The 106201-nt window shown below is 46.7% G+C and overlaps 1 protein-coding gene across 2 annotated transcripts; it reads right to left on the minus strand.

Moving 5' to 3' along the window:
* Nucleotides 1–3688: 3688 nt before the first annotated feature.
* PSEN1 (presenilin 1) lies at nt 3689–79209 on the minus strand. 2 transcript variants are annotated; one of them, XM_044271621.1, is made up of 12 exons: nt 79083–79209; nt 57836–57941; nt 54126–54253; nt 42736–42968; nt 36567–36708; nt 31135–31202; nt 29088–29308; nt 28707–28805; nt 22200–22286; nt 15516–15686; nt 6068–6186; nt 3689–4628 (listed from the first exon to the last, which is right to left on the minus strand). In XM_044271621.1, exons 3-12 carry the CDS (start codon nt 54207–54209, stop codon nt 4473–4475), a joined length of 1380 nt encoding a protein of 459 aa, XP_044127556.1. In that variant the 5' UTR covers nt 54210–54253; nt 57836–57941; nt 79083–79209; the 3' UTR covers nt 3689–4472. The 2 variants fall into 2 exon arrangements, with proteins under 2 accessions (XP_044127556.1, XP_044127557.1); XM_044271622.1 differs by lacking the exons at nt 54126–54253; nt 57836–57941; nt 79083–79209 and adding an exon at nt 46716–46784.
* Between the last annotated feature and the right edge of the window lie 26992 nt (nt 79210–106201).

Genomic DNA, 106201 nt, shown 5'->3' on the forward strand with positions numbered 1-106201 from the left:
CTAGAGGCTCATTTGCATGTATTAAAACCTCATCTTTCTCAGCATTGCGGGCACATATGAACATGGGATCAACACAGGTGCCCAAGCGCACATGTAACAGGTCAGCCAGTGTCATAGGTACAGAACTGCTGACAGATGCTCTTTAATTACAACAGTCACAACAGATTCTAGATTATAAAACGTGCGATAGGTTCAGAGACCGTCAACTACAACTGGATAAAAAATTTCAATGGTCTTAGATTGGCTCAACAATCTATAATTTTCTTCTTTTACCTTTAAAGCAAAAAAGTTGAATGTGAAGGAAGCAGTGATAATTACTCCAAAAAGCCTTTTTACTGGGCTGGAATATGTGGAGGTTGCAATACTTGAATAGACATCTGACAGTTACAGTGTAAACCAATGATTCATTGTATAATAAAAGCTTACACAACCTTGTAATATAGCTTTTGTTTTACAAGAGTCTGAAAACCTTTCCTGGATCACGTCCAACTTAGGTGAAGGGATCATTACAAGAGAAAGGAGAGCCAGTGATCTGAGTTTTACTGTAAATCCTTGTTTATTAATTTGGAACATATATAACAAAATAGCATTGAGCATGTCAAACAAAATACATGTCAATTTTAAGATGAATGGGTATACTGTTTGATGTCATGTTCCTCCAGTTACGATCATTCATGACCACTTTCTCCTTTGCACTTGGCTCTTCTCCCTAGCCAGTGACATCCCAAGGATATACACATTGTAAATTTGTAACAGTATTGCTGGTCGAAAGTTTTAATTTTCCCCAATAACTTTCTTTAATTTACAGTCTAGACCAGGGTTTCTCCACATTCCTAATTCAAATACTCAATTAGGCCTCATGCACACGACCGGTTTTTTTTAAGGTCCGCAAAAACAGAGTCCGTAGGTCCGTGACCGTTTTTTCGTCCGTGGGTCTTCCTTGATTTTTGGAGGATCCACGGACATGAAAAATGAAAAAAAAAAAAAATAAGTCAAGTTTACCATTGAAATGATAGGAAAAAACGGACACGGATCACGGACACGGATGACAATCTTGTGTGCATCCGTGATTTTTCACGGACCCATTGACTTGAATGGGTCCGTGAACAGTTGCCCGTGAAAAAAATAGGACAGGTCATATTTTTTTCACGGCCAGGAAAAACTGATCACGGATGCGGCTGCCAAACGGTGCATTTTCCGATTTTTCCACGGACCCATTGAAAGTCAATAGGTCCGTGAAAAAAAACTGAAAACGGCACAACGGCCACGGATGCACACAACGGTCATGTGCATGAGGCCTTACTCAAATTACATGAAAGCATCCTCTTCCCCCAAAGGCCATGCTTGTACACCATGCTGGTTACTAAAGGAATAGCATGTGCAAGTGTCCTTAGGAGCAAGAGGGCTCCAAGTTACACCTCATGAGCCACATTCATCTTTAAAGAGGGCTTTTCATGTTTTTTTTTAGTTTAGATAAATACCTTTACTTGCGCTGATGCTGCCATCCTGCCTGTTTTTTTCAAATATCACTCCTGTGCCCCGCTGTGCCCCCCCCCTGCAGTTTTCCCGCTCAGTATGTTAACAATGAGCATCGGCACAGGGAGGAGACGCCAGGGTTTCTCAATGGGCGTCGTCTCCCCCCTGGCTATAGCGCGATCCAATCACAGCGGAGAGCGTTACAGCCAGGGAGAAGGAGGCGCCCACTGAGAAACCCTGGCGTCTCTTCCTCCCTGTACCGATGCTCAGTATTAACATACTGAGCGGGAAAACTACAGGGGGGCACAGCGGGGCGTAGGAGCGGTATTTGAAAAAAAAAAACAGGCAGGGTGGCAGCATCAGCTGCAAGTAAAGGCATTTATCTAAACTGAAAAAATAAAAATAAACATGAAAGGTCCTCTTTAGCCGTCCCATTGAAATGAATAATAGGGCTTGTAATTACATCTGCTCACTGCTGCGATGTTGACTGCGAGCAGGTCAACAATGAAGGGAAGACTGCGCTCTCACAAAGAGCAGCCTTCTCTTCAACCAGATGATTGGCGGGGGTGTCGGACCCCCACCAATCCTGAGGATAGGTCATCGATATTAAAGTCCAGGAAAACCCCCTTTAAACACAAAATCATGAAGTTGCAATTTTTCAGATATATATTTCAGTTTGAGCACTATTCTGGAGACAGCATGTGTGTTATATTGTTAACAGGGATGTTGAATTGCAGCAAGAGCTTACGGTTCCTATGGCGAGCCACATAGAGGAGGTTTCAATCCACATGTTGCCCCCAGCTCTCTGGTTGAGAAGAACTGCCTGACCTTGCATATACGGTACCTTGTTGGGTAAATGTATGACAGGTTGATAACCTAGGACCTAACAGCTCAACCTGTTATGCATCTCCACATGAACAGTGATTCGCCTTTTAGTACCCTTAAATGGGTTGTCTCATCTCGTTGTTACTAAGGTGAGTCCCGACCACCTTCCGGCCAGGAAACAGCAGAGAGCTCTGCTGTTCCAGTAGCTTTCATTGTCGTGCATAAGAACTACTGAAACAGCGTAGCACAGCAAGCTAGGCCTTTTCCCTAACTCAGAAACAACATAGCTTGCAGTGCTACACTGTTTTCCGTAGCTTTTACGCACTGCAATGAGAGCTACTGAAACAGTAGAGCGCTCTGCGCAGTGAGGCGGTTGGGACGGTGTCTAATCTTGCCTTAGTAATGGTGAGATGAGACAACCCCTTTTAAAGGGGTTTTCTGAGACTTTAATACTGATGACCCAACCTCTGAGTCAGCTGTTTGAGAAGGCACCGTAGCTCCTACGAGCGTTGCGGCCTTCTCAGTGTTCACCAAGCACAGCACCGTACATAGCGGCTGTGCTTGGCATTGCAGCTCAGCCCCATTCACTTCTATGGAACAGAGTTGCGTATAGGCTACGTGACATGATGTCACATGGCCTAGGAAAAGCTGGAGAATTCCACAGCACTACTGTGAGCACCGCTGCCTTCTCAAACAGGTGATCGGCGGGGGTCCCAGGTTTTGGACCCCCACCAATCAGATACTGATAACCTATCAAGAGGATGGGTCATCAGATCCAAAGTGTCGGAAAACCCCTTTAAAGGCTAAGGTCACGTTTGGGAACAATTTTGTGTTACTTTTGCATTCTATTTATCTTGGGCTAAACAATTTTTCCAATTGCTCATGTAAGCTAAATTCCTAACAGTGTGACAAGAGTTTAGCTTAACTGTTTATGAGCTGTCAGACATGAAGAGATAAGGGCTGCAGATCGAGTCATCATAGCAGCTCTCCAACGGAATTCACTGAGAGGGAGAAGGAAAAGTCTGCAAATGCAGTGAAACTGAAGGCTGTACAAGACAAACTGTTGAAAATTTCGTTCATATTCTCCAGTGTCACGCTTTAAAACGCAGTCAAAGTGATGAAAAGCACGAAGGCAAACAGTAGTTTTGAGAAGCTGGAGAGTAAAGTCTGCATCAGAACCGCTCCCACAGCATCTGCAACGGGAGGAGATGATCCAAGATCTGGTTTTACTTTTACAATCCCCATTTCCCAGATGCCATCATGCTGCGTAAAGAGCTTGCAGCTAAACTTCTGCCAGGGATTTCAGTAGTGACTATGTACCAATAAACAGTGTAATCAAACAAAAACAATAAAAAAAAAAACCTTGCATTTATAGCATACAAAAGAAAACAAAATCATGCATTTTTATTTTTCCCCCTTGCTGTGCTGTACTACGACATCTCTCCTGTAGGAAAGTACAGTAAAACGAGGTATATTTCTTAAAGGGTCATAACATAAGCACAGACAGTATAAGATAGCATTTCTCCCAGTTGACTTTGCATGAGAAAAAAAAATAATGATTGAGCCAGACATTCACCTTAAAGTATTGGTGTCCTCCAATAGAGTTTACTACAGGAAGATCATATTTGTTCTAGAGCGTATTGCTTTAAATTAAAGTATTTGCAATTCACACAGTGGGAACTTCAGCCACCACTTTCGGCCTTTTGTACTTGTGGAAGGAAATAAACTAAAAATCCTCGGAACGGTGTTCACACCATTTTACCATCCTTTGGTCTTCCCTTTTATCTTGTCACTGAAGACGTTTCTCACTTTTCTGGAAACAGCCCATATTACATGGGAAAGGATTTCTCGCGTTGCCTCGAAAGACTCCTTGAAATGTTTTTTTTTTTTTTTTTGTTTTTTGTTTTGCTGGTAAAGAAATGCCATCCTTCTGAAAACCTTTGGTCATATTAGATTTAAGTTTGATTACTGGATGAAAACTGTCCAAAAACAACCATACAAACAGTACACAGGTTCGGTGCTGTCTCAGCACAAAGGGAGTAACTACTCAAAACATTCGACTTGGGAAAATAAACAACCAGAAAAGCAAAACGCTTCCCTTGCTTGCATCCATGAACAGTCACGCTGACGGAAACAAACGTCCGAAACAGAAAAAATAAGCTGTCTGGAGCTCAAATATAAAATTGATGGAAAGCCAACTGATCCATAAAAGGCTGCAACAAGTTGTCTGTGGCGAAGTAGAAAACAAGTCCAAATGTAATGGAGATCGGAAGTGCAGGCAATGCCTTCTTGAAGATGGCAAGGAGTAATAGGGTAAGGCACAGGCCCTGTAAAAACAGCATCATTAAATCAGCGTTATAAACCAACTTTCATTGTCACCCACCATCAAATATTGAGATTCAACGGTGTTCTGCCTGGGGGGGGGGGGGGAAGTATTCATGAATAAAGCATTATAGAATGGTTGGACGAAGGTACTGGCCATATAGTAAGGTGCAAATATCAGTTGGAACAGGCTACGCTATCAGTTTAGATCCCAGGGCCAGCTTGTGTGCCCAAAAAGTCAATTCCCACCCTTAAAGGAAATGTGTCACCAAAAAGGTTATCTGACAGTTAAATCCAGACACATCTCCTTTTTTTCTAATCTGTGCATATTTTCTGATGACAGATTTTTTAAAAATATATTTCCTGAACATGATTTATGGGGGCGGCCATCTTGCCTGAACCGTATTTAGAGAGCATTTTAAAAAATTGCTTTACGGCAGGTCCCATAGACACAATGGTCAGGAGGGGACCTCATTGACTTCTATGGGAGAGTTTTCTAGGAGTGATCTGTGACCTGCGCAGAGGTCAGAAGGGACTTGATAAGCTGTGATGTCACCTATTGTGAATGGTGGATCCTGTGTTGTCTGTATACAGAGGTAATATAATGAGGATGTAAAGTTAACCCGATAACTGCAGTAAAGTGATCTGTACAGACCAAGAAGTGGCGCCTATTATTAGGCTTAGTGAAGGAGTTTATGTTTTTTGTTTAACTCTAGTGACTTTTATTTTCCATAACTACCAAAAGTTCTTTAAAAACAATAGGTCATGTTCTAATGACACATTCCCTTTAAGCTCTAAAGGTATTTACAGGAAAACATAAATGGCCATGGTGGCTCAGTGGTTAACAATGGTGCCCTGCAGCGCTGGGGTCCTAAGTTCAAATCAACATCTGCAAGGAGTTTGTATGTTCTCCCTGTGTTTACGTGTGTTTCCTCTGGGGATTCTGGTTTCCTTCCACACCTCAAGGGCATACAGAATTTAGACTGCGAGACCCACTGGGAACAGAATGTGATGATAATGTCTGTAACATGCTGCAAAATACGTCAGCGCTATATAGGCGAGTAAACTAAATAATAAACAGAGGGCTTGCAGAGTAGAATGGGCCTCATAGTAAAATACGGTAGGTTCCCTCTCCTGGGGTTGGTTCTCATGATCATATGCCACCATGAAGGTGGTTGACGAAGGCTTTTTCTCCCTAGAAAGCACAGTGGTTCTCCCTTCTTGTTTGCAAACTATGCAGACCCCGATAAATGAGTGCTTTGCACAAATTAGAACTATTCATAAATTCATAAAGAAAAGGGACAGGACCAACCTGAGATGGGAATTATTACACATCGGCTTGAATGAGAATCAGCATGGGTGGGTGTGTATTTAAAAAAAACCAAAAAAAAACAAACAAACAACTAAAGAAACAACAACAACAAAAACAGGAAATTTTACTCACAATCAGTATGGCAACAAAACATGCCAGGGTCGTATTCCAGTCCCCACTGGCTGTGGCTGAAGCTTTTCCTACAAGGACACTGTAGAAGATGAAGTCTCCAAGTCCAAGTTTCACACCCCCTGAAAGATAAAAAAAAGAAAAAAATATATATCTAGATCAAAACTGCAATTTAATCAACAGTTTGAAATAACCATTCTAACGAAAAAAGAGGAAAGAAAAAAAATGTTCATCTTGTCGTATTTGCTCTATACTTTCTAAGACAACATTTTACAGCTGCACGTTCACATCGAATACTACAGAAAATGTCAGCTCTAAACAGATGTCGCTGTAAGGGTAGGGCACGAAGCCAAGTGCAACTGAAGGTCACGCGTCGCAGCTAAAATACAGTATGTCAGACTCAATGGATCCTTATAGTTGGGATAAAGATTTGTTTTTTTGTGTTCATTTAAAGGGGTACTAGGAATGTTACGCTTGGCACTACAATAAAACGCTAGTGGCCTGTTGGAAGGATCTCTAGATCTGCAGTCGTAACAGAAAATTGGGAGAAATCTATGACACTCCAAAGCAAATGCAAGAAGAATTTATGGCGAGATCATAATAACCATGAAATGGGTAAATGGTAGTGACACTAATTAAAAATATCGGACGCTTCAGTCCTCCTGGACCTTGGTCACATGTACTGCAGGATCAGATTGAGGACAGAAATATCAGCTGCAGTCGAAGAGACAATGAGTAAGAACTGCTCCTGCTCCACATCTCTTCAGCTTCAACTAATATTTTTGTCCTCAAACTGATCCTGCAATATGGGTCACCAAGGTCCGGGAGGACCAAAGCATTTTATATTTTGAGCTTTTAAAAACAGGTAATAAACCTAGAAATTAACAGGAAGTACAAAAATTACAACTGGTCAATCTGAGGACTTCTGGGGGAAAAAAAAAAATAAAAAAACTGTCACGTACAAATCTGACCACAAGCGCCATTAGGGGAACATAAAATGGATGTCAGCTCAAAAACATACAGGACAGTTATTTTTTTGTACTACGGGACAAAACAGAATGTAATGTTTCTAGTTTTTATTTTTTACATTAAAAGGGGTTTTCTCACTTCAGCAAGTGGCATGTATCAAGTAGAGAAAGGCATTTACTAATGTGATAATATTATTCATATTGCTTCGTTTGGTGGCTAGACTCATTTTTCCATCACATTATACACTTCTCACTTCCATGGTTAAGAGCACCTTGCAATCCAGCATCGGTGGCCGTGCTTGCACACTATAGGAAACAGCACTGGTACCTCTGGTGGCCAGCACCATAGGAACACACAAAGGAAGCACATTTTCCTATAGTGTGCAAGCACAGCCAACAATCCTGGATTTTAGGGTGGTTGTAACCATAGAAACGAGACGTGTATAATGTGATGGAAAAATGAGTCTAGCCAGCAAAGGAAGCAATATGAATAATCACAATACATTAACAAGTGGCTTGTATCAACTTTCACTACATGATAAATGCCATTTGCTGAAGTGAGAAAACCCCTTTAAGGCCCCTTTACACGTACGGCTGCTCGTTCACAAAAACTGGCCAGAGCAAACGTGCTGCCATTCACCCGACAAATGAACAAACTAAAAAGTCCTGGTTTGTCAGCAGACAATTGCTCTGTCAGGGCGTGTAGAAGGGCCTTATGTGTCCACAACTCAAGTGTGCAAGAAAATGCAATATATCCTTAGTCCAAGCACGCCAAGACAACTCATCTGTTAAAATTAAACTTTAAAGGGAACCTGTCACCAGGATTTTGTGTATAGAGCCGAGCACATGGATTGCTAGATGGCCGCTAGCACATCCGCAATATCCAGTCCCCATAGCTCTGTGTGCTTTTATTGTGTAAAAAAACCCGATGTGATACATATGCAAATTAACCTGAGATGAGTCCTGTACGTGAGATGAGTCAGGGACAGGACTCATCTCAGGGTAATTTGCATATGTATCACATCGGGTTTTTTACACAATAAAAGCACACAGAGCTATGGGGACTGGATATTGCGGATGTGCTAGCGGCCATCTAGCAATCCATGTGCTCGGCTCTATACACAAAATCCCGGTGACAGGTTCCCTTTAATTTATACAATCCTGCTGTGTTTTTTTTTCATATTAGTGAATAGCATTATAATTCCCTAATATACTTTAGCAACATCGACACACAAAAATTTGGAGAAGGGATTCAAGCATCGTGTGGTTACCACTTACCACCATAAGCATCTCACTCTGTCCCTGCCGCTTGTCTCACTTTCCATTCTCTGAAAACTTTACCTACTGGAAGAATTCACAAGTGTAGTGATCTTGTGCATCTTCCCACCAGAATTCACAACCACGACGATCGCACAGCCAAAGTTTGTGTGACCACATTATTAACCTATTAATTCTTCAGGTGAACACTTTGGTAGTCGCCAGTTGTCAGCACTTCAGGGCCTCAAACCTCCAAGTGATCTGACGTCAGTAATATCTAGTGAATAACCACTAATTCAATGTGCAGTTATTTGCAGCAGAATCTTATTTACTATTAGCAGCGGACCTCTACTGGTTAGGAAAAAAAAAAAAAAAAAAAAGGATTCTTCCAGACATGCCCTATCCAATGCAAGATCAATAGCTCGCTGCGCTAAAGCATAGGTGGAGGGTGGAAATCTGTGGGGTTCTTTCGAAAACTCTTGTGGCGAGTGAATAGGAAGGGTGCACACAGAGCTGCAAGAAGACAGTCTTTAATGGTATGAAAGGGTCACTGTGCTCCACAGTCTGCCATTTCATAGTAAAAGGTAGAGATGGAAAAGCCTAACTGGCCCACTCTCAAACTCACATGAACCATGTAGTACAGGGATGTCAAACTCGTGGCCCTCCAGCTGTTGCAAAACTACAACTCCCATCATGCCTGGGCATACTACAGCTATCAGGGAATGATGGGAGTTGTAGTTTTGCAACATCTGGAGGGCCATGAGTTTGACATCCATGATGTAGTAGGTCATAGAGCTTGCACATGCAATTCCCTGCAAAAACTCAGAACAAAATATTAATTTCTCTTTATATGGTCACTAAGAGGGTCAATTACTAATCTGAAATACCCCTACATTAGCCGTATTTAAAGGCGCAGATGTCTAACTGTTGCGCCACTATCTGCGACTTGTCCCTGCTCACGCCAGTTCTAAAATTGTGGAGGTGGCGTGGGCAGCCCATCTCATTTACCATTTTCTACACCTGTTTTACACGGTAACAACTTTGGAATCTTATCCAAGCCATTCTGAGATTAACATTGTACTCTACGATAGTGGTCATTTTTTACCTTTATTTAAAAAAAATCCAAACTTTACTGAAAATCTTTGAAAAATTAGCAGTTTTCTAAATTTGAATTTCTTAGCTTTTAAAGGTGCCATTTTTCAAATTTTCCCGAAAATTTCCAAAACTGACTTTAAGGACCAGTTCAGTTCTGAAGTGACTTTGAGGGGTTTACATAATAGTAACCACCCATAAATGACCCCATTTTAGAGACTACACCACTCAAACTATTCAAAACTGATTTTAGAAAACCTTGTTAATTCTTGGGTGTTCCACAGGAATTAAAGGGATTGTCTGTCCGCTTTATTCATATTGGTGATCTATCCTCGTAGGTCATAAATAGCAGATTGGCACCCCTGCCGATCAGCTGTTTGAAGAGAAGGCCACACTCCTGCCAGCTCTGCATTTACTTTATTCTTTACATGCTCGCCATCGCAACCGCATCGGGGAGCAGGTGTAACTACAAGAAGCCACCCCATTTGTTTCAATGGGGCGCGCATTCCTATTCAACTGTATAGGAATAGGCCGTCCCTTTGAAGTGAATGGGACGGCTTATGTATAATTACACTGCTCACCACTGTGGTTGCGTCGGCGAGCAGGTAAACAATGAAGAGAAGGCAGTGCTCGCAGGAGTGTGGCCTTCTCTTCAAAACAGCTGATCAATGGGGGTGCTGGGTGTCCTGAGGATAGGTCATCAATTTAAATAATGCGGACAGCCCCTTTAATACTAAATGAAGGTGAAATAGTAAAAACAACAAATTATTGTTTACTCTCATTCTGCAATTAACAGAAACATTCCATATGTGGTGGAGAACTGCTATATGGGCACACGGCAGGGTCCAGAAGTGAAGCAGCACCCACATGGTTTTTGGAGATCTTGCTGGAATGGTTTTTAAGTGCCTTGTCCCATTTGAAGAGAATCTGTGGAACCCTTACAGTAGAAACATCTCAAATGTGACCGTATTTTGAAAACTACACCCCACAAATAATTTTGAACTAACATAAGTTTTATAGAATTTAGAGAAACTTGTCTGTAAAAAGGAAAAATTACATTTTCTTCATTACAATATTGCTTTAGCCCCACATTTTTTGTTTGTTTTTACAAGGTACGAAACAGGAGAAAAAGCTCCCCACAATTTGTTATCCTGAATACGTGGTTGTAGGAAGGATTCAGAAGGGAAGGAGCATTCTTTGATTTTTGAAGGGCAGATTTTGCTGGGATGGGTCTCAGGTGCCATGTCACATTTGCAGAGTACTGTGTTAAACACCAAAAAGTTACCCCATTTTGGAAACTATGTACTTAAAGGCATGCACTTAAAGGTGCAGAGATTGGCTTTCCCCCACAGGTGTTTCACAAAATGTTTTAAGGAGAATGATGGGACGTGAAATAAAAAATTACATTGTATTTCAATTATATGTAGTTTAGTGCTAATAGGAGAAAAAGCAACCCAATGTTTCTCAAGAACGACAATACCTCCTATGTGGTAATAAACTGATGTTTGGGCACACTGCAGGGTTCAGAAGAGAAAGAGCACCATGTGGCACAATGTGATGATTTATGTAGCCTGTGCTGACAACTGTTGAGGCTCTCGGGTGAAACAATAAATGGAATCCGAGAAGTGACCCCATTTTGTAAACTCGGCTCCTAAATTTAAAGGGAACCTGTCATGTGGATATTTGATTATAATCTAACTAATTATATACAATCATTAACTACTAAAAAGTGCCTTAGATGTATTCACTTACTGGTGTGACAGATGGTTACCTCATAATATACACACAAAGATGCCGCATGCTAATGAGCTGATTCGAGTCCGGCGTGAGGTCGAGTCCAGCGTATATTTAATTCAGAGCTATAGCCACTCCCCGCCCACCTGCTGCTGATTCTTATGGAAACAAACTGTCACTCAGCAGCAGGTGGGCGGGGAGAGTCAGGAGCTCATGAATATTCATGACTCGTCATTATCAGCTGGAGCTTTTCAATACAAGATGTTGGCAGTTTGACTGGGTCAATTAAAGAAAGTGACCCAACATTTTGCTAAGCGAATCAGTCACTTATTTATGTTGCCCTTAGTTAGGACACCATAAAACTGGTGACAGGTTGCCTTTAAGTAATTTACAAAAACTAAAGTGCAGTGGAACGTGCAAAATGAAAATTGAGTTTTTCCACAGATCGCATTTCAGTGCCCAATATGGTGTGCCCAGTCAGGTCGTTACGGATGCAGTGATGTCACGGACGTACCGACACATACCCGCAACAGGTGGCAGGAGATCTGTGAGACTGGCAACGCGTGGTTTAATCAGAAATATTTTCCTTTTGGATAAAATGATGTCTGTGTTGTTTCTGGTGCTTGCCACACCTTCTTTCCCCAGGTGTGGCTATTGTGGTAATTTTACCTTCTCTATTTATTGCTGTTTCTCCCAAAGCCTTATTGAATATATATATATTATAATATGTGTGTGGCCTTTCCCTGTCGTTTGTCATTAGGCCTGAGGGAGACTCCTGTTCGTCCTTCCCTTTGGAGGCACAGGTAGACTCAGTCCTGACATTAGTTCCAGGGTCCTATAGGGTGAGAGAGGATTCTAGGTATCCCATGTATGAACTTGCCTACCTTTGGGGCCTGTTCATACTGGTAGTTTGTCAGGACTGGAGTTCGGGTTTCCTCTAGGAGGTGTCCATCTTCCCACCCGAGTTTCCAGGCCTTATTCCGGTATCCCCTTTCCCTCCTATGCTCGCTGTGGTGTTTTCCTCCCACACACATGAGCGTGACAAGTGATTCCTAATAAGTCTGTTTTCTTTTTTGGTTTTACACAATATAATCATTATTATTATTTTTTTCTGGTGATGGTCTTGTATAAGAGCTCCCTTTTTTGCAGGATGAGGTGACGTTTTATATTGGTACCATTGTAGAGTACATGCAACTTAGTTGATTGCTTGATATTTTTGGGAGGCAAGGTGACAAAAAAATGGCTGTTCAAATACTTCGACTTTAATGCCGTTTCCGTACTGCATTAAAATGCATTGGCTCAGTTACGCCCGAAGTCACGAGAGACTTCAGGTTGAGAAGAACTTTGGCTCCGCGGAGCCAATATTCTAAATGCTGTATGGAAACAGCATTAAAATGGAAGTATTTGAACGAATCAACTTCGAATCTATGATCTGAAGGTCGATTCTCTCAAGTCTAATTCAGAGGATAGGTCATAAGTATGCCGACAGTTTACATCAATGCCAGTGGTTACCACAGGGGCAAACACAGCTCCTGCGCTCACCCGATTAGCGTGCTGTACATGTACAGTGCAGTTCCGGAACTCCCTGCCGGCTACCCAGGACACCTGCAGAGCAAGATGGAATAGATATGCGACTGTGCTGCTCATAGAGCGGCTATGCTGTGTTTGCGCAGACCTTCTGCACATTCCTGAGAAGTGTGCTGGGGGCTATGTAACAGCACATAAGGAATCTCATTACATTGCCTATAGGGAAAAACTGTGATAAAAATATGACTTCACACGCCTAATCATATTAGACAAACTTGCTTCATAGCACAGTTGGGTGTGGGATAGCAGACTTAAAGCTATCGCTATACATAGGTTCCCCAGTCCTTTACCCAGCAATCAACAGCTTCCACATCGCATACTGTGCAAAATCACAATGTTGCATTGCAGAACTGAGAATGTATGTAGGGTGGATTCTAATACATAAATTTCATACTTATACAGCAATTAATGGTCAATTTCTGAAAATCTTTATTAAAAAACTGCTTAAAATACAAGTAAATTAAGATAAATCTAGTTTAATGAACTCTCAGGGGGACAAAAAAAACTTCACCTTATCAGGAGTACAAATAAAACATCTGCCGACATGGAATTCATATCCATCAGTTCCCAGGCTCCTCTTCTGCCATCCTTTTTTTTTTACTTTTAATTTAGTAACCATTTCTTCCCTTAGGGACTTGAACCTGGGATCTTTTAATCCCTTGTCCTATTTCCCCCTAATTGAGCTCTATCAGGGTGAATAGGACGTTACACTCTCCCTGCTGCCCTGTGCATAGTACACACAGCAGCAGGGAGCTTACCATGGAAGGCTTCAGCAGCGTCCTGGCTGCCATGGTAACCGATCGGAGCTCCGCGACTTCACTGCTGGGGCTCCGATCGGAAGCTGCCACTGCCACCAATGAGGAGGGGAGGGGACCAGAGGTCGCACTACATTTTTTCCAGAAGAGTAAAAATACTCATCCTATTTTTAGCTGCGGAGGAGTATGAACTTTGCGGTAATTCATATATATAATGCATAGGACACAATGTTTTGAGGCTGATATTTCTGCAGGGAAACCATTGCTAGTCTCCCATGCAGAAATAAATGCAGACAATTTTACATTTATCCAACATCATCCACTAAACATAAGACCACTGCTGCCATACACGGCGCCCACCTACTGTATACATATTACATACACAGCTCTACCGCTTGCCCATTACACAGATAGTTTACTATATACACATTGCACACACAGCTCTGCAACATGTCCATTACACAGATAGAACTACTGTGTGCACAGTACACACACAAAACTGTACAATAGACTGGTTACACCTCCATAGCCCTGCTTTAAACACACCTTCCATACATAAAGTACCTCTGCATTCTCCACCAGCACAGTCCTACATGGAGCCTGTGTTCCCCTAACTCCTCCCACATACATGACTGATCACTCTTTGACAGGGAGCTGCGATTAGCGGCAGTTAAGCCCTCAGGTGCGGCACCTGAGGGGTTAACTGCCGCTGATCGCAGCGCCTTGTCATAGAGGTAGGGTGGCGGCTATGCGATTCTGCTGACGGCACCAGCCTCTTACTTATCTTCATTGGTGGCGCAGTGGCCACAGCTCCTCCCCTCCCCCGCCCCTCTCTCTCCTAATTGGTGGCAGCAGCAGCACAGGGGGGAGGGAGAGACTGCCTCCTTCTTCCCTGTGCTGCTGTGAGAACAAGGCGCGCGCTGAGAATCGATACCAGTACAAAAGTATCATTTAGGTATCGATAATTCGATACCCGGTGCAACGCTAATCAGGATAGGTCATTAGTATTAAAATCTCGGAAAACCCCTTTAAACTGCTGGCATCAGAGTTTACACCAATGCTGGTGGTTACCACAGGGGCAAGCACAGCTCCTGTGCCCACTCAATTAGTGCACTGTACATGTACAGAGCAGTTCCGGAACTCCCTGCCGGCTACGCAGTACATGTACTCTGCAGGTATGGAAGGGGTTAAGCTGTTCTTTAATCAAAAACAGCTGTCAGAGAAGACAGGAGAGCGCTGCAGCCTTTTCTCTGCTTTTACTAGGCTGAGGATAGTTCATCAGTATAAAAATCCTGTAAAACCCCTAAAGGGTAACTCATGTTTTCATCAAAAACATCAATTTTAGCATATGTTACTGCTGCAACAGCATTATGCATAAAGCAATCTTTAGTTTCTTCACATACCGCTGTTTTCCTTAAGTTTTTCCCTTAGTTACAGCTGTTTAAACATTTACAATATGAGGACCTTCTCAAGACGGCTCCTCTGCCAGTTCTGAGGCCAAAACTGCTTTCCCTCACTTTCCATATACACTTGCTGTAGCCAGCAGCTCCCTGCCAGCCAAACAGATTGGATTACTGAGAGACACGCCTCCTCACTCTGAAGCCTAATGCAGGCATGCAGTGTGAAGGACCGCCCCTCTGTCTTCTTAGCAGAGACAGAAAAGCCCTAGCAACTGTCTTAAGGGAGTAGTGGAAAGGGACAGGGGACATTAATGAAAGCTGTTATTATAAGGTAGCTACAGATCTTTTGACAATCATTGACAGACTAACTCAGGTATACATGCCTAGCTCTAATAAACTAGTAATAAAATAAATATGACAACAGTTACCCTTTAAACCGAGGGGAGAAGGAAGGGGAAGAAAGAAAAAGAGCCTGCTCTACAGGGAACACCCACTAAGCTCTAAAAATTGTGGTATCCCAACCAATGCAGAGACACTCCTACAATGTATAGCGCTCCATGAGCTACAAGAATCAAATTTAGTATGTAGCATTACACAGCGACTTAGGTAGCCTTAATTTCTCACTTGCTGTCACGGATAGTAAAAACTAAATACTTACGCTCTTCAGGGTCTTCACTTGGAGGTGCATTACTAGGCAGAGCTTGCACAACTGCTCGTGACTCAGCAGTAGAGTCAATTGGGCCAATTCTGGCATCCCTTTCTTCTTCCCAGTCAGCATCGAACCCTCCATTATCTGGCGAAGCAGCGTTCACACCTGACTCTACTGGCACTTTGAGAGATACATGGATAAAAAAAAAAATATGAAACTACCATAAACAGAGCCTACAAAACATAGTCAAATACAGAAACTGAGACATATAAAATGTACAACTAAAGTGTAGGCCTCTATCCATGGAATCTGGCCTTCTGCCTCCTTAACATGAATGCTGTAGTGCGAGCATGTTTGTGTGTGTATACAGTTGTCATTTTAGGTCTTTCATATATGTGGGATTATGCTGAGAAAGCGGCAAAGCATTGATTTAGTTAAATCCTAGTTCATGTCGGGTTTTAGCTATTTAGATGGTCCATGTCAACCCCATATCCTTTGCCCCATCGTGAGAACACAAGATTATACAATTACTAGTATAGATCAATAAAAGCAAAGATCGTTGCACTGCATTTACTATTGGACCGTAATGGATAACACACAGAATAGGTTAATGCTAATAAAAGATTATTATTATATACATTAATGTTTGGAGCTCTGGAAACCAATGTCCACATGGAAATAGTATTCATCTTTGCGAATATGTTCGGAAATCTTTAGACAATAATTCAGTACAGTAAGAAGTCACTGCATTTTTTTTATGACATGCTTTCAATAAATGATGTACACTCCAGAATGTGACCACGGGGCAATTCCTTTTAAAGGAGAGAACTAAAGTTCAATTGCAGGGGGGCGTGGCCAACTGCCGACATGGCCGGACGTGTCTGAGAGCGGCTCCGGCTCCATAACTTCATCCTGAGCAATCCTGAGCTGGTAATACAGCTATTTTCGATCTAACCTGAGCTGTGGAATCCCCGGAGGCAGCAGAACTTGGCCATGGGTCCCAGCAAGGCACAGCAAGCGGCGGATCGCTTGAAAGAATTTGCCCGCCAAGAGTCACAGCCTGGCGCCGCCGCCACCTCTTCTCCTCGTGCACCGCTCACCAGGGGGCAAGCTGGACAAGCCCCAGCGGCGGAGACGGAGGAGGAACCCGAAATTACCCTGCAATCCTCTCACAGTCAGCTGATGGCGGCTATCGTGGGTTGCCAGTCGTCACTTACGGGCAAGATAGAGGAGGTCAGAGTGGACCTAGGCCTCTTGCGCCATGACGTTCAGCAATTGAGAGAGCGGGTTCGTCTCACTGAGGAGAGGGTGTCTGAGCTGGAAGATACCACCAGACCCCTGGCGGCTAGGATGACTGCTGTGGAAGGAGCGGTTAAAATGTGGCGCCAGAAATGCGATGACCTGGAGAACCGCTCCAGAAGAAACAACATACGTATATTGGGAATGCCTGAGCGGTCTGAGGGATCCGATCCTGCCACGTTTATAGAAGGGTGGTTCAAATCGACGTTCCCGGACGCTTCATTTTCGAAGGCCTATGCGGTGGAGAGAGCCCACCGGGTCCCTGCTCGGATGCCTCCACCTGGAGCTTCCGCAAGACCGCTCCTTGCCCACATGCTCAACTGGCGGGATCGTGATCTTATACTCTCTAAAGCGAGAGTCAAACAAACCATCACTTTGGGATCTGCCAACATTTCCTTGTATCCGGATTTCTCAGCGGAGCTACAAAAGAAAAGGGCTACCTTTACATCGATCAAGAAGCGCTTGCGGGATCTGGATTTACAATACTCCATGGCCTATCCGGCCCGTTTGAGGGTCCTAGATGGCGGGAAATCGCATTTCTTCAACAACCCTAGGGAGGCCGAGGACTGGCTCCTAGTGAGGCCCCGGAATGCGCCCCAAAGATGAGGTGAAGTTGTACTGGGAGTGGTGGTGTTTGTTTTCTGATTCTGGCCAGGACTTGATCACCATCTGTTTTTCCCCATTTTGTGCGGCGGGGATTCCACTGGACTACCTCATGAGCATTATACAGGACGGCCGACGGGGGTGAGAGACTCGTGGGTCTGTCTAACATGTGCCTCAGGTTTAGTTTACACTGTGATAAATGTATGACCATGCTTGTAATTGATTATGGGAGCTTGCTGTTTTACCTGCACTTGTATATTTCATCACTACACTGTGCAGGTCCCCCACTACCATGGTCACAAATGTTCCATGCTTCAGATTTCTTTACTACCCGGTTCGCTGGGATTTAATGTTTGGTTCTTGGTTTGAATGTTTCTATGTCAATTGGTGCTCTATGTATTGCTATGATATACACTGCTGTGATAGGTTTAGTGCATATGTTCGTGGGATCCATGGTACATTCTATTCAATGATCTTTATACAGAACAAATGGCATCTGTGACGTGTATGTCCTGGAATGTGCGTGGTCTGGGAGGTCCTAGGAAGCGGATGGCGGTGTTTGCGCATATCCGTACATATTCTCCGCATATACTGTGCCTTCAGGAGACTCATGTTACAGCGGAAACTGAGGGCAGGCTGCGAAAACCGTGGGTGCAGTGGACTAGCAGTTCTTTTGGCACGTCATACTCTAGGGGTGTGTCCTTGCTGGTTCATCGGTTGGTCAGGTGGGAGGTGCACCGGGAAGTGATAGATCCTGAAGGCCAGTATGTGTTTGTGTATGCGCATTTGAATGGTATGCCTTATGTAGTGCTTGGTGTTTATATACCTCCTCCCGCTGGTCTTTCTGTTTTGCAAGCCGCGGCGGGTTTCGCAGCTCAATTCCCATTGGCCGGGGTACTGTGTATGGGGGATCTTAATTTGGTGGGTGATAAGTCATTAGATAGGTTCCGGGCCAGCCCCCATGCAGAAGGTGTACGTGCGGGCGATACGCGCCTTAAACGCTTTATTTCTGAACTGGGATGGTTGGATGTGTGGAGGGAGAGAAACCCGTCTGTCAGAGAGTTCTCCTGTTTCACGCCTTCCAGGGGGGCGCCATCTCGTATTGATTATATGCTATGCGATGTGCAAGTGTGTCACGCAATTTCAGATGTTAGATATGTGCCTCAGGGACCGTCTGATCATGCGCCCATGGTGGGGACATTGGTCTCTTCTGATGGGGGGGGCCCCGTAGCCACGGTATTCGCATACACCCATTTTGGCTGTCATTAATGGGCATGACTGACCGTATACCTGATCAGTTGAGGGTGTTCCTAGATCTTAATTCAGTGGGAGATAGCGATGCTCTTATACTGTGGGATACCCTGAAAGCCTTTCTGAGGGGATGTATCAAGTCATCCATATCATACATTAAGAAGACTGGGAGACTTGAGGAGGAAGAGCTGGGTGCGCTATGCAAGGCAGCTGAGAATGCATACGTTACTGATCCCTCTGAGGCGAATAGACTAGAATGGATGCAGAGAGGCAGGAAGTACATGATGTATTTGCAAGAGAAGAGCGATCGCAGGTTTTTCTTTATTAAGCAACAAGCTTTTGAGCAGGGTAGTAGGACAGGGAAGCTCCTAGCACAGGTGGTCAGGCGTAATACTATGGCTCCCCCGATCATTCGCATCCAGACTGAGGACGGAAATGTGGCAGAGGATCCAGGGGGAATATTGACCAGGTTTAAGGAATTTTATAGTGAGCTGTACTCATCAAGACACCAGTATGCCTTGTCGGATTTACGATCATACCTGGGGGAGATGGCTCATCCTCAATTATCCCCCTTGGATAGGGGGCTTCTTGACGAAGAGATAACATTAGAGGAAGTAATTGCTGCGATTAAAGGCTTGAACCTGGGAAAGTCCCCAGGCCCAGACGGCATTCCCCTGGAGGTATATGCTAAGTACGAGGACATCTTGGGGCCTCAATTGCGTAAGATGTATGTCGCCTCTCTGGAAAGGGGTCAATTACCAGATACGCTATATGACGCTTCTATTGTGGTCCTCCTAAAACCAGATAAAAACCCCTTGGAGTGTGGGTCTTATCGCCCGATATCATTGTTGAATCTAGATTATAAAATCTTAACTAAGATTTTTGCAAATAGATTGAACAAGGTGATTGGCTCAATTGTTCATGTGGATCAATCTGGATTTATACCGGGCCGCTCCACATCAAGCAATATTAGACGTGCTCAGGTGATAGCGCAGGTGGGATGCTTAGACGGCAGACAGTGGGCCTTGGCTTCTCTTGACACGGCCAAGGCATTCGATTCAATTGAGTGGGAGTTTTTATTGAATGTCCTGGAATGTTTTGGCTTTGGTCCTACCTTTGTCAGATGGCTAAAGGTGCTTTATCACCGACCTACTGCTAATATCATGGTCAGTGGCTCCCTGTCCTCTACTTTTCCCTTGCACAGGGGTACTCGGCAGGGATGCCCCCTATCCCCGCTGCTCTTTGCAGTAGCTATTGAACATTTGGCCATTAGAATACGTCAGGATGACATCTATAAAGGGGTGTCGATGGGAGGCAGAGAGGATAGACTGGGGCTGTATGCGGACGATCTTATTCTGTTTATGGACTCGGTAGATTTGTCCTTGCCACGGGCGATTGACCTGATTAATAGGTTTGGAGACTTTTCTGGTTTGCGTATTAATTGGGCCAAATCTCGGCCGATTCCTCTATGGTCTCCGGGGTGGCCCCCTGTATATCACAATCTTAAGGTGGTGGAGCATTTCAAGTACCTAGGAGTTATTATTACCAGGGACACTGCACTGTCACACCAACTTAACATTGTTCCCATCGAGTCTTATGCTGCAGATAAATTCAGGTCCTGGACTTTGCTGCCTTTATCTATAATGGGCAGGGTGAACCTTGTCAAGATGATTCTCTTACCCAAAGCATTATATTTACTAGGACATGCATGCACTCCAGTTCCGAAGAGCTTTTTTGTGAGGCTACACTCTGCCATAGCGAGGTTTGTGTGGGGGAAGGAGAGAAGGAAGCTAGCCCTTGACACCCTGCAGAGGAGTTGGCAACAGGGAGGTGCGGCTCTGCCGGATTTCTCTCTCTATTTTTTGGCAGGACAGCTCAGATTCTTGACCACCTGGGTTTCACGGTCCCTTTTGCCAAACTCTGAATATTACTTGAAGTGTCATTTGGGCCTGTCAACCTTGTGGCCGGTTCTAGAAAACACACATGTAATAGAGGGTCGACTACTGCCCATACATAGGTTAGCTCATCAGGTTTGGGGAGCTGCGAAGCTCCAGCAATACCAAGACCTTCCTGAGGAGATAGAGTTATGGAATAACCCCATGTTCCCGCACCTACAGCATTGTGAAGGGAGGACTATCTGGAGGGACTATGGAGTACTCACACTGAGGGATTTGTATGAGAAGGGCGTTCTATATTCTTTTTCTCAGTTACAAGAGAAGTTTGGAGTTTTGCGGCTTCACTTCTATAGATTCTTGCAGTTACGACATGCAGTCCAATCCCAGTTTCGAGGGAGTACAAAAGGTATTTCCAAATACCCATTAATAGGCATTTTTAAGACACAAGGCCCTGGAGGGATGGTCTCAAACCTCTACACACATCTTCTTGACCTCAAAGTAAGATCCAAACCCTTGCTGGTGGAGGCTAGGTGGAAGGAAAGGGTGACGCAGATTACTGATGTGGAGTGGGCTGAAGCCATGAGTGCGCCATCTACTGTGTCGCCTGCTCTCAACAACAGGCTTATTCAATTGTTCATTCTTCACAGAAGTTACTTGACACCTACCAGGCTACATAAGATGGGTAGACTAGACCACACGAGATGCCACAGATGCGCTCAGATTAACGCGGATTTTTGGCATCTTATTTGGGACTGTCGATACATACAACCATTCTGGAAAAAGGTGGTGGATACTTTATCTACCCTAGTTGCAGAGGTAATTCAGTGCTGTCCCAAGCTTTGCCTTTTGGGAGTAGTGGATTGTGATTCCCACCCCTTATATGTCTGCATCTTTTTAAGGGAGTCTCTGTTCCTAGCCAGGAAGGCCATAGCACTGCGATGGATGGCGGACAGACCGTCAACTGTAGGCCAATGGAAAGCTCTGGTAAGCCAGATATTGCCGTTTGAGAAAATAATGTATGGTAATAGAAAGTGTCCCCAGAAATTTGATAAGGTTTGGGGCTCTTGGTGTTCTTCGTCAGCTACTGCATTACCATCTCATATGCTGTCGGCGTGAATTCCACGGTTCTATGTACCTTGAGTTTTCATCATGTATGTAGGGGAGTGGGAGAGGGGAAGTATTGTAATTCATTTCTGGACGTGGGCTATTGTGATCCTTCTTATAACTGTGCCGCTTTCATAATGTGTACCTGGAGTTTTGTGACCCATTCCATATGTATCGGACGATTTCACTGAAGAATATATGTATACATGTATATGCATTGTGCTATTGTCGAGTATGTACTGTACCAATTTTCATTTGTTATTCTCAATAAAACGAGTTAAAAAAAAAAAAGTTCAATTGCAATAATTCTTAGAATGTCCCATCATCAAGGAGTGTATCTGACAGGTATGTAACAGAAGAAACTGCTTTATTTTTTTGTATTTTGGTCTCTATTTGCACCAGAAGAGTCTACCACAATGTGGACATTGTTGTGTTCAACTGAACTTATGTATACAAAGCAGAGAAGTCCTTGTCATCGTCGTGCAGAGACAACACATACTGTATACTATAAATCCTATCACAAGCATGAAGACTACATTACCTTGTGAGTTGTATGATTGCTTATTTGACCCACTGTGTGTAAATCCAGGATCTCCATCTGCCATCTTCACTAGCCAGATCATTGTAGCTGAAGACAACATAAAAAGCAAAAGATATATTACCGGTAGGTTAGTTTTTTTTTCTGATTTGTTTAAGCAGATCAACATTAATGTATACCCAAGCTGATAAAATAAAAAAAACAGCCTACTGATTCAACTTAACTCACAGTAAAATACATTAAAAAAATAAAATAAAAACGAGATTTTTGTATAACTTACCAGTAAAATCTCTTTCTCGCTCTTTCCTTGGGGGACACAGAAGACCTTGGGTATAGCTCATCTCCATAGGAGGCGTGACACTAAGTGAAAACTGTTAAGCCCCTCCTCCACAGCTATACCCTCAGCCTGGAGAGAGAGAGGCTGCCAGTTGCGTGTCCAAGTAGTGAAAAAAGGCAAAGTCCAAAAGTGGAACCAACAAGCCAACTACCCAACGGGTAAAACAACTCGGAAACCGTGTAGAGAAAAACAAAGAATGGGTGGGTGCTGTGTCCCCCAAGGAAAGAGCGAGAAAGAGATTTTACTGGTAAGTTATACAAAAATCTCGTTTTCTCGCCCAGTTTCCTTGGGGGACACAGAAGACCTTGGGACGTTCAAAAGCAGTCCAAAAGGGGGAGGGACCACAGCACCAAGGCGAAGCACCCAAAGGCATCAAGAAACCGCCGCCCGCAGACCAGGCGGCCCAAGGCAGCACCTGCCGAAGCCAGAGTAGGCACCCTGTAGAACGCTGTAAGGCAGACCAGTGACCGCCTCGCACAGACGCATGGCCGAAGCCAAATGCCTCCGGCCCAGGAGGCACCGACAACTCTGGTGAAATGAACGGAGACACCAAAAGCAGAACCCTGCCCTTGGTGCGGTAACCACAGCAATAACCACAGTGAGAAAGCGGAGGAAAGCCACCCCGGAGGCCACCAACCCGTTGCGCGGACCTCCTAGAAAACCAAGTGACCCAACGTCGACAAGAGCCGGAGATCTCCAAGTAAAAACCGCAAGGCCCAAACAACTCCCAAATCTGAAGAAGAGTCCGTTCCCGGGGGTGGAAAGGGGAGGACGAAAGCCTCGTCAAAATGAAAGACAAACACCACCTTCAGAAGGAAGGAAGAGACGGGATGGAGAACAGCCCTGTCCTGAGGAAAGAGAAGGCCCGGAACAAGAAGGGCCGCCACCCAGGCACCCGCCAGAGACACGACGGCTACGGAAACATAACCGTACAGGACAGAAGGAGTAGAGAGAGCTTCTGTAACGGCTCCAAGGGAAAGACTGGAGTGCCAAGAGCCCAGTATGCAATGCCCAGGGCGGTACCCAGGGGCAGTACAAGGGAACCCCAAAGCCGCTCCATGGAAGAGGGTCCTGACAGGCCCAGAGGGCCGGGGAACGCTGAAAGGGGAAGGACAGCGCCGACACTTGACACTTCAAGCAACAGAGTCCCAGTCCCAGATCTAGGTCGGACTGGAGAAAGACAGAACCATTAGGAGCGAACACTAGCGAGCACGCAAGAGTCGCCTGGGCAAGCGGGTGAAAACCCAATGCGAACAGGCGCAGACCCGAAACACGGGCAGTACGGTCGGCAAAAACTGGTCCCGTCGGCCCCCGAGCAACGTTGTCCTGTAACCACCCGGAGTGGGGGAGCAGAAGGACAGACGGAAAGGAACCGAAGGGTCCGCCCAGTAACCGCCAGGACAAGACAGGCTAAAGGCCATGTCGATGTAGCCACCACAGGAAGACGTCCTACAGTCCCGGTGTGGGAGATCTAATGACAATCTCGACCGAATGGGGGTTCCTCCCAAGTTACAGCCAGAGTGAACAAGGGAGACAGTACGAGGCCAAGAGGAACATCAGAACCATCCACATGAACAACCAAGCTCTCCCCAGATGGGAGGGCAGTGAAGGAACCGCCACTGAAGCGCGGCCGGGGCAAAAGCCACACCGGAGGGAGCCGAGCCGAACCGAGCGGGAGCCAAGCAGAGCCGGCGAGAAAAGGCAGTCGAGACAGAGGCCGGCATAACACCCTCCAACCGAAAGGAGGAGTGGGCAACAGGGAAGCCATAGGACAGCTCAAAGGCAGAACCCCGCTCACTGAGACGCCCGGTTCACTGCCACGCAGAAGGCGAGTACCCTGAAGAACCCAAGGTGGAGGTCCTACGGACCTGGGTAAGCGAGCACCCAAGAGAAGCTGGGTGACCATCCCGAGAAAAGCGGCCCGAACCCGGTAGCGGACCAGCCTGAAGCGCGGAGGGGGCGCCAAAAGAAAAGACTCATACTGCACGACACCCGAAGAGGAGGAAACAGTAGCAGGCGAGGGAACAGCAGCCCCGCCAGAGCCAACGCCGAAAACGAGTGGCACTGCAAACGGCACTCTCGACCCAGTGACCACTTGCGCCGGGAAGCGAGTGCACGGGAGAACGAAAGGGCACCTATCAAAGAACCACGAACACTCCCCAGGTGGAAAGGCCAACGGACATGGTGGATGCCGACCAACGGGACCACAATATACAGGCCAAACCAGAGAAACGAGCACCACCCAGCTCGGCGAAGTAGAGAGCAGTAGAGCCCATCTACTATATCTAAGGAATACACCTTTGAATACAATGGCATTCTTTTAATGCTTGTATGACAGCACCCAAGGGTTACACAGGTGGACAGAATGATCTCTTTAGAGAAGAGCGCAAGGCCCGTGACAAGCACCACATCCCAAGAGAAAAAGAGGGAATGTCGCAGGAGGAAGTGAGGCATACGTACGAGCAGCCCCGCAAGCAGTGAGAAGGCCAACCCACCTATGGGAGGAGAAGGCATACACGGCCCAAACAACGGACAGAGTGCACCAGAAATACCGCTCACCGCAAAAAAATAGACACCCAGTGAAGGGGATCAGCCACAGAGTCCAACAGTATCAACGGAAGTGCAAAGTGCAACCTGAAAGGGAGTTATGCACAAGACATCAGTATGGCATGCGATGGAAATGCAGGCAGGCCCCCCAGAAAAGGGGGAAACGTATCTGGCAACACTGTAGCTGGTAAGAATGCAAAGGCCCGTCCCAAAGGGGGGATGCCCAAGGCCAGTAACAACTTCAGAGAAGTAGAACATACCATAGTCTGCCCAGAAGGTGACCAATCACATGGCCGCACAGTACCCAGCGGGAACGCAGGAGGGAGGTCCGCCCAGTGAAAGGGGGACATGCACGGGGTTATCCAACCATTAAGCGAGTGCGCAATAACCCACCTAACACCGAATACTGTGAGAGTGCAACTACTCCACAATGAAGGAGAACATGCAAGAATCCCGCACAGCATATCACGGACAGCCATGGGTCACGTGAGGGTGCAAATTTTTCGCCCATGGATGAGGAGGGCCGTGTATGGCCCGCAACACATCCGGCGAAAGAGCAGTATTCCACCCAGAAAGGGGCGGGGTAATGCACACGGCCGTCACCGCATCCAGCAAAAATGCAAGCACCCCGCCAAGGATGCGGGACATGCACATGGCCAGCAACGCACTGGCGAGAAAACAACCACAGTCAGCGGTGTTGTGCGTATGCCGCCTGAGGAAAGGATACATGCTCATTGCTGGCAGCGATTCCAGTGAGTGCAGCACACCACCCAAGGAAGGGGTCGTGCACATGGCCGGCAGCGAATCCAATGATAGTGCAGCAATCCACCTATGGAAGGAGTTCATGCACATGGCCGGCAGCAAATCCAGAGAGAGTGCAGCATTCCGCCTATGGACGGAGGTCATGCGTATGGCCGGCAACGAATCCGGAAAGTGCAGCATTCCGCCTATGGAAGGAGGTCATGCCCATGGCCGGTTCATGCATATGGCCGGCAGCGAATCCAGCGAGAGTGCAGCGTTCTGCCTATGGACGGAGGTCATGCATATGGCCGGCAGCGAATCCAGAGAGAGAGAGCGCAGCAGTCCTCCTTTGGACGGAGGTCATGCGTATGACCAGCAGCGAAGCCAGAGAGAGTGCAACATTCCACCTATGGAAGGAGGTCATGCATAAGGCCGTAGCGAACCCAGCGAGAGTGCAGCATTCCGCCTATGGAAGGAGGTCATGCATAAGGCCGTAGCGAACCCAGCGAGAGTGCAGCGTTCCGCCTATGGAAGGAGGTCATGCATATGGCCGTAGCGAACCCAGCGAGAGTGCAGCGTTCCGCCTATGGAAGGAGGTCATGCATATGGCCGTAGCGAATCCAGCGAGAGTGCAGCGTTCCGCCTATGGAAGGAGGTCATGCATATGGCCGTAGCGAATCCAGCGAGAGTGCAGCGTTCCGCCTATGGAAGGGGGTCACGCATATGGCCGTAGCAAATCCAGCGAGAGTGCAGCGTTCCGCCTATGGAAGGGGGTCGTGCACATGGTCAGCATCGTATGCGGTAAAAGGGCAGTATTCCGCCTACAGAAAGGGGGTCATGCACAAGGCCAGCCCGCAGCCAGAGAGAGTGCAGTATGCCGCCTATAATGGGGGGTCATGCACATGGCCAGCACCGCGACTGGAGAGGGCGACTAATTCTGCCTATAGAAAAAGGCGGCCTGCACCTGGCCAGCGCCGTACCCCAGGAGAGGGCAAGGGTCCGCCTAGAAAGGGAAACATGTATACCTGGCCAGTGCCACGGAGCGCAACATGCCACCTATAGAATAGGGGCAGGCATACGGCCAGCGCTCTAAGGTCAGGCTGCAGTATCCTGCGCAGCCAACATAAAATACAGATATTTCATATATATGATATATATTCACACTTCATTATTAATATTATTATATATATTTTTTTTTTTTTTTTTTCTATTTATTATTGTAAAACACAGCCTCTTTTAGGCAGGAAGGGGCCACCATATAAGAGCACAGCCTCACTGAGAGGCTAGCCATCCCAGGGTCTCCTCCAGATGGCAGCCGTCAGCGTCCAAGAGGTTAATACAGATCGGACCTGAGGGCGGTGCAGCGATCCCCTGGGGGCGGGGGGACCTCCGGCGGGAAGAATTCGCGCCTGCGAATGCCCGCCCCCTCCAATCGAGGCCGGAATATTGCGGCCTAGTAGGCCGCGAAGCCGGGGCCTAAAGTTTGCGGTGCCCGGAGGTACCGGCCGGGATCTGGAGGGAGCGAAGCGGCGCATGCACAATACCGGCCGCGGGAGCCCACCCCGCGGGCCGGAGAATCAGGGGGCCCGGAAGAAGGAGCCCGGGATAGAACCTTTCTGCGGCGCCCGACCGACCGGAAGACAGCCTCTCCGAGCACCTGCGGTCGGCCGGGGTCCGCTGAACACCGCAGTCATGCCGGCCGCGGGAGCCCACCCCGCGGACCGGAAACAAGGGCCCTACGCCGCAGCAGTTAGGAGAGGGCCCAGGCCCTGAGCCGTCTCAAGGAGGGATGCCTGCGCACCGGTAAGGCGATAGGGGGGGGATGGGGGACCCTGCAAGGAGAGAGGCAGCTCCCTGGGCGGCATGATAGGGACGCCAGCATAACCCCTCAGTGGATGCACCTATAGTGGAGGGGAGGAGAGGGAACTAATAAAACAAACTAGGGTGGCCAGACCAGTATGGGGGTCAGTCAAGCAGGAGACCGGGGTGGGGGGGAGGGGGTCGTAGGGCTGGAGAAGCCACTCTCTCACCACAGCCGTCTTCACCCTCGGTCCGTTCCAGCAGGGTCGCCCCTTCAGCTACTGGCACCGTAGTGGCAGGACGCTGGAAGAGGGACTTGGCGTGCGGGCGACCCTTACGCTGGCGGGATGCAGGGGAGCTGGGCTGCCCTGGTCCACCTTGCCTTCTGTGGGGGAGGCAGCAGTGCGGATACCGGCACTGGCGCAGCTCAACCCCGGGAGAAACAGAGAGGTCTAGTGCGTCTCTGTTGTCCCGTATTCTGGAACAAAAGAAAATAAAAAAGTAAAAATCAAAATTTTTTTTTTTTTTAAAAACAACAAAGGAGAAAACAGCCCTGCAGTAGCAGGGAGTGTCTTGCCTCCTTGGACACTAAGCAAAAACTGGCAGCCTCTCTCTCTCCAGGCTGAGGGTATAGCTGTGGAGGAGGGGCTTAACAGTTTTCACTTAGTGTCACGCCTCCTATGGAGATGAGCTATACCCAAGGTCTTCTGTGTCCCCCAAGGAAACTGGGCGAGAAAAATTATATATATATATATTTTATTTTATTTTTTTATTTTGGGATAAAAGATGCTGGATTTCCAAAACAACCTGATGGCAGGCATTTCATTATTGGCAGTCATATGGTCTGTGATCCAGATTTCCAGTACATAGTATTGTAAGGAGATGGAGAAAAAAGAAGAAATAACATGGCAAGATGAATGGAAGCGTGATTATTAGTAAAGAAAGATGCAGCTCTAATTGTTCTCTAACATAAAAGATGACCGCAAAATGATTCCCCTACAAGGCTTGAAAGGATTTAACTTTTTTTTTTCCTTTAAGACTGTAGCAAATGCCCAGTGTAATCCCCTTGAATACAGCATACGTACAAGAGTAGATTAAGGCGGGGAAGAGGGTTTCATTCCTTTCCTGAGCAGTCTCCACTAGCATACGGAGGGGGCCCTTTGGACACAAAACAGCTACGAGATCTAAAACAGGAGAACAAAATCAGATTTTTTATAAAAATCACAGATACCAAGCTACAAAGAGATTTTATTACAACTAACTGAATTTTGATAATTTTACGAGAAACAAATTCATCTCGTATTTCTTCATGTTGTTTAGTAAATAAACAAATATATATTTGGCAGAGCTGTACAGAGACTCATCACTCACATCAGTGCCCGTCTCCAGTCGCAATCTAATTTCCACCTCTCAGGCACAATAACTCCCTAATAAGTCACATACTGAGGTTTTCACATTACGCTCACCATAAACTGATATGACTGCAAGAATAAGCCAGGCCGTCCATTCTGGAAGGTACTTGATAAACACCAAAGCCATCAATGCGCTGATCATGATGAGATAAGCCTGCTGTAGGAGCAGAGGTCCCTTCCAGTGAATGCAGATCATACCCACTACTCCAAAATTCCAGATCATCAGGGCAAGAGTGATGTAATCCATGGCCACATTGTAGGTCTTGAAGACTTCTCTGGAGAGAAGATTAGAAATATAGAATATAAAGCTAAACAACATTTAAAAAGGAATGTTTGTCTGGATTTAACATCCTACTGGCCATCATGTCATATAGGAATCCAGGAAGCAAAGATCATGGTTGCCCTATATGTATATATGATTGATGTGAATGTATTCTCATGTCTGCCTGTGATATCAGAAACCAACATATGTTTGCTTCCTGGACCAGACCAGTTAAACTAAATAAATAGTAAAAAATAAGTAAAGGGGATGTCTCAAGAAAAATATTCTACAGTTTTCAAACCAGCACCTGGATCTGAATACTTTTGTAATTGCATGTAATAAAAAATATAGATTAGCAACTGAGTTATTCAATAAAATGTATCTGTATAGCGCCACCTGCTGTTTGTTCTTTTCTTATTTCTTTGTCCAGCTCACCGAGATGGCCGCATATGCTCCGATTCATCCTTCTGAGCTGCGATAGGGAGAGCATGGACACGCCCCCTGAGCTGCGATAGGGAGAGCTGAGACACGCCCCCTGAGCTGCGATAGGGAGAGCTGAGACACGCCCCCTGAGCTGCGATAGGGAGAGCTGAGACACGCCCCCTGAGCTGTGATAGGGAGAGCTGAGACACACATCCTGAGCTGCGATAGGGAGAGCTGAGACACACACACATCCTGAGCTGCGATAGGGAGAGCTGAGACACACACACATCCTGAGCTGCGATAGGGAGAGCATGGACACGCCCCCATGAGCAGAAAAGACACTCCCCTTGAGCTGTCAGCTTGATATAAATCTAGCAGAGCAAAGAATGGGGAGATCTCTGGATCCATGTGAGGTACAGGGCTGGTTCTAGCTGTGTTAGATAGAGATTGTCATGGACTATATGATGTGTGATTTTCATTTTTTACATTAGTCATGGGATGACCCCTTTAAGTCTTCAGTAAAGTTGTTAAAAGATTTTTTTCATTATTAATGGCTGCCATTACAAGAACCATAGTACTGTAGTTTTCGCCTAAACATTCCAGACTCCAGAACATATACAAAGACATGGGTAAGAATGTAGTGCTGCATAACTAAGCTGAATTGTCATTCAGGAGGATAGAAAACCTAGGGACAACCCTAATGGAAGCAGTAACAGTGACTATACAGTAGTCGCTCAACTTTCTCACAAATGAATGAAAAAAAGGACTAAACTAATAACTACACAAAACTCAAAAGCTTAGTTTTTTTTCTATATATTCAAATAAATAAAGATAGACCACATCACTGTATATTAAATAGTCATGACAATTAAAGGGAATCTGTCACCTGCGACCTCCCTGTTAAACTATTAGCATAGACAAATAACTGTGGTGCACCAGATTAAAACCAGATTTTTCTTTTATTGATCTGAGGCACCGTTCCCAAGTTAGGATACGTTTTCCTAATATGCAAATAAGGCATTTGGTGCAATGAGGGCATTACCATTGCTTCTGTTGCACGCAAGCTGCGCTCCTTTCTGTGGTCAGCTTCTCCCTCACTGCTTTATCTGACAGGACCAGGTTGTTTTAAAGCTGGCCACAGAAGTGAGTAGAGCTTGGGTGCAACAAGAGCAACGGTGATGCCTTGTTGCACCAAACACTTAATTTCTATATTGGAAAAAAGTATCATCATAACTCGGGAACGGATCCTTGGATCAACAAAACAAAAACAGCATTTTAAAAATCAGGTGAACCACAGCTATGTGTCTAAGCAAACAGCTGGATAGGGAGGTCGCTGGTGACAGATTCCCTTTATATCCATTGATATGCTGTGATACATATACAGGGGTCATTTTAAATGAATTCATGTGTACTTACCCCAAGTAGATGAAAGAGAAGAAAAAAAGTAGCAACAAAGAGGAAACAATTAGCCAGCCATGAATGACCTGCAGAGACAAAACATATGGATAAGAATCACACCAACTGGTATAATGAGAATGACCCCTCAAAATGCTCAAGGTACCTCCGCACAGACAGAAGTTTGTCATAAGGGCCACTTTTTGGTACAAAGTTTAGGTGGGTAAAGAGTATAAGGCATGGGCAGGGACAAACAGAAAAAAAAATAAAAAAAACGTGTGCGAATGCGGCCACTGCCAGGCTGTAATACAGGGAGATATAGTCTTGATAATGTTGTCTATGGTCCAGTCATCTGATGATGTGTATACGGAGAAGGACAGGCAGGGCGGATTCTGTGCAGGAAGAACCACCTAGCAGGGCTGTAACTGAATGTCGGGTAGTCGGCACCGTACTAACACAATCAATCCTAGCTGTAAAGTACAAAGTCCCATTTCTTCAGTCACGCGAGTCTGGACAGATTACATTGCTAATCAGGTGTAGATTTACATGGCATGGTAAGTATTCATTTTCTATGTGTGATGCCCAAACATCTTTCTATCCTGCAAGTCTTCTTTCTAATTTACTGAACATAGAAAGGGGGAAAACAATGGTTTCTTTAAGTCTTCGTTCAGATCACCGTTCAGCCTTTCCATTCTCCTGCCCCGGGGCAGGAGAACTCAAAGGATGGATTTGGCACATAACTGAGCTTAACGGAGCCCACGGACCCCATAGACTATAATGGGGTCCGTTAGGTTTCCGCTCAGAAGATGATTTTTGTCCAGCGCGCACAACTTTTGTCTCCGCTCAAAAATCTTCTTCTGAGCGGAAACCTAACGGACCCCATTATAGTCTATGGGGCCCGTGGACGCAGTTATGTGCCAAATCCGTCCTTTCCGTTTGGAAAGGCTGAACAGTGATGTTGAACGAAGCCTTACACGTCTATAAAGCAAGTTGCTGACATGCTACATTTCAATACTAAATTTTTACACAAGAGCATTTTTGTCATAATTGCGGAATAAAGTGTCTGGAACAATTATTCACCATCTAATGTTCAATGTCAAAATCTATGAAAATGGAAACAAACGTGGATGCTTAGCATTTTAAGTGTAAGCGCCATCAGGTCCATCACATTTAAAGAGGATCTTTCACCACTGCTGACATGCCTGTTTTAATAGCTCCATGCATTCCCCATGTAATAACAGTTCTGGAGCCTCTATTCTTATGACTCCATGTTGTGCCGTTCCTTTATTATTCCTGCTAGAAGTTATGAATTAAAGGGTTTCTACCACTTCGGTGTCACATATTTGGCTGTCAGACACTAGCGATCCGCTAGTGTCTGCTCTGGCCAACCATCCTAATATAATTGCTTTTGGGACGGTGGTTTGGCTAAAAAAACTACTTTTATTAATATGCTAATGAGCCTCTAGGTGCTATGGGGGCGTCATTAGCACCTAGAGGCTCCGTCTACCTTTAGAAACTGCCGCCCCCAGCGCGTCCCTCCAGCCCGCCCATCTCCTCCTGAATGCGATCCTCCTTGTGAGCGCCTGTATTCGGCGCATGCGCAGTAAATGTCTGACAGCTTCCCTGCTCAGACATCTCCACTGCGCCTGTTCCTCGGAGCACTATGGCGTCATCGCGCAGGCGCAGTGGAGATGTCTGAGCAAGGAAGCGGTCAGACATTCACTGCGCATGCGCAGAATACATACGAGGATCGCATTCAGGAGGAGATGGGCGGGCTGGAGGGACGCGCTCGGCGGCAGCAGTTTCTGAAGGTAGACGGAGCCTCTAGGTGCTAATGACGCCCCCATAGCACCTAGAGGCTCATTAGCATATTAATAAAAGTAGTTTTTTTAGCCAAACCACCGCCCCAAAAGCAATTATATTAGGATGGTTGGCCAGAGCAGACACTAGCGGATCGCTAGTGTCTGACAGCCAAATATGTGACACCTAAGTGGTAGAAACCCTTTAATTGCTAGCAGTCTGTAGTAAGGGTACACAGGGGAGGTAACCAGTATGCGGTGTGTACCTGCACAGTCGGACAATGGCAGCACTGATTGGATAGAGTGAGTCTGTGCAGGTATACTCTTTTTCCATGTGGAAAAAAAAAAGAAAAGGGGACAAAAAAACATTTTTTTTTAAAAAACCATGATGAATTCAGCAGATTCCAAACAGAATTTTGATTGTGTGTGACCATACCCTAATGGGTTACAATCCCCAAGGAGGCCTGGCAGATGCCTGGGCCCACTGGGCATGACATGCTCTATGGTTGTCAAGCTAGTTGTGTGCATGGGGGTGGGGGGTGGGGGGTAGAGTTTGGAGGAATAACTTTGGGTAAGCCAGAGTTCAGTGATCAGTGCTCTAAAGCTGGACATATGCATAAAAACCAGGTGAAATGGCCGATTTTGACCATCCATAATTTAAAAACTAAATTCAGATAGTTCGCACCCAACAACTGTCTGCCAAAAACATGATCTGTGTAATTCCCTTTTTTTTTTTTTTTTTTTTTTTTTTTTTTTTTTTTAACTATCGCCCTGATCTAACACCTCAGTCTGGCATGCTGAAGGTCAGATCTTTTGTGCACATGATCTGGTGTATGACTGGTTATATTACAGCCAATACTAGTCTTCTGTATCTGGCCTGCTGAAGACTGGCTAGACACAAGATAATTGTTGGCCAAATGGGTGTTCAGCTGACCGCTATCCCTCCCCACTTCTCCATACACATGCATGCCTGGATCAGCCCATTAGGTTTACATCATTAGTGGGATAATACAGTATTGGGAACCCCTGGCAGCGGCTTATCTCCTGGCATGTGTCGAAGTCCAACATGCCTGATCCTTTAACAACCAGGGTGCAATTGCACTGACCTTCTACACAGTAGACCAGGGATGCCCAACCTGTGGCCCTCCAGCTGTTGCAAAACTACAACTCCCAACATTCCGATAGCTGTTGGCTGTCCGGGCATGCTGGGAGTTGTAGTTTTGCAACAGCTGGAGGGCCGCAGGTTGGGCATCTCTGCATTAGACTATCTGGCTGAATCTGCCACAGTTGGAGGGTTCAAACTCTATCTAGGATTAGTAGATGGCTGTAGAGTGATATTTAAAGGACCAGAAGGACAATTATTTTACAGTAGCAAATACCATGACCTGGGTAGCCCACAGGCTTCTGATTAATTTCTTTTCATCTTGTCACTTAGATTGACATCTCTGAGCAGACACTTTAATGAACTGCTACCAATGTGACAAATGAGACCGCTCCAAGCCAGCTCTACACTCACTGCCGACTTGGCCTATAATACAATGTTCAGCTGCATTTTTCATGTAGGCTTATTTCTGCGTGGTTACTTTTGTTACGTACTGTATTTTAAGATTTTTTTTCATCATGTAAAGTGGTTTTACAGCATTTTTTCATAATAAGCCTTTGACATCTAGTGAAACCCTAAGGGTGAAGACATGATACAAATTTTTGATGAAAATATTATCAGTTTTAGTCCCCAATGAGGACCCATCCCCCAGGTCCTGAAGGGCTGCAGGCCTCGACTGAAGGAGGTGGATGCCCGTGGACTTCAGTAACATCCCTGCAATACGTATTTCCTGTGATGGTGGTGCTGCTGCAGGCATTGAGACTATCAGCCACCAGTTATTGACTTGCAATTCGATAATGGGCTGTTCAAATTTTCAGCAAATTTATTTGATTTCCTTCCCCCACTGAGGTGCTTTTGCCTCTGTAAACGCTGCAGCAGTCACATTGTAATATATTTTTCACTGGCTCTTTGCATGTAGGCCACCCTCCCTGTTGGTGACAGCCTAACATCGCATTTCAGTCTATACGATGATTAACTAAAGAGTTATAAAACTCATCTGTCTGTGCATGCTGTGTGCAGAATCTCCAGTGTATTTCAAAGAAAAGCAGCATCACAATGCTCTCTCCTGCCTCCTGCTTGTAACAAGCAGGAGGCAGGCTGTAGATGCATCTCATAGGATACACAGACACTCTACAGTGCGAGTTAAAGGAAATCTGTCAAGCTCTGAAACACACCCCAAACTAGAGTAATTGGTGTATAGTGCAAATGGTCCCATTATGTAATTTTTATCTTCATACTTCTTTGTATTCTGATGCTGTGTTCTGAAGCACATAATTGAGAGGACTCAAAGAGGATTTCTCTCAATGCATTTTACTGCTGGTTTGTCGGAATGCGAGTATGAAGATATAAAAGTACATAACAGGAACTCACACTAACACTATACATCACTTACTCTAGTTTCCGGGGTGTTTTGGAGGGGCAGCAGTTCTGTGTCACTAATCTATCATTGGCTGCCTATAGTTTGATGTAACCACCCTTTTGCATCAGCAAGAGATTTAATAAGAAATGTAGGCTGCATTAGCGGGACCATATTTGGGGAAGAGGGGATTAAAATGGCAGAAAACCCATAACAGTAAATCAACTAAATAGGCAGACACAAGGCATTCCATGAGCTTCTACCTTATTCTTTAAAGACTAACCACACATTCAGGTAAGTTTTGCAATAGAAACATCAAAGATGGGCAGGTCTGGGCGTTCAGACCAACACTGATTGCTAAAATGAAGGTGCGGAACAGCTCAGCTATCTCTCCTCGTTACATGACAACGGATTCATATACTCACCAGTTTTGTCCCTACCATTCTCAGCACTTTAGCTCCAACGCACCTTCCGGTGTTTGTATACAGGTACAATATAAGGGGTTCGGACCGCGCTTCTGGTCCAGGTCAGTGTGCAAGTTCTTAATCCTTCTTACTTCCTCATTTACAGAGAGAGCCGAGGGCTGCAAATATCCCTCAAATAGATATCCTGATATCTATTTGAGGGATATTTGCAGCCCTCGGCTCTCTCTGTAAACGAGGAAGTAAGAAGGATTAAGAACTTGCACACTGACCAGGACCAGAAGCGCGGTCCGAACCCCATATATTGTACCTGTCTATTACGTGATTGAACCCACATCATTTTTCGGACCTGCTGCATAGCATTATTGCGGACTGGTGATATATTTATTTCTTTATGGTGTTTGTATACAGTGCTGTAGCAGTGATGTAGAATTATAAAGCATGAGACCACTGCAGCCAATCACTGTGCTCAGCAGTCTTTTGTCGTATAACTGTCACCGCTGCAGCACCCGGAGAAGGAAAAGAGCTGCAGCACTGAGAACAGTGGGGAAGAAACAGGTGAGTAAATGATGATTTTTTATTTTAAGCTATTTAGTAGCATGAGGCACCTCAGACAACCCCTTTAAGAGCGCGTGATAATACTGCCAAATTATGTTGTGTAGCTATAAAGCAATGCTCCCAATTCCAACCATGCCCCATTTTCTGTTATTATACGTCATAACCGAGTGGCACAGAAGTCAGATATCTGTACAGAGTGAAGGACGAGCAATCACCTTATAACACCTGTACTTGTACAGCACCACCAGCAGGATGGTCATGACAATAATCACGCTGATCATAATTGCGGTATTGAGGATGGAGTTCAGGGCTCTTTGTCCAACTGTTTCTGTGTCTTCTGTGAATGGGGTGTAGATGCTAGAAGAAAACAAAAATTCAGAAAAATGTCCCCACTATACCTGCAAAGACCAACCACACCTAGCATTCCAGAAACATTAACATTTGAAACCAGAGCTGCTTGTTATTACATAACATTGCAACAAAATTTATGCAGGGTCAAACATTCGATTATTTTTTACCACTGTATTCTTACCAGCCAATGAAAGGGGTCGTCTCACTTCAGCAAATGGCTTTAATCACGTAGACAAAGTTAATACTAATGCATCGCGATTGTCCATATTGTCTCCTTTGCTGGCTTGATTCATTTGTCCATTGCATTATACACTGCTCCTATCCCGGGGTCATGGTCACCGCTGCAGCGCAGATATGAGGAGGCCAGGATCGAGCTGCGCTCCCACAGTCCTGGCCACCAGAGAGCCCAGCACTTTTTCCTATAGTGTGCAAGCACGACCACAGCTGCTGGATTGCAGGGTGGTCGTAACCCCTAGAAACTAGCAACGTATAATGAGATGGAAAAATGAATCAAGCCAGCAAAGGAGGCAATCTACAGGGCACTTGCTATACATTAGTAAGTGCCTTGTATAAGCTGTATAAACAGGGTTTTTAATATTTTATGTTAGGTTACTTAAATGTAACCCAAATACAGCTGATTTTTGCAGAAGTTTTAGCCACAGTCCAATTTACTTGGATGGGGCTCGCAGAAATGTAGGAAATGTTGCCGTGGCAGAAATTTCAGTAATAAACCTGCCTTAAGTTTACTTTCACACTGGCGTTTTGGCTTTCCGTTTGTGAGATCCGTTCAGGGCTCTCACAAGCAGTACAAAACGGATCAGTTTTGCCCTAATGCATTCTGAATGGAAAAGAATCAGCTCAGAATGCATCAGTTTGCCTCCGTTCCGCTCTGGAGGCGGACACCAAAACGCTGCTTGCAGCGTTTTGGTGTCCGTCTGATGAAACTGAGCCAAACGGATCTGTTCTGACACACAATGTAAGTCAATAGAGACGGATCCGTTTTCATTGACAATAGAAAACGGATCCGTTCTGACACACAATGTAAGTCAATGGGGACGGATCCGTTATCTATGACACAATCTGGCACAATAGAATGTTGGCTATGTTAAAGATCATACAAAGGAATCCGTTCTGAACGGATGCAGACGTTTGTATTATCTGAACGGATCAGTCTGTGCAGATCCATGATGTAACTTTACACAATGTGGGTCATTTACAAAGACCAGCGGACCATCATAAATTAGGCGGACCTCCAGCAGTCTGTCCGCCTGGAGTGAAATAGTAAGGCTATATTCACACAACCGTATCAATTTTGAAGCCCGCAAATTATGGATCTGCAAAATACGGATGTGGTCCATGTGCATACCACACTTTTCACTAACCCCATAGTAAAAAAAAATACCTATTCTTGTCTGAAAAATGGTCAATAGGACATGACCTATAATTTGCAGCCTGGCCACGCCGTCCGCTAGAGGCGGATCGGATGCAGACTTAAAATGCAGTGGTGAGAATGTAGCCTAAACGTGAAAAAACATGAGAAGTTATACTCCCCTCATTTCTCCTCACTGCCTGCATGAAGCGCTGGTCCTGCAGTGATGACGTCATACACCTCATCACCATGCAGCCAATCACTGGCCTCAGCAGTATACAGCATGTGATTGCTGAGGTCAGCAACTAGTAGCAGTGACATGGTGTGTACGGGACATTACCACTGCATGAAGGAAAAACACCAGTGGGGAGAACCAGAGCGTGACGCAGGACACTGTGGGGGAGAAATCCCTTCTTTCGTATTTTAATACATTTACTGTTGATGGAAAAGTTTGGACAACCCCTTTAACTACAAAGTCTCTGATTTCTCAGGGATGACGGGTAAACTAAAAGCTAGCCACAGACATAAGGCGACTTATCAGAAAGTTGCTCAACCATCCGTTTTCACCCTCGGAACTCGCATATAGATTTCAGCCAAAGAGACATAAGTATTATGTGGAGGAGAAGCAGATTCTGAACGAAGACCCCAAAAAATCAATACAGCTGATCCTCAGCTCTGCCAAACTTTTAGTAAATGGGGGTGAAAATGACAAGAACTGCCAACAGAAGTCTAATGTATACAGACAATTTTAGTGTACTCGTTTTAACAGAACAGCTTTAGAAGAGAAATCTTAAGAATCATTCTGTTTAAGGTCATAAATCAAAGAAATCCTCAGACTGTAAATCATTCGAGATTTATTTATAGCTTTTATAAGTGAGATTAATGCATTTTTGGCACAAGCCCAAAAGAACATATACTGCACTTTCAGTAAGTAAATCTTGGCAAGGAAGTGAAAAGATTATATAGCCACCATGTCTCATCTCTAGATACAATAAAAGGTTGTAGGAAATACATGAGCTGAGGCCAGTCACTTGTACGTTATTAAAGGGGTTTTCCAAGATTTTTTATACTGATCCTATCTGGAAGGGTCATTTTTATCTGATCGGTGGGGGTCCAACACCAGGGACGCCTGCCGATCAGCTGTTTGAGAAGGCAGCGGCACTCGCAGTAGCACCGTGGCCTTCTCTCAGCTCATCAAGCACAGAGTCGTACATTGTACAGCGGCTGTGCTTGGCATCGCACTCAGCCCCATTCACTTCTATGGGGCCGAGTTGCTCCTAGACCACGTGACCGATGAAGGTGACGTCACACAGCCTAGAAAAAGCTGCGGCACTATCTAAACCCCATTAATACTTAGTTTGGCTACCTGAGACAATCGCCACATTGAGAGGAAAGTATGCCCCACAAGCATTTACACGGTCCCTATGGTCACAGCTTGCAATGAAGAAGTTAATCACTGGGATCTGGGTACGGTCTGGGCAGCAAAGACATGGCTGCCAAGCAGCTGGGAATTGCTCCAACATGCAAGTTAGCCCAGTTTAAAAATATTGGAATATGTTGGCAAGAGCAAAAAACTGATAATTGTCAATTTACAAACCCCGCCAACACCCACATCGGAGCAGTTTTAGGCTACATTGTGCCCATCCATCCATGGGGCCATGATGCTGGAAGTTCCTGCAGGCTTGCAGGTGTTCAGTACAACAGTCACCCAGTTGGATACTCCATGTGCCCATGCATGATCACCTTGAATGAATAGTAAATTCTTCCCCCACCCTTGACATACTGGGGTTTGTCAATGCTCAAATCTAAGGGTTCTCACTGAGACTCCAAATCATGACACCTATATTGCGGGCAATGTACAGGGACACTGAAAATTTCTGCATAAGTACCGTATTTTAATAGTTGGATTAAGAGAAAGACCATTACCTGAGCAAACAGCATTCGTTCAGCAATTCATTTAAAGTCAACTTGATAAACCCATACAACATGGGTGTATGCTGTGCTTTACAATGGCATTAAACAAAACCTAATCATCAGTGACACCTAGTGGCAGATGTGAGTATATATGTACTTCATGCTTACAGCACATAAAGGATGGCATCCTGAGCTTAACCCCTTCACTACTGAGCCACTTTTCACCTTAAAGGGAACCTGTCACCGGGATTTAGTGTATAGAGCTGAGCACATGGGTTGCTAGATGGCCGCTAGCACATCCGCAATACCCAGTCCCCATAGCTCTGTGTGCTTTTATTGTGTAAACTAGTTTAGTGCTCTCATTAAGAGAAACAAAATTAGAGTATTGCAGGTCTGATACCTTTTAATGGCTAACAAAAATAGAAGTAATGATGTTACATAGCGAGCTTTCGAGACATCACCAGTCCCTTCATCAGGCGTACTACAAGAATATATGAAGAAACAGCAATATATATATATACACAATAAGAACAGAGACATGGGGAAATGGTTTTGACCTACAACTAGAGGTACTGAGGAAAACTGCCAAAAAAATTACATCATGTCCTACGTAAGGATGAACGACTAAAAACAATCTTCCCAGATCCCCCCTCACTAGCTTACCGACAACCTCCAAATCTAAGGAACATTCTGATCAGATCAAGTTCAAGGCCATGTACCACAGAAAAAGGAACCCATCCCTGTAATATAAGAAGATGCAAAACCTGTTCCCATATAATGATAACAGATAAGATCCAGATCCCCAACACACAGCAGGACTATAAGATCCCTGGGACATTCACATGTTCTACATCTAATGTTGTTTATCTGATTCTCTGCACTAAATGTCCTGTTGGAGGCCTCTACGTTGGAGAAACAGGACAGAGACTCAATGCAAGGATGAGGTCCCACCGCCACACAATTAAAGAGAAGAAGCTACACTTTCCTGTGGCTAAGCAATTCTGTAGCCCAGGACACAATGTAGAACACATGAAAGTTCTCATATAAAAAGGTAACTTCAAATCCCAAAGAGCTAGAACAATTTGGGAATACAAATTTATAACACTGCTCGAGTGCTTTGAATACTGGACTGAATTTGTCCCCGGGATTTATGACACACTACAAGATCTAGAGAGCCTTCTACAAACATAGCCGGGGCACCAGGTCTCTGAGAGAACATCCATTTAGAGACCATAAAACTTTCACACCCCTTATCTGTAAGATAATCAAGGACTCATTCTCAAGATCTTTAATATGTTGTTCAGTTTTTTTTTTTCAAATGTCCATTCTTTCCCCCCATGTCTCTGTTCTTATTGTATATATATATTGCAGTTTCTTCATATATTCTTGTAGTACGCCTGATGAAGAGACTGGTGATGTCTCGAAAGCTCGCTATGTAACATCATTACTTCCATTTTTGTTAGCCATTAAAAAGGTATCAAACCTGCAATACTCTTATTTTGTTTCTCTTAATGAGAGCACTAAACTCGTTTTCTATTGGCTAACACGGTAACAGACTTTTTCCTTTTTATTGTGTAAAAAACCCATTTGATACATATGCAAATTAACCTGAGATGAGTCCTGTCCCTGACTCATCTCAGGTTAATTTGCATCTGCATCAATTTTTATTTATTTTTTGTGTAAAAAAAACAAACAAACAAACTGTAAAAATTAGGGAAAAAATGTACCGGTATTTTGGGAAAAGGACAAACGTTATTTTCTTTAGCTTTATTTTCACTTTTTTTTGGTCCCACTCTGGGACTCCAACTTTTGGGGGTCTGATCCCCTTTACAATACTTCTGTATTGTAAAGCATTGGCTGTAAGTGTATTACCAGTGTAATACACTTACTGCTTGCTTGCCTGTGAGATCCAGGGGGCTGGATCTCACAGGCTCTCCCGGAAGACAGCCACGATGCCTAAGGAAGGCATCGGGCTGCCTTCCCAGCCATGGGGTCCCCGTCACGGCAACGCGGGGACCCCATGGACACCGGCACCAGTGAGGATACCGCATGTGCCGCGGTTAGCGCTGACCGCGGCCATGCAAGGATTAATGCGCCGGCATCTGTGATTTCACCGATTCTGGCGCATACAGCAGGTGTCCGGCTATCAGTGACAGCCAGACCCCTGCCGCTGATCGGGTGGGCGCAGCTGGGATTTCTGTCCCACATTTCTGCGCTGTACATGTATGGCGCTGGTATCCTAAGGGTTAAAGCCAGAAAAATCCTAATAGCATCCTGAGCTTAAAGGGCATCTGTCAACAGATTTGTGCCTATGACACTGGCTGACCTGTTGCATGTGCACTTGGCAGCTGAAGACATCTGTGTTGATCCCATGTTCATATGTGCCCGCATTGCTGAGAAACATGATGTTTTACTATATGCAAATGAGCCTCTAGGAGCAAAAGGGGCGTTGCCGTTACACCTAGAGGCTCTGCTCTCTCTGCACTTTGATTGACAGTACCAAGCAATGCAAATGTCATCACGTCTGGTCCTATCAATCAAAGATCAAAGCTGATTGGCAGGGATTCCAGAGTTGGACCTCCACCTGAAAATTAATATCTATGAGGCCGATTGCAATAATCAAAACACCATGTGAACAAATACACAAAGACAAACAAGCGTTTTGCTCACTCAAATAATGTTCATACAAATCATGTATAATGTTAGATAGGACGGCAGCACGACCGGGTGATGGGTGAAGCTATACTCACAGCTGTCCATCCTTCCTTGTGTAAAAGCTGACCGACTTTATTGTTGCTACAACGACCACCATACAGAGGGTTACCGGCACAAAAAGCATAATCACATGCTTGGCACCATATCTCAATGTAAGCTCTTCATCTTCTTCCTCGTCCTGCTCCAGCACTTGCTGCGAGCTGCTTTGGGTCTGTCCATTGCTCTGAGATCCAGCACGGGCGTTATTTCTGCGTTCACTGCTGTCATTCTGAAAAACACAGACGTTATATGAGATATATTAACAACGCACAACACTTTGGGATGATAATAGATATTTATACACCACATGTAACTTGTCACTTATTTGGATTCCAATTAGTTTCAGCATTTCGTCCCTGTGCGGATTTCAGTACAGGCAGGTCTCGCCAACAGTCAATGTCAGTGCGGCGGCATCTGTCCATCTATGGTTAATGCACACAACTGCATAGTGGTTCCATACAACTTTTAAAGGGGTTGTCCCATGAAAAATATTCAACATTTTTCAAACCAGCACCTGGATCTGAATACTTTTGTAATTGCATGTAATTAAACATTTAGCATAGGCACTGAGTTATTAACTGTAATCTATCTGTATGGCGCCACCTGCTGTTTGCTCTTTTTCTAATTGCTCTGTCCTGCTCAATAAGATGGAAGCACATGCTCAGTTCCATCCTTCAATTGCCACCAACTGCAGTAGAAAGGATATGACTCCTAAGAAAGGACATGCTCCCCAAGCTGCCAACCTGATATAAATCTAGCAGAGCAATGAATGGGGAGAGCTCTAGATCCATGTAAGGTACAGGGCTTTGGTAGAAATAGATTTTCATGTATTATATGATATATGACTTACATTTTTTACATTAATCAATGTATAACCCCTTTAAAATTGTATGGAGCTGTAAACTGACACCAATAGAAGTCTATGGGCTCAGAATGTTCTTCTGTGTGCCAACAATTCTATAAAGAGTTATTTTTTTTTCCTGAATTCATAAAAAAATCAGCCAACAATAAAGTCTCATTCTATCAGGTGGAATATCAAAGCGATATTTTCATTTCTAAATATTATGAACTATGATTTGGGCATAACTGAGCTTTAACAGGTCATTCAGAAGAAGAAGAGAGGCGGCAGGAGACTGAACCATCAGCTTGTCTGACGGATTTATCATTAAAAAGGGCATTCTGCAGATGCTAGGTCATGCACATCACAGAAGCCAAACAAAGCAAATATTGTAATAGAAAACCTACATTAAGTGTTTTTTAGCCCAAAATCCATGTGAATCAATAAAAATGGCTCCAGAGGTGTCCATAGCCATTAAACATGAAAGCCTTGGTCTGATGGTGAGCTAACAGACCTGCAGATTGTAATACATCCTGTTGTCTCTGGCATTCAATACATAATATTCTCCGGAGATGGGGAGGACCAACAGCCAAATCATCAGAGCACGAGGACATGGGGAAGTAGTCTTATAATTTTTTTTTTTACTGACGGAGCTTGCAGGATATTACAGATCATAAGAGGAAATGTTGCATTAAGAAATCTACCTCAAGCTGCTATTCATAAAAGGAGCTAAATCAGCTACACCAAAAACTCAAGTCAAATAATTACTGATAAATTGTCTTCATTAATTAAATTATGTCTGGCTTCATTAATAGATTGTGGCATTTTCCACAGCGGCTTAGGTTGCTATGCCTGAATGGCATATATTGTACAGCTGAAGACTAGAGAGGCAGGATTACACCACAGTCGGCATACAGCAGATCAGTCCGATCCTTTGCTTTGTCATAGCTCGAGCCACCAGCTAATATCCAGAGGAACCTCCATGTGCAGCACGGACAGCAGCTAAAGGGGCTGGGAGTGACTCAGTAAGTCCTGGTAGGTTGTCACAGGTATCTGGAGCCACGATGACTGCAGTGCATCTGCTGGAGGGTATGTGGGAGAGGATCCAGAGAGAGAACACGACCATCAAGGTGACCTCACAGATGCTCAATTGGGTTCAAGTCTGATGGAAGTCTTGGTCGTGCTCTTCCAACCAATATTGGACATTTCAGGCTGTGTTACTTATACATCAGCATGTATAAGTGTATATGGTCTGCAAGGATGGATTCATACCCAAATCGGTTGAGAAGTGCCTTCCAAATGGATGAGTGGGCCCAGAGAATGCACTAAAAACATTCCCCAGACCAGAACGCTGCCCCCACCGGCTTGTGTTCTTCCAGCTACGGTTGCTGGGTGTTTGTTCTCTGAGGTTTCTTTCCTGACATGCCAACATCCAACTATTCAATGAAGCAGAAAATGTAACTCATTAGAGAAGGCAACCCTTTGTCAATCAGCGTAGGTCCAATTCCTATACTGCCGCAAAAAGTGAAGGCTCTTCTGCCGAGGAAACTTCATTAGAAGAGGTGCAGTGTCCATCCGTCTGCTTCGGAGTTCCATATGCAGTAGAGTTCACGGAACTGGTAGCCTCCTGGTTAGTTTTGTTGTAGCTGCTCCACTGTAGGAAGTGGTCATAATAATGTGACTAAAAGAGTCATATACTTTTACGGAAGATAAAAGCCACTAAAAGTGGTTGGGAAAGTATCATAGACAAGTCTGCCCCATACTAGTATATGGTAGTGTCCACAGAGCTATAATCCTGCCTATCTAGTCTCAGCAGTTCAACATAATGGTCATTTAGTTTTTGTCCACCTCCTGGGCACAATGGCATGATCATCCTGAAAACATTCAGTTTGCACAGCAAAACCGAAAAGTGACCCATTACGCTCTAGGTCCAATATGAATACATTACACAATGACATTTATAAGAATACAGCACTCTCCAAATCAATCTATGCCGGGAGCACGTTACTGCAGACGAAGGATCAATCCCGTGTAACTGGTCACAGGTAGGAGCAGGTAACAGCACCAGGACCTACAGGATCCAAAGAAAATTTGGCTTCATTCATCACATGTGGGCAACATTTCAGCTCAACCACGAGTCTTTCTTCGAGCACATGTGGCTTAATTTAATAGTGGAAGTCCTGGTGCCGACTTAATTTTTATATGTAAACAGGAAAAAAATAAGCAAAAAAAAAATTTCTAAAAAATTATGAAAAAAGTATTAATTATCATCTGTATAGGATTAACCCATATCCTATCTACAATAACAAAGGTGGATCTACCAGATCACGTAGCTCCAGACCTATGCTAGAGGAGACACATGTGGACTCACCATCTGGTAGGTAGAGCTATAAGTAAATGTGGCATGCTCCTTCTGATACAGCTTGTCTAGGATTGCTGCGGTACAAACCAGACCCCGGGTCCAAGTGCATGGTCTGCAGTATAGCAGAAGATTGAAGCCCTCGTCTAACCTCAGGGAACAACCCTTGCTATTGCTATTTTTTATAATAGATAAGGATAGGAGTTAAATCCGTAACAGCAATAACCAATATTTAGAGCCATAGAAAATGTTACTTCTAGATCTCTTATACTTGAAGGACAGCTCAGTTATAATTTACCTTATAATATATCTTAGAGAAATAAGATTCCTTGGTACATGGCTAATGTTCATATACAACATACTGACTAATATTTAGCATGCTCGTGCACAGATTTTGTTCTAAAGGATGTCCATCTGGGAGAAGAATTATATATTGAAATTGGAATTAATCTGCATGACTTGTATATGGAGGTACTGCACGTGCAGTGCTGAATACAAACCTGTTCTAGTAACATTGAGTGCAATTATTAAAAGAAATTACTAAAATAAAATGTGCTTTTGCACGCTGGCAGCCTACAGACATGGTAGAAGCTACTTTCTTACAAATAATTGCACCAGAAAGAAGTAATCTCTGGATATCTCTCTCAGGCAATGTGAAATGTTATAAAGCCACATGTACTTACATTACTCAACTTTTTAAATGTCTAATTAAGGTGCTCTTAAACAGTAATGTGCACACATAGAAGAAGAAAACCTGATCTGCACCCCGTAATACTCACAGGCTGGAGCAGAAGCAGTGGTATGGACTCCTCGTCCTCCGACATTTCTGTACATGTGGTTTGAGAGGAAGTCCCAGCCCAGCTCTAGTGCACCCTGCCTCCCAGAACATAGCGAGCGTGGATATCGCTCACTAGTTATGTATTAACCACAGCACAAGTTTGTGAAATGTATACTCTAGAGCACATGATAAGTATAAGGCTTCATTCACACCAGTGGGAAAAATGGCAGCGTGACCGCTTAGACAAAGGTGCATCTGTCTTAAGGGCCTTTAAAAAGGGTACTCTATGTCAAAAAGGGTCTTCGAAGGGTTAAAATAAAAACACACACAAAAAAACAACAACTCTCATACACTTACTAGTGAGGGAACGCTTTGGCCGCGCTGGAGGAAGCAGGACCTGACGTTCCTAGCTTTGTGACATCACATGATGGGGGCAGCAAGACCTTACGCTGTCAGCGTCGCAATGTCACACGATGGGAGCAACAGGACTTGACGCTCCCAGCTTTGTGACAGCACATGATGGGGCAGCAGGACCTAACGCTCCCAGCTTCATGACATCACATGATGGGAGCAACAGGACCTGACGCTCCCAGCTTCGTGACATCACATGATGGGAGCAACAGGACCTGACGCTCCCAGCTTCGTGACATCACATGATGGGAGCAACAGGACCTGACGCTCCCAGCTTCGTGACATCACATGATGGGGCAGCAGGACCTAACGCTCCCAGCTTCATGACATCACATGATGGGAGCAACAGGACCTGACGCTCCCAGCTTCGTGACATCACATGATGGGGCAGCAGGACCTAACGCTCCCAGCTTTGTGACATCACATGAAGGGAGCAACAGGACCTGACGCTCCCAGCTTCGTGACATCACATGAAGGGAGCAACAGGACCTGACGCTCCCAGCTTCGTGACATCACATGATGGGGCAGCAGGACCTAACGCTCCCAGCTTCATGACATCACATTATGTGTCGTCAAGACGCTGGGAAGCCAGACCCTGGTGCCTCCAGTGCTGAGCAAGCGTGCAAGTGGATGAGGCGAGTCTTTTTTTTAAGGATCTGTCAGCGCTGTTGGGATTGAAGGAGGGGGGGGGGGGTATTATATAGTCAGAAAACTGACAGTTTATCCGTTTTAATGGCTGTTTTTGTTTGTTTTTTATTCACTGTCTTGTGAATGTACCCTATAGCTGGCCATACATATTAGGTTAATGTGAGCCAAACTTGCCAAATTTGTATACGAGAGGCAGATGTCAGGGACAGGAAAGGTTGGACAATAGTTTGATTTCAACATGCCCGATTCTCTGTTTTTTAGGGGAGATTAGCCAATAGCGGGGGTGTCTGGCAATAGCTTACTCCCCTCTCCCTAATGACAACACATGTAATGAGTGGCCGACAGATCTGTAAGGCCATCTTAAGGTAGTATATAGATGCTAAACTACACATCTAGGAACAATTTCCATAGGTCAGCACCTTCAGAGTTACAATCTAGTATCTTTACTTCACATATTTAAAGAGCTTGTCTGTACATGATGGCCTACGAGCTTCAAGACTCCATATTACTGTAACTCACGGCTAAATAATACCATTACGAAATCATCACATGATGTGATTCTGATGACTGAGTATGTGACATCATCCTCCCACCATTAACGCTTTATGTGCTGTTCTGGTACAAAGATGGACTGTAAAAGGCTTTAGTAACTATAAGGTAACAATATCAGAAATCACATGTAAATGCAACTTCATAATGCAAATATACATCCTAGTTTCTACAGGACTACTTATTTGATCAGTTTGGAATCTCACAGCAAAGATCACATATAAATGTTCTAAAATACAAAATTCCCCAACGAACTGCACCAGGATATATTACGGATACGATTCAGCCATAAATAAGAGCAACATGAACGGTTCGTACACCGGCATGTCACAGTGCCGCGCAGGTATAGGGAACGTCACTGCTGCAGTCCAGTTATCGCCCCATATCACTACTTCCGTATGCCTCAAAGCTAGTTGAACAACATGTCCATTCAGTGTCCTCCCACCTCTCCTCCTGCTCCCTCTTTGACTGCCTACAATCTGGCTTCCGACCCCACCACTCGACCGAGACTGCCCTTACCAAAGTCACCAATGACCTACTGACAGCCAAAACCAAAAAACAATACTCTGTCCTCCTTCTCCTTGACCTGTCCTCTGCCTTCGACACTGTTGACCACTCCCTTCTGTTCCAAACTCATCTCTTGGGATCACTGACCTGGCCCTCTCCTGAATCACATCATACCTCACAGACCGGACGTTTAGCGTCTCCCACTCCCGCACCACCTCCTCGTCTCATTCCCTCTCTGTTGGTGTCCCGCAAGGCTCTGTCCTAGGACCCCTGCTTTTCTCCATCTACACTTTTGGCCTGGGACAGCTCAGAGTCCCATGGCCTTCAGTATCACTCCTACGCTGACGACACACAAATCTACCTCTCTGGTCCAGACATCACCACCTTACTATCCAGAATCCCACAATGTCTATCTTCTATATCATCCTTCTTTGCCTCTCGCTTTCTAAAACTTAACATGCTTAAGACAGAATTCCTAATCTTTCCCCCATCTTGTTCAACCCCCCAACAGACCTATCTATCATGATCAATGGCTGCACACTCTCCCCAGTGAACAAAGCCCGCTGCCTTGGAGTGACCTTGGATTCTGCCCTTTCCTTCCGACCGCACATCCAAGCCCTTTCCACCACCTGCCGCCTCCAACTCAAAAACATCTCCCGCATCCGCGCTTTCCTTAACTTTGAATCTGCGAAAATGCTTGTACATGCCCTCAGTATCTCCCGCCTAGACTACTGCAACATTCTCCTCTGTGGCCTTCCATCTAGCACCCTCGCACCCCTCCAATCTATCCTCAACTCCGCTGCCCGACTAATCCACCTCTCACCTTATTACTCCTCTGCCTCTCCCCTCTGCCAATCCCTTCACTGGCTCCCCATTGCCCAACGAATTCACTTCAAAGTACTAACAAATACATACAAGGCCGTCCATAACCTGCCCCCTCCCTACATCTCTGAGCTACTTTACCAATACATCCCCACACGCACTCTCCGATCCTCACAAGACCTCCTTCTCTCCTCTCCTCTTATCGCCTCTTCCCACAATCGACTACAAGATTTCTCCTGTGCATCCCCCATACTCGAACTCGCTTCCCCAACATATCAGACTCTCACCTACAGTGGAATCCTTCAAAAGAAACCTAAAAACCCACCTCTTCAGACAAGCCTACAACCAGTGACTCTGCTGCCTCTATACCGCCATGACCAACTTAACCCGCACCTACTGTGTCCTTCTCCCATACCATGTAGATTGTAAGCCCTCACGGGCAGGGCCCTCTCTCCTTCTGTACCAGTTTGTAACTCATCTTGTTTATGATTAGTACAATTGTCTGTTATGTATGTGCACAGCTTATCATATGTACAGCGCTATGGAATGAATGGCGCTTTAATAATAAATAATAACGTCACTGCTGCAGCCAATCACTGTCCTCATCCTTTAGACCACTGAGAACAGTCATCGGCTGCAGCGGTCATGCGCTGTATACTGGCATGCCCCCATAACAGTTGGTAAATTAAGCAGGGGCAGAAGGATCGGACCAGTGTTGGAGAATGGCACTGGAGAAAGGGGTGAGCATAAGATGATTTTTTTTGCAGGGCTTTTCTGAGATTTTTAACCCTCAGAAAATGTGTCTAATAATCTTAGAGAATTATAACAGGCATGATGGTACAGCAGACTACTACCTGACGGGGCTACATTTTATCAAGTCTACACCATGATTGTGCAGACTTGTATTTATTAAAAGGGCCTAAGGGCTCTTTCACACTTGCGCTGTTCTTTTCCGGCACAGAGTTCCGTCGTCGGGGCTCTATGCCGGAAGAATCCTGATCAGGATTATCCCCATGAATTCTAAATGGAGAGAAATCCGTTCAGGATGCATCAGGATGTCTTCAGTTCAGGACCGGAATGTTTTTTTGGCCGGAGAAAATACCGCAGCATGCTGCGCTTTTTGCTCCGGGCAAAAATCCTGAACACTTGCCGCAAGGCCGGATCCGGAATTAATGCCCATTGAAAGGCATTAATCCGGATCCGGCCTTAAGCTAAACGTCGTTTCGGCGCATTACCGGATGCGACGTTTAGCTTTTTCTGAATGGTTACCATGACTGCCAGGACGCTAAAGTTCTGTTTGCCATGGTAAAGTGTAGTGGGGAGCGGGGGAGCAGTATACTTACCGTCCGTGCGGCTCCCGGGGCGCTTCAGAGTGACGTCAGGGCGCCCCACACGCATCCATGCGTCATGCGCATGGGGCTCTCTGACGTCATTCTAGACCGATCCGGGAGCCACACGGGCAGTAAGTAAACTGCTCCCCCACTCCCCACTACTACTATGGCAACCAGGACTTTAATAGCGTCCTGGCTGTCATAGTAACACTGAACGCATTTTGAAGACAGATCAGTCTTCAAATGCTTTCAGTTCACTTCCTGTGTTACGGATCCGGCGGGCACTTCGGGCAAATGGAGTCCACGACGGATCCGGACAACGCAAGTGTGAAAGAGCCCTTAGAAATACAGTACATGGATAACATACATCTCTGAAGCAAAATACTAAAGGGGTTCTCCGAGCTTTTCTCCTACGTCCTTCTCTGTCCCCTATGGAAGCAGGATCGTTTCAGCACATCCATTTGGGACCTCAGCGTAAGAGCCCGCAGCCAGTCTGGGTCGTCACATGCATTGATGGCAGAATCGGCGGCTCAACGGAGGTAAGTACTGCTGAAACAATCTTTATTCCACATGTTAGAAGACAGAGGGATTTTAATAAAAGCTTGGAGAACCCTTCTAAAAAGGTGAATAGTAAATATGGCAACTTTTTTTTTTTTTTTAAATAACTAAATCTAAATCAATGGTACAATCAACGATAAGAAAGACTGTAATATATCTAATCATAGAAAAATGTCTCCTTCTGTACTGATCAGACTACTCTCCTGCCCCCCCCCCCCCCCCCAATTATGGTTGGTTTACAGGGTCAGATTTTCAGGCAGATTATCGGAAATGAATGTTCATACGAATGGTCGTTATCGATAATTGACCAGTGAAAAGGTGCCGCAGATCAACCGTTAAACAAGCAAAACATTTGTTCGTTGGGTGAAATGATCTTTGATAGTTTCTGGGCATCTGAAAAAATGTATTTGTATGAGGACAAGCAATAGCAGTACCAATCACTTGTCTCTATACAGTCAATGTGATGGCTGCATGTAAAAGCAGCTTTTCACCTCCACTGACGAGCAGGCCTTATTGGGAAGGAATTTTTAGGGCTTTTTTTTAGGGCTAATGCACACGGCCGTAAGTGTTTTGAAGTCCGCAAATAGCAGATCTGCAAAACACGGATCCCGGCCGAGCTCAAGCCACCATTTTTTTTAAACTTCTGTAAAAAGGTCCTATACTTGTCCACAAAACAGACAAGAATATGCCATGTTCTTTTTTTTTTTTGGAGGGCTGCGGAACAGATGTGCAGATGCGGACAGCACACAGGAGTGCTGTCCGCATCTTTTGCAGCCCCATTGAGATGAATGGGTTTGCATCCGATCCGCAAAAAACACGGATTGGATGCGGTCTGAAACTACGGCTGTGTGCATAAGCCCTTAATTCACTGCTCTAATGAGTCTTCAGTGATGATGAGTTTGCAGCTCATTATAGGATGAGATTACATCTGCATCCCATGGAATTCTATGGGAAGAGGGAGCACCCGAAGAGAGACCATGCTGCTGGCTAGTAAGTGTTTTACTGTCTCACCCAGTGCTGGAGTTGCAGCTACACTGCATAGCTCTGCTGTATAATGATCTGTGTGCTGCTGCCTCTGATGGTGTGGTAAAGAGAGACCGGAGAGCGGGACCTCCTCTGTGTATGGGAGGCATTATAGTAGCTGGTCTGCTCTTCTCCTGCAGCTGAGCTCAGGGAAAACTGATCAGTATAGAGCAGTGATGGCTAACCTTGGCACTCCAGCTGTGGTAAAACTACAACTCCCAAGATGCCCCCCCTTGCTTGGCTGCTCTCAGAACTGTATAGAAATAAATGGAGCATGCTGGGAGTCGTAGTATCACCACAGCTGGAGTGCCAAGGTTAGCCATCACTGGTATAGAGTCTCAAACGATACCTGGGTATGTCATTCAGTAATTTTGCAGATAAACTAGCCTGAATGCAACATACTATACTATGTCTTAAAGAGGAGCTTTCACTCGTATACAAACTAAAAACTAACTCTATCTGTGGGCAGAGCGGCGCCCAGGGGTCCCCCTGCACTTACTAGTATGCCTGGGCGCCGCTCCGTTCGCCCGGTATAGGCTCCGGTGTCTCAGCTCCGTCTGTTGTACTGGACTGATTTTTTGTAGGAGGCGTGTCCCTTGCTGCAGCACTGGCCAATCGCAGCGCACAGCTCATAGCCAGTCTATGAGCTGTGTGCTGCGATTGGCCAGCACTGCAGCAAGGGACACGCCTCCTACAAAAAATCAGTCCAATACAACAGACGGAGCTGAGACACCGGAGCCTATACCGGGCGAACGGAGCGGCGCCCAGGCATACTAGTAAGTGCAGGGGGACCCCTGGGCGCCGCTCTGCCCACAGATAGAGTTAGTTTTTAGTTTGTATACGAGTGAAAGGTCCTCTTTAAGTGGACATAATGCTACTTTACTGTGGTCCATTTTGGCTTTTCTTCATCAATCTTCATTTGCTAGATAGGAGGTCTGCTTGTAAATTTGACAAAACACTTTAAAGAGAACATGTCACCATGAAAAGGCTATCCAAACAACATCATGTTATAAGCTGTTGGAAGAGAAAGCTCGTTGGAAGAACGAGTGAAACGTTTTCAAGAAATCTACAGTACGTTCAGTTGCCTTGATTTATTCTTTACAGATATACCATGACCTGGATAAATGAGAACCTTCACAGACATCATGTTATAGAGCAGGGATGCTGATAAGATTGATATATAGTATAGAAAGAAAACCAAAATCTGTATACCTCGTCATTTATTGATTGAAATCCCTGAAGCTTCTATGCTTAGGAGTCCAGTGGGCAGTCTTTTTCAGCAATTGACAGCTATCTCATAAAGAGACCGCCCACTGGACTCCTACACATAGAAAGTGCAGGGATTTCAATCAATAAATAGGGTTACACTGAAGCTATTGCCATAAAACTATAGCTATCGAAAACTAAATTAATCTGCTCAGCCACTCCTGCTCTAGAACATGATGCCCAAAGATCTGACTGCACATCACAGTGACACGTTATCCTTAATTTTTTTTTTTTATAAAAGCTACATTATAATAAAATTATTTAATCTAAAATAACAGGGCAATAAATGATGATACCATGGTTGCAGTGTGACTATCAGCAAAGTCTTCCGGCACCTGTCCCTGCTGCAGCTGAGTGAGTGATGCAGATAATTCAGTCATTCGGACTCAGGGAGAAGTAATTCTATTCAAATGTTTGGTTAAATCTGTGAAGAGAAACACACAAAAAAAGAGTCAAAGACAAACCGCGGCAAATCCTGAACATACAAAGGCTGCATCGATAGATTTCAGTCAAGTCTGTTTTGGACTGAAATCAATTTCCAAAATGAAAGGGACTGGAACCCCCTTGGCACTGCTCAGAAATGTCCGTTCCTGAAATCAGACACGATTCTAAGCATCCCTGTCACCATCATTAACCCTTAGGAAAACGGAGTTTTTTTCATTTTTCTCCCCCACCTTCCTTGAGCCATAACTTATTTTATTTTTCCGTTCACATAGCTGTATGAGGGCTTAATTTTTGCAGGACAAGTTGTACTTTCTAGCGCCACCAATTAATTAATATGGCATACAATGCAGTGGGAAGCAGAAAAAAAATTCCACATGGGGTAGAATTGGAAAACAAAAAGCAATTCCTACACCATTTTACGGGTCTTGTTCCCATGGCGTTCCGTTTGTGGCACAATTGACCTGTGCCCTTCATTCTCTGGGTCAGTACGATTACAACGATACCACATATGTACACGTTTTTATGTCTAAATAGTGTAAAAATAAATGTAAACTGTGGGAATTTATTTTTTCCTATTTATGGTACATCACCATATTCTGACCCCCATAACTGTTTTATAGTTATATCTACTGAGCTGTGTGGGGCTTATTTTTTGTGGGACAATCTGTAGTTTTTATTGATTTCATTTTGGAGTGTGTGACTTTTTGATCTCATTTTATAAAAAATGTTTGGGTAAGAGAAGCGATGAAAAAAATAGCAAATTGGCCATTTTGACCCTTTATTCCGTTAAGCCATTCGCCGTATTGGAAAAATATTTATATATTTTAATAGTACAGGCGTTTTTCAGTCGCAGTGATACTCATGACGTTTATATGTTTTGTTATTTATGTATGGTATTTATTTTTTATTCTATGAAAAAGGGGGGGGATTTAAACTTTTATATTTTTTTGTTTAATCACAAGTGTCTGCTGTTTAAAACAGCAAGCAATCGGTGGCTATGGCCAGTCGGGAAGGTGTTAACCAAGACTGTCATTTTTTTTATGCTAGTCTTGAACTACATTGCATTGGAGCACCACAAGCCTCTTAGTAAATGTGGTGGGTCTTTTGGATGTCTGTGCGCCAGAAACACAAACCTACTCCTGCCAGGTTTAGGCAAAGATTTGTGTCATATAATTTACACTAATTTCTGGCACAATTTAGGACTAGTTCACACAGTCATTTAATTGGTCAGTAATTGTGAGCCAAAACCAGTAGTGGATCCAACACAGAGATGTAAGCTATAACCCTAAGTTCACACCTGAGCGTTTTACAGCGCGTTCAAACGCGCTGTAAAACGCTCAACACATGAAAACCAATGCTTCCCTATGGGAATGGTTCTCACCTGGGCGTTTTACAGCACGTACGATCGCGCTGTAAAACGCCCGACGCATAATCAAGTACTTGAGCTTCTTTGGGGCGTTTTGACGCGCGTTTGTGGCCATAGGACACTGCAGTCAATCACACAAACGCGCGTCAAACGCGCGTTTACTATTACAAAAAACGCGCATAAAAACACGCGACAAAAACGCGCATTTGAGAAACGCTCAGGTGTGAAAGCAGGGTAAAGGAAAGATTTTTGCCTGTTCTATGTTTTTGAACTGCACCTGGTTTTGTCTTACAATCACTGATGAAAATAACTGATCAAAACACTGAAGTGTGAACTAGGCCCTATAGAGGATACGTCTTCCAACCCAAGGTTAGGGCTAAAAAAATAAATAAAATAAAAGTAGTGAATTTAGCATAAATGATGCATGCACAAAAATTAGAAACTTGTTAATGCCAGAAAACCATGACCTCCCCCTCAGTTACTTTTTTTTTCTTTTAGGGTCCATTCACACGTCCTTGGTGTATTGCGGATCCGCAATACACCAGGCCGGCACCCCCATAGAACTGCCTATTCTTGTTCGCAATTGCGGACAAGAATAGAACATGTTCTATTTTTTGGGGGGGAAGCGGACCGGAAGATCGGGGCCGCGCTCCGGAAATGCAGATGCGGACAGCGCACTGTCCGCATCTTTTCCGGCCCTATAGAAAATGAATGGGTCCGGATTTGTTCCGCAACGGATCCGGACCCATTCTACGGACGTGTGAATGGACCCTTAGGCCTCATGCACACGACCGTTGTGTGCATTCGTGTCTGTTGTTCCGTTTTCCGTGATTTTCTGCGGACCCATTGACTTTCAATGGGTCCGTTGAAAACTCGGAAAATGCACAGTTTGTCATCCGCGTCCGTGATCCGTGTTTCCTGTCCGTCAAAAAAATATGACCTGTCCTATTTTTTTGACGTACAACGGTTCATGGACCCATTCAAGTCAATGGGTCCATGAAGAAACACGGAGGCACACAAGATTGCCATCCGCGTCCGTGATCCGTAGGCTACTTTAGCACAGACTGATCCGCAGATCTGTCTGCATACAGCTTTTTCAGAGCCGAGTTTTCACATCGTTAAAACTCAGATCCGGCAGTATATTCTAACACAGAGGCGCTCCCATAGTGACGGGGACGCTTCAAGTTAGAATATACTAAGAACTGTGTACATGACTGCCCCCTGCTGCCTGATTTTTAATTAGGAGGGGGGGGGAGGCCTCACTGGCCACCAATGAATTTAATACAGGGGAGGGAGGGGGTCCGCACTGGCCACCAATGAATTTAAAACTGGGGAGGGGGGCCGCACTGGCCACCAATGGATTTAAAACTGGGGGGGGTCTGCCCCCTGCTGCCTGGCAGCACCTGATCTCTTACAGGGGGCTATGATATGCACAACTGCCGCACCTGAGGGGTTAATTGTGCGGATCACAGCTCCCTGTAAGAGATCGGGTGCTGCCAGGCAGCAGGGGGCAGTTATGTCCACAGTTCTTAGTATATTCTAACTTGAAGCATCCCCATCACCATGGGAACGCCTCTGTGTTAGAATACACTGTCGGACCTGAGTTTTCACGATGTAACTCAAATCCGATGGTATATTCTAACAGAGGCGTTCCCATGGTGATGGGGACACTTCAAGTTAAAATATACCATCGGATTGAAGAAAACTCTGATAGGGACTCCTGACTTTACATTGAAAGTCAATGGGGGACGGATCCGTTTGCAATTGCACCATATTGTGTCAACGTCAAATGGATCCGTCCACATTGACTTGCATTGTAAGTCAGGACGGATCCGTTTGGCTCCGCACAGCCAGGCGGACACCAAAAAGACTTTTTTTTTATATTTTTTTTTTTTTTTTTTTTAAACTTTCCTTCATGTCTGGTGATCCTCCAAAAGTCACGGAAGAAAAAACGGACACGGAACAACGGAACCCTGTTTTGCGGACCGTGAGGTACTGTCTTGTGCATGAGGCCTTAGTCTGGGTCTACTTCTGATGTTGGCAAGCTAAAAAAACAAACAAAAAAAAACCCCAAAAAAACGTCCCCAAACCTTCACTGTGTGAGCAAGGGTAAACCTTCAAGTGGGGAAAACTTTTTGGTATTGTTTCCAATTATGGGGATAATTTCATTTAGGAGAAGTAATATTACTTACAAACCTTAATCAAAGAGAATTCAGTGCTCCCTTTTGGGTTTTTCTTACAGATCCTTACTCTTGGCAGCACAACATTACAGCAAGAAGCCACTTCTGGAATCAGAGTGTTTCTGAAAGACAACAGAACAAGTTAGACTGACCGACACCAACTATAGAACAATGCAACAAATATTTTGTCTTTGTAGCACCTACATACAAAAAAAAAAAATGTATATATATTTTTTTTAAATGTATTTTTTTCTTCCAGAAGCAAAAGTAGACCAGGGCGTATACACGTGTATATTACAAAGCTGATGATCTCTCCCTATTTCAAAAGACACACAAGCTTAGGCTTGCAAAAATACTTTCCATGTGTAACTGTGATACAACAAGCGCCATTGTATGGTGTCCTGGTTCTCATCATTCTGTAAACCAGAGATCCATCACTTAAAGGGGTTCTTCCACAAATAATATTCTAGTTTTCAAACCAGCACCTGGATCTGAATAGATTTGCAAATCCATGTAATTAAAAATATGGTATAGCCACTGAGTTATTCAACAAAATGTATATAAATATCTGTATAGCACCACCTGCTGTGTTTTTTATTTTTTTGTCCTGCTCACTGAGATGGCCGCACATGCTCAGTTTTGTAATGGGGAGAGCATGGACACGCCCCCCCCCCCAGCTGTAATGGGGAGAGCATGGACACGCCCCCCCCCCCCCGAGCTGTAATGGCGAGAGCATGGACACGCCCCCCCCCCGAGCTGTAATGGCGAGAGCATGACACGCCCCCCCCCCGAGCTGTAATGGGGAGAGCATGACACGCCCCCCCGAGCTGTAATGGGGAGAGCATGGACACGCCCCCCGAGCTGTAATGGGGAGAGCATGGACACGCCCCCCGAGCTGTAATGGGGAGAGCATGGACACGCCCCCTGAGCTGTAATGGGGAGAGCATGGACACTCACCCTGAGCTGTGATAGGTGGAGCATGGACACACACCCTGAGCTGTGATAGGTGGAGCATGGACACACACCCTGAGCTGTAATAGGTGGAGCACGAACACACACCCTGAGCTGTCAGCTTGATATAAATCTAGCAGAACAATGAATGGGGAGATCTCTGGATCCATGTGGGGTACAGGGCTGGTTCTTGCTGTGTTAGAAAGAGGTTGTCATGTACTGTATGATGTCCGATTTGAATTTTTTACATCAGTCATGGGATAATCCCTTTAAAGGGAATCCATCACATGTGTAACTAAACCCATCCGCCTCACTAGATCTGCTCGTCACCAGTTTCTAATGCTGTTTGTTGCTACTCAATATGTGCCCCCAATTCAGGGAAAGAAGTGTTTTTATGTTATGTAAATAGCCTCCTGGTGCAATTAGAGCATTGCCGTTGCACCCAGAGGATCCTCTTCAATTTCTCTGTGGTAGCAACACCTATTCTTTGACTAACAGGGTCACGCAGTCTGTTTTCACACCTGGCCCTGAAGTCTTGCACTAGCGCGTTTGGTGCACGCATAGTACATGGCTGCAGATCACTTGGCAGATGCATCCAGTAATCTTCAGCCATGCACTGCGCATGTGCCCAAATGCACTGCTGTGAAACTTAAGGGCCAGGTGTGACAGACTGCCTGGCCCAGTCAGTCAAGGAGGTGGGGGTGCTGCCAGCAGAGAAAACTTAGCAGAGCCTCTCGGTGCAACAGCAAAACCCTGGTTGCACCAAGAGGCTCATTTACATAACGTAACTCTGAATTGGGGCACACATTGAGAAGCTACAAAGAGCATTAGAAACTGATCATAATTAAAGATCTAGCGAGGCCGTGTTCCCTTTAATGTATCAGGGTTGAAAATATCATTTAGGTATTTATTTTGTACATTATGGGAGGAAAGAGGATTTTAGATGAGTGGAAGATCGACAGCAGGAACCCCAATAACTAGTAGCCACCTTGTCACGCTCCCTGTGGATGAACACTATGAGGAGAAGTTAAATGAGCAAAGGATGGATCTATACAGGACCTTTTCCACAGAAGCCCATGGCAGCATTTCTGCATCGAATGATCTTTGTGCATATTTTTATTTTTTTGTTGGTCAGATTCCATCCCACATTTACATAGACTGCAGATAATATGCTGCCAAATCAGAGCAAGCCAGGGCAAATGACAAACTAGAACGAGCCATACACTTCTCATAGTTGTCGGTAGAACGCTCATTTGGCTGACAACTATTCCTTCCAAACACATCATACATAGCACGCTCAGCTCCTCCAAGTACGCATGCGTTTTCAATGGAGAGAGGGGAGCAAGCTGCTGCTGCTGGACTCCTTTGGCAGTGGCTTTCCTTGGGCATGAATTAAAGGATCGGGCATGTTGAAATCCACCCTCCTACCCCCAACGAGTCAGGAGTCCCCCAGGCGTGTGCAGCTGCTATTGATATAATGTATAGCCAGCATCAGCTCTGTAAAAATCTCTTTAGGATATATTTTATCTAGAGATGAGCGAAGCGAGCTTCGGATGTTACATCTGAAGTCGCTTTGTTCAAAACTTCGGATTAATGCTGTACGGAGATCCGTATCCATACAGTATTAAAATGTATGGGCTCCGCCGAGGCGGTTAGTTATTCGCGAAGCAGCGCGTGACTTCGTTAATTGATTTGGAAAACCACTTTAAAACTTAACTCTACTTCGGTTCTGAGGCGCCAGACGGATATCCGTACAGTATTAACTCGAAGCTTTAAAGGAGTTTTCTCATCTCAGACAATGGGGGCATATCCCCCCCATTGTCTTATAGGTGCGGGTCCCACCACTGAGACCCGCACCTATATCGAGAACGTATCCCCGAAAGTGAAGGAGAGCGCACTGCGCATGCGCCCTCCATTCATTTCTATGGGGCCGCCGAAAATAGCCGAGCCTATTGTCGTCTGCCCCATAGAAATGAATGGAAGCATGGGCCGCGCATGCGCAGCATGCTCCCATTCACCTCTATAGGAGAGGCGGGGATTAGCGCTTGGTGGTGGACGGACCCCGGGAAATCTGGGGTCCTTTAGCCACAGCGCTCCCTGCTCTATTCTCGATATACCCGCACCTATTAGACAAGGGGGGCATATCCTAGCGATATTCCCCCATTGTCTAAGATCGGAATACCCCTTTAAACAAAACGACTTCAGATGTAACATCCGGAGCTCGCTTCGCTCATCTCTAGTTCTATCCTTTGCAGAATGGACATACGGACGCAGAAAGCACACGGAAGACAACTGTATGGTTTCCGCAGAAGACAGAACATGTCCTATTCTTGGCCACAACTATGGACCACATACCCATTGAAGTCAATAGGTCCGCAAAAAAAAGCCCAAAAAAAACAGACTAGAATGGGGCCACGGACCGCATTTTGCAGACAAGTATAGGACATGTTCCATCTTTTATGCGGACATATGGAAGCGGATAGCACACCGTGGGCTATCCGTGGATTTTGCAGTCCCATAGAAATTAATGTGTCTGCATCTGATCCGCAAAAATGCAGAACGGATGCGGAAAGAAAAATAGGGTTGTGTGAATGGGTCCTTATGGTGTGGTCAGGTATACAGCACATCCGTATACATGGAAACAATAATTAAAAACGGACACATCATTCATCAGTCTATGAGGGTCTGTGGACACCCTCAGGGTAGGCATTAGGAACATTTGTAGGTTATATCCATAGCTGAATAATTTAGTAGGATAATCTGGGAAAATATTTCCTCAAAACAGTAAGAAATTCAAATAAACAAATAAAAAAAAATATGAAAAACAAAAAACTAATAATTCAAATCAAGCGAAGCGAGGGAAGAAACAAGAAGGGAGGAATTACATAGACGTGGTCCAAGGAGAGCACATTACTGCCTGTTACGACTAATGCTACCATTTATCACTTTAATTATATATAGGGAACATGAGCCAATGAATTACAGGCTGATCTGGCCTTAAAGGGGTTGTCTGAGTGTTTAATACTGACGACCTATCCTCAGGACAGGTCATAAGTATCTGATTGGCAGGGGTACAACTCGCAAAATCGGCTGTTGTAAAGGTGTTGTCTCACTTCAGCAAGTGGCATTCATCATGTAAAAAAAGTTAACGTTAAAGGGATTCTGTCATCAGATTTGTGCCCTATAAGCTAAACATATGGCCATGTCGGTGCTAATAATATGAATCCTAAACTGCCCTTATTAAAGGGTTTCTACCACTTCAGTTTGACCAAATTAGCTTTCAGACACTAGCGATCTGCTAGTGTCTGATCTCCATAACCATGCAATTCTTAGACCTTTGTGTGGAGCCATTTAATTAAAAAACTAACTTTTATTCCTATGCAAATGAGCCTCTAGGTGATATGGGGGCGTCTTTTCAGCACCTAGAGGCTCGGTCTACTCACACTGTATGCCCGCCCATCTCGTCTTGAATGCCTGCCTCCATCACAGCCATCGGACGAATTCTCGCGCCTGCGCCGTTCACTTCTGTCATCGGCACAGGCGCAGTGAGTAAATGATACGCTCCTGGTGCCGGATTCCTCACTGCGCCTGCACCGACTACGTCACAGTGAGGAAGCCGGCATCAGGAGAGCGGCCTTCACTCACTGCGCCTGTGCCGAAGACAGAAGTGAACGGCGCAGGCGCGTGATGGCTGTGATTGAGGCAGGCATTCAAGACGAGATGGGCGGGCATACAGTGTGAGTAGACCAAGCCTCTAGGTGCTGAAAAGATGGCACCTAGAGGCTCATTTGCATAGGAATAAAAGTTAGTTTTTTAATAAAACGGCTCCACACAAAGGTCTAAGAATTGCATGGTTATGGAGATCAGACACTAGCAGATCGCTAGTGTCTGAAAGCTAATTTGGTCAAACTGAAGTGGTAGAAACCCTTTAATAAGGGCAGTTTAGGATTCATATTATTAGCACCGACATGGCCATATGTTTAGCTTATAGGGCACAAATCTGATGACAGAATTCCTTTAATACAAGCCACTTACTAATGTATTGTGATTGTCCATATTGCCTCCTTTGCTGGCTGGATTCATTTTTCCATCACATTATACACTGCTCGTTTCCAGGGGTTATGACCACCCTGCAATCCATCAGTGGTGGTTGTGCTTGCACACTATAGGAAAAGTGCCAGCCTCTCTTGGTGGCCAGGACTATGGGAGCTCACATAGGTCAATGCTTTTTTTATATAGTGTGCAAGCACGACCACTACTGCTGGATTGCAGGGTGGTCATAACCCCTGGAAACGAGCAGTATGTAATGTGATGGAAAAATTTATCCAGCCAGCAAAGGAGACAATATGGACAATCACAATACATTAGGAAGTGGCTTGTAGTAACTTTCTCTACATGATGAATGCCATTTGCTGAAGTGAGATCACAGCACTCAGTGAGACTCTTCCTCGGCCAGTGACCTGTTCATCGGTCACATGACCTAGGCGCAGCTCAGTTCTATTCAAGTGAATTGGCCTGAGATGCAATACCAAACACAGCTGCTATCCAATGGATGGAGCTGTGCTGGGTAAGCTTCGTGGAGGCCGTGGCGCTTACCGGAGCCTCTTCAAACGGCTGATCAGTGGAGGTGTCGGGAGACGGACCCCCCCCCCCACTGATTACCTATACTCCCCTTGCTAGAGTTCTACCATACATGTATTATTGATCCCCATTCTTCACAATCCCTGAAAGACGAAAGAGGTGGATAGATAAACGTGGAGCAACGGAGAAGGGACCAGGACCCAATGGAGGAACATCTTGTAGATGACCATGAGTGCAGTGACCCTGATGAATGGGGCCATCTACCGGCAACCCTGACGAAGGGGGCGTCTACTGGCGACCCATCTATTCTTATTACTCTATGATGTGCCATTCCTTAATTATTCCTGCCAAAAGTTATAAGTGACTTACTAAGGGTGCTTTCACATTAGCGTTATTCTTTTCCGGTATTGAAATCCGGTAAAGGGTCTCAATACCAGAAAAAAAAAAAGAACGCATCAATTTTGTCCTAATGCATTCTGAATGGAAAGCAATCCGTTCAGTATGCAACGGATGTCTTCCGTCCCTTGTACAGTATTTGAACGGACAAAATGCTGGAACAATACCGCACTTGCCGGATCCGGCATTAATTTCCATAGAGATGTATTAATGCCGGATCTGGTACCAAGTGTTCCTGAAATTGCAGCATCCGGTTTTCCTCTCTGTGCATGCGCCGGGATATAGGAGGAGCGGGTTTCTCTTTTGATCTTTGAAAAAAATGTAAATACCGTTATTCCGGATAAGACGGATTTGGTATTTCACGGGATCCATCTAACGGATCCGGAAAAAAGCTTTCCGTTTGTATATGGATTTCCGTATCCGGCAGACAGTTCCGTTGCCGGAACTGCCTGCCGGATTCTAATAACGCTAGTGTGAAAGTACCCTAACAGATTCTAATCAAGTTCTAAAATTATTCAATCAGTGTTACCCATGTCAGACTGCAGGGACCCCCCAACTGGGAACACCCATCTGGACCTTGATGGCAAACCACTAATACTTGTTTGTAACTTCTAGCAGGAATATTAGTAGAATGGCACAGCATAGGCATAAGACAGAAGCTCCAGAATTGGTATTACATGAGGACTGCAAGTAGTTACTATACATGTCAGGAGAGGTGACAGCAATAAACACATAGGGTGAGGCTACATGGGTTACTGAAAAATGAGTCCACTGTGGTTTGTAAGATGCCTGTTATATAGGCAAAATTATTTTACCAGAAAACAGCCGTTTTACCCGCATAGGGAAAAGCCAAACAGTTCTGCAGGTGAAACTGCGGCATGCTGCTGTCTCATATGACCAGAGGTGAAACAGTTACCACAAACATATTGAGCCAATTACACCAAATTTTTGTTTGCAGCCAGACAATAAAAACTGCAATAAATACTATAGGGGTTATCCAACCCCTATGATGAGCCCCCCCCCACCCCCCCCACCCCAATGTCCGGCCCCTCGTATACATTTTACTTACCTGGTCCCTGACACTGGGGGTCCCTGCACTTCCGCAGCCGCAACCCCCAGTCGCGTGGATCAAAACATCCGGGGCGAGCAGCCAATAGCAGACCGTGACAGAGATGAGCCTCCCTAGTGTCACCCGCGATGCTAGGGAGGCTTGTCCCTGTCGCGGCCTGCTATTGGCTGCTCCCCCCATCCTCACGACGGAGCGATGCAGCGGCGGCCGTGCAGGCATCTGGAGCAGGTAAGTATAATGTATACGAAGGGAAGGGCATTGGGGGAGGGGGGGTGTCGGTCATTATAGGACTTTAACTGAACCGCTGTATTTAGTGGGGTTTTATTTCGGGAAAGGGCAATGCCAAAAGTTACTACATGCTTTCCATGTTGCTGAATTTTTTTATATGACCAAAAAAAAGGTAAAAAAATGGCTTCTATGGTGGAATTTTATTTCAATAGGTGCAAGGCGGTAGTTTTGCAATGTCAGCTGGCTCAATACAAGTAGATACAGACACAAAGAAAACTGCAGCGTAATAATGGATACTGCCAGCCCGAGACAAGAGACAAAGTCCACAATAACACAGATAAGTTCCTAAGATTCTAAACCCATCTATTAGCTCTACGGAGTTAATAACGGAGGTCACCTCATCCTACTAGGCCCTACATACAGTGCCTTGAAAAAGTATTCCTACCCCTTGAACTTTTCCACATTTTTTCACTTTAAACCCACAAACTTACATTTTATTGGGATTCTAACACAAAGTAGCAAGTATGTGTGAAGTGAGAAGAAATTGATACATGGTTTTCAAAAATTTTTATAAATAAAAATTTGGAAAGTGTGGCATGTATTTGTATTCAGCCCCCGAATGAATACTTTGTAGGACCACCTTTTGCTGCAATTACAGCTGCAAGTCTTTTGGGGTATGTCTTTACCTGCTTTGCACATCTTAAAGGGGTTATCCCACTTTGCGTTTTTATACTTACCTGCTGCCACCGCGCGTTCACTTCCTGGATTCTGGCTGGGGACGGGCTTCATCTTGATTGAAGTCTTCTCCCGGCCGTGCCGCGCGCTGGACTGAATGCGCACGCCGCCGCGCATGCGCAATGGTGACTTATTCCTACAGAGCCGGCGTGCGCGTTCGCAGCTCTGTACTATTCTGGCCGGGAAGAAGTCACCGTCGCGCATGCGCGGCAGCGTGCGCGTTCAGAACAGCGAGCGGACCGGCCGGGAGAAAAGGAGTCGTCTTCTGGGCAAGCGCGACCTTCCGGCTTTTGGAGAAGAGCGGAGGTCGTAACCAGGGGAGACCAAGTCACAACAATCAGGTAAGTGGGGATGAATTTTATCCTAATCGGTGGGGATTTGTTAATAAAGTATATTTACAAAAATGATCATTGTCAAATCATTAACAGATTTAACAGTGATCATTATGATGGGATAACCTCTTTAAAGCTAAAATTTTTGCCCGTTCTTCTTGGCAAAATAGAGCTGCTGTTAGGCCCCTGGCAGACGAGCGTTTCTCCCGCAGCGAGTCCGCAACGCAGCTCCCGGCCTGACCTCCCATCGCTGCCGGGGGTCACATTGCATTAGGGTCCATTCACACGTCCGTAGTGCATTGCGGATCCAGAATACACCCAGCCGGCACCCCCATAGAACTGCCTATTCTTGTCTGCAATTGCGGACAGGAATTGGACATGTTCTATTTTTTTTTTCAGGAGCTGCGGACCAGAAGTTTAGGGGCGCGCTCCAGAAATGCGGACGCGGAGAGCACATAGTATGCTCTCCGCATCCATTCTGTCCCCATAGAGAATGAATGGGTCCGCACCCGTTCCGGATATTGCTGAACGGATGCGGACCCATTCTATGGACGTATGAATGGACCTTTATATTGATTTATGATGCTATGTAACCCTTAGGCCCCTTTCACACGGGCGAGTATTCCGCGCGGGTGCAATGCGCGAGTTGAACGCATTGCACCCGCACTGAATCCTGACCCATTAATTTCTATGGGGCTGTGCACATGAGCTGTGATTTTCACGCATCACTTGTGCGTTGCGTGAAAATCGCAGCATGCTCTATATTCTGCGTTTTTCACGCAACGCAGGCCCCATAGAAGTGAACGGGGCCGCGTGAAAATCGCAAGCATCCGCAAGCAAGTGTGGATGCGGTGCGATTTTCACGCATGGTTGCTAGGTGACGATCGGGCTGGGGACCCGATCTGTATTATTTTCCCTTATAACATGGTTATAAGGGAAAATAATAGCATTCTGAATACAGAATGCATAGTAAAATAGCGCTGGAGGGGTTAAAAAAAAATAAAAAAATTACTCACCGAGTCCACTTGATCGCGTAGTTGCGGATCTGTCTTCTTCTGTAATGTTGAGCTGCCGGCTAAGGACCTGTGGCGACGTCACATCACATGGTCCCTCACCATGGTGATGAACCATGTGATTGGACCATAGTGACATCACCACAGGTCTTTTGCCAGGTCCTGAAGATAGAACAGAGACCGGCAGCTATGGAGCAGGTAAGTAAAATTTTTTTTTTTTTTTTAACCCCTCCATCCCTAATTTACTTTGCATTCTGTATTTAGAATGCTATTATTTCCCCTTATAACCATGTTATAAGGGAAAATAATAAAATCTACACAACACCTAACCCAAACCTGAACTTCAGTGATGAAGTCCGAGTTTGGGTACCAAACATGGCGATTTTTCTCACGCGGGTGCAAAACGCATTAAAACGCTTTGCACTCGCGTGGAAAAATCATGCATTTTACCGCAACGCACCCGCATCTTATTGGGCCCTCACACGCCACGCTCGTGTGAAAAAGAGGCCTTACAGTTCTAGAAAGTATTGGATAACAAACACTGGCATAATGATGTCAGTGTTATCCAATACATTACAGAACTGTAAGGCCTCTTGCACACGGGCGAGATTTCCGCGTGGGTGCAATGCGTGAGGTGAACGCATTGCACCCGCACCGAATCCGGACCCATTCATTTCTATGGGGCTGTGCACATGAGCGGTGATTTTCACGCATCGCTTGTGCGTTGCGTGAAAATCGCAGCATGCTCTATATTGTGCGTTTTTCACGCAATGCAGGCCCCATAGAAGTGAATGGGGCCGAGTTAAAATCGCAAGTATCCGCAAGCAAGCTTTCACGCATGGTTGCTTGGAGATGGTCGGGATGGGGACCCGATCATTATTATTTTCCCTTATACCATGGTTATAAGGGAAAAAAAAATAGCATTCTTAATACAGAATGCTTAGTAAAATAGGGATGGAGGGGTTAAAAAAAAATTTTTTAACTCCCCTCACCCACTTGTTCGCGCAGCCCGGATTCTCTTCTGTCGTCTTCTTTGATGACCAGGAGGAAAAGGACCTGTGGCGACGTCACTACACTCTTCACATGGTCCATCACATGATCCATGGTGATAGATCGTGTGATGGACCATGTGATGAGCACAGTGACGTCACCACAGGTCCTTTTCCTCCTGATCATCAAAGACGACGACAGAAGAGAATCCAGGCTGCGCGAACAAGTGGTTGAGGGGAGTTAAAATATATTTTTTTAACCCCTCCATCCCTATTTTACTAAGCATTCTGTATTAAGAATGCTATTATTTTCCCTTATAACCATGTTATAAGGGAAAATAATTAAATCTACACAACACCTAACCCAAACCCGAACTTTGTGAAGAAATCTGGGTTCGGGTACCAAACATACCGATTTTTCTCACGTGTGTGCAAAACGCATTAAAACGCTTTGCACTCGCACAGAAAAATTGCGCATTTTCCCGTGACGCACCCGCATCTTATCCTGCCCTCACACGCGACGCCCATGTGAAAGAGGCCTAAGGGTTACATAGCATCATAAATCAATATAATGCTATGTGAATCCCATCAGTGCTGGGAGGTCAAGTCAGGTATCGCGATGCGGACTCGCTGCGGGAGGAACGCTTGTCTGCAAGGGGCCTTACACCTAGAGGCTCAGCTCTCTGCAACAGACATGTCCTCTTCACTTTGATTGACAGGGTCAGGTGTGATGACATTTACACTGCCTGGTCCTGTCAAAGTGCAGATGGCGCAGCAGTTGCAGAGAGAGCAGAACCTCTAAGTGTAACGGCAACGCCTCTGTTGCTCCTAGAGAGACTCATTTACATATATTAAAACATCGTTTTTCTCAGCAATGTGGGCACATACAGTCCTGATCAAAAGTTTAAGACCACTTGAAAAATGGCAAAAATATTTTACATTGTCGGATCTTAACAAGGTTCCAAGAAGAGCTTCAACATGCAACAAGAAGAAATGGGAGTGAGAAAACATTTTTGAGCATTCAATTAATTAAAAATAACTATTAAACTGAAACAGGCTGTTATTCAGCTGATCCAAAGTTTAGGACCACATGCCTTTAAAAGGCCAAACCTGTGCAAAGATGTGGATTCATTGTCATTTTCTGTCAGGTAGTCACACGTTGTGATGGCAAAGGCAAAAAAACTCTCCCTTTTTGAACGTGGTCGGGTTGTTGAACTGCGTAAGCAGGGTCTCTCACAGCGCGCCATCGCTGCTGAGGTGGGACGCAGTAAGACATTTGGAATTTCTTAAAGGATTCTGAGGGTTATGGAACAAAAAAGTCAAGTGGAAGACCCCAAAATTTTGCCAGCACTGAGCCGGAGGATCCAATTGGCTGTCCGTCAAGACACTGGACGATCCTCGACCCAAATTAAGGCCCTTACTGGTGCTGACTGCAGCCCCATAACCATCAGACGGTATCTGAGACTGAAGGGCTTCAAAAACAAAAAAACATCTTCAAAAGACCTCGTCTCCTTGAACGCCACAGAACTGCTCGTTTGGACTTTGCAACAGTGCACCAAACATGGGACATTGAAAGGTGGAAGAAAGTTTTTTTTCTCCGATGAGAATTTTTTTTTAACCTTGATGGTCCTGATGGTTTCCATTACTGGCATGACAAGCAGATCCCACCTGAGATGTTTTCTACGCGCCACAGTGGAGGGGGCCTCATAATGGTCTGGGGTGCGTTTTCCTTCAGTGGAACAATGGAGCTTCAGGAAGTGCAGGGGCGTCAAACGGCCGCTGGCTATGTCCAGATGTTGCAGAGAGCATTCCTCATGACTGAGGGCCCTCGTCTGTGTGGTAACGACTGGGTTTTTCAACAGGACAACACTACAGTACACAATGCCCGCAGGACAAGGGACTTCTTCCAGGAGAATAACATCACTCTTTTGGCCCATCCTGCGTGTTCCCCTGATCTAAATCCAATTGAGAACCTTTGGGGATGGATGGCAAGGGAAGTTTACAAAAATGGACAACAGTTCCAGACAGTAGATGGCCTTCGTGCGGCCATCTTCACCACTTGATGAAATGTTTCCTCTCACCTCATGGAAACGCTTGCATCAAGAATGCCGAAACGAATTTTTGAAGCGATAAACAATTACGGCGGAGCTACTCATTACCGAGTTCATGTTTGGAAGTTGGATTTCTGTTTAACCACTTCAGCCCCGCTAGGTGAAACCCCCTTCATGACCAGAGCACTTTTTACACTTCGGCACTACACTCCTTTCACCGTTTATCGCTCGGTCATGCAACTTACCACCCAAATGAATTTTACCTCCTTTTCTTCTCACTAATGGAGCTTTCATTTGGTGGTATTTTATTGCTGCTGACATTTTTACTTTTTTTGTTATTAATCAAAATGTAACAATTTTTTTGCAAAAAAATGACATTTTTCACTTTCAGCTGTAAAATTTTGCCAAAAAAACGACATCCATATATAAATTTTTCGCCAAATTTATTGTTCTACATGTCTTTGATAAAAAGAAAATGTTTGGGCAAAAAAAAAATGGTTTGGGTAAAAGTTATAGCATTTACAAACTATGGTACAAAAATGTGAATTTCCGCTTTTTGAAACAGCTCTGACTTTCTGAGCACCTGTCATGATTCCTGAGGTTCTACAATGCCCAGACAGTAGAAAACCCCCACAAATGACCCCATTTCGGAAAGTAGACACCCTAAGGTATTCGCTGATGGGCATAGTGAGTTCATAGAACTTTTTATTTTTTGTCACAAGTTAGCGGAAAATGATGATGATTTTATTTTTTATTTTTTTTCTTACAAAGTCTCATATTCCACTAACTTGCGACAAAAAATAAAAAATTCTAGGAACTCGCCATGCCCCTCACGGAATACCTTGGGGTGTCTTCTTTCCAAAATGGGGTCACTTGTGGCGTAGTTATACTGCCCTGGCAATTTAGGGGCCCAAATGTGTGAGAAGAACTTTGCAATCAAAATGTGTAAAAAATGACCGGTGAAATCCAAAAGGTGCACTTTGGAATATGTGCCCCTTTGCCCACCTTGGCAGCAAAAAAAGTGTCACACATCTGGTATCGCCGTACTCAGGAGAAGTTGGGGAATGTGTTTTGGGGTGTCATTTTACATATACCCATGCTGGGTGAGAAAAATATCTTGGTCAAATGCCAACTTTGTATAAAAAAATGGGAAAAGTTGTCTTTTGCCAAGATATTTCTCTCATCCAGCATGGGTATATGTAAAATGACACCCCAAAACACATTCCCCAACTTCTCCTGAGTACGGCGATACCAGATGTGTCACACTTTTTTGCTGCCAAGGTGGGCAAAGGGGCACATATTCCAAAGTGCACCTTTCAGATTTTGCAGGCCATTTTTTACACATTTTGATTGCAAGGTACTTCTCACACATTTGGGCCCCTAAATTGCCAGGGCAGTATAACTACGTCACAAGAGACCCCATTTTGGAAAGAAGACACCCCAAGGTATTCCGTGAGGGGCATGGCGAGTTCCTAGAATTTTTTATTTTTTGTCACAAGTTAGCGGAAAATGATGATTTTTTTTTTTTTTTTCCTTACAAAGTCTCATATTCCACTAACTTGTGACAAAAAATAAAAAATTCTAGGAACTCGCCGTGCCCCTCACGGAATACCTTGGGGTGTCTTCTTTCCAAAATGGGGTCACTTGTGGCGTAGTTATACTGCCCTGGCAATTTAGGGGCCCAAATGTGTAAGAAGTACCTTGCAATCAAAATCTGTAAAAAATGGCCGGTGAAATCCGAAAGGTGCACTTTGGAATATGTGCCCCTTTGCCCACCTTGGCTGCAAAAAAGTGTCACACATCTGGTATCGCCGTACTCAGGAGAAGTTGGGGAATGTGTTTTGGGGTGCCATTTTACATATAACCATGCTGGGTGAGAGAAATATCTTGGCAAAAGACAACTTTTCCTATTTTTTTTATACAAAGTTGGCATTTGACCAAGATATTTTTCTCACCCAGCATGGGTATATGTAAAATGACACCCCAAAACACATTCCCCAACTTCTCCTGAGTACGGCGATACCAGATGTGTGACACTTTTTTGCAGCCTAGATGCGCAAAGGGGCCCAAATTCCTTTTAGGAGGGCATTTTTAGACATTTGGATCCCAGACTTCTTCTCACACTTTCGGGCCCCTAAAAAGCCAGGGCAGTATAAATACCCCACATGTGACCCCACTTTGGAAAGAAGACACCCCAAGGTATTCAATGAGGGGCCTGGCGAGTTCCTAGAAATTTTATATTTTTTGCATAAGTTAGCGGAAATTGATTTTTTGGGTTTTTTTCTCACAAAGTCTCACTTTCCGCTAACTTAGGACAAAAATTTCAATCTTTCATGGACTCAATATGCCCCTCACGGAATACCTTGGGGTGTCTTCTTTCCGAAATGGGGTCACATGTGGGGTATTTATACTGCCCTGGCTTTTTAGGGGCCCTAAAGCGTGAGAAGAAGTCTGGAATATAAATGTCTAAAAATGTTTACGCATTTGGATTCCGTGAGGGGTATGGTGAGTTCATGGGAGATTTTATTTTTTGACACAAGTTAGTAGAATATGAGACTTAGTAAGAAAAAACAAAAACAAAAACAAACAAAAAATTTCCGCTAACTTGTGCCAAAAAAAATGTCTGAATGGAGCCTTACAGGGGGGGGGTGATCAATGACAGGGGGGGGTGATCAATGACAGGGGGGGGTGATCAATGACAGGGGGGTAATCACCCATATAGACTCCCAGATCACCCCCCTGTCATTGATCACGCCCCTGGTAAGGCTCCATTCAGACGTCCGTATAATTTTTACGGATCCATGGATCGGATCCGCAAAACACATGCGGACGTCTGAATGGAGCCTTACAGGGGGGTTATCAATGACAGGGGGTGATCAGGGTGATCACCCCCCCTGTCACTGATCACCCCCCTGTCACTGATCACCCCCCCTGTAAGGCTCCATTCAGACATCCGCATGATTTTTTACGGATCCATGGATACATGGATCGGATCCACAAAACACATGCGGACGTCTGAATGGAGCCTTACAGGGGGGTCATCAATGACAGGGGGTGATCAGGGTGATCACCCCCCTGTAAGGCTCCATTCAGACATCCGCATGATTTTTTACGGATCCATGGATACATGGATCGGATCCACAAAACACATGCGGACGTCTGAATGGAGCCTTACAGGGGGGTTATCAATGACAGGGGGTGATCAGGGTGATCACCCCCCCTGTCACTGATCACCCCCCCTGTCACTGATCACCCCCCCTGTAAGGCTCCATTCAGACATCCGCATGATTTTTTACGGATCCATGGATACATGGATCGGATCCACAAAACACATGCGGACGTCTGAATGGAGCCTTACAGGGGGGGTTATCAATGACAGGGGGTGATCAGGGTGATCACCCCCCTGTCACTGATCACCCCCCCTGTAAGGCTCCATTCAGACATCCGCATGATTTTTTACGGATCCATGGATACATGGATCGGATCCACAAAACACATGCGGACGTCTGAATGGAGCCTTACAGGGGGGTTATCAATGACAGGGGGTGATCAGGGTGATCACCCCCCTGTCACTGATCACCCCCCCTGTAAGGCTCCATTCAGACATCCGCATGATTTTTTACGGATCCATGGATACATGGATCGGATCCACAAAACACATGCGGACGTCTGAATGGAGCCTTACAGGGGGGGTTATCAATGACAGGGGGTGATCAGGGTGATCACCCCCCTTGTAAGGCTCCATTCAGACATCCGCATGATTTTCTCCCTGATCCGGGTGATCAGGGAGTGTATATGGGTGATCACCCGCCTGTCATTGATCACCCCCTGTAAGGCTCCATTCAGACGTCCGCATGTGTTTTGCGGATCCGATCCATGTATCCATGGATCCGTAAAAATCATGCGGACGTCTGAATGGAGCCTTACAGGGGGGTGATCAATGACAGGGGGTGATCAGGGAGTGTATATGGGTGATCACCCGCCTGTCATTGATCACCCCCCTGTAAGGCTCCATTTAGACGTCCGTATGCGTTTTGCGGATCCGATCCATGTATCCGTGGATCCGTAAAAATCATACGGACGTCTGAACGGAGCCTGACAGGGGGGTGATCAATGACAGGGGGGTGATCAGGGAGTTTATATGGGGTGATCAGGGGTTTATAAGGGGTTAATAAGTGACGGGGGGGGGTAGTGTAGTGTGGTGTTTGGTGCGACTGTACTGACCTACCTGAGTCCTCTGGTGGTCGATCCTAACAAAAGGGACCACCAGAGGACCAGGTAGGAGGTATATTAGACGCTGTTATGAAAACAGCGTCTAATATACCTGTTAGGGGTTAAAAAATTCGGATCTCCAGCCTGCCAGCGAACGATCGCCGCTGGCATGCTGGAGATCCACTCGCTTACCTTCCGTTCCTGTGAGCGCGCGCGCCTGTGTGCGCGCGTTCACAGGAAATCTCGCGTCTCGCGAGATGACGCATATATGCGTGACTGTGCGCCAGCCTGCCACCTCCGGAACGCACATGTGCGTTAGGCGGTCCGGAGGTGGTTAAAAGGAGGGGGGGGGGGGGTTTGGAGGTGTGGTCCTAAACTTTTGATCAGCTGAAAAACAGCCTGTTTCAGTTTATTCGTTTTTATTAAATTGAATGCTCAAAAAATGTTTTGTCTCACTCCTATTTCTTCTTGTTGCATGTTGAAGCTCTACTTGGAACCTTGTTAAGATCCAGCCAGGCTAAATATGATTTTTTGCCATTTTTCAAGTGGTCTTAAACTTTTGATCAGGACTGTATGAACATGGGACCAACACAGATGCCTTCAGCTGCCAAGTGCACATGTAACAGGTCAGCCAGTGTCATAGGTACAGATCTGCTGACAGAATCCTACTCCACACTGATGAGGGGCAACACCCCAAAACAGCAGTCAGTGGATGGATATCAGGCTTAGGCCTTCCCCGTCACATCCTTAAGGCTCGTAAAAAAGAGCTGGATCTTGAAATAGGAGCCACTCAATATGGTGGATCTGGTAATCTCTATAATGGGGACGCCCTTTTGCTTGGCTTTCACTGTGTTGAAGACACCTAACTGGGGTTCCACGGTTATTTTGCACATCACTGTTCCCCAGGGAGCTTTGCACTTTGGGTTGCCGTGTTGAAACTCTTAAAGGGGTTATCCCATCTTAGACAATGGGGGCATATCGCAAGGATATGCCCCCATTGTCTGATAGGTGCGGGTCCCACCGCTGGGACCCGCACCTACAATGAGAACGGAGCAGAGAAAGTGGAGGAGGGCGCACTGCGCATGTGCCCTCCATTCATTTCTATGGAGCCGCCGAAAATAGCCGAGCCTATTTCCGTCGGCCCCATAGAAATGAATGGGAGCGTTGGCCGCGCATGTGCGGTGCGCTCCCATTCACTTCAATGGGAGAGGCGGGGAGCTGTGCCTGGTGGTGGTCGGACCCTGGGAAACCTGGGGTCCTCCAGCCACAACTCTCCCCGGCTCCGTTCTTGTTGTAGGTGCGGGTCCCAGAGGTGGGACCCGCACCTATCAGACAATGGGGGCATATCCTTGCGATATGCCCCCATTGTCTAAGATGAGATAACCCCTTTAAATGAGGTTCCACAGTGTTTTTTGTAGTTGGTCTCCCTAAGATCAGCTATGGTTTTGTTTGACTATACAATGTACGTCGCTGTGCTTGATAAGATGTGATGAGGCCCCAGCACTCATCGGAGCGCCACTAACTCTTCAAACAGCTGACCAACAGCGGTGCTGGGAGTCAGACCTACACCGATCAGACATTGATGACCTACTCTGAGGGTAGGCCATCAATATCGAACTCTTGGAAAACCCCTTTAACTTTAGGCTACTTTCACACTAGCGGCAGCCTTCTCCGGCAGGCTGCTCTGGCGGGTGAACAGCCTGCCGGGTCTGTGCTGCAGCTAGTGCACGCGTGCCGCCGGAGGTCCGCTTCGGCCCCATTGACTATAATGCACGCGTGCACTAGCGGCGGCACGGACCCGGCATGCTGTTGACACGGCCAGAACAACCTGCCGGAGAAGGCTGCCGCTAGTGTGAAAGTAGACTTCTAGAATAAGCCTCGGTTCACACCTGCACTGTTTTTTCCATTATAGGAAAATAACTGAAGTGCTGATCCGATACATAACTGACAAACTTGTAACAGGTCTGTTGGGTCTCTGTTTGGGATTTTGCCATTTTACTACGGCAACTTTGCTATTCTGTCTCGCGTTTTTGACAGAATCTACAAGAAAGGACCCTCACACTGCCTCCTACGCTGCATGCTAATGCTATTTAGACCTTAAAAGAGCAACGGAAAACGTACAGAAAAGAACTAATGCAAGTGTGAACAGAGGATAACTCCTACATACACTGCTCACAAAAAGTTAAGGATATCTGGCTTTTAGGTGAAATTTTTGGGAAACATAATAAGCTCACGCACCAGTGATATTATATCATGAAAGTTGACCATTTAAGTAGAAGCAGTAATGGTGATTTCCTCATCTCAAACTATTTATTGACACAAAAGCCAACACCAGTGCTGGGTACACCCCCACAAAATGTCAGTGTCCCAAAACATCTCCTGCTGTCCATAAGTCGTCTTATTGTCTGGAGGCATGGCATCTCACTCTTCTTGAAGGGCGGCCCTCAGGTCATTAAGGTTCTGGGGTACAGAGTTACGAGCTTCTAGACGGCGACTCAGCTGATTTTGAATGGGATATAGGTCTGGAGAAAGTCCCCCAGTCTCCAGCAGCCGTTTCCTAATGATGTGACCTCGATGAGCTGGTACATTGTTGTCCATGAAGATGAAATTAGGCCTGGGTTGTTCATGCAGAGGCACAATGACTGGATTAATGATGTTCTTCAAGTAGTATGGGCTTGTCCCTGTACCATTCACACACTGTAGGGCAGTTCTGTATGGACTAGACACACCTGCTCACAGTGTAACACCACCACCACCAGAGGCTCGTCTGGGGACCACAGTGGCTGATGCATAGCGCTCTCCTTGACGTCTCCAATATCACTGGCGGCCATCGTTTCTGCTCAGCGTAAATCGACTCATCAGTGAACAGCATTGAGGCCACTGGTCCCTCGTCCGGCGTAGATGCTCCCTGGCCCATGCACGATGATGGCGCCTGTGCCTGGTGGTGTGCTCAGGTCCTCTAGCACGCAGACCACGCTGATGTAAGCGGTTTCAGTCTGACGTGACACTTGGGTGCTTCTCACCTACCTTAAATGTGCATGGGGTTGTGTGGCATTCATCATCTGGTTCCACAGAGCATTGTTCACAATGAAGCGGTCATCAGTGTGGGATGTGGCCAAAGGACGTCCACTTCTATACCTTTCTGTGACTCTTCCAGTCTCTGTTACAACCTGCTGATGGCACTCTGTGACACTCTAAGCTCAGTGGCCACTTCCATCTGAGAACAACCCGCTTGAAGCCTCGCAATGGCGAGGTACTGTCGATCAATTGTTAGGCGTCATCTTGGTCTCATGATGTCAAAATGTGAACAGCATGATGAGGAGGAGGAATGTGTAAATACCAATTCTAATTGAACCAGGAACTTTATTGGGCGATTCATGGATCAAACACCTGTTGTGAATTTTGCCGGTAAGCTCCTTGTTAGAGAACAGCAAGTTGTGCAAAAAGTAATAAGACATTGAACAGTCAAACAAGTGCATTCAAAAGTTTAGAGATGGTCACATTAAGTTCACCTGTAAAGGTTAGAGTGTGTTTTAGGGTCATCCTGAAATTTCAGCCACAAGCCAAATATCCCTAACTTTTTGTGAGTAGTGTACTTTACAATTAACTATGAGGACACTGCCAGACTACTACACACCATGTAAACCAAGACAACGTATACCTAACCACCCACACCATGTGACTGCAAAGCCGTCAATGCTGTCCATCTACTACACACCATATAAACCAAGGTAGCGTACCATGATTAAAGGGGTTGTGCAGCAATATATATTGATGCCCTATCCACAGGTAATGAAGAGGAAGCTTCAAAATGCTGATCGGTGGGAGTACCGGATGTCACCCCCCCGGATCAGACATTGATTACCTATCCTGAAGTGAGGTAATCAATAAAAAAAAAGCGTTCATCCAGCAAGTACCATTTTCTGCGCCAAATACACTTAGGCTACTTTCACACTCACATTTGGTGCGGATCCATCATGGATCTTCACAAACGCATCCGTTCAGATAATACAACCGCATGCATCCGTTCAGAACGGATCCGTTTATTCTATCTGTAACATAGCCAAAACGGATTTGTCTTGTACACCATTGAAAGTCAATGGATGACGGATCCGTTTTCTATTGTGTTTGGCTCAGTTTCGTAAGACGGACACGCAGCGTTTTGGGGTCTGCCTCCAAAGAGGAATAGAGACGGAACGGAGGCAAACTGATGCATTCTGAGCGGATCCTTTTCCATTCAGAATATGTATTAGGGCAAAACTGATCCGTTTTGGACCGCTTGTGAGAGCCCTGAACGGATTTAGTGAAAGGACTCGCTCCCCCAGCCAGGGCGAGATCACATCCAGTAATGAACACTACAGCTCATGATGAGCACGCAGCCGCACACATGGCCACATAGGGCAATGCTACCTCTGAGGAGTCAGAGATGGATCTGTGCTGCACCCATAGCATACAGGAAGGAGATGAAAGCAGCCATGTAGTCGGTTGCCATGGGCAACAGACATAATGCAGGCACTATGAGGAGTCTCATCCGTGCCCCAGGTCTAGTCAGCGGCATGGATGGACTCCCAGCCTCCCCATGAGCAGCACTCATCACTGGGACTACACGGCAGAGCAGCCGGCTGGGGGGGGGCGCTGTTTCCGGCGGACAGACAATAAAGGAGGATGTCAATGGAGGCTCTGCTCTCCTGTGTAACCACACTCACCTCCCGCAGTATCCGTACACCTCCCCGGTAATAGGCTTCCTGACTGCGGGAATCTCTCCCTCAGGTGTCCGTCGCGCGCACACATCCGGGTCACGCCCCGCCCCTGGGAGCGTCACGTGTCAGCACCCTAGCGCCATCTTGGGATGGGCATATGTGGGGATGGCGGCGGCGCGTGCGCGCTGTCTTCCTCCGTCCGGGAGGAGGATGGGTGTCGTAGTCCGAAGGCTCCATGGAAACTCCTTTCTCACACAGTTGCAGGCACGGTGACATCACTAGTTGCGACTGCTAAGTGCAGCTCTAGTTTTTTTCAGTATTTGCTCCTATAGTCCGTGTGTTCACATTACTGTAATAGCCTGGCACACAGCAGCGAAAATAAAGAGCAAAAGATAATGGAAGCACTGGATTATGTCGCATGATGGCACCCAACATGGACCATTAGCGGCTCATTGGGTTCCCATTATTTTGTCCCACATTTATAAACAGTGACGCGTGTCACCAGGTGTTGCGACTAAGACGTTGCAAGCAATCCATACCTACCTACCATTTTAGCAGTTGGCCCTACCACAGGATTGTCCCTTTATGGTAGGCCTACATAACCCATGGCCATTTTCAGCCCAATTTGCCAGGACCGTCTGAAAATTAGGGACAGTCCCTGCGAATTCAGGTACATTAGCAACTAAGAGAGTCCAAAACTGTTGGTTGCAGGTTACAAGTCACATGACTTTGCTATCAAAGACCACAAGGCTAGTCGTGTAACCGCCACTTACCTGCAATTGTGCGGTTTTACTAGCAAATCACAGCTCCGAAATAGTGGCATAAACGTTTTTAGTCATGAGACAAATGTTACAGTGTAGCCACAACCTAAATGGTATGTGAAGGAGACTCCTAATGTTAACACAGGTGTGTATGAAGCCTTAGGGCCAGCTCACAAGAGTTTTTTGGTGCAGATTTTGCCACATTTCTGCCTCAAAATCAACTCCAAAAAAAATACAGTAAAACAGCCTCCCATTCATTCCAGTGGTAAGCAGCACATGCTTTTTTTGCATGCCATATGTTGGGGCAGTATCCACACAATCTCCCATTGAAATGAAAGAAAATAATAAAAAAAAAAACTCCTTACATGGCCATGTTGTGGGGTTTTTTTGCACGCTTTTTTACGTGGATGCTGGGCAAAAATCATAAGCTGAAAGTGCAGTTTTGTATTGAATACCCATTGGCAAAAAAAAGACTAAAAACACAGAAAAGAGCAAATTCTGCACTAAATTTTGTAGGTCGATTTTCTAAATCTGTTGTGTGAACATGCCCTAACATCTTGCCTTTGCATTTAAGGTGTATTCAGATTCGTAAAAGTTATCCCTTATCCACAGGATAGTGGATAACTATTACAGTGTTTCCCAACCAGTGTGCCTCCAGCTGTTGCAAAACTACAACTCCCAGCATGCCCGGACAGTCTTTGGTTGTGCCGGCATGCTAGGAGTTGTAGTTTTGCAACAGCTGGAGGCACACTGGTTGGGAAACACTGAACTATTAGATCTGTGAGGGTCCTACTGCAGGAACCTTCACCAATCATGTATCCGTTGGAGACACTCAAAGGGGCATTTAAACGTTCCATATCTTTGGACAGAAATGAGTTCCTGAGGCCTCAAAAAAAAGGATCAACAAAAAGATATAATGAGGATAAGGCCTCATGCACATGGCCATTGTTTGGGTCCGCATCCGAGCCGCCGTTTTGGCAGCTCGGATGTGGACCCATTCACTTCAATGGGGCCGCAAAAGATGCGGACAGCACTCCGTGTGCTGTCCGCATCCGTTGCCCCGTTTCGTGTCCGTTTTGCGGACAAGAATAGGCATGTTTACAATAGGCCACCCGATCCGTTCCGCAAATTGCAGAAGGCACGCGGACTGCAAAAAACGGCACGGTCGTGTGCATGTAGCCTAATAGGCACATATGATAATGCCCATGAAAAAGTTTTTGAGATACTAAGAAAATATTGGGGTATCTTACAGACAGACCGAGATCTAATGGACATATTACCTGCTAGACCAGCAATAACTTTTAGGAGAGGAAAATCCATCAAAGATAGCCTGGTACATAGTATGTATACGAAACCAAGGCCCACAGGGACCTGGCTTGATAGGAGGCCTCTGGGGACTTTTAAATGTACCGGATGTGTAGCCTGCCCCTTTATTTTAACATCGAAGACATGTAGGAGTGTCTCAACAGGAAGAATTTTTGACATGAGAGATTTTTCTAATTGTAGAACATGTGGAGTAGTATACCTTATCACTTGTCAATGCCCTCTAAATTATGTAGGGGAAACCAAAAGAGAATTGAGAAGGAGAATTGGTGAACACATTGGAGATATTAAACACAAAAGGGATACACCAGTGGCCAATCATGTTCAGGAATTTCATGATGGGGACCCAAGTTCCATAAAATTCCAATCTATTGAAGTCATCCCCCTCCCCTCCCTCCCCACGTAAGGGTGATTGGGATAGGAAAATATTGCAGAGGGAGTGTCAATGGATTTATACATTGAGAACATCAAATCTGGAGGGTCTTAATCAACAACTGTCATTTGGGCGTTTCCTATCTTTGGCTTACATAATTATATGCACTGGTATATATCCCCGTCCATTTGCTGCCTCCTCTCCCTCACATTCTCACTTTCTTTCATCTGGTAATCCAGGTTCTAATATTGTGAATTTAAACCGTAGTCAGATGTATCCGATCAGAAAGATCCATTATTATATGTATCGATTAATACTGGCCACAGGGGGATCCTAATCATATATGTGAGGCCGGCTTGCAATATGTAGGCAATCTATAATAATGTTTCATAGGTGGTATAATGTTAAAATACAGTACACTTCCCCCTTCCAACCCCCCCCCCCCCCCCCATTTGTCTGGGATAGAATCTTCCCTTTAAGTTGGCACATATATTACCTATCACTATCCCCTATAGGTTCCGTTATGTATATCGGCCCAGTTTTATATTAGGAACGCATTCTGCGCTCCACATGGGGTATCTGAAAAGTACATTCGCATGTATCGCTTGTGTATGTGCACAGCGATGATACTTAGTGTAGGTCCGGTCTGTGGAACATATATGTGTCACGACCCCTGGTCATGGTCGTGACTCCTTGGGAGCCGCATGCAGTTATCCGCGGTCTGGTGTTGTCGCAACCGCAGCTGGGGGCACTTAGTGGTTTGCCTCAGGTGCGGTTGCCGCGAATAACAGGCATGCGTGCGGTTGCCCTTGGCAACGTGTTTTGGTGTGCACGTCCGTCGTCTGTGTTTGTGTGCACTTCCTTGTCGTTTTGTGGTGCACGAGGTTATGTGTTGTATGCACGTAGACACCTCCCTTCACCTGTGGTTGTCCGCGGCAACGTCTGTTGTTGTATGCATGTGGTGGCAGGGTTTCGGCCTGCGGGCTGTTCCCCAGAACATGGTGGCCACGCATGCCGTTGCTGGCGGTAACAGGTGAGTGGGGTGGTGTGGGTTATGTATTATGTGCACTTCCCCTTTTATGTGTGTTTTCCCTTCTGTGTGCTGGAAGGGTTAACTTCTTCCCAGTGTGTGATGTCACTGGGTGTGGTTGACTGGTGGGTGGGGCCTTTTGGCCTATATAGCCTGAGTCTCTTGCAGGCTTCAGTAGGTTGCTCTCAGCCATGCTGGCTGGAGCAGCCGCCTGTCTCCTCCATCTGCCTGGTGAGGACCATCCTTCTGGTCATAAAACCTGTGTTGGGAATTTCTATGTTTCTTGGTGTTATCTAGGTGTGTGTGGGGTTATCTTGTTAGTGCAGCTTATGGTTTCCTGGTTTCCCTTGTATGTCTGGTGTGTGCTGTGTCCTTTATGTTGCTGTGGACATCAGCACTTGTTCATGGGTTCCAGGTTTGTGTGTCTGTGGCAGGTAAGTGCAGGACTAGTCTCACTTACCTGTCATTTCCATATGTCTGTTGATGTTTCCCCTGTGTTGCTTGGCCGTTGAGACTCCTGCTCCCCCGTGCCTAGGAGGAGCAGGTCGTCTCACTCTGTCCCCTAGTACAGGGCCGACTTGAGGGCTCGTAGGGACTTTAAGGTTCCGGCGTATGAGCCCTCCTACCACCAAGGTCGGCTCATACAGATAGGAGACAGGGTCAGCGTTAGGGATGCAATAGGAGGTGACCTGCTCCCTAACTCTGTGGTCCCGGCCAAGGGGTAACCCTACCATCTCCTGGCACCGCACGGCTGGGTGTTTCCCCCACAACCAGCCATGACAATATGCTTTCCAGACAGAACTTCCGGCACCCGCAACTTTCGGTCTGGCGTTGTGCAACGCACCAATGTAATGTGGTGCGTATTTCTTGTCTGTGGAACGCATATGCGTTCCACAGCTGCGTTTCTAGGTATTCTGCCAAGAATACATATTATAAAATCTTTTTATGCCCATTATATATTACAAATTGGGACACACGATATTTGGTTAATGATAGCCTACAAGCATGGTGGGGAAGGATTTTTATCGATAGGTAGTTCAGGGTTATGGAAGGAAGTTGAGGGGTGTGGTTAGGGGGAGTGCTGTATTTAACCACTTAAAGGGCTTCTGTCACCCCACTAAACTGATATTTTTTTTTGTGTACTTATAATCTCTATCCTGCGATATTGCCATACATTATGTTATTAATCATTTTCGCTCAGTAGATTTCGCAAAAAACGTATTTTTAAGATATGCTAATTACCTGTCTACCAGCCGCAGAAAACCGCCCCCTCCTTCTGTTGATTGACAGGGCCAGCCGCGATCTCCTCCTCCAGCCGGCCCTGTCAGCATTTTAAAAAATCGCGCGCCTGTGTTGATTCGGCGCAGGCGCTCTGAGATAAGGAGGCTCGCCTTCTCAGCACTCCCTCAGTGCGCCTGCGCCGATTACGTCTTCTCTTTCGGTGACGTCATCGGCGCAGGCGAATCAACACAGGCGCACAATTTTTGAAATGCTGACAGGGCCGGCCGGAGGAGGAGATCGCGGCTGGCCCTGTCAACAGGACGAGGGGGCGATTTTCTGCGGCTGCTACCAGCAAGTAGACTCCCTTCTGGCAAAAATAAATAAAAATCTCCCACGGACTCACTATGCCTCTCAGTGAATACCTTAGGGTGTCTACTTTCCGAAATGGGGTCATTTGTGGGGTGTGTTTACTGTTCTGGCATTTTGGGCGGGGCTAAATTGTGAGCAACCCTGTAAATCCTAAAGGTACTCGTTGGAATTTGGGCCGCTTTGCGCACCTAGGCTGCAAAAAAGTATCAAACATGTGGTATCACCATACTCAGAAGAAGTAGGGCAATGTGTTTTGGGGTGTATTTTTACATATACCCATACTGTATGTGAGAAATATCTCTGTAAATGACAACTTTTTCAATTTTTTTTATACAAAAGTGTCAATTTACAGCATGGGTATATGTAAAAATACACCCCAAAACACATTGCCCTACTTTTCCTGAGTACGGCGGTACGACATGTGTGACACCTTTTTGCAGCCTAGGTGCACAAAGGGGCCCAAATTCCAATGAGTATCTTTAGGATTTCACAGGGCATTTTTACGCATTTGGATTCCAAACTACTTCTCACGCTTTAGGGCCCCTAAAATGCCAGGGCAGTATAAATACCCCACAAGTGACCCCATTTTGGAAAGAAGACACCCCAAGGTATTCCGTGAGGGGCATGGTGAGATTATAGAAGATTTTTTTTTTTTTTTTGGGGCACAAGTTAGTGTAAATTGATTTATTTTTTTTATTTTATTTTTCTTACAAAGTCTCATATTCCACTAACTTGTGACAAAAAATAAAATGTTACATGAACTCACCATACCCCTCACGGAATACCTTGGGGTGTCTTCTTTCTAAAATGGGGTCACTTGTGGGGTATTTATACTGCCCTGGCATTTTAGGGGCCCTAAAGTGTGAGAAGTAGTTTGGAATCCAAATGCGTAAAAATGCCCTGTGAAATCCCAAAAGTACTCGTTGGACTTTCGGCTCCTTTGCACATCTTGACTGCAAAAAAGTATCACTCATGTGGTATCGGTGTACTCAGGAGAAGTAGGGCAATGTGTTTTGGGGTGTATTTTTACATATACCCATGCTGGGTGAGAGAAATATCTCTGTAAATTGACAACTTTGTATAAAAAAAAATTGAAAAAGTTGTCATTTACAGAGATATTTCTCACACACAGGATGGATATGTGTGAAAAGACACCCCAAAACACATTGCCCTACTTCTCCTGAGTACAGCGATGTCATGGAACCATGAACCAGACGTACAACAGAGATAGGTGGAATAAGAAGGCTTTATTGAAAATCAAGCCGTAGCTAAAGTCCAAACGGATGGCTTAACCGAAGCAGGGTCTTGCGTAGACGGAGGTCAGGAACCAGGAGGGTAGTCAGACGTAGCCAGGATCAGGAACCAACGGGGTAGTCAGACGAAGCCAGGATCGGGAACCAACGGGGTAGTCAGACGAGGCCAGGATCAGGAACCAGAAGCAGCAGCAGTCTTTGAAGCATGTGCACACAGGAGGACCAAGCAAGGAACTGAAGCCACAGACCTTCTATATATATGAGCTAGGCATCCAGCTCCTCCCAGTGGGAAGGAGGAGCCGCAGGGTGGGAGGCTACAAGAAACCCAGAAACCAAGATGGCCGCCAGCACATGTCAAACGAAGGAGAACAGTGAGAAGGTAAGACCATGACAGTACCTCCCCCTCAAGGGCCCCTCCTCCGCGGAGTAAGGAACGGTTTCAGAGGGAAGCGTGCGTGGAAGGCTCGGAGCAACGCAGGAGCATGGACATCTGTGGAGGGAACCCAGGAACGCTCCTCTGGACCATAACCACGCCAATGGACCAAAAACTGCAACCGACCGCGGACCAGGCGTGAGTCCAGGATATTGCTCACCTCATATTCCTCACGATTGCCCACTTGGACCGGACGGGGCCGAGGAACCGAGGAAGTGAAACGATTACACACCAATGGCTTCAACAGGGAGACATGAAACACGTTGGAGATCCGCATGCCAGGAGGAAGCGCAAGGGCATAGGCTACCGGGTTTACCCTGTGAAGCACTCGGAAGGGACCAACAAAGCGAGGCGCCAGCTTGGGAGTGGGCACTCGAAGGTTGAGGTTGCGGGTGGACAACCATACACGGTCTCCGACCTGGTAGGAAGGGGCGGGCGCTCGTCTGCGATTAGCCTGGAGTCTCTGGCGTTGCGCAGAGACCTCAAGGGACCTCTGGATCTGTACCCAAGAAGTACGTAGGACGGAAAGGTGATCCTCCACAGCCGGAGTATCCTGGGGAGAGAATACCTCCGGTAACACGGCAGGTTGGAACCCATAATTGGCCATGAAGGGAGACGTCCCAGAGGAAGAGTTCACCGCCGTGTTCCTGGCAAACTCAGCCCAAGGCAGGAGGTCAACCCAATTGTCTTGGTGATCGGAGACATAGCAACGAAGGAATTGCTCCAAGGCCTGATTGGATCGTTCTGCGGCCCCATTGGACTGAGGGTGGTAGGCCGAGGAGAAAGAGAGATGAATCCCCAACTGGGAGCAAAAGGCGCGCCAGAACCTGGACACAAACTGACTCCCCCGATCCGACACAATCTCCTTGGGCAAACCGTGCAACCGGAAGACCTCCCTGGCAAAAATCGAGGCCAACTCTTGTGCAGAGGGTAACTTTTTGAGAGGAACACAGTGGCACATTTTGGAAAACCGATCCACAATCATGAGAATGACCGTATGGCCTCGGGATGCAGGAAGGTCCACAATGAAATCCATCCCCAGGTGTGACCATGGACGCTCCCCGGTGGCTATGGGTTGCAAAAGGCCCAACGGAAGGTGCCGAGGGGACTTACTCTGGGCACAAACGGAGCATGCCGCTACATATGCGGCGATGTCGGAACGTAGAGAAGGCCACCAGAACAGACGTGAAACCGCCCAGGACAGCTGATTCTTTCCAGGGTGCCCCGCGGCCTTGGAGTTATGGTAGGTTCGCAACAACCGAGTGCGCAACTCCTCAGGCACAAAACATCTGCCGTTGGGTCTCCCAGAGGGAGCACCAGATTGAGCCGCCAAAATCTGCTCACCCAGAGGAGAGGTCAGGCTGGTGCGAATAGCAGCCAGGATCTGATTCGGGGGTATGACCGTAGTCGGAATCGACTCCTCCCCGGACAGCTCGGAGTACTGCCGTGATAAGGCATCCGCTCTGATGTTCTTGGAGCCGGGTAGGTAGGAGACCACGTAATTAAAACGTGACAAGAACAGAGCCCATCTGGCCTGACGTGGTGTCAATCTCTTGGCCTCAGAGAGGTAGGTCAGATTCTTGTGGTCCGTCAGGATGAGAACCGGAACCACCGAGCCCTCGAGCAAGTGCCTCCATTCTTTAAGGGCCTGCACGATGGCCAATAACTCCCTGTCACCAATCTGATAGTTGCACTCCGCGGAAGACAGTTTCCGGGAGTAAAACCCACAAGGAAGCAGAGGACCCTCTGGTTTTCTACGCTGAGACAGGAGGGCGCCTACTCCCGTCTCAGACGCGTCCACCTCGAGGACAAAAGGCAACCCAGGGTTGGGATGCGACAGAATCGGAGCCGACACAAAGGCGGACTTTAGAGCCTCAAAAGCTCGGATGGCCTCGAGCGACCAGACCTGAGGATTACTGCCCTTCCTGGTCAGATCCGTGAGAGGCTTGGCTAGCATGGAAAAGTCCCTGATGAACTTCCGATAATAATTGGCGAAGCCCAAAAAGCGCTGCAGGGCACGAAGCCCACTGGGCTGGGGCCACTGTAAGACAGCCGAAACCTTCTCAGGATCCATGGAGAACCCCTCAGCGGAAATGATGTAACCTAAGAAGGTTACCTGGGATCGGTGAAATTCGCATTTCTCAAGCTTACCGAACAGCTTGTTCTCTCGTAAGCGTTGCAACACTCGTCTGACATCCAGAATGTGGGCCTCCATGGATGCAGAATATACCAAGATGTCATCCAAATAGACCACCACACACTGCTGCAACAGGTCACGGAAAACATCGTTGATGAATTCCTGGAAGACTGCGGGCGCATTGCACAACCCAAAGGGCATAACCAAGGATTCATAATGACCGGTCCTGGTGTTAAACGCGGTCTTCCACTCATCGCCCGCCTTGATCCTTACCAGGTTATATGCCGCCCTCAGGTCGAGTTTGGTAAAGACCGTGGCCCCTTTGAGGCGATCGAACAGCTCGGAAATCAAGGGTATCGGGTAAGCGTTCTTGATCGTGATGCGATTGAGACCCCTGTAGTCGATGCAAGGCCTCAACTCACCGCCCTTCTTTTTCACAAAGAAAAATCCAGCCCCTGCCGGGGACGAGGATTTGCGAATGTGTCCGCGTGAAAGCGCCTCCCTCACGTACTCCTCCATGGCCTCATTCTCCGCTACCGACAGTGGATAGACTTTGCCACGAGGAGGAACGGCACCAGATTGTAACTCTATGGCACAATCGTATGGGCGGTGCGGAGGTAGGGCAACCGCACGCACCTTATCGAATACATCCCGGTACTCCTCGTATTCAGGAGGCAACAGAGAGTCCGAGGAAGTACACAGCAACTTGACAGGCCCATGGATGCAACTAGCCCCACACTGCGGTGACCACGAGAGGATCTCGGCCGATCTCCAATCGAAAGTCGGGTTATGCTTCTGGAGCCAGGGGTACCCCAAGACCACCGAGTAGTGTGGAGACGAAATAACCTGGAGACAGACCGACTCTCTGTGAACGGCACCAATGGCCATTCCCACTGGAAGGGTCTCATGAGTCACGTGTGGCGGCAGAAGGGGTCTGCCGTCTATCGCCTCAAGAGCCAGTGGGGAACCTCGAGGCTGCAGAGGAATGGAATTGGCGGCGGCGAACACACTATCAATGAACAAGCCACCAGCACCAGAGTCCACCAACGCCTGGGTCGTCACCGAGCCCCCGACCCAGGAGAGGACAACAGTAATCAGTGGTTTGTCAACACGGGAAACCGGGGACGAGGAGACTCCACCCAAGATCTGCCCCCGACAGGATCTCAGGTGCGAGCGTTTCCCGGACGGTTCGGGCATGCCAACCGAAAATGCCCACCGAGACCACAGTACATGCATCGGCCCTCGCGTCTCCGGAGTACCCTCTCCCCCTCGGACAGGCGAGCAACCCCCAGCTGCATGGGTTGACCCCCAGACCAGTCATCCCCAGGAGGCGTGGGAGGAGAGGGAGGCACGGGTGGGACAGCAAACGTAGGCGCCAATCTGTTAGAAGGCCTCCGCAGGCTCTCCTTAAAGGAAGGTCTCTCCCTGAGTCTGGTGTCAATCAAAATCAGGAAAGAAATAAGGGACTCGAGCTCCACTGGTAGGTCCTTGGCTGCAATCTCATCCTTCAAGGCATCCGAGAGACCATGAGAGAAAGCAGCGACCAGAGCCTCATTATTCCAGCCCACCTCTGCTGCCAGGGTACGAAACTCAATGGCGTATTCAGCTACGGATCGTGAACCCTGTCTGATGGACATAAGGAGCTTCGCAGCAGAGGCAGCATGAGCCGGCACATCGAATACCTTCCGAAGAGAAGCAACAAAACCGGAAAACTCGGCAACCACCGGATTGTTGTTCTCCCATAAAGGGCTGGCCCAGGCCAAGGCCTTGTCCGAGAGCAGCGAGATCAAGAAGCCCACCTTTGATCTCTCAGTAGGAAAGGCATGTGGCAGCAACTCGAAATAAATGGCCACCTGGTTAAGGAAACCTCGGCACTGAGTTGGCTCTCCCCCAAAGCGCTGTGGAAGGGGGGCAGAACCGGTCATACCCCGAAACACCGCAGGTGCAGCAACAGGTGTCGGGGTAGACTCTGGCGCAACAACCGGAGCGGCAGTAGGAGCGGGCCCAGGAGCGACAACCGACCCATCGGCAACGGAAGCTAAATGAGCCGTGCGTTCAAGCAGGGTTTGTAACGCCACAGCGAACCGACCCAACAGGTGATCCTGCTGATCAAGTCTGGCAACCAGCGTAGGTAGCGAGGATGGCCCTGTACCGTCAGAATTCATGGCTTGGTCCTAATGTCATGGAACCATGAACCAGACGTACAACAGAGATAGGTGGAATAAGAAGGCTTTATTGAAAATCAAGCCGTAGCTAAAGTCCAAACGGATGGCTTAACCGAAGCAGGGTCTTGCGTAGACGGAGGTCAGGAACCAGGAGGGTAGTCAGACGTAGCCAGGATCAGGAACCAACGGGGTAGTCAGACGAAGCCAGGATCGGGAACCAACGGGGTAGTCAGACGAGGCCAGGATCAGGAACCAGAAGCAGCAGCAGTCTTTGAAGCATGTGCACACAGGAGGACCAAGCAAGGAACTGAAGCCACAGACCTTCTATATATATGAGCTAGGCATCCAGCTCCTCCCAGTGGGAAGGAGGAGCCGCAGGGTGGGAGGCTACAAGAAACCCAGAAACCAAGATGGCCGCCAGCACATGTCAAACGAAGGAGAACAGTGAGAAGGTAAGACCATGACAAGCGATACCACATGTGTGACACTTTTTTGCAGCCTAGGTGCGCAAAGGGTCCCAAATTCCAATGAGTACCTTTTAAGGAGGGCATTTTTAGACATTTGGATTCCAGACTTCTTCTCACGCTTTAGGGCCCCTAAAATGCCAAGGCAGTATAAATACCCCACATGGGACCCCATTTTGGAAAGAAGACACCCCAAGGTATTCCATGAGGGGCATTTTTTTGGCACAAATTAGCGGAAATTTTTTTTTTTTCTTTTTTCTCACAAAGTCTCCCTTTCCGCTAACTTGTGACAAAAAGTTCAATCTTTCATGGACTCAATATGCCCCTCAGCGAATACCTTGGGGTGTCTTCTTTCCAAAATGAGGTCATTTGTGGGGTGTTTGTACTGCCCTGGCATTTGAGGGTCTCCACAATCATTACATGTATGGCCAGCATTAGGAGTTTGTGCTATTCTCCTTATATTGAGCATACGGGTAATGAGATTTTTTTTTTTACGTTCAGCCTCTGGGCTGAAAGAAAAAATGAACGGCACAGATTTCTTCATTCGCATCAATCAATGTGGATGAAAAAATCTCTGCCAAAAAATTTGCAAAAAAAAAGAGGGGAAAGGCGTCTGCCAGGACATAAGAGCCACCAGCTCGTATGCCCTGGCAAACCCGATTTCTCCATTCACATCAATCGATGTGGATGAATAAATCATTGCCAGAATTTTAATTTTTTTTATACAAAGTGTTTGCCAAAGCATATGAACACCGCCCCTCAGCTCATAAGCCTCGGCAAACGTATATTTTTTACTGCAGAGGAGCTTACACCGACTTTTGTGTAATCTAAAAGCAGCGTAATGCTTCTGTCAGAATGCACATCAGTGCTGCAGCTGCTTAATCGCTTAATAGAAGCTAAAAAAAAAACAGGCAGCAACGCAATAAATTTATTAACATCAACTTTTATCAACTTTATATAACATTTGAAACAGAACATTAACTTTTTTGCTTACCTGTGATTTATTATATTTTTTTTAACCTTTATAGGACAAACCTCTCCTTCCCCATGGGACAATGTGCAAAGCGCAAATCGCCCAGAGATGTGGCGAAGTACATTATGCACTTTGTCCCAGGTGAAAGAAGAGGTTTGTAGCAGCTCTGTGTGAAAGGGCCCTAAGACCCCTGTGTGCCTGTCCTGTGTCACGCGATCCCTACACTAAGTGTACCTGTGTGTGGTACTTGCGGATACACTCCCCTATGCATAGGGCAGGCTGGTCAGGACAAAAAACGGTAGTGTCACGCCTTATTCCAGTCCTGCTATAGACACATCTTTTTCTTGGGGAACGGTGTGTTGGGGTACCAGGATAGACACTCGGGAAGTGTCTGCCATGTAGCTGGCTAACTACATCAGGGACTTGGGGCACGGACCCTCCTGAATACAGGAGTTCCGAAATGATCTCTTCCTGGAATTTTAGGAAGGATCCCGTTCTCTCAGCCTTACTGTAGAGAACAAAACTATTATACACAGCCAATTGAATTAAATAAACAGACACCTTCTTATACCAGCGTCTGGTGCGGCAGGACACTAAATAGGGAGCCAACATCTGGTCATTGAAGTCCACCCCTCCCATGTGAAGGTTATAGTCGCGGACAGAGAGGGGTTTCTCAATGACTCCAGTTGCCCTTTCAATTTGTACTGTCGTGTTTGCGTGAATGGTGGACAGAAGGTAAACGTCCCTCTTGTCCCTCCACTTCACCGCGAGCAGTTCTTGGTCATACAAGGCAGCCCTCTCCCCCCGTGCAAGTCGGGTATTAACGAGCTGTTGGGGGAAGCTCCGGCGACTAGGTCACGCGGTGCCACAGCATTGAATTCCGACTATATGTAAGTGCCGAAAGAGGGCCACGCCTGTGTAAAAATGTGGAGTAAGGGTGACACCAAGTCCCAGACAATCTTGCCACTGCTCCCCAGGTAGTCAGGACATCCGACCGGCTCCAGTTTTGAGTCTTTTCCCTCATAGACCCTAAAACGATATGTATAGCCTGTGGCCCTTTCACAGAGCTTATACAGTTTGACCCCATACTGGGCGCGCTTGCTGGGAATGTACTGTTTGATGCCAAGGCGCCCGGTAAAATGTACAAGCGACTCGTCAATGCAGATGTTCTGATTGGGGGTATACACATTTGCAAACCTGGATGACAAACGGTCTATGAGGGGCCGAATTTTGGGGAGCCGGTCATAAGCAGGGTGGCCTCTTGTATGACAGGTTTTATTGTCAGTAAAATGCATAAAGCGCATGATAACCTCAAAACGTGCCCTGGACATAGCAGCAGAGAACATGGGCATGTAATGTATTGGGTCTTTATACCAATAGGACCGCAATACATTTTTTTGTTGTTAGACCCATGCTGAGGATAAGGCCCAAAAATAATTTAAATTTGGAAACTGTGACTGGTTTCCACAGGAAAGGCTGGGCATAGAAGCTTTCCGGATTGGCGGTTATATACTGTATGGCGTAGCAGTTGGTTTCTGCCACAACAAAGTCATAGAGATCCACGGTTAAGAACAGCTCAAAAAACTCGAGGGCTGATCCTAAATGAGCTGTCTCCACGCGAACTCCAGACTGGGCGGTGGAAGCAGGGGAGTGCCAATTTGGGTTTGCCAGCACCTCTGGGATACTAAGGGCTCTACGGGCCTGTGAACGTGGTGGCTGCGATTGGGAGTTACTGCACGTGCCACCGTACCAGCTTGAACTGCCCTTCTGGTGCTCGCCACTTCACCAGGGAATACGGCAGTGCTGGTAGAAGGTCCAGAATGTGCTGCGCTGCTGGTGTATGAGGCACCATAAAAAAGATCAGCGCTAGCACCACTCTGCTGCAAATGAGGCTCATCACGCGGGGTATGCAGAACACTGACATGGGGTCGGGGACGCCTGACCATAGCAGGGACCTCAACTTTGTCATCTTTACTAGCGGTTAGAGTGCCACTGCTGTCTACAGGTTCATATTCTGAACCACTGGATTCAGCGGGTGAGGCGTCCCCATTGCTTTCATCCATCAGGGCCAGAATCCTGTAGGCCTCTTCAGCGGAATACCCCTTTTTTGACATTTTGGGCTTACTAAATTTAGGGGGTATTCCTCTGAGACTACCTAGGAAAAAGAGCAAACCTACCTAGTAAAAACGAGTGCTTGAGAAGTAAAGCTGCGATCGCTAATAAAGATCCAAAAAGCTCAAAAGTGATCTTTATAGCGCCGCAGCGATTTTACAGTGTTTTTGCAGTGATCAGAAAAAAATAAAATTCTGTCACTGCGGTGGGGCGGACTGAACACAAGTGTGCGCACAAGATCAGGCCTGATCGGGCGAACACTGCGTTTTTTGTAGAGCCTAAGGTGACCCTAATGTACTGATATAGATCTGATTGCGATCAGTCTTGATCACTTACAGATACTATATAGTACTAGTGCTGATTAGCGACAGCGATGACGCTAATCAGCAACTAATCAGTGACTGCGGTGGGCTGGGCGCTAAGTTCCTAACAAGTAACTGGCGGTGATAAGGGACCCTTACAGGGGGGTGATCAATGACAGGGGGGTGACATAGGGGTGATCAGGGAGTCTATATGGGGTAATCAGGGGTTAGTAAGGGATTAATAAGTGACCGGGGGGGGGGGTAATGTATGTGTGTGTGTGTGTGGTGCTACTTACAGAGCTGCCTGTGTCCTCTGGTGGTCGATCCAAGCAAAAGGGACCACCAAGGGAGCAGGTATATCAGACGCTATTTACAAAATAGCGTCTGATATACCTATTTGGTTATTTAAAAGATCTGCAGGCTGTAGCTAAGCTTCTATACTGCGCAATCCTGTGAGCGCGCGTTCACAGGAAATCTCAGGTCTCACGAGATGACGCCAATAGACCTGAGAGCGCTGCCGTCCGGACGCCTATCGGCGTTACCGTGACGGCAAGCGGTTAAGGCGCCAGTGTTGAATGTAAGAAGCCTGTTACCTAAGAAGCCTACATCACAGCCGGGATCTCCCAGTGGGTCCTTATTTAAGGTACCACTGCTTGTTTATCATGTAAGTCAGAGTCTGTACCTGAAGACTCTGCGCAAGTTAGATTTGATCTAATCCCCTGACGACCCAGTCTGTTTTTTTGTTTCTGGGGAAACGCTGTGTCAGGATTTTTTGTGCATTTGTTTAAAGTGCTCCCTTTGGTACAATTAATAGCAACTCTCTCAGCATATGTCATTTACCCTAGATATGTCTTATTGAAGGGTTTTAATAGGTGACTTGCAGACTAGGTACGAGGACAGGGAACCCCTACCATCAAGGGATGTCCCTGGGCTGAGGACTAGGAAGGGGCAAATAGGGAAAGAATAGGAACTTCCGTGTCCGTAATTCCTGTTTTTTTCTCCCTGTTATATACGTACCTCAGACCATCTATGGTCTTTGGTGGTTAACATCTCTACCAAGACGTTGAGATTTCTACAAACCATGAGTAACATCAATGACATTATCAGTCTTGCTGCTGAAGGTATCAAGTATATTACTTATATTGCTTAAATGTGCCGTAGGAACTAATTGATCTGGGCTTGACCTTATCTCCAATTTTAAAAGCTATCTATTAAAAGTTATATTTTATATGTGGGAAGGTGTCTAAAGTAAAGTTTTTAAACCTTCACCTATCACCACAATCTGTACCCCGTACCTCTTCGAGAACCCCCCCACCAAGCTTCCAAGTAGCATATGTTGAGGTCTTAGCCACTAGTTCAACTCTTGGTGAGTTGATGGATACATCCAAAAAGCCTTTTCTCTAGGGTCTTGTGACATCTATTCCAAGAAGTGTATATTGAATTAGAGGCAGTGGATATGGCCCATAGTAAATAATCTATTACAAAGTTAAGAAATCCAACATTTTTAGGTCACAGCAAAAGAACACTTTGGATTGGGAAAAGAGGGGACTCATCCCCTTCAGGATTGTGTTTCTCTTCTATGATGACAACTTTATTGTTAGCCAAGAAAGTTTATGATGAAAACAGGTATTTCAGCTTCTGAGATGGGATTAGCGGTGACTCGTTGTAATTGATCAGGAAACCATGATCTTGTAGAAGCTGCATGGTTGTGCACAGAGCCATTGTTTGGAGGAGGTCTTTACCCGGCAATCATCAATCTATGGGATATCAGTCATTCCTTGCATCCTTTGGGACCCATTTTAGAATTACTTTGATCTTGGTAAAAACACTACGAGCAGATGAAATGCCAAAGGGCAGACAAATAAATTACAGATAAAGAATGTCCAAAGTTTGTCTTTGTGTCTGGGAACTTTCCTGGGATGGGTAATATGGAAATCAGCAAGTACATATCCAAGACCTATAGTGGCCAGAAAAACTAGATTTTTGTAAAATTTACCAGTAAAATATTTCTCACTCTCCATTGGGGGACACAGGAACCGTGGGTATAGCTATGTCCTCTAGGAGACGTTGACACTAGGTAAAAGCGGTTAGCTCCTCCCCTGGCAGCTATACCCCCTCCAGCCTGGAGAGAGAGCTTCAGTTTGTGAACAAGCAGTAGGAGAAGTAAGCCAACTAATGAAAAAACATGGAACACCAACCATGCCAAGGACCCAACAGGGTTCTAACCAGCAACTGCCAAAACTGTGGTCGAACAATACTGGGTGGGTGCTGTGTCCCTCAATGAAGAGTGAGAAAGAGATTTTACTGGTAATTTTTACAAAAACCTAGTTTTCTCGCCCATATTCATTAGGGGACACAGGAACCGTGGGACGTCCAAAAGCAGTCCACAGGGAGAGAAAAAAACCACAGACCCATGGAAGCAAGAGTCCCTGCAGGCATCTAAGAAACTGCCGCCTGCAAAACCATGCAGCCCAAGGCAGCGTCCGCCGATGCATAAGTATGCACCTGGTAAAATTTTATAAGTGTGTGTAAGCGAGATTCCTCTGAGCCCAAGATGCGCCCATGCTCTGGTGGAGTGAGCCATGACAACTAAGGGCAGAACACTGCCTCGGGCACGGTATGCCTCCGCAATTGCAGCCCGAATCCAGCGTGCGATTGCCACCTTGGAGGCCGCCAATCCCTTGCGAGGACCCTCCGGAATGACAAAAGGGGAGTCTGTACGGCGGAAGGGACCGGAGGCTGCTAAATAGATCTTCAGAGCTCTGACGACATCCAAATGGTGTAATTCCTTTTCCTTAGGGTGTGAAGGAGAGGGACACAGTGAGGGAAGGACAATTTTCTCGTTGATATGGAAGTTAGTGACCACCTTCGGAAGGAACGGGCCGGAAAACCGCTTTATCCTTATGAATAACCAAGAAGGGTTCTCTGCAAGAGCGCCGCTAACTCGGACGCCCATCTGATGGAAGTGATAGCTACAAGGAAAACTACCTTCCAGGACAGGAGTCGGAGAGAAATCTCCCGCAAGGGCTCAAAGGGGGAAGCCTGCAGCGCTGAGAGAACTAAATTCAGATCCCAAGGCGGCAAAGGAGGACGGTACGGAGGAACCGTATGTGCCACTTCCTGAAGAAAGGTCTTTACAGGCCCCAGGGTGGCCAGAGGGCACTGGAAAAGGATAGAAAGCGCCGACACCTGACCCTTCAAAGAACTAAGGGCCAGACCAAGTTCCAACACTGATTGAAGAAAGGACAGGACCTTGGGGAGAGAAAAACAAAGTGGTTTAATGTTCCGGCTTTCACCGAAACCAAGGAAGGACTTCCAGGTCCTGTAATAGATCCTGAACAATGCAGGCTTCCTGGCCTGAATCATAGTGCGGATGACATCCGCCAAAAAACCTCTTTGTGTCAGAATGGCGGTTTCAATGGCCACGCCGTCAAAACGAAGAGACCTTAAATGCTGAGGAAAGATCGGTCCCTGCGAAAGAAGGTAGTCTCTGAGTGGTAGTGACCAAGGGACGTCTCCTAGAAGAAGAACAAGGTCAGCGTGCAACGCGCAATGAGGATCGTTGGAATGCCCTCCATCCTGATTTTCCGTAGAACCCTGGGTAGGAGGGGTAAGGGGGGAAACACGTATAGGAGGGAGAACCCCTGTCAAGGGGAGATCAGGGCGTCCACGCCGCAAGCTTCTGAATACCTCCGGGTGGAGGGACCACTCGCCCGGATCTATTGTTGTCCTGCTGAGGAAGTCTGCAGTCCAGTTCTCCACACCCGGGATGTAGATTGCTGAAATTGCTGGTACATGGGCCTCCGGCCACATAAGATCTTGGCAGATTCCTGCATCAACGCGAAACTGCGTGTTCCCCCTGGTGGTTGATGTACGCCACCGCCGTGGCGTTGTCCGACTGGATCCTGACGGGACAACCCTTCAGGAGTGGGGTCCAGTGCCAGAGGGATAAAAGAATCGCCCTGAGCTCCAGGACATTAATCGGAAGCTTGGACTCCGACCGAGACCATGTGCCTTGGACTGTCCTGGGAGGGAACACTTCTCCCCAACCTTGCAGACTGGCATCGGTGGTAACCACTGTCCAGGATATTGGAAGGAAAGACCTTCCCAGAACTGGAACCGACAGCCACCAACAAAGGGACAACTTCACTTGGGGAGAGAGGCAGATGGGATAGTCCAGACTCTCGGCCGACTTGTCCCAGGAGGACAGGATCGCTCTCTGGAACGTGCGAGAGGCAAAGGGAATCGCCTCGAAACAGGCGACCATCTTCCCTAATATCCTCATGCAGAGGCGAATGGACGGAAGCCTGCAATCAAGAAGAACCCTCACCGAACGGTGTAAGGCCAGTCGCTTGTCCAGAGGAAGGCGAACTTGTGCCGCTTCCATGTCCAGAAGCATACCCAGAAAAAACAGTTGTCTGGAGGGAGTCAGAGATGACTTGTGCAAATTGACCAGCCACCCAAAACGTGCAAGGGCTTCCAGCGTGATCTGTACACTGCTCGACGCCTGAGCGAAAGAGGAACCTTGATGAGGATGTCGTCCAGATAAGGCATAAGGAAGATGCCTCTGGAACAGAAAAGGGCGAGAAGAGGGGCCAGAATTTTTGTGAAGACCCGAGGCGCAGTTGCCAGCCTGAACGGGAGGGCGACAAACTGGTAACAATCTCGAGTGCCCAAGCGTCGGAGACATGGGACCGCCAGATGTCCTGGAAGAGGAGGAGGAGGCCCCCCACCCTGAGGATTGCTTAGCCGCAGAAGGTTGAGCGGCCCGAGTCCTGGGACGCCAGGATGGCTGTGCCCAAAAGGACGGCTTTTTGCATCGATCCTGGGAAGTAAACAAAACCGCCACGGAAGAGCTCGCCGCGGGGCGGGAACTAGCGAAACGATTAAAAAGGTCAACTACGTGAAGAACCTGACCTGGCGCGAGAGGCACGCTTCGCTTTAGGTTAAGGAAGATGGGTGCTCTTGCCTCCCGTGGCCTCGGAAATAATCTCGTCCAGCCGGGTACCAAAGAGATGGGTCAAGGGAAGTCCGGTTGGAGAGCGCTTGGAAGTCGCGTCTGCTGCCCACACCTTCAGCCAAAGCTTGCGGCGTAAGGTAACTGCAAGCGCTAAAGAGCGCGCAATGAGAGCGCCTGCGTTCAAGGACGCTTCACAGAGGAACTTCCCCGCCTGGGTGATTAGCTGTGCCAAGGTTCGTAAATCCAGAGCAGGGCCCTCAGATACCAAGTCCTGGTCCAGCTGGCTGCCCCACTCAGAGATTGCCTTCGCCACCCACGCGGAGGCGAACACGGGCCTAAGTACCCTGTAGCTGCAAAGAGGGACTTCGTCAAGGATTCCATCCGACGGTCTTCAGGGAGGCTCCATCGGCTACAGGAAGAGCCGTATTTTTGGTTAGTCGTGCCACCGGTGGGTCAACCTTAGGAGGGTATGCCCACGTGAACACACAATCCGCTGGGAATGAATATAGAACATCCAGCTTTTTTGGGGTGGAAAAACGCATGCCTGGATGATCCCAAGCTTTAGAAACCACTGCCGTAAAATCATTATGGCAAGGAAACACTTTCAAGGCCTGTTTTGGACGGAAAAAGGATACCCCCTGTTGGTCAGTGGGGGGGGGGGGGGATCCTCCTGCACCTGCACCTAGTGTCACGGATGGTATGAATAATGCCATCTACAGAGGCGGCCAACTTGGAAGGCTGCTCCGTATCCATGTCCAAATCAGAATTCTCCACCTCTCCTTCGGACGGCACGTCCCCAGGAGAAGAAAAACCTGAGTGAGACCGTACACGGGGTGGAGATGCGTCAGAGGAAGAAACGTGGGCTACCCTGGGACGCTTTTGTGATTGCCGTGTGCTGATGGAGGGAAGTGACCTGGGGTGTCACCCGAGCAAGAAGCCCTGGAGGGTGCATTCGAGGGAGGTGCAGCCTGCGCTGGTAGCGGATTCTTAACCAAGTGACCCACTATAGATAGGGTGGATTGGGATACTGTAGCAAAGAGAGTGTTCTGCCCCAATCCGGCAACTCAGATGTCAAGAGGGAAGGCAGTAGTACGGGCTGAAGGGAGGGCCCCTTGCCTGGGCACCTGACAAGCAGTGCAGACAGAATCTGGTTGGGCAATTTTGCCTGACACATGGAGCAGGCATAATGGACAGCTATTGGCAGCTTAGGATGAGCGCTCATGGGGTCAGACATGATTGAACTCCAGTAAAGGACACACCTGAGGCTGGAGAGGGTACAGTGACCTGAGGAGAGGAGACAACACTTATCTGTCCTGCCACCATCTTCACCTTTCCTCTTCTCCAGCAGGGTCACCCCTTCAGCTACTGGCACCGTAGTGGCAGGACGCTGGAAGAGGGACTTGGATGGGTGACACTTCTGCTGGCGGGATGCAGGGCAGGGAGGCTGCCCTGGTCCACCTTGTCTTCTTGTGGGGTAAGGAGGCAGAATGGTGGCCCAACACTGGAGTGTTCCCTCGGGAGAACAGGGACCACTGTTTCCCACCTGAAAAAGAAGGAAAAAAATAAATATCTTCAGGAGCTACCCTGCAAAGGAACTTCTTGCCTCCTATTGACACTGGAAAAAACTAAAGCTCTCTCTCCAGGCTGGAGGGGGTATAGCTGCCAGGGGAGGAGCTAACAGCTTTTACTAGTGTCAACGCCTCCTAGCTATACCCACTGTTCCTGTGTCCCCCAATGAATATGGGCGAGAAATTATTTTTCTCCAAAAACTTAATGACTGATTGAAAAGTCTTCATTTTGAAATTCCTGTTCAACAGGGACCTTTCTCTGAAGATGCTACTTCTTCTAATGCCGCCTTTTCCAAAAATTTCCTGAATGAAATTAAGAACGACTGGATTCTTGTTTGTGTTGGAGAAAAACGCAGTTGGAAGGAATTCACTTAACCCCTAGAGCAGGCATCCTCAAACTGCGTCCTTCCAGCTGTTGTAAAACTACAACTCCCACAATGCCCTGCTGTAGACTGATACCTGTAGGCTGTTCGGGCATGCTGGGAGTTGTAGTTTTGCAACAGCTGGAGGGCCGCAGTTTGAGGATGCCTGCCCTAGAGAATAGATTTTTCTTATTGTTGAAGAGACCCAAGTATCTGATGGAGGCCTGGACCATATATCTGGCGTCAAAAATTGGGCAATTTTGTTTGAGCCTGAACTTGAAGAGCTTCCTTTTGCCCCCAAAAGAATCTAATGGGCTCTCTTTTTAGTGTCTGTGAACTTGACCTGAAAAACTGCAGATTTCCAGAAATGATTCTTGAATGGTACATTGGCAGGCCACATTGGTGCAAATAGCTCTTCTGGAAGCATTAGAGAGTGGGAAGAATCCAGACAATTTTACAACATTCATAGGGTCATCCTGTAGGAATTATGATGCAGACTTTAATAAGTTTTGTAGGATCAGGATCTGTTCTGTAGGCAGACCCAATTACAGGGCATTGAAGTGCATGCGGTTTTATGCTTGATATGCTTTTAACAAGAATGCATTTGTAAGTAGAATAAAAGGAGATTTTTTGTGAAACTCACCTGTAAAATCTTTTTCTCGTCTTTTCCATTGGGGGACACAGACCATGGGTATAGCTTACAGTATAGGGTACAGCTCCTCCTCCACTGGCTATACCCCCATATTCCAACAGGAGGACCTCAGTGCGTGCAAAAGCAGTAGGAGACCAAAACCAAATATTAACAAAGAAAACAGAACCGAGGAACATCGCCATCAGGCCATTAACCATAAAGGTCCCAATAGATAGAACCAACCCCTCCTGTAACAGACAAGAACGGGTGGGAGCTGTGTCCCCCAATGGAAAAGACGAGAAAAAGATTTTACAGGCGAGTTTCACAAAAAAAAATCTCCTTTTCTCGCCCATTCCATTGGGGGGGACACAGACCATGGGACGTCCAAGAGCAGTCCATGGGGTGGGAGACCAACACCTCCAGAGGGAAACATCCAATTGTTAAACAGGAACCCAAGCCTGCAATACCTTGCACCCTAGGGCAGCATCAGCCGACGCCAGAGAGTGCAGCTGGTAGAATTTAATAAAAAGGTAGGTAAGGTGCGCGGTAACCCCCGCTGGGGGGGGGGACGCTACCCCGGGACCGATATGCCATGGCAATAGTCGACCGAATCCACCGAGCCACAGTGACCTTGGAGGCCGCCAGACCCTTACGAGGCCCCTCGGGAATCACAAAAAGGGAGTCCGAGCGGCAAAATGGGGCAGTAACCGACAGGTACACCCGCAAAGCACGGACAACATCTAGAGAATGGAGAGCACAGGGGTTCGCCAGAGCGGGGCAAAAAGAGGGCAGGATTATGTCCTCATTAAAGGTGGGAGGCGGAGACCACCTTGTGCAAAAAAGAAGGGACTGGGCGCAGTACCACCTTATCCTTGTGGAAAGCCAAAAAGGGTTCCTTGGAGGAAAGGGCAGCCAGCTCAGATGCCCTCCTGATAGAGGTGATGGCCACCAAAAAGACCACCTTCCAGGTGAGAAGACTCAGGGAAATGGGAGGGGAGGGACATACGGAGGGACCGAATGCGCCACCGCCTGTAGGAAGGTCCTCACAGGACCGAGCAGAGCTAGAGACCGCTGAAAGAAAATGGCCAGAGCAGACAACTGACCCTTCAGAGAGCTCAGGGACATTCCCATCTCGAGACCCGACTTGACAAAGGAGAGGACCACCGGAACGGAGAAGCGAAGGGGAAAAACACCTAACTTCTCGCAAAAGGCAAGAAAGGCCTTCCAGGTACGATAGTATATCCGGGAGAAAGCTGGTTTCCTGGCTCTTATCATGGTCCTCACGACAGAGTCTGAGAAGCCCCTCTTCTTCAAGATGGAGGTCTCAACAGCCACGCCGTTAAACAAAGCGGCTGTAAATTCTGGTGGAAGAGCGGTCCTTGAGACAGCAAGTCCTCCCTGAGAGGAAGAGGCCACGGAACGTCTGCCAGCATCAGAGTGACCTCCGAGAACCAGGTGCGGCGAGGCCAATCAGGGGCGATGAGTATGGTCGGAATCCCTTCCGCCGCGACCCTGCGAAGAACCTTTGGGAGTAGAGGCAGTGGTGGGAAGACAGAGGAGCGTGAAGTCTTGCCACGGAGACACCAGAGCGTCCACCCCGTACGCCTCCGGATCCTGAGCTTGGGCCAGGAACGTGGGAACCTTGTTGTTGAGCCTGGACACCATCAGGTCCACGTCCGGGCAGCCCCAACGGCGACAGACGTCCTTGAATATGTCCGGATGCAGAGACCACTCTTCCAGATCCACCCTGTTGCGGCTGAGAAAGTCTGCCGTCCAGATTTCGACCCCTGGGATGTACCCTGCAGACAATATTGGAACATGAGTTTCCGCCCACTGGCGGATCCTTTTCACCTCTTGCATCACCGTCCGTCCGGCTGATGATTGATGTAGGCCACAGCTCGCATTGTCCGACTGGACCCTTACCGGGAGACCCGCTAGGAGGGGGGTACAATGAGACAGAGAAAAATTGCTCTTAGCTCCAGTATGTTGATCGGAAGGCGGGCTTCCACCTCTGACCACACCCCCTGAACCGTCCGAGTCCGGAGAACGCCACCCCAACCCAGGAGACTGGCATCGATTGTGACGACTGTCCAGGAGATTGGGAGGAAGGATCTCCCTGAAGCCAGATTCTGAGGGGACAGCCACCACGGGAGTTCCATGCAAACCCGAGGAGGTAGGCGGATCTGAGAGTCCAGACCCCTCGATGTCCTGTCCCAGAAGGACAGGATCGCCTGTTGCAGAGGCCGAGTGTGAAACTGGGCAAAGGGGACAGCCTCGAAGGAGGCCACCATAAGCCCCAGAACCTGCATGCACTCCCTGATAGAGATACACAGGGAATGCAGAAGGCGAGACACCGACTCCCATATCCGCGAGAACTTGCAATCCGGAAGGAATACCCGGGCAGCAGTGGTGTCCAGAATCATCCCCAGGAAGGTTGGAGAGAGGACTTCGGGAAGTTGATCAGCCAGCCGAACTGTTGAAGAGTCTGAACAGTGATCCAGACGCCGTCTTAGGCCTGGGGACGAGAGGGAGCCTTTATCAGTATGTCGTCCAGGTAGGGCAACAGAGATATGCCCCAGGTGAGAAGCGCCATGAGCGGCGTCGCACTGATAATGACGGCCGCCAATGACGAAGCGCAGGAATCTGTGGTGAGATTCTGCAATAGTGACATGCAGATAGGCGTCCCGGATGTCCACTGACGCGAGGAACTCCCCTGGAAGAGAAGCAATAACTGAGTGGAAGGATTCCATCCGGAACCTCCGCACCCACAGGGACTTGTTTAAGAGCTTCAGGTCTAGGACCAGACGCACTAATCCCTCCTCCTTTGGCACTATAAAGAGATTAGAGTAGAACCCTGTACCCTGTTCCTCCAGAGGAACTGGGGCAACTACTCCCCGGACCAGAAGGGAAGAGACTGCTTGTAAAAAGGCCAAGGCTCGGCCCGGATCCCCTGGAACCCGAGAAGGGAAGAAAGGTTCCGGAGGTCTGGAAGCGAATTCTATCTTGTAACCGGAAGTTACAAATTCCAGGGCCCAGGCGTCTTGAACGCGAGATCTCCAGACATGCTAAAAGGAGAGCAGACGGCCCCCCCACCTCAGGTGATGGGCGCACCCCTTCAGGCGGAGGACTGTTTGGGAGCCGCAGGGCGGGCAGAACTTCCCTGAAATTGTGCCCGCGGGCGCCAGGAAGGTTGAGGCTTAAAGAAAGGCTTCTTGCAGGAGTCCTGAGAGCCGCCGGAGGAGGGGGCTGTCGCAGACCTGGAGGAGTGCCGAAAGGACTGGTTTCTAGAGCCAAAAGGGGCAAGCTCTGAAGGCGCGCTTGGATCTAGATTGGGGCAGGTGTGTGCTCTTGCCCCCCGTAGTGTCAGAGATAATCTTGTCCAGCTTAGCACCGAAGAGACTGGAGCCCGCAAAGAGGAGGTTAGTGAGGGAGCGCTTGGAGGAAGCGTCGGCGTCCAAGACCTTCAACCAGACCTCCCTGCGCTGAGTGACCGAGAGGGCCGAAACCCGCGCAAAGAGTGCTGACGTCCAATGAGGGCTCACAGAGGAATGTTGTCGCTTGGGACATCTGGAGGACGAAGTTCAGGGTGTCCGCATAGGATTAGGGCGCTCCCAAGCCTTTGAAAGGACCTTGGCAAACTCTCCATGAATGGGGAATGTGACTGCCTCTGGTACGCCACCCCTTCTGGAGTGGAAAAGGGGGAATTCCTGGCTACTAGCAGAAGGATGTTCCCCCTGGATGTCAAAGGTATCACGGACCACCGTGACCAAGTCTGCCACCATGGTGGAGAGCTTAGGGGAGGGTTCCGGTTCTGTGTCCTCGTCCGAGCCGGACCTTTCCCCTTCAGACCTGCAGTCCCTGCGAGGGGAAGCTGAACACGCCTCCAGGCGAGGGGGAGAAGCAGAGTCATCCGAGGAGGGATGCTGCTGCGTACGCTGCCTCTTAACGGTCGAGCGTCCTCTGTGGGGAGGCACCGGGAGGTGGAACAATGCTAACCACAGGCATCGCAGGCGGTGGATCCGAGGCCGCGATGCGTTCCATAAAAAAATTTGCACACGGGAAAAAGGGCAGATCCCGACTCTGAAAATGGCACCCGCCGTGCAGGGGGCACTGAAAAATAGCCACTGCCCCAGGAAGGAACCTCCTCTCTCTCACCCGTCCAGATCCACAGGTAAGCCCTAAAGAGCCATCTCACAGTGTGAGGAGTTTGCAGGAGAGTCGCTGTACTTATCTGAGTCCTGCAGTCTTCACCCTCTGTTCCGGACCAGCAGGGGTTCACCTCTTCAGTTATCTGGCACAAGGAGTGGCAGTGCACTGGCAAGAGGGCAGGACTAGGTGACCCTGGATCTGGTAGGCCACCGCAGCTGCAGGTTGAGCCCGGTTCCACTTATCTTCTGGGGGGAAAGGGAGGTAGCCTGGGACGGTCATTCGACTTCAGCGCTCGCTCGGCTGAGAGACCATGGACGCACAATGCGACCCTGCGTCCTATGATTAGAAAAACAACAAACAGGAGAAGAAAGAACTACAGGGACAACCCTGCAGGAGCAGGAGTGTCACCTCCTTATCCGACACTAAGCTAAAACTGAGGTCCTCCTGTTGGAGCATGGTGGTATAGCCAGTGGAGGAGGAGGAGCTGTTTTTTCTTATTTGCATAATGTCTCCTCTTAGTGGTAGCCTAAGCTATACCC

This window comes from Bufo gargarizans, chromosome 11, assembly GCF_014858855.1.
Source record: "Bufo gargarizans isolate SCDJY-AF-19 chromosome 11, ASM1485885v1, whole genome shotgun sequence".
NCBI lineage: Eukaryota > Metazoa > Chordata > Amphibia > Anura > Bufonidae > Bufo > Bufo gargarizans.

Bases quoted from the DNA above. Each gene is read 5' to 3' on its own strand.
- PSEN1 (XM_044271621.1), bottom strand. From the start codon at position 54,209: ATGACTGAATTATCTGCATCACTCACTCAGCTGCAGCAGGGACAGGTG. The intron at 36,709-42,735 runs GTGAGTATAGCT...GTTTTCTTCTAG, and splicing joins ACAAGGAAGGATGGACAGCT to CATCTACACCCCATTCACAG. The intron at 15,687-22,199 runs GTAATGTAGTCT...TATCTCTCAAAG, and splicing joins GCAATCATACAACTCACAAG to TGCCAGTAGAGTCAGGTGTG.